This window comes from Phocoena phocoena, chromosome 1, assembly GCF_963924675.1.
Source record: "Phocoena phocoena chromosome 1, mPhoPho1.1, whole genome shotgun sequence".
NCBI classification, from domain to species: domain Eukaryota; kingdom Metazoa; phylum Chordata; class Mammalia; order Artiodactyla; family Phocoenidae; genus Phocoena; species Phocoena phocoena.
This window is the reverse complement of record NC_089219.1, coordinates 116,460,256-116,566,344: the sequence shown is the minus strand read 5'-3', so window position 1 is coordinate 116,566,344 and position 106,089 is coordinate 116,460,256. Positions and strand designations below refer to the sequence as shown.

The 106,089-nt window shown below is 43.4% G+C and overlaps 4 protein-coding genes across 17 annotated transcripts in view; 3 read left to right on the top strand and 1 right to left on the bottom strand.

Annotated features, from left to right (window-relative positions):
- Positions 1–10,033: 10,033 nt before the first annotated feature.
- Positions 10,034–24,383, bottom strand: NCSTN (nicastrin). Of its 3 annotated transcripts, XM_065876203.1 has the most exons (17): positions 24,273–24,383; positions 22,933–23,037; positions 18,855–18,978; positions 18,302–18,423; positions 17,730–17,875; positions 16,852–17,002; positions 16,449–16,558; positions 16,039–16,191; positions 15,263–15,367; positions 15,002–15,079; positions 13,978–14,150; positions 12,400–12,502; positions 12,190–12,285; positions 11,794–11,881; positions 11,381–11,535; positions 10,929–11,141; positions 10,034–10,301 (listed from the first exon to the last, which is right to left on the bottom strand). In XM_065876203.1, the coding sequence occupies exons 1-17, from the start codon at positions 24,355–24,357 to the stop codon at positions 10,179–10,181; spliced, it is 2,130 nt and encodes a 709-aa protein (XP_065732275.1). In that variant the 5' UTR covers positions 24,358–24,383; the 3' UTR covers positions 10,034–10,178. The 3 variants fall into 3 exon arrangements, with proteins under 3 accessions (XP_065732275.1, XP_065732291.1, XP_065732282.1); XM_065876210.1 differs by lacking the exon at positions 10,929–11,141 and having other exon boundaries at positions 10,179–10,301; positions 24,273–24,357; XM_065876219.1 differs by lacking the exons at positions 16,039–16,191; positions 16,449–16,558; positions 16,852–17,002 and having other exon boundaries at positions 24,273–24,357.
- Positions 24,384–24,500: 117 nt separating this feature from the next.
- Positions 24,501–73,910, top strand: COPA (COPI coat complex subunit alpha). 2 transcript variants are annotated; one of them, XM_065895401.1, is made up of 33 exons: positions 24,501–24,622; positions 27,371–27,484; positions 27,673–27,746; positions 31,600–31,680; positions 33,475–33,551; positions 34,279–34,388; positions 39,606–39,715; positions 41,068–41,167; positions 41,769–41,904; positions 42,573–42,655; positions 53,582–53,732; positions 54,664–54,730; positions 55,666–55,741; positions 57,634–57,716; positions 58,541–58,680; positions 59,246–59,331; positions 59,447–59,585; positions 65,211–65,373; positions 65,476–65,622; positions 66,354–66,543; positions 66,666–66,761; positions 67,919–68,007; positions 68,201–68,324; positions 69,196–69,285; positions 69,466–69,575; positions 69,979–70,056; positions 70,220–70,288; positions 70,850–70,986; positions 71,244–71,430; positions 71,529–71,639; positions 71,958–72,119; positions 72,781–72,975; positions 73,239–73,910. In XM_065895401.1, exons 1-33 carry the CDS (start codon positions 24,583–24,585, stop codon positions 73,296–73,298), a joined length of 3,675 nt encoding a protein of 1,224 aa, XP_065751473.1. In that variant the 5' UTR covers positions 24,501–24,582; the 3' UTR covers positions 73,299–73,910. The 2 variants fall into 2 exon arrangements, with proteins under 2 accessions (XP_065751473.1, XP_065751464.1); XM_065895392.1 differs by having other exon boundaries at positions 24,583–24,622; positions 59,420–59,585; positions 73,239–73,298.
- Positions 73,911–77,087: 3,177 nt separating this feature from the next.
- Positions 77,088–82,661, top strand: PEX19 (peroxisomal biogenesis factor 19). Of its 2 annotated transcripts, none has more exons than XM_065878943.1 (8): positions 77,088–77,169; positions 78,590–78,699; positions 79,133–79,298; positions 79,736–79,821; positions 80,037–80,198; positions 80,952–81,128; positions 81,295–81,339; positions 81,560–82,661. In XM_065878943.1, exons 1-8 carry the CDS (start codon positions 77,100–77,102, stop codon positions 81,581–81,583), a joined length of 840 nt encoding a protein of 279 aa, XP_065735015.1. In that variant the 5' UTR covers positions 77,088–77,099; the 3' UTR covers positions 81,584–82,661. The 2 variants fall into 2 exon arrangements, with proteins under 2 accessions (XP_065735015.1, XP_065735005.1); XM_065878933.1 differs by having other exon boundaries at positions 81,508–82,661.
- Positions 82,662–96,535: 13,874 nt separating this feature from the next.
- The window catches only part of DCAF8 (DDB1 and CUL4 associated factor 8), a 42,841-nt gene continuing 33,287 nt past the window's right edge, over positions 96,536–106,089 (top strand). Inside the window, exons 1-3 of one of the 10 annotated variants that reach the window (XM_065878909.1) lie at positions 96,536–96,691; positions 97,751–97,823; positions 100,653–100,777. The gene's annotated coding sequence lies outside the window, so the exon portion shown is untranslated. Of the gene's footprint in view, positions 96,862–97,682; positions 97,824–100,652; positions 100,778–106,089 lie in introns of those variants that run through there. The other 9 variants (XM_065878850.1, XM_065878884.1, XM_065878892.1 and 6 more) reach the window with 9 other exon arrangements.

The window sequence follows — 106,089 nt, the reverse complement described above, 5'->3', positions numbered from 1 at the left end:
TATAGAGTTTCAGATTTACAGGATGAAAAAGTTCTGGAGCTCTGTTTCACAACAATGTGAATATACTTAACACTACTGAACTGTACACTTAAAATAGTAAATTTTATGTTATATGTTTTTATCACAATGATTTTTTTTTTTAATAATTAAAAAGGCGGGGGGAACTGAGTGAGACTGGAGCCACAGCTGCAAGAGAGATTGGCTGTGGCTCTAAACCTTTCCCAGTTGTGAGGGGAGCATTGCAAGCCTTGGCCCTACCATCCCCTCCCTCCCAGGGCCTGTCTCCACCCTGGCTGCTTCTGTATGTGTGTGTGTGTGGAGGGAAGAGGATGATAAACACGCAGACTGCCTTTTGTAGAGTGGACTGGGGCATATGGAGCTCGGCACAGCTGCCCAGTTCAGTCCCTCCCAGCCCCCAAACCCCAAAACAGGACCATTGCAGACACCAGATCCTACCACCCCGACCACTAGAATCAGGGGGAGGTATCTCCTCTGGCCACAATCCCCCTGCTCAGGACAGTCCCTTCCTCCAACTCTGTCCTCAACACCCTCAACCCTTGCCATTCCCTGGCCGTTTCAGCAACTCTGCAAGGAAGATTGGGGAAAGGGAACATAATCAGCTTTCCACTCCACATCCTCCCCCAGCCCAAGGCCAGTTCAGATGTGGCGGGCAGAGACGGATAGGGGTAGCTTTTGGAGGCCACCATTTGGGGCTTGGAGAAGCTTGCTTGTCCCTGGGACCAGAGGAAATCAGGGAGAGGCAGCAGGAACATGGTCTGGGGGAAGGCTGGGGAAAGGGCTTTGCTGTGGGGGAATGTCAAGTGGGAACAGTGGGCCACTCACTGTGAGCTCAGCCGGACTAAAGTGGCAGAAACAGAAGCACAGAGGTTCCTTCGCAATCACCATATCCCCTTCCTCACCAGTCCGGGTTCTCCTGCCTGATGGACACCTTCACAAGGGTCAGGACTCCCCAGCCTTGCCCCGCCCCACCATGCAGAAAACAGGTTCAAATGAGTAGCCCACTAACAGTAAGCTCTGAGGTTGGGGGTGTGAGATCATCAATATCTGACAGCATGTACGCACACAGCCATAACACAAAACAGACGGGGGTGAGTGCTGAAATTTAGAACACACCGCATATTCCAGGGTCCAAAGAAACACGAGGGGATGGATGGCAATAGCGTAGGAGGCCCCGAAGTCAGCACCTCCCAGTATGTGTTTAGTGTACCAACTCCCCACCCCCATGACCCAGGAATTCAGCTACGGGGCTCTCGGCACATCTATCACAGCCCTGCCTGGTCCCCATGTTCCTTCATCCCTGATCACTTGGCCCTCCCTTCCCCGCTTCTGCTCCCGATCTGACCCCAGTCCCATTTCCACCTGGACCCACTGTCTTCCCCAGCTCCTGTCCTGGCAGCAGCTCCTATTCACCCATCAAGTCAGTCCTCACCCCAAAATCCACTTCTGGTTTCAAAGTTGCAGGTTCCGAGGATCAGAATTCCAAGCATCCAGGATAGGACTTCCTGCCCCACTTCTGCCATCCCCAACCCGACTGAGAATAGATAGGCACAAAGAGTCAAAGGGGAGAAGTGGGGAAGAGGGAGGTGCAGGGACAGAGAGAGACACAGCGTGAGAGAAAACTAGAGGGAGGCTCTGGGAGGGGACTTGAGCCAGAGAGTGGGAGGGACACGCCCACCCCTCCCCAGCCTTTGGTTCCCCCTTTACCTAGGAGGAGCCTGTGAGGGGATCCAAGCTGGCAGGACAGGGGGGCAGCGTTGACAGCCCCAGTCTCCTCTGGCTGCTCAGAGCTCATCCGTCTGCAAAGTTATTGACCAGCTTTCTAGACCTCTCCAGGGCAGCGTGGCGTGGCTGAACAGGCTCCGGGGCATAGGAGAGGGGTACACATGTTGGGGATATAGGGCCCAGGTGGAGGGGTTGAGCTTGGCTAGGTACTGGGGACACCCGCACTCACACGCACACACACACCATACGCTCACAGACACATACACACCTGAGCTGGCCCAGCCCTATGTATATATATGGAGATACACACACACACCCCCAGCTTTCCATTGGCTGGCCCAGCCCCCCCCCTTATCAATATTAAACAGTAAGGCCAGGCAGCCATTGGCAGAGGGATCTGGGAACCCCCCTGGGAGCTGGGGGTGGGGCTGGCCCTGGGGGGGGCGAGGAGTGGGGGAGCAGGGACATCTGTTCTCCATGCATATTTCATAAGCAAGAAATGGAGAGCTGGGGAAGGGGTGGGGCTGGGGCGAGAGCCAGGGCAGGATCACAGATGAAACCCCTCAGTCTCCCACACCAGAGGCAGCAGGGACAGAGGCCCCCAGCAAGCCAGGTTTAAGTGCCATGGTCCCATTCTGAGTCCCAGCTGGGTTTTGACAGCCCCTTCCCACATCTCCTTTTCCCTGGGAAAAAGGCTCTCCAAGGCACTAACAGGGAGATCGAGAAAAGGGCAAGTGGACAGCACAAAAACGCAGAAGAGGTCCCTAGAGTCCTTGCCCTCACCAAGCTCTCATTCTTCGTAAAGCTGGTTCCCACCAGCCCCTTTGCCAGGCTGCCTGTGGCTACTGCTCAGGCCCCTGCCCTTGTCACCCTGGGACTCAATCACCCCACACCCTCTTATCCCAGCCTCCAGCCTCCCACCTACCCAATCACCAGGGAAGGAGTGGGGTCAGTTTCCTGACACAGATCCTACAAGGAGTTTTTCTAGGCTGGCTGGCCCAACCTGACCCACTGGGAATTGGGGGCTCTCAGGAGGAAAGAGGTAAAGGCTAAAAGGAGCAGGATACAGGAGTGCGGGGAGAGGAGGAACCAGGGTTGGAAGGACACTGGGGGAGGACGGCAGGGCACCCAGGCAGGCTTCAAGCATGCTGGGGCATCAAATGAGCAATAAGAAAACTAGCTACAAAATCATATGCAAATGGGCATTGATTAAGTTCACATCAATAGCTCAGCTGCCTCCAGCCTGTGTGTACATGTGCGTGCATGTCTGAGTGTGTGTGTGTGTGTGTGTGTGTGTGTGTGTGAGATACAGGGTGGCAGGAGCAGGGAGCAAGGGAAGAACAGAGGCAGTGGGCTACATTTCCGTATCTGAAGTTCTCTTCCCCACTCAGCTGTTGAATGTCTTCATTGAACCTCTGTGAATATCGAGAAGGAACCATGGCTGGGAGGACTGCAGAGACGGCCACAGTGCTACAGTGAAGACGGCTTTGTCGGCTGTGTGACCTTGGATGAGTAACTCAACCTCTTGAGCCTCAACCTTCCTTCTCTGTAAAATGGGATTAAATATAGCTGCCGCTTAGGTTGCCACGGAGATTAAGCGAGATAATGCACGTAATGGGTCTGGACCTTAGTAGGAGCACAGTCCACCTGCAGGCTTTTGGAAGCATTTGCCATTTCCCTGTTGCTGATCAACCTTTTCTGGGCTTTCTCCAGGGTAAGGCATTCCCTAAGGGGAGTCCTGTAATTCTTCCCCAAGCTCCCCCACCCCCAGGTCTGGGAGGTGCCAACTCCCACCTGGGCAGGCCCAGACAGGTGCCCAGGTGCCAGCAGATTGGCTGAGCTGGAGGGGAAAGGAGGCTTGAGGAGGGGGGCTGGGGGGCAGGGGATCAGGTGGCATCTCAGTTCTTGCATCATCATTGCCATGGTGCTGATTAAAAACCAATCTCTACCTAATGAGCCCCCAGCAACAACAATCCTACCTCCCCCACCCTCTTGCCCTCCACCTCATCCAAGAAAATTGGGAGACAGAGAGACTCAGGAGAGAGGGCCATGGAGGAGAGGAGAGATACGGAACAAATGGGAGATGGAGAAGAAGCAGAGGAAATGAAGGGGGAGACGTGGGGAGATGTCGAGACACACACAGAGAGGAACAAGATGAGAAAACAGAGTCATGAGGTTACAGACATGGGGAAGATATAGAGAAATGGGAAGACTCGTTACGGGGAGATGGAGATGTAGGGGAGACAGAGAGATAGAAGAGAGAAGATGGGAGCAGAATTGCCAGGTTGCCAAGGCTTTGTGGAAGATTCGGGATGCAAGATACAGGGGGATAGAGACATGGGGAGAGACATGAAAAGAGGAGATGGTTAGGGAGACACAGACCTGGGTGAATTATGGACGTGGAGAAAACACGGATATTCAGGGATGGACAGGTACTGTTACTGGGAGAGGGTCCTGAGGGAAGCCCCAACACAGGGTGGAGATATACAGACATGTGGGAAGCAGAGTGCAGACAGTTGTGAGGAAACAAAAAAATACTGGAGACAGGGAGACAAGGAGGGGAGACACGACAAACAGCTATAGAGATGAGGGACTGTTACTGAAATGGGGAGGCCTGGTTCCCCAAGCGTGAGACATTGAGAAAAACAGAAACAGAACCTGGAGAGACTGTAGAAGCAGAAGGGAACCTTGGTGGGGTGGAGATGGGAGAGAGAAACCAAATCCTTGTTCCCGGCCTCCCTCGTTTTAGGCAGTTCGGATCAGATACTTCAACCCTGCAACCTCCATCCTTGAAGCACTCAGCCCAGGCTGTGCCCAGTGCAAGCTGAGGGTTGATGTTACATGGGGGTGGGAGAGTGCTCTGGGACCACCTCTGTCTGCCTCCTCTGCATCTGTCATTCCAGGGTCCTGGACTCTGGGGCCCCCAGTCCCAGTGTTCACTCAGGGATTCAGTTTTTGCACCTAAGGGGTGTAGCTAAAAAGGACATAGCGTATGATAAAGAGGAGGAGCTAAAAGCATGGAGTGGTGGGAGGAACTACTAATTCTACTGAACTTGGGGCCAGTAGATCTGGGTCCGAGTCCTGGTGACCTTGGACACATCATTAACCGTTTTCTTTCGGCTGCGCAGCCTTGTGGGATCGTAGTTCCCCAACCAGGGATCAAACCCAGGCCCTCGGCAGCAAAAGCATGAAGTCCCAACCACTGGACCACCAGGGGATTCCCTGGACACATCATTAACCTTGACTGAACCTATTTTGTCATCTGTGAAATGGGAAAAATATTGCCTTCCTTGTAGGGTTTTTGTCCCACCGTGTGTGGGAAAGTGCTAGGTACCCCAAACCCTTACACTTCTGCAGTGATTCAAAGGTGGCAAGAAATCGTCCATGCGTGTATATGAGGCATGATGATTGAGGGAGGCTGGGGAGAGCTCTGAGGTCAACTCAGGTTGCCGGCAGCTCCAGGCCCCGCGGGGGGAGGAGAACCCTGGGGGTTGTGTTGGGGTCTTTGCTGTAAGCAGGGCAGGAAGATGCGGAGGGGGTGGGAGGATGAGTGGGGCTCTGTGGTTTAGTGTTATTTTGCATTTGATAGGTGTTCAATTTTTCAGATTGTTACTCCCCATCTTTTTTCATCGCCACACTGCCTGCCTGTGAGTTAGATGGTGGGGGAGTGAGGTTGGGATGTAGGGAAGACATGGGGGCAGGGGGCCTGGTCCTTGAGGGTGGGGGCAGGGCCTGGAGGAGCTGGGAAGCCGTGGGTTTGGCAGGAGAGGGGGTGACATATGTGGGGAGCCCTGGGGACCCAACCAGGCAAGCGGCTGGCAGAGAGAGCAGACGGCATTAACCCTCACTGTGCCACACTGCGCGACCCGGGAGTGGCCCGGGGCGGGGGTGTTATCATGTGTGTTCTGGGTCACAGGAGCTCCTGGGCAGGATCTGTTACGTTCCTGGGAAGCGGTGGCTCGTCTTGGATCTTCTTCCGTCTTTGAAGTTCCCTCCTTGTCTGCTTCCACGTGTTCTCCCTCAGTCTGTCTTTCCCTGTCTCCACCTCTCTGTGCCTCTAGGTGACAGCGGGTCTCCACAATCTGTCCCCTTCTCTGCCTCCAGCCCTGCTGGAAGCCACTTTTCAGCGCCAGGCCCTGAGCCCTCTCTCACCCCCGGCCCCCTAGGCCTTGTCGCCTTTGTCTCCTAAGGCAGCCTCTCCTTTCTTCTCTCCTCTCTGCTCACCTCTCCCCAGCTCCAAGCCCATCCCAATCTCATTAGGCCTCCTCCGACCACTGCCCCCCCACCTCTCCTCCTCCCTCCCCCATCCATCTGTCTTCCCAGAAGCCCTCCTCTTTGTGTCCACCCATCTGTCACCACCAGCTCTGGGCCCACTCCCCCCACCCCCGCAGCACACCCGCCTGGCCTCTCTCCCCTCGGGCTCAGCTCCCTCAGAGCACTCCCAGCCTCCTTCCCTCCTTCAGCCCATCAAGGATTGCCTACTTCCACTTGCCCTTCACTCATTTATTCTTTTCCCAGATACCCTCTTTCATCTCTGTTGTTCCTTTTTCCCCTCCAGTTTCCCTAACTCTTCCTCAGTTGATGGGGAGAGAGACAGGGGACCCTAGGGTCCTGGCCCCCAGCCCCTGAGCAGCCAGCCAGCCGGAGCCAGAGGCTGGTAAGACTTACTCACAGTTGCATCATGTCCTCAAGCCTCCTGAGATGCCCCCTCCGCTCCTGTCCCACGTTCTTCTGGTTGGGAACAGGGGCTCCAGCTGCCCTTCTCAACAACAGGGGTGTGCCAACCCCTCTACCTTCTGAGTGTGGGACTCAGAAAGGAATCAAAAGCTGACCTGAGGCCCACATGGACCCTGACCTTCCAAGAGGCTCTCTGCTTCCCAAACTCCCACCAACTCAACAACTCCCACCAAGCTTTTTTGAGGATGGGATGCTGAGTTTCAGGATGGCTTTTCTACCACATTATGCCACTACCCGCAGTCTACTGTCCCTGGGTTAGAGGGCAATCAGTGCCCCCCAGGCCTCCCTCTCCAGTGGGAGAACTTTCTAACTACCTTCAAAAGCTCATGAATTGGCCGACCCTTCAAGCCATCCGCTGCCCTGAGGGGTTTAGGATGAAAGGGCGAAGGGAAGAGAGGCTGACTGTCAGAGCAGGGCGGGGCCTCAGACAGCAGCCTCGTCTGACTCCACTTTGTGCAAATGAGAACACTGCGGCCCAGAGAGGGGAGTGCCCTTTCCAAAGTCACACAGAGCACTAGAGGCACTCCAGAAAATCTGGTCCTGAGCTCTTCCCACAACATGAAGCTTCTCCTTACTGGCCCCACCCAAAGCAAACCCTCCATCCTTTGAACTCGGGTAGAACCTTTTTATAGCACTGATTTTGCATGGAACATATGGTGCCTGGCCTGGTTATTATTTATCTCGTGTCATGTCCCATCCAGCCATCTAGACTCTGGATCCTATGTCTCTAAGGGAAGGTGCCATATCTCATACCCTTTTACGATGCTGGGACAGAGTGCCTTGCCTGTAGTGAGGCTCAATAAATGTTTATTACCACTGTAGCTGCCAGTGCAGATGTAAGAAATGTTCCAGTCTCTGCTCTACTATGCTGTGTAACCTTGAGCAAGCCACGTCACTCCTCTGGGCTACTGTTTCCCCCATCTATCAAATGAGTTAGGCCATACACACAATTTCTCAGGGCTTATCATATGGTCCCTGGAAGAAACAAAGTCATCTTGAAAAAGGTGGAATCTTGGTACAGAACACCAGACTCTGGGTGAAAATATCTCCTCCCAGGATGTGCCTCTGGGATGTGGGAGACAGAAAAGAGTAAACCCCTTACTCAGAGAAGCTGGGAAAGAGAAACCAGCTAATAGAAAAGCCTTCGGTGCTAGTCTCGAGGGACCAGGTGTCACAAGAGGTAGAGACAGGACAGACTGGGTCCTGGAGCAGGGTGGTCTGTTATTCAACAGTCCACGTGGGTTGGGTGGAAGAGAAGGTGCAGTGAGAACTAGCAGTGGGTAGGATTAGGGAGGGATGGAAGCCCTGTCGGCAAGGGAGGAGCTGGAAAATGACAAATTTCAGAAGGCGGCACAGAGGTAAGCAGGGCCTGGAGCAAGCAGGAAGAGGGAGGCTAACGAGTTAAGCCTGTGGCCCTAAGATGCTGCTAGCCAATCGCACGCAGTCTCCAGGACACAGGAGGTGGCTGGGGAGGAGTTAGACTGTGGTCTCAGAAAAAGGGCCCCAATGGCTCCTCTGGGGATCTCTTGCCCCTTCCATGGAGCCTGGTCTCCTCAGGAGACATGTTTTTTGGTTTTGTAATTTCTTTTTTGGGGGGGGAGGGGGAGGCAGGGGTAGCATGGAAGGCGGAAGACAAGCTGGTGCTGAAGATTCCTCCCTAGGAGGAGACCGGAGGACAGAAAACCCTACATCCTGTGTACCCTTCTCTTGCCCACCCCATCCACTGATTTTGCCTAACCCTCTGCTTCCCTGTTCAGCCCTCTCACTGGTTCTCAGCCACTTCCTCGCTTCCAGAAGCTGCCAGCAGGATGAGGGAGCTTAGCACTCTGTCCACTGGGAGACCTGTTGGCCGAGGGAGGCATGGAGTGGGCCCAGGCGATGGTGGCAGCTGTGCTCAACTCCCGCCAGCACAGCGCACAGCTTCTCCAGCTCAAACTGGGAGGGGTGTGGTGGAGGGGAAGCAGCGGGGTATAGTTCCACATCCCAGAACCCCAAACATGCCCCCTGAGGGAACTTGGAGAGAAACCTCGAGAAAAATCACCTCCTCTCAGCAGGATTTGAAAAGGTAGTCTAATCAGGAAACTAAGAGGAGTGCTTGGGACTCTGAAAATGGCCAGTTCTTTTCCACCTCTGCTGTCGTCAGGCACGTTGCAGACAGGCCCTTGGCCAGCAGCTAGCGGAGAAGGCTGGCTTCAGGCGCCACTCCTACCGGTTCGCGTCCCCCCTTAGTTGACTCAGCCCCTGCCCATCATCTAGCAGTTCTGCTATCCTCCAGAATTCTGCCTCTGTGAAGACCCAGGGAATGAGAGTATCTCCAAAGAGCAGAGATTCCCTTTCTAGAAGGTCCAAAACTACCCGTTTTGGTCTACAAAATGCCCACTGACAGCACAAACCGCTTAGTGTGCCACCCAAGGGCCTTTGTGACCTGGCCCCAGCCTGCCTGCGGATCCTTACGGCTCGGGAACACGGAACAACCTACCATTCTCAAGCGTGAGCCATGCCTTTTCTTGGCTCTGTGCTTCCACACCTGGTGAGCTCTAAACCACCACCCAAGTGCCTCCTCCTCTCTGCAGCCTTTCTAAATGCCACCCCCACTGCCCTGAACCCCTCCATGTGCTACCAAAGCACTCTGGAGAGGCTGCGATTTCTCCATTTACTACACCTAGTTGTGAGTGTATGTTTCTCCCTTTAGCCCAAATGTGAGCTACTCAAGGGTCAAGGCTGCTGTATTCCCTTCATCTCTGGACCCCAGCCCGGGCCTCAGATAAGGAGAGAAATGTCTGTCGAATACAAAGTGGGAAGAAACCGTGCTAACGTCGCTCTTGTAGAGGGAAACCAGGATTCCAGGGCTCCACAAGGAACCCTTCTGCCAGAACTTCCACTGTTGTTGACAGAGCCTTACTACTCAGGCTCTCTGGGGACTCAAAAGACAGCATGTGAGGTTACGATTCCACGACTCGAATCTGGGATCACTGAACAAGGGGGCTCAGGAAGAATAACAGGTAATGGTACAGGACATGTGGGAGAGTCTGTTTTAATGAGACTCGTTATTTATGTATTTGTATACACGTATACTTACACACACAAAAAGAAAAAAGAAAACAAAAATAGATATTACAGCTTAATAAAAATTACAACTGAGCACTGTGGGCTGGAGGTGGGATACCCACCCAGCAGCACACCCACCCTGATGTGCCATCTAAGGGCCTTGAGACAGGACAGCAGGAGGGAGACAGGAGGCTCAGCCCACAGATGGCTCCTGTCCTCCTCAGGGCTTCCTTGCAGTTTGTTCCTGGCATTCACCCCTTCAAGTCCTTCCTGGTCAGGAAGGGGGCGAGGGGCGGGGAGCAGAAGGAGGTATAAGGTGGGACAGAAAAAGAAGAGGGATCCTGAAGAAGGGAAAGTTAGGGTAGGTAGCCAGGAGTCAAAACAGGAGCAAGAAGCTTCTATTTGTCATCCCAGGATTTGGCAGGGGTGAGGAAGAAGACACAGGGAAGGGGAGATGGGAAGGGGAAGATGGGGGCGGCAGGTAACTCGTTTCTCTCTCACTGTCTCTTTTGGGCAGTTCCACTTTATGTTAATGTCAGTCTGAGCCAGGCCCAGAGAGGTTCCAGTGACAAACTAGTGGTTTATGTCCCAGTGGGATAGATGATCTAGGAAGTGAACTGCAGAGCTGGCAGGAAAAGCTGGGGTCCTCTTCAGTAAGACACAGATCCTGGTTCCCGGGGAGCAATGAAAAGGACATCGGCTTTGGCATTGATGCAGTAGGTGACGACAAGAGAGAAGACGAGGACGCCGAAGCCCACCATCAGGGTGATAAACTGCAGGAGGGGGTGGGCAGGGAAGGAGAAAGGTGCTCTCAGAACTCAGTGTAGTTGTGGATAACTGCTTGGGGCTGGGAGCCAGGGCACTGGAATTCCAGAGCTGGCTCCAAGCACCAAGTACTGAGCAATCATAGGCAACGTCTCCCCATTTGAAAAGAGGAGTAAAGTACCTCTGTCCTTGCTTCTGCCTTTTTTACTTAGATTTTAAGCATCCAGAGGTAGGGCCCACGACTTTGATTCTCTTGTGGCCAATTACGTGACTGACTCACTTGTGACAGGTGCTCAATAAGTTATTAGATTGACTCGTCCTAGCGATGGCTCGTGGACATACCGGATGGGAGTGGAGCTGCGGAAGGGCTACATAGGGTCCACAGGGGAAGGCATATCTCTTTGGGTCTCCATGGGAACATATGTCCAGAATGAACACATACGTAAACTATCAGTGAAGACAAGCTTCCTAATGGCGCATGCTGGCTGACCAGGGACAGATTTGCAGCAGGTTTTTGTGGCAAATCTGGGGCAAATGGGAGATGGAAGGGGGTAAGAGACAAGAGGCAATAAAAAGAGGTCAAATAGACCTCTGCCACCTCCCCCACGCCCCACCCTCCCCAACCCGTGTCTCACCTCCAGCTCTTTGCTGGCTATCAGAAATATCCGGGCGCGGATGTCTTTCCAGCGGCTCTCAGTCCATGTAGAGTATTCAGTAGAGCCCCACTGCTTCAATTCGAAAGCAGGGGACAAGGCCCTGGCGAGTCGTGCCGTGGAACGCACACACCGGGGAAGCCGGTCTGTCTCATTGGAATTCAAAGGGCCCTGAACCCAAGCGTACTCGTACAGCTGCACAGAAGACAGGCCACAGCAAACGGGCTGACAGGATCCTCTCTCTCTCACTCCCTTTACCCTCTAGATGGTCCGTTTTTACCCAGGTTACTGCCTCTTCAATACTCAAGTTCAAAGGGCTGCAACCCTCCACCTCTCCGTCCCAATCTCTTGGGTCCAATTGGGCCTAGGAGATCCACCAACTTTCCCAAGGGAAGGGGACCCTTGGGGCGCCTCCAATGTCCACTACCACTCACATCCTTGTTTTCAGTGGGGACTTTACTCGGATCCTGGCACTGCTCTCGGGTAAGGTCGATCACCTTGCCAGTCAAATTTGCCAAGGCATACTGTACAACGTAAGTGGTGTTGGTGGGGCTGGAGACGGCGATGTAATGCTGAAGAGGCCCATCACCTGACCAGATACCACAAGGGAAGGGAGGATTTGGTGGGTGGAAGGTGGGGTGCAGACGGGCAGGGATAGGAAGAGCCCAGGGACAGGCAGGAGCCAGAGAAGAGAAAGTTAAAAGGATCCAACAGATATCAGGAGGAAGAAAGGAAAACAGGGGGGAAAGAAAATAGGAAAAAGGAGAAAGGAAAGATTAAATCAAAATGATGACTTTTTCTCTATCCTTCCCTTCGTTAAGGATCCCATCGCACACCAGGTGCTTACCCAAGTAGGACCTTAGGTCCGGCCTGAGGATAGACTGGAACCACGAGTTGTTGGCTCTAACCAGGAACCCATAGAGCAGGCGGGTAACCTAGGATTGGGACAGGGAGAAGAGAGACCCCTGTGACTTGGAGCCCAAGGAAAGAATTATTAGTGGAGATCCAGTCATGGGGTAGGAACCAGACTGGCCACACACTGGGGTTGGGGAGGCGGTGGCTGGTCACAGGATGCAGATGAGGCTCACCCGAGAGCTCTCTGGGGCATCAGTGATCCTCACCTGCACATCCAGGGCTGCTGAATGCCAAGGTTTGGGAAACTAGGCAAGGGACCAGGATAAAGGATGGGGTAGCCTGCTGTGTAAACAGAGACAGAAAGGACCCAGGGCCCACTTGCTCTTACCGTTTGGGGATCGGCCTGAATGGTGTGGCTGAAGTTGGTTCCTCCTGCGAGCTGGTACAGTGCACGTCCCAGCACCGTGGCCACACCTGCCAGAGCCTGTAGTAGGTGAGGAGGTGGCTGAATGGCCCAGGTTCTCTGACCTCCAACACGAACGCGCTAGCCGTCTGCACTGTGTTCCCCACGCTCCCACCCAGCCCGGGTGGGTGCTACCTTGGCAGTATCTGTCACAAAGTTCAGGTCCTCTTCAGGGCTCTGCCCTTCAGGGTAGGTAACATTAATGTTCTCAGCAGTGTCGTAAATGCTCTGGTAATAGCTGTCAGGAAAGCCAGCATGAGCCTTGGCTGCACTCGGCCAGGGCCCTGCCTTTCCCTCCCTCAACTGTCCCTTCTGCAGGAACTTGGGATCTCATTTTTCCTCATACAGGGAGGAGGGAAGAGAGGAAGTCAGGATTCCATATTGAAGAAGGCGTAGAGAATGGCGAAGCAGGAGTGAGCGTGGGAGTGCTTAAATACAAAGACTCGCCTGACCGACAAGATAGAAAAGGTAAATAAGATCACAATGCAGGAACCGTTCCTTCCTGGGAGATCTTTAAACGTAAGAGACACTTCCGTGTCATTTGGGTCGGAGATACAGGAGGGTGGCTAAGACGACTCTCAGAGAACCCTGCCATACGTTATCAGAGCAATCATATGATTGTTTCAATGTACATTCATATTGAAGGTGGCTGGGAGTAGAGGGGGACGAGCAGGTCTGTCCACAAATATGTAACACTGCACTGGGTCAAACCACCCTGATGCTCCTTGGGAAGCCCCAAGGAGACAGATCTTAGAAGAGAAGCTAAGACGAGAGCGCTCCCAGCCTCTACCATCACTGAATGCCTGCCCCCCACAGAATCAAGTCAGCCTCACGGCCAAGTCCAACATATGTTCAAATGATGACTCACCCCTCACCACAAAGTGATACAGAAGACAGGTTTGGAGAAGAGAGCTGACCCTATGTATCAGAACCGTCACCACCCTAAATAAATGAGAAGGTGCTACTGGGTGGGGGCTGGAGAACCAGAGCTTATGCATTTTTACTCAGAAACTCACTTGGCCTGTTTTGAGAAGGGAAGGGAGGCTGGGGGCTTAGCAATCCAGCCTGAGTCGAGTCCCCTGTTACCCTAGGCCTCAAGTTGGGGCAGTTTAGAGGTGTCTAGGACCAGGAGAGAGGTGACTACCAGGGCCTCATCCTTTATTGCTGGAGCCCCCTCAGCTGTAGGGACATTTTTACACCGACACTGAACCACGTGCACTTACCACATGGCAAGAACATGTTACATTTCACAGAGTATGAGTACTGTCTGCGGCACCCTTGGGCGGGCCATAGGCACCCTTGGGCGGGTCATAGAGAGCAGGGACAGCTCTCTGTGCTCTAGCCAAAGAACCTCCAACATCATTCCGCCGCGCGTTTGAGATGACGCCCTCTGCTGGCAGCCCTGGGGAACTCAGGCCCCTGGAGAGCTTTGGAGAGGTGGAACCACAAATGAGGAGGATTGTGCTAGGAAAGGGCTCAGGGTGAGGACTGTTTTCTAAGATGAAATGTCAAGTCAAACGCGGGGACCAGGTTAGATGTGAAAAAGACACTGAGCAAAGAACACAGATTGACCTGAGATTTTGGTGAGGGTCGTGTGGGGACAGGGGCAAGCAGTGATCTCTCTTGACACAGAGACATTTCTCTCTATGGAACTCTGGCTGCAGAACAGATTCTCTTCGGGAACAAAGAGGATGCAGGCTAGGTGACTCTTACTGGTTTTGGAAGACAGCAGAGTGGTCAGCAAGAACCACGCCAGAGATGTTTTGAGCTCGAAGAAATCGCTGCAGAGAAGATGGTGGGAGAGGCTGGGACCGACTCAGCCTCCTGAGGACTACAGTAGGGACGCCAGCACCGCTCTTCTCCAGGGTGGTCAGGAGCTCCTCCACCTGGGGGATGAGGGGCATTAGCTGATGGCATGCACTGGGGAGAGGAAGCAGGAAGAGGTCTCTCTTAGACCTGAAACACTCTCTACTCCAAGTCCCCAACCTGTTGAGCAGCTCTAAATTCTCCTAGATCTAAATCCTTCAAGCCTTTTGGGATCAAGGCTCTCTGAATTTTCCTGCAGCTCCCACCATCCTGTTTAAGTTACGGCACAGAGAAGTAAGAGGCCTGTGGGTTCTTTTTTTTCATATTTACAGGTAAACCCCACTGTCCTCAGGACACTGTCTTATCCTCAGCCAATGTTTTACTTATTATTTGCTGTGTAGAACTAGAGGAGCAAAAAATAATACAAAACAATGCTGAATGCCACACCAGTAGTCCATTCTGTAAGGGCTGTAAGAAGCCAGAGCACGCATGGCAGGAAGAGGACCTCAGGGAAAAAAACAGACCTATTTTGAGGGAGAGAGGGTCTTGAACAAGGAGTGAGGAAAGTGGAAGACAGTTTGGGTAGGGAGTCTTACACAGCCAAGATGAGGAAGGGCAGCCAGGACAGCTGGGTCCCTGGGGCAGCAGGAGAGAAAGGAGCCACTCACACCCTGTCCTTAATGGGCAGTGATAGTTCACTAGGCACCGAATGATCAGAGGACCATCCATCCCAGGGAACCAGTGACAGGAGCTGAACTCATGGTTTTTCCCGGGGAGCTGTAACAGTCGGGTGTTCACCCTTCGGCCAACACCCAACCTAAGGTCCTGTTTCACAGGCCCTGGAGGCTGGTGCGGATAGGGCCAGGGCGAGAGGGTGCCCATATTCTGAGCTGTTGAAGTGGGAAGTGAGGGGAAGAGATGCTCAGATTACCTGGTTCTGTACAGTTTCATTTTTCTGAGACATGGGGTCTGTGTGCATCCAAAGCTCTAGTGAATTTCTTAAGGCCACCTGAGGGGAAGATGAAGAAGCAACATTTATAATTAGTCTCCCATTCTGGCCCATATCGGGGAGAAAAGAGTGGGATCAGAAGTCAAGGGAAGAGGTGGTGGCACCTGCAGTGGGTACAAGAGAACAGCAGAGGTGAAGCTTTAGGAGGTAGGAAGGAAGGGGTGGAGGATACATGCTGCACACCTGTCCCAGCTCCACGAATGAGTCAATGTTCTCTAACTGCACAGGAAACTTGCCATTTTTCATATCGTAGACCATTCTTGAGCTGCCAATGTAGTCAAAAGTTTCCTGAGGGATGGAGACGGGTGGGAAAGGGAACAGAGATTCCAAAGTGTTAGGGCAGTCTCAGTGCCTTGGGGCCAGATCATCAAAGCTGTAGTTACAAAGGTTACTGTCTGTGTCATCTCAACTGCTGTCCAGCTTAGTCATGTGACTCTGCCCTCCTCCCTACCCCAGCTCCCAGCTGTGGCTATGCCTCACATGTATGTGTCACAGGACTTCTCGAGCCCAGATGTGGGGAGAGCAGCCTAAGTGGAGGCCCAGGGCAAACATCAGCTGTTAACTGTCTGCTTTTTGCTTCTCCCCCACCTCCACCGACTGAGCCACGGCTGCTGTTCCTTTACCCTAGGGCCAGTCTGTGGTGGCAGTGGGGAGAGGCAGGAGCCTCAGGGCTCCTGGGTGGAGGTGGCAGGGAAAGGGTCCAGAGAATGTAAAAGAATGTTTCAAATAGACCGTATCCGTGGGGGAGTGAGGGAGTTGGCAGTATACCAATTCCAGGTCAGGGTGCAAAGGCTTCCTACAGTGGGGGAATCTGAAAGGGAGACACACATAGACACATCCAGAAGCTCTCTGGTGAATAACAATTCAGTCAAGTGCTGAATCTTCCCCAAACAATAGCCACTCCCATCTTTACCACCCGCTCCTTCCCAGCCATACCACCCCAGCCAAAGAGCTCTCACCCCTTGGAAGAAGACAAACATGACATTGCGGGGCAGGGTGGTCACATCGGGTGCCTTCTGCAGAGCTTCAGCTGCAGCCAGCTGAGTGACGAAGGAGGCAACGGCACTTTCAGCCCCTGGGGCCACATTCCAGAAAAAGGAACGACTGTCCAGCTGGGCACGGCAGACAAGGCAGGGGAGGTACACTTTGAAAATGGAAATTCGGGGCAGGCCCCAGTCCCCCTCTCCTGTTCTGGCCAAGAAAATATTCATGTCCTGCGGCGATGGCTAGAACCCCAGAGTCCCACAGCCCAGATCCCTCTGTCTGAGGCTCCCCACTGTAGCAACTCAGACACCTGATATGCCCAAAACAGGCCTGCCTGCCCTTTCTGTGCCAGCCCTGCTCATCCTGACCAGGGGCCAACACTCACCCGGGTGGCAGCCACCACAACCTTGTCATCGGGCTCCAATGTCTCAGAGATATTTACAGGCTTAAGCATGCTCCATACGTTGTAGTCAGACAGGGGGTCACAGACGATTTCTGAGCAGGATATAGACAGTGAGAGATCAACAGGTAAGGGAGAAGGTAGCTACAGAGAAGGCCCAGAAGACCTCTCTGTAAGTCATTTTCTGTCTCCACTCTTCCACGTTGGTTTCTCTTCCACCGTCCACTTCTGGGACGAGCTGCCTCGATTGTGTAGAACTGTTCCACTTCTCCCACCCAGTGCTCCCTACCTGTGCCCACTCTGTCTCGATAGTGGTCTCGCCCACATTCCCTGGCCTGACCCCTCCTCCCCACCCCAGGGCACCCAGCTCGCCTCGGACCTGTCCTACCTGGGTTGATGCTGAAGGAGCTCTGGATAAAGCTGCGTCGCATGCAGGTGACGGTACTGATGACGGCGTGCATGTGTGAAAAGAGCTGCATGGCGCACAGTGGGAAGGCCGGTGCCGAGCCGTTCTGACTCAGGTTGTGATCGCGGTAGCACTACAAGGGGAGATGAACCCTGATGAGGCGGCTAGCTGTGGAGTCCATCCCATAACTCCCAGAAGGAGGGCCCAGCTCCATTCCCACATCTGTCCCTGAGCTACAGTTGTCCTGGTACAACCACAGGAGCTATAAGGTCAAAGAGAAAAACTCACCAAGAGGTGCCAAGGGGCACAGAGTCAATGACTTAGTTGGGGCAGATGAAATTACCCTATACCAATGGCCTGCCCCAATTTGGAGCTTCAGCCACTGTTCCTAATGTGATTTGCTGTAAAGAGCACCAAATTGAGTGATGAAAAATGAAATTCAAGATGCTTGCGCATCAACTCACCATGTAACTTTGGACAAATCTCTTAACTGCTCTATGTATCAAAATTAGAGAACATTAGAGCTAAAAAGAATTTCAGAAATTACTGAATTGAATCTCTCAATTTCTAGTCCAATGCTCTTTCTTACCACACTAAGGGTTCTTAACCAGGACTCTATACCTTATCTCATATTAAGTATTCTTTATGTTTTCTTCCAGTCTAAATGTTATATTTAGTGCTATAATTTCAAGCAGGAGAGAAACAGGGGAATGTGAGAAAAATAAACCTCCTGGCTCTTCCTGGAGCAACTGTTTTTCAGAGGGTGTACTAGTAGAATAAGACTCTCTCTAAATAGGAGAAGAGCCTAAAAAATAATTCTCTTTCTAAGTGGAATTGCTAGGAGCTGGCAGAGTCATTACCTGCTTAATGACATTGGTTTCATTTTCATCTTCAAGAAGGAAGATGGGGAAACTGAAGTCTTCATAAGCCAAGCCATCGCCCAGGGGGTTCCATGCTATCTCTCTGCAGTGAGCAAACTCTGGCCCATAGGAGTTGGAGTAAACACCTGAAAGGGAGGACAGGGGATAGGATGTTGGGACACCAAGCGCTCAGGGACCAGGTAAGGAAGGAGGGCTAGGATATCATAGGATTGGGACTAAGAGTTCTGAAGGAGGCGGTGACTCAAAGCAAGTATCAACCTATCACCACCTACAGTAAAACAGACACTGGTATCAGGGAGCCCTAAGCTGGGCAGTTAGGGATCTGAGCATGTGACAAAAAGGGAGGATGGAAGGTAAGCAGAAGAAAGGTGAGCAGGAGAGAGAAGGGATGAGTGGTAAAGACAAAGAAACACATCTTCTGTTTGGGAGTCAGTTGCTCACACTATACACAGACAGACGCACACCTCTTCCCAAGCCCTCCAAGATGTGAGAATGAAGCAACAATGAGCTTTGGGTGACAGCAGGCTCCCCTGATCCCTTGGGGCTCTTACCAAACCCATCATTGGGACACTGCACACTAGGAGAGAAGCCTGAGGCAGGACTGGGCTTGGCTAAAGACACTGCAAGACCAGCAATTCGGCTGGTTCTCCCCTTCAGCTTCTCCATCAGATTCCTGGAATAGGGTGACAATGCCATGAACGAAGGCAGGGAGGTTATCAGGCAGCCCGACATCCTGCCCCCTAGGATGGAAACAAATGGGGAGTTAGGGGAATCAACACTGTCAACTCATTTCTTGTCTTTTCGGTCTCTTAGCTTCTGAGTGAGAACCATGACCTGATCTGAACTCAGGGCTTAATCTCATCTACCCTGTCTCTGTGCACCCCTTCTTCCTCCCTGGGGTCTGTATTCAACTAGAGCTCTACTTACAAGGTCACCGAGACGATTCCTTTTAATGGCCCATCTTTTCTTCAGAGGATCACTCCACCCCCTGCCCTGATCGGACCAGGGCAGCCAAGGGAAGTTTTCACTCACAAGTGTGAGGACTGTTCACTGACACTTCCCCTCTCTGGATGCATTTCCGCAGCAGGAACACAGAGTTCTTACCTGGTAAAGAGCGTGCCCTCCAGCAGAACCACATAAGGGGGGTTAGGGCCATCGGTCAACACCCACTGTAGGTCTTCTTCCTTCTGTACTACGTGGATAACCCCTGTGTCCCCACTAACGGAAGCTGCCAGAACAGAATGGGTCAAATTAAAGCAACCACAGCTGACCATTCTGACTTTGCTTCACTGACTCTGCAGATCATTTATCCCCCCGACAAAATGTCACAAGACACTGTGTAATGCAGCCAACTCTGGACTGTAACTGAAAGGCTGAATTGCCCTGGCTCCATCTGAAGGCTACTAGGAGGGAATGGAGGACAAAAGAGGCCCAAAGTCTACTCATTAGAGGCCTTGTTTGTTAAATGTCAGAAAGGCTCTATGATCTTCATTTTCTTGCCCTCTTCCCTCAACCTCATTTAGCCACATATACAAGATTCTGTAACAGCAGACACCAAAGTCTTTACACATGCATTTTCTCCATGAAATGGCAGGATCTAGATCTCAAGCTTAGAGTTCTAGCACTGAATCTTCCTTTGTGAAAACGTATGTGTAGATTTCCTTGGCCTCATAGCCTCCTTGGATCTCCATTCCTTTACCCTATTTGGAAATGACTTTACTTGCTTTTGGCCAGTTTTGGGAAAGGTTAATCAAGAAGTTCAAGGAGTTCTGTAGAATAGTTTCCCAAATGATGGACCTTGAATAGATTAGGTGTGCTGATATCGAGTCCTCTCATTGCTGGGGACCGAGGGTTTCCAAAAACCCTACACTGGTCACCCCAGGCCAGGAGCAGACTCATCCATTACCCCAGGATGCTCTACAAATAACATTTTCTTTTATTTTAAACATTTGTTTATTTGGTTGTATTTGGTTGTACCTGGTCTCAGTTGTGGCAGGCAGGCTCGTTAGTTGTGGCATGCACGTGGGATCTAGTTCCCTGACCAGGAATCGAACCTGGGCCCCCTACATTGGGAGCTCAGAGTCTTAACCACTGTACCACCAGGGAAGTCCCAAATAACATTTTCTATATGTTTCATGACAAAGACTGGAAGGCACCACTCTAGAGGATGGACGATCCAGTCCAGAATGCCTTGAGTTCTATGTAGCAATACCCTCAAGTCCCTAGTGATCCATGTAGAGACATCCTAGGGTCTCCCCACAAGTTTTCTCCCCACTCAAAACTGGATGTGTTACTCATAAATTGTTTTAGAGCAGTATTTCTCAACCCTGGCTACATATCAGAATCACTCTGGAGTTTTAAAAAATAGAGATGCTTGTGCTTTACCTCAGATCTACTCAATTTAAATCTCTAAAGGTGAGACCCAAGCATGTGTAATTTCAAAACACATCACATGGTCCTTTATTAGGCATGAGAATTATGGCTCTAAACCAAGACACTGGAATACTCGTAACTTGCAAGAGACAAAACCCACAGATACGTTTCAGACTGCCAGCCATGAAGAATTTTTCTCCCATGGGACCTGGTAAAATCTAGATATAGAAGCAGGTCCCTAACATTCAACTAAGTCATATATAGCAAATACTTCATAAGTTCATGTTGATAGTGATAAAACATAGAGGAAAATCAGAATCTGGAATAACTTTGGTAAAGATTTAGCTACCAAATGGCAGTTCTAAGTAAAACAATAGACAACAGTGCATGCCACAGCATTTAAAACACAAGAAAAGGAAAAGCTCATCTGGCAGATAAAAAATATGTAACTTCAGCTCCAAGGAAGACAGGAAGAAGACAAGCTATAACACAGGCCTGAAAAAACCTGGATTGGACACTGGGTTCCCACTGGTGACTGTGTAGTCTTAAATAACTCATTTACTTTCTCCGGTCCTTCAATGAGGAGGAGATTTTCCACCCCTATTCATCTCATACTGTAGGAAAAGAGTAAAAAAGGAAGGAAAGTAAAGAAAGCTACAGGTAGCCCCTTATGAGCACTTTTAAAAGGGTCCAACAGAAATAGAGCATCAAAATCAGAAAATCAAATCTAGGTCTTTCTCTCCAAATTTAAGCGGGTGTAGCTTGCTCAGGATGGACAGATATGAAGTAAGACTGAGAAATAAGTATGTTGAAAAGGAAACAAGATCTTAATGAGGAAGTGTCCAGAGTCCAGCCCCACTGTGTTGGCACCAGGCTTTATCTCTAGAGGCTACTGCTTTGCTTCCCACAGGGCTGCTCTAAGAACATGCAGCAGAATGACTCATTCCCAAAGGGGATATCTTAGAGCTCAGCTTCAGGAGGATGTGGGCCTAGCCTTTTGCACTAGACTGGGGTTCCAGCAAGACCAGCAGTCTGATCTCAGCCCACACTGGACCTGGCTCCCTTCTACTCACAAATCTAGTTTAAGAACAAAATCCAGGGACCTCCCTGGTGGTCCAGTGGTGAAGAATCCGCCTTCCAATGCAGGGGACGTGGGGTCGATACCTGCTCAGGGAACTAAGATCCCACATGCCGCGGGGCAACTAAGCCCATGCGCCACAACTAATGAGCTCACACACCTCAACAAGAGAGCCCGCGTGCCTCAAACTACTGAGCCCACGTGCTCTGGAGCCCACATGCCTTGGAGGCTGCACGCCACAACTAGAGAAGAGAAAACCCGCAGGCCACAACTAGAGAGAAGCCTGTGCGCCACAACAAAGACCTGACGTGGCCAAAAAAATAAATAAAATACATAAATAAAATAAATAAATATTAAAAAACAAAACAAAACAAGGTCCAACAAAAATATAATTTGGGGGCTTCCCTGGTGGCGCAGTGGTTGAGAGTCCACCTGCTGACGCAGGGGACACGGGCTCGTGCCCCGGTCCGGGAAGATCCCACATGCCGCGAAGTGGTTGGGCCTGTGAGCTATGGCCGCTGAGCCCGCGCATCCGGAGCCTGTGCTCCACAACGGGAGAGGCCACAACAGTGAGAGGCCCGCGTACCGCCAAAAAAAAAAAAAAATTAATTTGGGACTGTTTGGAACCAGTTAACCTACTCCCAGTATTTCCTGTAGTAACGATATGGACAATTAATGTAGAGTACAGCTAGGGGAAGGATGGCTAGAAAACTAGTAATTGCCACCTTGAGCAAGTCCTTCACTTTCCACTGTCTACTTTTCTCCAACCAAACTGGAAGGTTTCAGACAATCACACAGCCCTGCTGAGACCACACTCAGCATCATCAATAAACACCTATTAAAGGCAGTCTGACCTTCAGCTTTGTGCACTTATATTCCAACCATTTTTACAGGAGTAAATAAATTCGGAGGTAACCAATTTGATGACGAAGAAGTCAAGATCTGACTCTAAGTTTCCTGCATCCCTGCAAAACTACATTCTGACAAAGCTACTATCTACAGAACAAAATCTGAAGATAACAGGTTAAGCAGCAAAGGAACTAGGGACTCAGCCTTCAGATTACAACTTTTTTCCCTCTCATAGTTTTATAACCGTACCACATTGACAGGGTAGCCTGTCTTGGAACACATTTACAAAACAGAAAGACAAATCTAAATCCTTTACTATTTCCTTTTGTAACTATTTGGTTTCTCGATGCCTTCTTCTTCAAAGAGTTCACTGCCTTAAGGAAGCCCATTTTGGTTCCAAAAAGAGCATTCAGAGCGCAGGTGATGAGCGGACTTCACAGAATAAGAGGCTTTTACTCCTTACAAAAGACTATAACTTTCTATCTAACCAACTGGGTGGTTAAGAGTCCTGGTTTAGAACTTAGACCACCGGGGCTCAAAGCCAAGCTTCATCACTTAATAGCAGAATGATCTTGGAAAAGTTATTCAACTTCACTAAGACTCAGTTTCGTCATTTGTAAAATGGGGGTAATAACAGGACCTACTTATGGGGTTGCTGTGATAGTTAAATGAGATGTACATGTAAGAACCTTGTAGGCAGCATTTCCTAAATGTTTGCTCTTATTAATTATCTCACCTGGTTTGACAAATGGTTCTCTATCACCTACTACCCACACTGCCTAATTTGTGTGCTACGACTCCCAAGCAGGACTTGGATTATTATACCTAGGGCACAGACTGAAATATCAATGGCCATGAACACAAATCCCAACCTCAACTCACACTGGCAGCCAATCTGATGAGTAGCGTTGAGCAGACGGACACAGGGAGCTGTTTTATTTAAGGGGATGTAGATCTTCTTCTCCACTGAGTTTCCTTCACACAAACCTGATCAGAAGATAAAAAGTGTAAGAAGAAATTGAGAGACATTGGTACTAGCCTTCATCATGTCACGAATTTGTTGTATGGTTTGAGTATATCATACTTTCTAAAATGGGACTAATGTCTATTCTTCTCACCTCCTGGGCACATTATTGGAACAAATAAATGCACCCAGCTATGTACCACAGAGAGTTACTACAAATCATAAAGCAATTGACATTGAAGCTAAAAGATAAAAAACTTGATTTGTCAAAGGAAAGGTATTTAACCTCAGGTGTACCTGCTTCTGGTTGCATGGACAACCACACTTCTGCTTTTCTCTTCTGTATGTACATGACTAATTAGTTAATAAATGGGTGCCAGTCTAAGAATATAGATCACAACAGCAAAAAAATCTTCTTGAGACATTTTTCCAGGGGTCTGAATGGAACTGGGAGAAAACTTATGCCAAACACACTGTCAGCTAATCTAACATCAGTAAGTCATTTGTGTGTGCCCACACTGTGAGGCAGCTAGTTTCTCCTTTGGGGATTTTTAAAACAAACAATCTCAATTTGGGGGAAGATATCGTCGTGGTTATAAACAGGCATGTTTGTATTTTAGGGCTTGACCAACTAGAAAGCCACATACCAGAAAATAAATGGGTGTAAGCAAACACCTGTGCACATTATAAATGGCTAAAGTTTCTTGAGTCATTATTTCACGGCAGAGACAGTTAAGAGAACTAGTATCTTACCTTAGTTTCACTTTATTGATGGGACAAACTGAGGTGAAGGACAGGGACGCGGGTTTACAGTGGAATAGCAGAGAAACAAATAAGGCATTTACCTTTCTAAGCGCCGCAATGCACCCACAGAACCAAGCGCTTTTATCTTAAAAGTCTAAACGCACTGGGAAGAAAACTGAACGCTCACTAACACCTTCCTTTCTGATTGTGCGTGGGGTGGCTGGGGCCGTGGGGGAAACGAGATACCCGGACAAAGTAAGAGAAAGTGAGGCTGGAAGTCCAGGAAAAGGCCTGGAGGAGGAAACTGGTCTACACGACGTGCCACGGGGGAGAAGGGACCTTCAGGTCCAGGCAAAGGGGGAACTTCTGTCGTGGGAACGAAAGAGAAAGAGGATTTACAGGGTGGGGGGACGGAGGGGCTGCGGGGACCAGAAGGGAGACGGCAGCGCTCGGGCCGGCCAGATCCGGAGGATTCTTCTTACAAACTGGAGCTCACGGGCGGGGTAGGTCTCACCTGCCAGTAGGACGCAGAAAGACACAAGGCGAAGGAGACTCCGACTTCCCAGGTCGGCCTCACAGCCGCCGCCATCTGTGGCCATCTTGCGTCTCGGTTGAGCGGAAGCCTTGGTTCCCTCCTTGTCCGTCAGTGGCCTCTCTAGGCCAACAATGGCGCCGTCTCTGTGGCCCGGAGCTCCTGGGGCCGGAAGTTCGTGTCTGGGGAACTTCCGGGAGTCGCGGCTCGGGGACGCTGACGTGGAGGCAGCCAAAGGACAGCAGGGAGTGTCAGGGCTCGGATTAACAGGTCGAAGCCGGAGATTTGAAGGATGCTAACCAAATTCGAGACCAAGAGTGCGCGGGTCAAAGGTAATGGAGATTAAAAGGGGGAGAACGGAGGCTGGATGTCAGGGGCGGGCGCTGTCACCGGGGAAGAGAGAGAAGGTAGACTTAACGGGCTGAATTGGGCCCACCGTGCGAACCACAGGAAGATGGGACCGAGGGAGGTTAGGCCTGGCGGGCGGTTCACCTGCAGTCCTGTCTTCTTTGGCGTGCCCTCGGGATTTGATTTTCCTGTAGTGGTTAACGAACCGCAGGAGGTTCCTTAGCTTCGCTCCTCCTCCCCTCCTCTTCTGGGGCCTGTGCCGCGACTTTTTTTCTGCTCCCAAGGCCCTGTGACCTATTGGTTTTTTGATGATTGTGTTGTAGAGAGTGGCCCTGGGGATCGAGTCTCGACCTCTGCTATTCGTGTCCAACTCTACGTTTTTCAGAGACGAGCACTGGCTACCTCTCTTAAGGAGGCCTTGGGTTGCACCATATCAACATCCAGTGCCTCCATTGGGCTCTATTGCCTACCTGGAAACAGGACATTGTTAAGTCTCAGTTTGCTGGATAAAATAGAGGATGCCTAATTGGATTTGAATTTCAGATAAAAAGCGAATAACTTTTTAATATTGTTCACTTTTTATCTGATATTCAAATTTAACTGGGCATCTTTATTTTTATTTCCTGAATATGACAACTCTAAAACTTGTGCATCAGTGGATGGAGGTGGAGGACAAACAACTGAAATTGCAGTAGTAGTCTCTTAGAATGTTAGAATGAGAAAGGCAGAGACTTGGGGAAAAGATTTGTATCTTGAATGTTTAGTAATATAAAATAAAAAAATTTTTAAATGTAGCATAGTAAAGTGGTTAGAAATTTGCTGCTTGGAGTCAGGTGGGCTTGCTTTGGAATCCTGAAACATTCGGTAACGAACTGCATGATCTTGGGCAACTTAACATTTCTAAATCTATTTCCTCATCTGTAATATGTGAATAATTAACATTCTTTTATAGAGAGAATTAAAATGAGAAACTATATGAAAGGTGACTGGCGTAGACTCGATAGCTCAGAAACTGGATGCCATTATTAATGTAAGAATAGATTCTGAGCAAATTCTAAGTCTCTTGGGAATCTTGGTTATGAAGAAGAGTACCATTAAGAATTCCTGGATGGTTGAAATGGGTCTTTGTAATCCTCGAGTTTTCTCTTCTGCTCCTAATTTCTTATCGGGCAGTAGGGAAGGAAAGTCGGGGTGGGGGGGAGGATATCAAAATATTTGAGAGTAAATATCCATTAATGAGTGTTCCTGTATATAACGGCGGGGGGAATGAACAACCTAATGGAAAGTTTAGAAGAAGAAATAAAAATGTTCAATAAATAAATGAAAATACTCTTTATCTCACTAATAATGAAAGAAGTGGTCTTAGATTAGTAAAGCAAGCAAAACAACAAATAGGTGATAACATCCCATGTTGACCAATGTGTGCAAAATGGGTACCTTCAGAAACTTGGTGAGACTGTATGTTGATACAGTCTTTTTGCAATCAGATAGTATCTACCAAAATGTTAAATGCACATACCCTATTCCTGAACAATCTCATTTCCAGTCTTTAGCCTAAATCAGTAATAATGCAAATAGGCTAGATTATGTGTGGAAGCATCTTCATTAGGTCCTATTTTCTGGTAGATAGAAGTTAAGAGAAAAAACTTAAATGCCCATGAGTAGAATAATTTTAAAATGTGGTGCATTTATACCTTGCAGTTATTAAAAAGAATGAGTCTACATTTATATGTACTTAAATGTAGTGAGATCCATTGTATATAGTTAAGTGAGGAAAGAAGTTTGCAGAACATTATAATGGTATCTCCATTTTCATAAAATGATATGGATTGCATTAAAAACCTGAAAGACTACAGTCCAAACTGTTAGCAGTTGTTACTTCTGTGGACTTCCATTTCCAGTCATGATGGAGTAAGAGAGACTAGGTTTATCTTCCCACCTTAAATACCTGCATAACTGAACAAAATGTGTGAAACAAAGGTTTTCAGACATTAGACAACAGGCAGTGCGAGAGTGATTCTTGAGAGAAGGGAACTAAACAAGATGAGTCCTATGATTGTTTTAGCTTACTACCTGGAGAGAGTTTCCAGGCTGCAGTACGGGGAGTGGGGAAGAGCCCCGTGGTCTCACTGAGGAGACAGAGTTTAGAGTTCAGGGAAGTCAAGACAGCTAGAAGTTGCTGGGCAAAATACTAGAGAAGAGGGAGCTGCACAGAGAACCCTAGAGTTCTGCAGGGGATCCTGTCAGGACTTTGAGTACTAATCTGCACATGCATGTGAAGAAATGACCCAAAGCCTGGGAAAGAATCCCTAGAGAGCAGAAGGCAGAACAATCCCATATTGAGCTCACATACTGGCCAATATAGACCTCCTGATACTATAGGGCATGATATAGAGATTTCAAATGGGTATTGCTTTAATAGTGGTGCCAAATTAGACCTAAGCTAAAGGCTGCTATGGACCCATCCTAACAAAACTTAAAAAGCAAGCCTCAAAAGGACCAACTAATTCCAAGTAACTGCATCCTAAACCAAAGCCCAACAGTATCTAAAGAAATATAACAAAAAATCCAGCATGTTAATACCATAAAATTCACAATGTGTGGCATCCAATCAATGCATGTATGAACCTAGGGTCAACCTAGCTGTCCTGTTTTCTTATCAGAGTTGGCAGGAGGTGACATCGTGGGGCTTATTTAGCTCATTGGATCATTGTCTGTCTTTTTTCACCCAGGACTCAGTTTTCACCCCAAAAGACCCTGGATCCTGACCAGTTTACACAACGGGGTCATTCAGTTATGGGACTATCGGATGTGTACCCTCATTGACAAGTTTGATGAACATGATGGTAAGATAACAGTTTCTAGGAGGAAGCTAAAAGGGATATAAATATTTATTGTCTTCTGGAGTAGTTTCAACTTTCTTTAGGATTATAGAGCATGGGAGGGATAGAACTGGAAAATTCTGAATAAGAATCACCTTAGAGACTAGGAAGTATAACTCTCTTTAACATGTATTGCCTGCCTTCTTCCCCAGGTCCAGTACGAGGCATTGACTTCCATAAGCAGCAACCACTGTTTGTCTCTGGAGGAGATGACTATAAGATTAAGGTATAGAGGGTCTGTCATGACTGGGAGTAAAAGACAGGCAATGTGAAGTTTGGGAATTATGGAAGGGACTAAAAACCCAGACATCTCATTCATACAGAGCTCAGGCTTTTGACATTATCCAGAGCACTTATCCAGCAGACATTTATTGAATGCTTACTGTGTAGCAGGCACTGTTTTATATTTTTGGAATTCAAAAATAAATAAGAAGTGGTTTCTGCTCTGAAGAGCTTTTATTCTAATGGAGGAGTTAAATATATAGCCAAATAATAGCATGTACAGTTTAGTGAGTAATACAATAGAGAGATAACCAAAGTGAAATAGGGAAGGACAATGTCGGTACAAAGACAAAAAGGTATGACATAGCTGGATACATTTGAGAAACTATAATTAGTTTTGTGTGGATAAAATCTGGACAAAAGGTGAGAGAAGGAGCAGAAGATGAGAAGGGCCAGATTATGGAGTATCTCTTTATAGTGCTCAGAAGTTTAGATGTTATCATACAAAAAACAATGAGTCATTAAAGGCGTTTAAGTAGAGGAGTGACATCAGATTCACATTTTTTTGAAAAGGTTACTTGAGTGGCAGTATAGAGAAAAGATTGGATGAATTGGGCAAGACTGGAGGCAGATACCAGTTAGGAGACCCTTATAAAAGTCCATGTGGGAAATGAACAGAGCATGAGCTTAGGCAGTAACATTAAAAATGGAGAGGAGATGGGGGACTTCCTTGGTGGCACAGTGGTTAAAACTCCACGTTCCCAATGCAGGGGGCCTGGGTTCCATCTCTGGTCAGGAAAGTAGATCCCACATGCATGCCACAACTAAGGAGCCCGTGTGCTACAACTAAGGAGCCGGTTAGCCACAACTAAGGAGCCCGTGAGCTGTAACTAAGGAGCCCGCTGGTCGCAACTAAGGAGCCCACGTGCCGCAACTAAGACATGGCACAACCAAATAAATAAATAAATAGGACTTCCCTGGTGGTGCAGTGGTTAAGAATCCGCCTGCCAATGCAGGGGACACAGGTTCGAGCCCTGGTCTGGGAAGATCCCACATGCCGCGGAGCAGCTAAACCCGTGTGCCACAACTACTGAGCCTGCGCTCTAGAGCCCACGAGCCACAACTACTGGGCCCACGTGCCTAGAGCCTGTGCTCCACAACAAGAGAAGCCACTGCAATGAGAAGCCCATGCACCGCAACGAAGAGTAGCCCCCACTCACCACAACTAGAGGAAGCCCGCGCGCAGCAGTGAAGACCCAACGCAGCCATAAGTAAATAAATGAATAAACAAACAAATAAATGGGAGAGGAGATGGTTGTATCTAACTGAACCAGAAAAATTTACTTCATGAAAAAAATAGTCTTCATAAGCTACCTCAGGGAGTTATAAATTATACAGAAGAACTTAGATGACAGGCGTGAAAAGTGACAGCTGCCTGTAGAGAAAAGAGGCATTAGAATTATAGGGAGGACAGTTCTTTCTGGTTTCTAGGTTTTAGGCACTGATCCCAGGGGCAGTTAGTGGAAGCTCAAATCACCTGATAGGCCTCAAAAGCTCCTAAGGGTATCACTTCCTTGTAATATTTCTAATAAAGTGATGACCATTAAGTATTAATAATGGTTAACTTGGGTTCCTTATGATCTGTTTAAGAAAAAGACTGAGTGACATTGAAGAAAAAATTGTTTTTCCCCAAATCATTACATTTTTGAAAAGGAGTTATCTTTCATTTGTACAAAATATCCAGATCAGTAGAGCAAATCAGTAGAGACAGAAAGTTGATTAATGGTTGTCTGGAGTTTGGTGGGGGGTTGAGAGAAAATGAGGACTACTAATGGGTATAGTTTTCTTTTGGGGGTGATGAAATGTTCTAAAATTTATTGTGCTGATGGTTGAACAACTATGAATGTATTAAAAAAACACTGAATTCTATACTTTAAATGGGTGAATTAGATGGGATTTGAGTTATATCTTAAAGCTGTTATTAAATAAAGGAATTAGCTAGCTGTTGGGTGTGTACTGCTATTATGCTGTGGTTTAAATTTATATTTCTCTAATGAAAGTGGGATTATCTCGAAAAGTTATGTTTATGGACCATAATATTGTTTGCTATACAATATTAAAGCTTAAAGCTGTTATTAAATAAAGGAATTAGCTAGCTGTTGGGTGTGTACTGCTATTATGCTGTGGTTTAAATTTATATTTCTCTAATGAAAGTGGGATTATCTCGAAAAGTTATGTTTATGGACCATAATATTGTTTGCTATACTCAGATAAATGTAATATTAGTATAATCCTGATTTACAAAGAGAAAGGCAGGAATTACAAATGGCCAAGGTCTAAAAACCCTATAGGTCTTTCAGAATTCACAGTGCTGGAATTTGATAGAGGACTATAAAGGAGTCAAGACAGTTTGAAGCTAGAAATATGAAAGTTTAAAATACTGAACTCTATAAGAGGAAAAAATGCTAGTTACAGGGCTTCCCTGGTGGCGCAGTGGTTGAGAGTCTGCCTGCCGATGCAGGGGACACGGGTTCGTGCCCCGGTCCGGGAAGATCCCACATGCCGCAGAGCGGCTAGGCCCGTGAGCCATGGCCGCTGAGCCTGCGCGTCCAGTGAGAGGCCCATATACCGCAAAAAAAAAAAAAAAAAAAAAGCTAGTTACAGAATAGTATTTATGGAATGATCTAATTTTTGTGTGAAACTCAAACTCCACTGTGTACATGTATATTTATTTATAGATGACTCAACAGATGAAGGTGAAGGTACTAGAATATTTTCACTTTTCATGTTATTTACCTTTTCTCATTTCTGCTGCACATACCTTTTGAGCATGTACTAAGTGTTAGCTGTTATGTTAGGTGCTAGGGGTATAGTGTTGAGCATGATGGACAAGGACCCCACCTTTAGGGAGCTTACATTCTTTTTTGGACAATCAGACTTAAGGGTTATTCAAATTTGTTACAGGAAATGGGATTACCTTTTGTGATTTATGAAAGAAAATTTAACAGTTTTTAAGTAAAAATAGGAAGGAATAGTAACAAGCTGGCCTAGATAGATTATAAACAAGTGTTAAATGTTATAGAAGGAGAAAAAGGCATCTGACCTCTTATTTTTACATTTTTGGGAGTTTTTCTGGATGGGAAGTGTGAGCTGTTGTACACTTATGGTCCTGGTTTCAGCGTCTTCCTCAGTTGTGTCCATTGATGCCTGATACTTTGGTAGTTGGCTTAATTTCTTATCTGAATATGATATTTTTCTGCTTAGCTCAGCCTAACTGAGCAATGCAGTATTTTCCATAGTGATGAGTTAAAATATGTTTGCATGATAGATGAGTACAGACCATGAATGTATGGACATCATTTGCCATCACTTTAGGAATCTAACAAAAGATGATGCTATATATTATATCATTGTTTCCTTTGCAGTCATACCCATCCTACTTTTTCTTATCCTGAGCTAAGGTGATAGGTAAGCACTAAGTAAGGGATCTGTGTTCAAGCTAAGAACACAGTAATGCAGTAGAAAGAAGAATTTCAAGTTGAGCCTTAGATAAGCATTTTGTCTTACGTTATCAAATACAGATGGTTTCTTACCAGAAAAAAAGAAAAACCTTTCCATAATTTTATCTTTAGGTTTCCCTAGCCTTGCCCTTTTTCCCTCCCCACATTTTGTTTAGCTGACTTATATTTTCATTCATGGTCTTTTCCCCTCAAACCTTAAACAAGATTCCCTATCAAGATTCTTACCTATTTAAAGATGACAAAATATAAATCCAAACTTGTTTATTGAGAAACCTGGGCCTTATAGAGGTGCAAGACCTTATGTCCTATTCCTTAGTTGAATTTTTCTCTTTGCAGGTTTGGAATTACAAGCTTCGGCGCTGTCTCTTCACATTGCTTGGGCACTTAGACTACATCCGCACTACGTTTTTTCATCATGTAAGTAGCCATTGTGGCTTTTGTTTTACAGCATTTTTCAGTTTCCCTGTAGGAATCTTCTACTTGCTCCTCAAGCATCCATGCTTTGATAACAGAATTATGTTATTGATTCTTCTAAGATCTGTGAGGTGTTGACCTTTCTGCTTTGTTTCCTTCTGCAAGAGGAAGCACTCAGTGTTATATTTGAATTTAATTTAATTGGATTCAGTGGGCTTTATGAGGAAGGCATTGATTCTCTGTAGGGAAAAGCAGAGATTTGATTTTAGGTTTGCTGAGCTAGCACACAAAAGTTTGCAGGCTAATCACATGTAGGATATTATTAAATAGTGTGTCTAGAGGAAGGTCAAGGTAAGATGCCATTTTGATGAGCTAACAAATGTTTTGAAACATTAACAGTCATGTGCTTTTATCCTAGGATTTTAGGGTCTGGTAGAGACTATTCCTTTAGCCAAGCTTACAACCTTTCTTGATCTGTTAGGTATCACAGTAGACAGATACTGAGTTACAGATTAGAGACTCCCAACCTCTTAATCTAGTCCCAACCTGACTCGATTTTTCTATAATTATATGCTATTAGAATGCTACTATTCCTTGACTCTGAGTAAACTAAGTCTCTTGAATTAAGTAAGAAAGAATATAATGAAATAAACAATAAATTCCTGGCTAATAATACTTTATTTCCTTTTTTAAAATTAAAAAAATTTTAGGATAGAATAGGAGATGATGAATGCTAAAATTATAGCTGAAACATTTGAGAATGAGGGCCATTCAATAAGATAATTTACTCAGAAGGAACTAATTGTCATTGCCATTCAGGGCTTGCTGAAGGCTCTTGCCTAGAACAAGTTGCCATTCAGCTGGAAAGTTATGAAAAGCTTATTTCCTTTTATTTTTTCAGTTTAATAAGTATATGTGTACCTTGTGCTTATTAAGTTCGTTGCTGAACACTGGAGATACAACCGTGACTAAGAAATACTTCCTTTTCTTAAAAAGCTTGAAGACTCTAAAAGGGCTGAATTGTTTTTACACGTTACTTTCTGCTTTGTTTACTGAGACTTGGGAATTTTTTGAGGCTGGATGGTCTGACAGGGAGAAGTCAGACTTTAAAACAGTATTCCAGGGGTTTCCCTGGTGGTGCAGTGGTTAAGAATCTGCCTACCAATACAGGGGATACGGGTTTGAGCCCTGGTCCGGGAAGATCCCACATGCCGTGGAGCAACTAAAGCCCATGTGCCACAACTACTGAGCCTGTGCTCTAGAGCCCGAGAGCCACAACTACTGAAGCCTGCGTGCCTGGAGTCCATGCTCCGCAACAAGAGAAGCCACCACAATGAGAAGCCCGCGCACCGCAAGGAAGACCAAACACAGCCAAAAATTTTTAAAAATAATAATAAATAAATTTATAAAAAGACAAACAATATTCCAATCTTAGGGTTAAAGAGAAGAAATCCTTTCACAAGATCTTAATTTACAAGATTATTTATAAATATAAATCATATATACATATGCACATATGTAAAAGTAAATGTAAATATGTTTTATACTATTTGCCTCTGAGAATCTATTATGTCTGGCTTCCACTCTTAAACCTTATAGCTGAAAGTGCCGAAGTTGGGAAAAGCTGGTAGAATGGTAAGGAGGAATAGATAACTAGCCTGATAAATCAAAATCGCTTAGAAACTAGCTGAGACGTTAGGCAACGGAATATTTCCTCCAAAGAGAGAAATGGGTTACTGCAGCCTGGAAGAACACATTTGTTTCATGTTCAAACCCTTTGTCTGGAATATTTTTCAGGAATATCCTTGGATTCTGAGTGCTTCAGATGATCAGACCATCCGAGTGTGGAACTGGCAATCTAGGACCTGTGTCTGGTAAAGCAGGAGACAGCTCAAAAAATTTCATCTCCTAGTATTTTCATAATCAGTGTCTCTTCAGAATAATCATCTCCCTTCACTAATGGGCTATGTCCGCTGATTAATTACTGATTATATTTGTAAGACACTCTTGTGTATAAAATGATAAATACAGAAGCAATCTCATTAGTAATATATGAACCTGGATTTACTGGTCATTTCTTACCAGGCAAAGGAGGTCATATAGCTAGGCTTTTAGAACAAAATTTTTGGTTGGTTTTCAGTTCTGTTCCCGTGAAACCTGAGTCAAGATCTAGACTTCTGTCCTGCTTTGTATTTGGGTGTAGAGCTTTCCGTAAGTATGTAAGGACCATTTAAAGTTATGGCCTTTAAGAGGGATACCCCACTAAAATCTAACATAGCTTCCAGTATGAATTACTAAGATTTCATTTATTTTAGTATTTTAATGCATCTTTAGTCTGAGAGGAAAGCTGTACAGTCTCAGTTCTCCTGAAGTTAGTAATATGTAGATACTAAAACATTACAGGCAAGAAGAGAGCCACTCTTGGAACAGCTGACCTTGCTTATTATTATTAGTTCAGAATTGTTAGGATGACTTGCCTTTGCCTCCAGAAAAGTATCATTGGACCTGCATCTGCTCAATATGGAACATGGTATTTAGCATGTAGGAATCTGTAGATTCCTGCCTCTAATTTGGTATTGTCTTTCTTTTTTCCTCTTGCAGTGTGTTAACGGGGCACAATCATTATGTAATGTGTGCTCAGTTCCACCCCTCAGAAGACCTGGTTGTATCAGCCAGCCTGGACCAGACTGTGCGCGTTTGGGATATTTCTGGTGAGCTGCCCAAGTTCAGGGGACAACCTAGTGGTGTCTGGCGCAAAACTGCAATTGCTTAAAATAGTGAGGGTAGTTGGCTTAGAACAGGAAAACTTAGAATATTCTTTTCTCATATAATAGTGTCTTTGATTTTGAGGGTATTAAATCTGCTTTGACGGTTCTTCATGTTAGAGGTATTCTAAGAAAAGTGGCTGCTCTAGAAAATTCATTTTAAGTTGAAGAAAATTTCACCTTTTAGTTCAGTTTTAGGGAGTATTTGATTAAGAATCGAGCTTTCCACTAAAATAAAAAAAAATCTTTGACAAAAATGAATTTTGGGAGTAGATTAGTGCAGGGAAGCAGGGCTCTTGGATCCTGTGGCTTCATTTAGAAATAGGAATATCCTTCTATTATATATCTTCTAGTGTAAGGAGCATGAGGGTTGGAGGATGGATTTTCACGTCCAGAAAACCTTTTAACTGGCAGACTTCTAGAATGAAAAATAACTTGTAGATTTTGGAGAGTTGTCATAATCCCTCCTTTCACAGTTTGTATACAGTGTCTTGATTTTGGGATAAGGATTTAAATTTTTAGTGCTTTATAGAGGAGAACTGAGAATTTAAATGCAGAGGAAGGACTGTACCCATGAGATTGACATGCTGGAAAAATGGAAGTGCTTTGTTGAGAAATGGAATAGGGAAATGAAATTCTAAATGCTATGGTTCTCTGCCCAGTTAAATTTACTTATCACTTCCTGAATTGTTTCTAGTTGTTTGTTGCCTTAGAAATTCTTAGAGATTGGGTTCTCTGAAAGGTCCATGACTAGACCACAGAACACTGTTTTCATTCTGTAAAAGGAAGGGCTCCTCATAGGTCCTTGCCTGGTTCTTTGTGGTAATAAAGAAAGTTGATAACTTTTCCCAACTCCCTTGTGGCATGGTGGGCTGGGGCAGTATGATACTTGCTGTTTTAACAAGCAAGTTAGACAATTTGGATTCCTGGGTGTAGCATTTGAAATGTTATAATAGCAGGTGTTTAAGATTCATGTAGTATAGAGACAAGCCAAGGGGAAGGTGAGGACAGTTGGAAGTAGAACCTCTGCATCATGCTGTGTTTGCAGTTTCAAAGCTTCAGAATTAGAAGGGAGTGGTATAAACAAGACTGTCTTGGAGATAGGGCAGTTGTCCTCTCTTCTGCTAGGGCTTTTGCCATTGCAGTTTTTCGTCAGACTGGCTAGGCTTTTTGAAGTACACCCAGATGTGACCAGCCATGCCAGCAGAAGGTGTTAGGTACAGGCACTGTGAGCCTGTGTCCTCTCCTCACTGCTAGTACCAGGGAGCTTACTCTTCACTCCCGCAGTAACCTAGCTATGGCTTTCCATGGTTTTTCACTGTGCATGCATTCAAAGCACCCTCTCTGTCTCAGGATATGGGAGCCTGATGGGGTTGGATCCCAGGTCATGCTGTTCCAGCTGATCAGGGACAATTACTTAGAATAGCCTTTCCCAACTGGGGATCTGTGAGAGAATTATGTGCTACTCAAACACTTTGAGTGACTTGTTTTCTCAGTTCTTCTAAGAATGGTATACAGGTAATGCCATTCTAGATCATAGAGAAGTTAATTCGTTACGTGCATAAACTGGTGGTTTGGCCACTGGGGCTTAATTCTTTCATAGTGCATCGGGTTGGAGGGGCCTTATACTGCTCCACTCTTAAGAGTACTGTTTATGCCACCTGATTCTGGCAGAGAATGTGGCCAGAATCCCTGTGGCCTAGCTAAAGCAATTTGGGGCACTTAGGTGAATGGATTCTCTTTGGTCATCATGAAATGCCCAAGGCAAGAAATCCTTTTTTTCACTTTTGTAGGAAAACATATTTGCATCAGAATCAAAGGCCCTAAATCAGAGAAGAGAGGGAGAGGGTCTGACCCCATTGGGTTTATGCTTGCTCTTGACTGTGTAAAGTGCATGGATTACTATATAATAACATTACAATTGCTATACCTAGTATATGTGATACTGAAATTTTGTACTAATGTTACTAATGTTAATTCTCTCTTTACCATTTCTAAGTGTTTTTCTGTACTCACAACTCTCTTGATTTCCAGTAACCCTTTAACCAGAGTGGAAGGAGATGCTTTGGTATTTAACCAAGTGGAAGGAGCTTTTGGTTAGACTTACGCATTCTTTCCTTTTCTGGAAGTCAGCATACTCTTTTTAGCAGAGTTATTTTGCCTGGGTTCAAATAAATCTGAACACAGGAAGAGAAATTAGCAGTCAGCTCTGTTAGGAACCAGAGTTAATATTTCTAGTGTTTCCAGGAGGGAAAAAGAGAAAGAGAGTCAGAGAACAAAAACCCTCAAATTTAGAGGACTGGTGAAAATTTTAATCTTTCTGAGTGACTCTCTTTGAAGGGGGACACTCTCTGAACTAAGTAAATAATAAGGAAACAGAGGTCTTAAAGGAAAACCTGTCTTCTTGATACCCCTCCCATTAGGATTAACCCACAGGGCTTAGCTTAACTTGATCTTTTGTATTAGCCTGGCAAAAAATATTTGCTTAAAAGGGAATATATTTACAACCTAGATTTAAAAGATAGGTTACTTTTTTAGCTTGAGCGTCCAGGTAAACTGACAGTGAAATTATTTTAATGTGCTTATACTTTTGCATGTCAAGCCCATATAATTCAGTCTTAATCTTTGAAATGACTACTAAAAAAGTATTAATTTGCTGCCAAATCCTGTCCTCATCCCTCTCTTTTTACTACTTCCCCTGGTTCCCACTGGGAAGTGTGCGTCAAACTGGTCCATTCTGAGTGTGTCCTCCCCTCCCTCTGGATCTGAGTAGCTGCTGTAGAAATTTTCCATCTGTCGTTCAGTCCTAGTGAGTAGCTTGTCGAAGGCTCAAATATTTCTTCTCTAAGTATCTTTTCACTGCCTGTCACTATTCATCTCTCTGTTTTTGCTCTTCCCCTTTTCCTGGATCATTACAAGCAAGTGCAACAAAGGCTTCCATTCTGTCATACAGCTTTCCCTTTAATGTGTTTGTTGAAGCTTATTGGAGGTGAAGTTCCTCGCAGCTGTCTTTGTATGTTCCTTTGAATCTGTTTCCTGCACCAGACTCAATTAGAAAAAGTTGACAGATCCCATTAAAGGGATAAATGAAATAAGTGAAAGGAGACATCCCTATGATGATGTATTTTTGAAACCTTAGGAGAATGAATTTTTTTTAAAGCATTGGTTTTATTTCTTTCTACCTGTTGGCTAAATGCTTATCATGGACAGAGTACAAGATAATTAAAACTGTCATGTCCTTTTAGGCACTTGCTTCTCTAATGCTGATGTTTAGGTGCCATCGTACTAGAAGAGATACATTGTAATTTTAAAACAATGAAGATAAATTCAATCATTGAACTAAAGTTTTTGTATTTTCTTATAGGTGCCAAAATTTAGGCTTAAAACTATGTAGGTTTTATTTTAAGTGATAGCTTTTATTTCCCCCCTATTACAGATATTTGTTCTTTTTACTTTATAAGTGCCAGGTAGTTTCATCTTCCTCTCCCCCCACCCCCAAATACTCCAAAATATAGGATTTTAGTCCCAATTCTATTTTCTCTCTGTAAGCTGGTATAATTATCCCTGCTTGCCTACCTCGAAGCGTCGTTACCCAGATCAGCTTTGAAAACACAAAGTGCTTTTCACCTGTAAGGTAGTAGTGTTACTGTAATTTTGGTTCTGACTATAGCACAAAATATCAAATTTTAAAGACAGGTTGTGGTTGAGCCATAAATGTGGGCCCTATACAAATAAGACTCTCCTTATCCTGGTGTCTTTTTTGTTTTGTTTCGTCTGGTTTCTTCCTATCCTTCTATCTATCTATTTATTTTTGGCTGCGTTGGGTCTTTGTTGCTGCGTGTGGGCTTTCTCTAGTTGCAGCGAGTGGGGGCTACTCTTTGTTGCGGTGCACGGGCTTCTCATTGCAGTGGCTTCTCGTTGCAGGGCACGGGCTCTAGGCGCACGGGCTTCAGTAGTTGTGGCACACGGGCTCAGTAATTGTGGCACATGGGCTTAGTTGCTCCGCAGCATGTGGGATCCTCCTGGACTAGGGATCAAACCTGTGTCCCCTGCATTGGCAGGCGGATTCTTTTTTTTACTTTTAATTTTCTTTTAACATCTTTATTGGAGTATAATTACTTTACAATGTTGTGTTAGTTTCTACTGTATAACAAAGTGAATCTGTTATATGTATACATATAGGCAGACGGATTCTTAACCACTGTGCCACCAGGGAAGTCCTTTTCTGTTGTTTTTGAATTATGGGCTGATTTCTCCCTTTAGTCTCCAAAAGTTTTAATAGCAAGATACATATATTCAGATCTATAACCAGTCTTTTGAGCAAGTGTTTAAAGGGATATGACAGTTTTAATAATTTTTGTCCCATGCTCAAGAGTCAAGAGGAAGATATGAGTATACTTTTTGCACAATTTGTAGCTTTACAGTATCATCCACCAAATAAGCTGTTTTATATTTGATAGTTTTAGTTTCCTTAACTCCTTTGGAACTTCCCCATGAGTTGCCTAGAAGCTTCTAGTTTGAGAAACACTGAGCTGCGGCCTCCCCAAATGACTTTTCTTTTAAAATTTTTTGAGATGATAGAAGAAAAGTTGCTATAGATTTCATGAAGTTGAAAGTAGAAATTGAATGTTTACCATTTGAGACCACATTTCAAGAATATTGAAGAATGGAAATGGGTGTTACCTCAAGTAGACAGCTCTTGAGATGAGGTTTGTTGAAGAAATTAGCTATGTCAGAAGTTTGGATTGTCCTCCTCTGGGAAGAAGTCCTAGTAATGGGTCTGTTAAGGGAGGAGAAGAGAAGATAGTGAATGTACTTCACTATTTTGAACAGGTTTTGTTTGTTTGTTTTTTGTTCGTTTGTTTGTTGAGGCTGCACTGCACGGCACGTGGGATCTTAGTTCCCCAATCAGGGATTGAACCCGTGTCCCCTGCAGTGGGAACGTGGAGTCTTAACCACTGGACCTCCAGGGAAGTCCCTCGAACAGTTTTAGAAAGAGATAGATAGAAGCTCTTGCATCTTTCTTTAGTCTCTCTAAATTTCTTTTTCCCTTCTTTTTCCTTAATGTTAGTCTGTCACTGTACCTTTCTGCATTTCTGTCACTGTGTTCTTTTTGGTAACATTATGTTTACATTTTTCATCCCACTCCTTACCCCTTCAAAGGTCTAAGGAAAAAAAACTTGTCTCCTGGTGCAGTGGAGTCGGATGTGAGAGGAATAACTGGGGTTGATCTGTTTGGAACTACGGATGCAGTGGTGAAGCATGTACTGGAGGTACTTATCTCTCAGGGAAACAGTGACAATATGCCGTTCATTTATTCATTCCTTCAACAAAGACTTATGCAGGGTTTACTGAGTGCCAGGCCCTGTTTGAGGCACTGAAAATAGAATAGTGGGTGAGCCAACAGAGAAATGAAGCTTATATGCTACCTGAGGGAGAGTCATGTTACCTTATAAACATGAAAGCTGGCATAAGCTCCATCACCATCCCAAAGCAGAGCCCATTGTCAAGCCTCTTGAAGGGGAGGGGGAGGATAGTTAATCAAAGTTATTGAGAACCAACCATGTGTAAATAACTTGCATGCATGGTGGGAAAATAGAAAAGCATAAGGGAAACAAACTAGATTTTTAAAAAATAATCCTTACAGCTATCTACTGGTAGAGATATTATTAACCTCATTTTGCAGATGAAAAAATTGAGATTTACGGAAATTAAGTGGTTTACCAAAGTCTACACAAGTCTACTAAGTTGAAGAACTAGGCTTTGAACTTGGATCTGTCTGACTCCAAACCAAGCTGCTTTTCACCACAGAATGGTACCTCTCAAAAATACTGCTAATTCGAAACTACCTTATCTGTGATTCTGTTATGATACAGAGTATAAACTTACAAATAGGGTAAAAGATATCTTAAAATCAGCAGTTCTTAAACTTTTTGGTCTGAGGACCTTTTTATACACTTAAAAGTTATTTAGGACCCCGGAGAGTTTTTGTTTATGTGCATATCTCAATTTTTATCATATTTGAAATTAAAACCAAGAACTCTTAAAACATGGACTATATAAGGATAAAGTCTTTTAGCCACCAAAGCAGTGACATCATCACATGTCATGTAACCTCTGGAAAACTCTACAGTCATGAGAGAATACGAGTGAAAGGGGCAAATAACGTTTTGGTGTTATTATGAAAATCGTTTTTGACCCTGCAGATTTCCTGAAAGGTTCTTGGAGCTCATCTAAGAGTTTCTTGAGCACACTTTGAGAATTTCTTCATTAAGTTATAAAATTGGCCTTTATTCTTGAGATGCTAATAACTAGTTGGAGAAATAAAATATAAGTAGACAAGTAACAAAACAAGGTAGTATATCCCAAATGCAAATGAAGCTGAATTTGGGAGTAGAAGGATTTGGGAATTCCCATGAGAATTTGAGAATAATATTAGATAGATTGATATAGTAATTCTCATGGTCAAATCTTAGAGCAGCAGTCCCTTGAGTCTTTTCACATGAAAAGTAAAAATCAGAGACATCGTTTATAACCACTAGCATGGTCCATTGGTTTGCTTTGAGTAACAGATATAAAGAAGAACGACTTTTTTAGTTTAGAAGAACCACCTTTTTTTGTACAGGGTCATGATCGTGGAGTTAACTGGGCTGCCTTCCACCCCACTATGCCCCTCATTGTATCTGGGGCAGATGACCGTCAAGTGAAGATCTGGCGCATGAACGGTGAGTGAACCAGTGACAGTATCACCATACCTAAAATATTGGCTGCTGGCCAGCAAGGTGAAGTAGCCAGGTTTTCCAGACTTAGTGACCCATTTTCCTACCTTAGGTTGTTAAGCTAATCCTGGGAGCATGACAATTGCCTTATTCCCTTTTTTTTCCTTTGATGGCATCCTGATTTTGAGGAGTGTGAACATAATTAAAAATAAGAATTCATTTATTCAACAAATATTTATTGAGTACCTACTTTGTACTAACCATTGTTCAGGGTTCTGGAGATAACAGTGATGACTGAACCAGATAACATTCCTGCCCCATGAAAAGTCCATTTATTCTATAGTGGCAGCTAGTGACAGAGCAGGGTAAGGAGATAAAGAATGACAGAGAAGAGGTGTTATAATTGATAGGAGGGTGAGAATGAAATAACAAAGAAATACGTAAAGATTCAGAGTCTTAAATGAAGAAAATTGCCCTATTAGAAAGGAGTTGGTAACTTAACATTTTGTAGTAGTACCTAGCATTTGGTTAGAGGATGTCATAATTTGAAATCCCAAACTTAAAGTAGTAGGGAGTTGTGGTGACCTAATTCTTCTTTGTCCTTCAGAATCAAAGGCATGGGAAGTTGATACCTGCCGGGGCCATTACAACAATGTATCTTGTGCTGTCTTCCACCCTCGCCAAGAGTTGATCCTCAGCAATTCTGAAGACAAGAGTATCAGAGTCTGGGACATGTCTAAGCGGTAAGGGGGTTACAATGATGTGTGACCAAACCCAGGGGAAAGCTCCTTTCTCTCTCTTACTCTCTCTTTTTAAAAATTAGATTAGAATACTTTTTGTTTCTTATCATCCTCAGCACGTAGAAAAATCAAATAATATATTATGAAAACGTGAAGGGACCTAGTGTTAGCCAACATTTACAGATCTTCCATGAAATAGAAATTTCTGTGTATGTTCTTTTTCTCCTCTAAATTTAAGCAAGTTCTTCTGTAGCTACAGAAATAAGAAATACTAAATGAAACAGTACAGTAGAAAATTATGATGAGTGGGGCGAGTTGTAATATCAAAATAGTAGAGTCAGTTTGAAGTCCTCTTTTGTCTTTTTTTTTTCTTTGGTCATGCTGCACGTGGCATGTGGGATCTTAATTCCCAGACCAGGAATCAAACCCAGATCCCCTGCACTGGAAGTTTGGAATCTTAACCACTGGACCACCAGGGAAGTCCCTGAAGTCCTCTTTCTGTTCCTTGGTAGAATTTATCATGACTGTCTTTATTTAGAATATGCAGTTCACTGTCCTTGATTTAGCTTTTTAATCAGTGTGCTGGCCTACCACTTAATACTCTTGTATGTGATAGGCTGAAGTTTCCTTGGAAATTAATATTTTTCTTTGTGTACCTTTTACTTTCCTAGGACTGGGGTTCAGACCTTCCGCAGGGACCATGATCGTTTCTGGGTCCTAGCTGCCCACCCTAACCTTAACCTCTTTGCAGCAGGTAAAGGCCATTTCTTCTCTTTTTTTCCTTTGGTTCAAAGTTTACAAGACTTGAGAGTGATTCGCCATTAGCTTTGTCTCCAGCAAGTACATAGTAGGATGACAAGGAAAAATAGAAGTCTCAGAGCCACCTAGTTGAAGCTTTTCTCCTTTTTAACTCCCTTACCTTCTTGGTATAGTGTTCTTTATCCACCAGAATTCACTTAATAATAAAGCCCATTCTCTCCCTTTTTTTTTTTTCTTTTGGCCATGCCGCACGGCTTGTGGGATCTTAGTTTCCCAGCCAGGGATTGAACCTGGGCCCTTGGCGGTGAGAGCACTGAGTCCTAACCACTGGACCTCCAGGGAATTCCCCTAAAGCCCATTCTCTTTGATTAGTTCCTAGGAGCTAATCAAAAAAAGCTAAAAGCTAAAAAATCAAAAAGCTAAAAAATCAAAAAGCTAAAAAAAAAAAAAAGTCTGTTTCTATTTTGTTTTGTTTGTACATTTGTTTTTGTGTTTTTTTGGCGGTATGCGGGCCTCTCACCGTTGTGGCCTCTCCCGTTGCGGAGCACAGGCTCCAGACACGCAGGCTCAGCGGCCATGGCTCATGGGCCCAGCCGCTCTGTGGCATGTGGGATCTTCCCAGACCGGGGCACGAACCCCTGTCCCCTGCATCGGCAGGCGGACTCTCAACCACTGCGCCACCAGGGAAGCCCTGTACATTTGTTTTTCAAATTCCACATATAAGTGAAATCATACAGTAATTATTTTTCTCTGACTTATTTTGCTTAGCATAATACCCTCCATGTCCATCCATGCTGTTGCAAATGCAAGATTTCATTCTTTTTTATGGCTGAGTAATATTTCATTGTATATGTATACCACATCTTCTCTATCCATTCATCTATTGATGGACACTTAGGTTACTTCCATACCTTGGCTGTTGTAAGTAGTGCTTCAAAGAACATTGGGGTACATATCTTTTTGAATTAGTGTTTTTGTTTTCTTTTGATAAATACCCAGGAGTGGAATTGCTGGATCATATATGGTAGTTCTATTTTTAATTTTTTTGAAGAACCTCCATATTGTTTTCCATAGTGGCTACAACAATTTAAATTCCCAGTAATGGTGCACAAGGGTTCCCTTTTCTCCAAAGCCATGTCAACACTTGTTTCTTGTCTTTTTTTTTTTTTTTTTTTTTTTTTGTGGTACGTGGGCCTCTCACTGTTGTGGCCTCTCCCGTTGTGGAGCACAGGCTCCGGACGCGCAGGCTCAGCAGCCATGGCTCAGGGGCCCAGCTGCTCCACGGCATGTAGGATCTTCCCGGACCAGGGCACAAACCTGTGTCCCCTGCATTGGCAGGCGGACTCTCAACCACTGCGCCACCAGGGAAGCCCTGTTTCTTGTCTTTTTGATAATAGCCATTCTGTTAGATGTGAGGTGGTATCTAATGGTTTTGATTTGCATTACTCTGATGATTAGTGATGAGAACCTTTTCATGTGCCTGTTGGCTATCTGTATGTCTTCTTTGGAAAAATATCTATTCAGGTATTCTGCTTATTTTTAAATTGGCTTATTTGATTTTTGATATTGAGTCGTATGAGTTCTTTATGATTTTTTTTTTTTTTTTTTTTTTTTTTGGCCACACCACATGGCATGTGGGATCTTAGTTCTCCGACCAGGGATCGAACCTGGGCCCCCTGCAGTGGAAGTGTGGAGTCTTAACCACTGGACTGCCAGAGAAGTCCCAGTTGTATGAGTTCTTCACATTTTGGATATCATCCCCTTTTCAGATATATTGTTTGCAAATATCTTCTCTCATTCAATAGGTTGCCTTTTTGTTTTGTTGGTGGTTTCCTTTGTACAAAAGCTTTTTAGTTTGATGTAGTCCCATGTGTTTATTTTCGTTTCCCTTGCCTGAGGAGACATATCCAAAAAAATATTGCTAAGACTGATGTCAAAGAGGTTACTGCCTACACTTTCTTCTAGGAGTTTTATGGTTTTATGTCTTACATTTAAGTCTTTAATCCATTTTGCATTTATTTTTGTACATGGTTTAAGAAAGTGGTTCAGTTTGATTCTTTTATATGTAGCTATCCAGTTTTCCCAGCACCATTTATTGAAGAGACTGCCTTTTCCCTATTGTATATTTTTGCCTCTTTTGTCATAGATTAATTGACCATGTGAGCATGAATTTATTTCTGGGCTCTCTATTCTGTTCCATTGATCTATGTGTCTGTTTTTGTGCCAGTATCATACTGTTTTGATTACTATAGATTTCTAATATAGTTTCCCATCTGGGAGCATGATACCTCCAGTTTTGTTCTTCTTTCTAAAGAATGCCATGGTGATTTGGCAACTTTTGTGGTTCCATACAAATCTTAGGAGTATTTGTCTCGTTCTATGAAAAATACCATTGGTATTTTGATAGGGATTGCACTGAATCTGTAGGTTGCTTTGGGTAATATGGACATTTTAACAATATTGATTCTTCCAATCCATGAGCATGGTATATCTTTCTATTTATTTGTGTCATCTTCAATTTCTTTCATCAGTGTCTTATAGTTTTCAGAATACAGGTCTTTTACCTCCTTGGTTAAATTTATTCCTAGGTTTTTTATTCTTTTTTGATGCAATTGTAAATGGGATTGTTTTCTTCATTTCTCTTTCTGATATTCCAACAGATTTCTGTATATTAATTTTGTTTCCTCCAATTTTACTGAATTAATTTATTAGTTCTAATAGTTCTTTTGTAGAATCTTTTGGGCTTTCTATATATAGTATTGTCATCTGCAAATAGTGACAGTTTTATTTCTTCCTTTGCAATTTAGATGCCTTTTCATTTTCTTGCCTAATTACTGTGGCTAGGACTTCCAATACTATGTTGAATCGAAGTGACGAGAGTGGTATCATTTTCTTTTTCCTGATCCTAGTGGAAAAGCTTTCAGCTTTTCACCATGGAGTATGATGTTAGCTGTGTGTTTGTCACGCAGGGCCTTTATTATGTTGAGGTATTTTCCCTCTGTACCCACTTCGCTGAGAGTTTTTATCATAAATGGATGTTAAATTTTGTCAAATGCTTTTTCTACATCTATCGATATGATCATATGATTTTTACCCTTCATTTTGTTAATGTGGTGTATCACATTGATTTATGGATGTTAAACCATCCTTGCATCCCTGGAATGAATTGTGCTTGACCATGGTGTATTATCCTTTTAATGTATCATTGTATTTGGTTTGCTAGTATTTTGTTAAGGATTTTTGCATCTATGCTTATCAGGGATATTGGCTTATAATTTTTGGTTTCTTACGATCTTTGCCTGGTTTTGGTATCAAGGTAGTGCTGTCCTCATTAAATGAGTTTGGAAGTGTTTTTTCCTCTTCAATTTTTGGAATAATTTGAAAAGGATAGATATTAACTCTTCTTTAAATGTTGATAGAATTTACCTTTGAAGCCATCTGGACCTGGACTTTTGTTCTTTGGGAGTTTGTTGATTACTGATTCAGTTTTGTTAGTAATTGATCTATTCAGGTTTTCTGTTTCTACATGACTCAGTCTTGGAAGATTGTATGTTTCTAGGAATTTATCCATTTAGGTTGTCTAATTTGTTGGCATATCATTGTTTGTAGTATTCTCTTACAATCAGTCCTTTGTATATCTGTGCTGTCAGTTGTAATTTCTCCTCTTTCATTTCTGATTTTATTAGAGCTCTCTTTTTTTTTTTTTTAATGAGTCTGGCTAAAAGTTTGTAGATTTTATCTTTCAAAGAACCAACTCTTAGTTTCATTGTATTTTCTGTTGCTTTTTTAGTCTCTATTTCATTTATTTCTGCTCTAATCTTTATCATTTCTTCCTTATGCTCACTGAGCTTTGCTTGTTCTTCATTTTGTTTTTTTTTAAATCTACTTTTAGATTGCTTGAGATTTTTCTTGTTTCTTGGGGTAGGGCTGTATCACTATGAACTTCCTCTTAGAACTGCTTTTGCTATGTCCCAGAGATGTTGGACACTTGTGTTTCCATTTTCATTTGTCTTCAGGTATTTTTGATTTCCTCTTTGATTTCTTTGTTGACTCATTTGTTGTTTAGTAGCATGTTGTTTAGTCTCCACATGTTTGTGTTTTTTCTAGTTTTCTTGTAGTTGATTTCTAGTTTCATACTGTTTTGGTGAAAAAAGCACTTGAAATTATTTCAGTCTTAAATTTATTGAGCCATGTTTTGTGGCCTAGCATGAGATCTGTCCTGGAGTATGTTCAATATGCACTTGAAAATAATGTATTTTGCCGCTTTTGGATAGACTGTTCTCTCTCTATTAATTCTATCTGGTCTAATGTGTCGTTTAAGGCCAGTGTTTCCTTGTTGATATGATCTGTCCATTGATGTAAGTAGGGTGTAATGTCCCCTAGTATTATTGTGTTATTGTCACTTTTTCCCTTTATTTCTATTAATATTTGCTTTATATATTTAGGTACTCCTATGTTGGGTGTATAAATGTTTGCAAATGTTATATTGTTGGATTGACCCCTTTATCATTATGTAATGCCCTTCTTTGCCTTTTGATATGATCTTTGTTTTAAAGTTTGTTTTGTCTGATATGAGTAATGTCCTAGCTTTCTTTTCTTTTACATTTGCATGAAATATCTTTTTCCATCCCTTCACTTTCAGTCTATGTGTATCTTTAGATCTGACTTGAGTCTCTTGTAGGCAGCATATAGATAGGTCTTATTTTTTTATCCATTCAGCCACTGTAAGTCTTTTGGTTGGTGCATTTAGTCCATTTACCTTTAAAGTAATTTTTGATACATATGTGCTTTTTGACATTTTGTTAATTTTTTTCTGGTTGTTTTTGTAGTTCTTCTCTGTTCCTGTCTTGTTCTCTTGGTTTCTTCCCTTGTGGTTTGATGGATTCCTTTAGTGTTACATTTGGATTTGTTTCTCTTTATTTGTTGTCTATCCATTGTAAGTTTTTGTTTGTGGTTCCCATGAATTTCATAAATATTGAACTGTATATATATATTTGTCTATTTTAAGCTGATAGTCACTTAAGTTCAAAGGCATTGTAAAAGCACTACATTTTTACATGTACCCCATTTTATGTATTTTATTTCATAGTTTATATCTCTTTATTTTGTGTATACCTTAACTGTTTTTTGTAATTATAGTTGATTATAGTGCACGTGACCCTTTAACAACATGGAAGTTAGGGACACTGACCCTCTGTGCAGTCTAAAATGTGCATATAAGTTTACAGTTGACTCTCTGTACCTGTGGTTCCATATCTGCATATTCAACCAGCAGTGGACTGTGTAGTATTATTGTACATATTTAGTGAAAGAGAACTGTAAGTGGACCAGTGCAGTTAAGATCCATGCTGTTTAAGGGTCAACTGTTCTCTGGTCTTTTCACTTTCATACTAGCTTTTTAAGTGGCTGATCCACTGCCTTTACTATGTATTTGCTTTTATCAGTGAGATTTTTCTTTTGATGTATTTTCTTTTTTTTTTATGTTTTAAAATTTTTTTTAATTTATTTTTTGCTGTGTTGAGTCTTCATTGCTGCACATGGGCTTTCTCTAGTTGCGGTGAGTGGGGGCTACTCTTCGTTGCGGTACACGGGCTGCTCATTTCGGTGGCTTCTCGTTGTGAAGCATGGGCTCTAGGTGTGCGGGCTTCAGTAGTTGTGGCACACGGGCTCAGTGCTTGTGGCTCGCTGGCTCTAGAGCGTGGGCTCAGTAGTTGTGGCGCACGGGCTTAGTTGCTCTGCAGCATGTGGGCTCTTCCTGGACCAGGGCTTGAATCCGTGTCCCCTGCATTGGCAGGCGGATTCTTAACCACTGCACTACCAGGGAAGTCCCTCATATATTTTCTTATTTCTAGTTGTTGCCTTTTCTTTTCTGCTTAAAGGAGACCTTGACATTTCATGTAAGGCTGGTTTAGTAGTGAACTCTTTTAGTTTATGCTTGTCGGAGAAACTCTTTCTCCTTCAATTCTGAATGATAACCTTGCTGGATAGATGCTAAGTGGTAAGTCTTTTCCTCTCAGCATTTTAAATGTATCCTGCCATTTCAGTTTCTGCTGAAAAATCAGCTGAGAGTCTTATGGGGTTTTCCTTGTATGTGATTAGTTGTTTTTCTCTTGCTGCCTTTAACACATTATTGACCAGAGATGTATTAATACATCTTTTGTTACCTGAATATTATTGACTGGAGACGTATCAATACGTTTTTAGAGAGTGATACAATTAACATCACCATGCAAAGTTGTTAGAGCTTAAAATTGATCAAGGGTTCATTATACAACTTAAAATTGTCGTTACCATTTGCATTTTGCTCCATTAGGTTTTTGTTCCAACCTTGTGTATATTATAAACACAAGTTTGTTACCATAAAATTTTCAAAAATGATGCCTCGCAAGATTTTTTTTTTCATCGCAAGATTTTGAGTGAAGAAGAATTTTTCGGTGAATTTTACGCAGATACTTTCTCTGATTGTCCAAGTGACATACATACTAGTGTCTTAGAAGGTGATGGTTCTTCAGAATATAGTTCTGATTCAGACAATGTGAATGTTAGACCAACAAAAAGACAAAAAAACTTAGTGATTGATTGATATGGAAAGTGAAAATGAAACTCATGGTGCTGGAGAATGCTCCCTTGCTTCTGCAGAAGAGTGGATTGCAGACAACATTTCATAAAAATTAGAAGACTTTACAGGTGTGTCAGGTGTAACTATTGAATGTAATAACCTGCAAAGTGTTAGTGAAATAACAGAATTAATTTTTGGTAACAACTTTTTTGAGTTGGTTGCTTCTCAAACAAACTTGTATCACCGACAGAATGAAAAAGCATATAAAAAGTATGATAAGGCTTTAAAATGGACTGATGTAACCAATAGTGACATGAAGAAGTTTCTTGGATTAATAATTATTTAAGAGGTATGAAGCTTCCTTTATTTTTTTTTGAATTTTATTTTATTTTTTTATACAGCAGGTTCTTATTAGTTATGTATTTTATACATATTAGTGTATATATGTCAATCCCAATCTCCCAATTCATCCCACCACCGCTCCATCCAACCACTTTCCCCCATTGGTGTCCATACGTTTGTTCTCTACATCTGTGTCTCTATTTCTGCCTTGCAAACCGGTTCATCTGTACTATTTTTCTAGATTCCACATATATGCGTTCATATATGATATTTTTCTCCTTCTGACCTATTTCACTCTGTATGACAGTCTCTAGGTCCATCCACGTCTCTACAAATGACCCAATTTCACTTCCTTTTTATGGCTGAGTAATATTCCATTGTGTATATGTACCACACCTTCTTTATCCGCTCGTCTGTCAATGGGCGTTTAGGTTGCTTCCGTGGATTAATAATTTTGATGGGACAAATAAGAAAGTCATACTGGAAAGAATATTGGCCGACTGATCCCTTACTTGAAACATCTATCTTGCCAAAGATTATGACGAGAAGAAGGTTCAAAAAAATAATGATGTTTCTTCACTTTAACAATAACTCAGAAACTCCACTTCCTGCAGACAGAGGTTCAAAAGTTAAACCTCTTTTGGATTATTTTCTACAAAAATTTCCATTGCTCTGTATACCCAAACAAGAGCTATCGCTTGATGAGGCAGTGATAAAGTGGAGAGGACGACTCAGATTCAAAACCTATAATCCCAGAAAATTTACGAAATAAGTTTGGTCAGGATGGTTAACAAAAATGAAACTGGGTATATATGCAACCTTGAGATTTACATGGGTGAAGGATAGAAACTACAAGAAACAATCTTATAACAGCCTTATCTTGGTTCATGGCACCGTATTTACCAAGACAATTATTACAACGGTGTGTCCACATCTGAAATATTGTTGAAAAATAAAATCAGAGTTTGTGGGACTATAAGAGAGAATCATAGTCTACCAAACCAATTAAGAGAAACCTAAAAATCTACAGAGGGGAGAAATGACATTCTTATGGACGGGAAAAGTGATTTTTCTTATATGGAAAGACAAAAGGCTAGTCTGCATGGTGACAACTATTCATTATGCCTCCATAGCATCTACAGGAAAAGAAGACAGGAGGACTGACCATGAGATGACTAAGCCCACTTGTATATTAGAGTATAGTAAATCTATGAAAGGAGTTGATTGATCCAGTCAATACCTGGCAAACTGCAATATCCTCTGGAAAACTCGAAAATGGTTTAAGGAAGTGGGTTGCTATTTCAGTATTGCAGTTTATTCAATGCGTTTAAAATTTATTGTAGCCTTAATGCACAGGATAAAATGACTTAAAAGCAATTTTTGTTAGCAGTAGCTAGAGAATGGATAATTGACCATCCTGGTGAATATAGTGGTAGTCCCTCACGTGGTCCTTCTTGTGGTGTTTCTAAAAGAGCCCTCCACAAAGATTCACCTTGTCGACTATCAGGTAAAATAAAAGAACATATTCTAGAGGAAATAATACCCACATGACTAAAAAAAAATGCTGCGGGGCTTCCCTGGTGGCACAGTGGTTAAGAATCTGCCTGCCAGTGCAGGGGATACAGATTCGAGCCCTGGTCTGGGAAGATCCCACATGCCGCAGAGCAGCTAAGCCCATGCGCCACATCTACTGAGCCTGCACTCTAGAGCCCTCAAGCCACAACTACTGAGCCTGCGTGCCATAACTACTGAAGCCCAAGCACCTAGAGCCTGTACTCTGCAACGAGAAGCCACCTCAATGAGAAGCCTGCACACTGCAACAAAGAGTAGCCCCCACTTGCAACTAGAGAAAGCCCGTGTGCAGCAACGAAGACCCAATGCAGCCAAAAATAAATAAAATTAAAAAAAAAATGCCGCCAGAAAGTGTAGAGTCTGCTCTTCCAGGGGAAAGCACAGTGAAACACGATATATTTGTAATAGATGTTCTGTTCCCCTGCACAGAGGTGCCTGCTGTACTGCCTATCACACTCTAATGAAATATTAGAATGCTTTAGTAAGACATGTACAAAGTTTCAAAAAAATACATTAAGTGCAAAAACCGTTGTTGATAGTTATACTCAAACGTGGATGTTTCAGTATTCACTTAGATAACAATCGCTGGCCACAGGCACCAGTTTCTGCAAAAATCCCCCGCCAGTAATGGGTTAAGATTCTCTCCTTATCTTTAACTCTTGCCATTTTAATTATAATATGTCACGGTGAGGATCTCTTTGGGTTCATCTTATTTGGAATTCTCTGTTCTTCTTGGACCTGGATTATCTACTTCCTTCCTCAGGTTAAGAAACTTTTCAGCCATTATTTATTCAAATACGGTTTCTGTCCCTTTCTCTCTTCTCCTTTGGGAATCCTATAAGTGAAAGTTAGTATGCTTGATGTTGTCCCAGAAGTCCCTTAACTCTCCTCATTTAAAAAAAAAAATTCTTTCTTCTTTTTGCTGGTACAATTGGGTGATTTCCACTATTCTGTCTTACAGATTGCTCATCTGTTCTTCCATATAATCTAATCTGCTGTTGATTCCCTCTAGCATATTTTTTCTGTTTTTGTATTCTTCACTTTTGATTGGTTCTTTCTTATATTTTCTAAGTCTTTGTTGAAGTTCTCACTGAATTCTTCCATTCTTCAACCAAGTTTGCTTAGCATCCTTATGACTGTTTCTTTGAACTCTTTATCAGATAAATTACTTATCTCTGTTTCATTAGGGGTTTTTTCTGGGGGTTTATTTTGTTGTTTCTTTTGGAACATATTCCTCTGTCTCCCTTTTGTTTGACTTTTTGTTTTTGTTTCTATGAATTTAAGCAAAACAGCTACCTCTCCTGGTCTTTTAAGGAGTGGCCTTAAAGGGTGAAAGCATTCCTGTGTAGATTGTTTGCACCTGGCAGCTTTGGCAGGCTTGCTGGGGCTGGAGTGCATCTGGGCAGGCATAGTCCCTGGGGAGTGTGGTCTCTTGGTGGAGTGCCTGGAGCTGGAGTGGGCGTGAGGCAGTCCCTGGAAAGCACTACACCTGAGGCCATGGAACTTTTATTTGTAGTGAAGGGAGGTAGACCCATAAAACAATAAATATATAAAACAATGTATGGTGAAAACTGCTTTAAAAGAAAGTTAAGCAAAAGTAAGTGGGATAGAGAGGGAAGAGTGTAGGGACTGCTGCTTTATATTGGGTGTTCAGGAAAGTGAAGGAGAATGATAAATACATTGACAGTGGGAACAGCAAATGCAAAGACCGTGATATGAGAAATGTTTAACATGTTTGAGGAACATCAGAGTGGCCAGCTGGAGCACAGTAAAGGGCTAAGTAATAGGAGGTAAGACCAAGCCAGATTGGGCATTGCCTTGTAGGCCATTAGAATTTAAGACTTTATTCTGAAAGAATGGAAAGCCATTGGAAGGTGTTGGGTAGGGAAGTGACATGATCTGATTTATGTGTGGAGTGTATACTAGGAGGACAAAGACTGAAGATTTTTCTGAGCGATGGATAATGTTAGTAGGGAAAAGCAAAACATTTTTAAAAAACAGAACCAGAAAGGCTTTTTAAACTAGCATCCATTTGTTCAGCACTTACTTTTTATGTTTGTTATTTGATAGTGACTGGGGAAGGATGGAAATTATTGTAATTTCTGTTTCCAGGGAGCTCAGTGTATACTGGGGATGATATACCTAAACAATTACAGTGCAGAATGGTACGTGCTGTGACGGAGGTTTGTACAAAGCAGTTAGGAGAACACAGAGGAGGGTTTGCCTAATGTGGCAGTATGATAGAGTCAGTATTGGTAAATGATTTACAGGTGTTTACTTGAATAAAGATTCCAAGAATTGTGAGAATTTAGGCAAATAAGGAACGCATTTAGGTGTCTTAACTTTGTTTTTAGCATACATATACAGTCGTCATCTTTGTGTATCTCCTGTTTCCAGTTTTCTTTCTTGCCTACAGCTAATTCTTCCTCCCTTTTCCCTGTGGCCCAGGCCATGATGGTGGCATGATTGTATTTAAACTGGAACGGGAACGGCCAGCCTATGCTGTTCATGGCAATATGCTTCATTATGTCAAGGACCGATTCTTACGTCAGTTGGATTTCAACAGCTCCAAAGATGTAGCTGTGATGCAGTTGCGGAGGTAAATCAGACTTGTTTCTTCCCTCCAAAGTGTCTCATCTGTTACCATGAAACAATACTCACAAACTGGAGTCTGTTCTTTTAACAACGTTTTTGATCTCATCTCCTGTCACAGATAGAATCCCCAGGAGCATGGTGGTGGCCATGAGGCCAATGGGGGCTTCCCTGTTGACAATGCTAGAGACCCTGTGGAAAGGAAATCATATTGCCAAGTTTGCCAGGTGTCTTGAAAACCAGGGAAAGTTTCCTGGTTGAGAGTAGCCCAACTTGGTGACAGGCCTCTTTGCCTTTATTTAGCATTTTTTTTCTATACCTCTCCCTTTGCTTTTCAGCAAAATGCATGCAACTCTAAACCAGAATATATGTCTCTGGAAACTCTTAACTCTGAAGATATGATAATATCTAGGGTGTCTGGCAAAAGGAACTATCCTCTTGGAAAGCCAGCTGTATCAGCATGCTGAAACATTCATAGTGGCAGGCTTTGGCATAAGGGTTTGATAACCACCCTCCAGCGTTACTACAATAAAAAAATCGGTTTGTGTTATCACTCCAAGGGACAGGAGAAACTAGCCAGAGACAAATCACATCATGTTACTCTGTGGTATCCACTGCAATTATGTGTAGGAATTTGTACCCAAGAAGAATCAATCCCACTCACTACAGTGAGTGCTAGCCATACCTTCTGTTGAATAAGTAGACTTGTACTAGGTGTGCTTTTTTAAAACTCTATGCTCAAAGCTGAAATAGGGGAGTCCCTAAGCCTTAAAGGAAGGAAGAAATAGATACAACATTCATTTATTTTTATTTCTGATTATAAAAATGGTAAGTATATCTGTAAAGATGAGGTAAGTAGGAAGTGTAGGAGTAATACCTTTTTTCCTATTGTCATGTCTTTTTACTAATTTCTCTGTTTTTTGTATATATATCTCTAGTGGTTCCAAGTTTCCAGTGTTCAACATGTCGTACAATCCAGCAGAAAATGCAGTCCTACTGTGTACAGTAAGTAAACCTCCTAGGATCTCCTCATTTCCCATAAGTCTCTTTCTCATGCCCTTAGAGGATCTCTAATGGCTTCTTTGAAACCATTTAATGGTCATTTTGAGAGAGCTGAAACAGTAAACAGAGGCTCAAACCAGGTAGGCTTCAGCTGTCATAAACATGTTAAGGGTTTGTGTACTTACATCTTTCATATGGCTAACAACTTCTAAACTTAATGGAGCGTTGGGATGAATCACTGAAAGTAATTTGAAAGAATGTTTGGGACTATATCCTATTCAAAGGAGATGCTTATCTTGATTCCCTCCATTTGGGTGAAAATAGTAGAGCTGATTTTGAGAAGAGTTCCTTTCAGTGGTGTTACCTTTGGGGGTCATCAAGTAGCCCTCCTCATTTCTTGCCATACAATTAAAAAAAAAAAGAAAGAAATGGCATTCTAATTTTAGTGCCTTCATTGCCAAGTCAGAAGAATGAAAACCTGTCTTTCCCAATATGACGTCTAGTGTCTGATCCCAGTTCTTCTTCAATATCTAACAGCCCCATATTTTCCTCCTGGCACTTTTCTTTAATGTTTTTTCTTTGATGTCTTTTTTTTACCTTCAAACAGACTTTTAAGTTGATGAATAAACTCAGGTGGGGCACTGGAATATTGGGGTCTTAGTCTGTTAATTTGTGGAATAGAGAGCAGTCCTTGCTTTCATTCAAATGATATCTACATCTTTGGAAGATAAAAGAAAAATAAGGTGACATGAATGCTGAATTCTTTGGCAACGAGCCCTATAATTTTTAGCTGTAGAAACGTTCAAATGCCTTCTGAGTGAAAGGTGTGAAAAGTATAGTTTCAGGTTGCTGTCTGTATAATGGCGCTGTTTTCTATGTCAGAGTAAACTGGTATCTTGGGTGCTCTCTTACTAACAATTCCTCCCTTTCCTCTACAGAGAGCCAGTAATTTAGAGAATAGTACCTATGACTTGTACACCATCCCCAAGGATGCCGACTCCCAGAATCCTGATGGTAGGCATTCTCTTTGTATACCCGACTCTGCTCCTAGCTTTCCTCACCCATATCATCACTCCTCTTCAAGTTTTTCACATTCTGTCCCCAGGCCATGGCCACATCACTCATGTCTGTTGGCAGGTGCTGCTGACAGTTGCATCAGAGGCAACTATGGTGTGAAATATTCATGTTCCTCCTCCATTTTATTACTCCAGCTAGATATATATATTTTATAATTTGGTTATTAGAAACTCTCCATTTTCTCTTTCAGCACAGCATGTTATCCTAGTTTATTGTCAGCTGATGTGACTTTCACCCTGGTAGTTTCATTTATTTAAAAACATGGTTCCAGTCTTGCAGTGTCTCATCCTGGGACTAGGGATTTATGCTCTCCCATCCATATCCAGATCCGATTTGCTTCCTTTTGCATGTCAGAAAGATGAGGCTGTTAACAGCCCCTCACCACACCAGGGATCCCGGATCCAGCTGAGACCCCTGCCTACCTCTTCCATCACCACCATCCCTTTTTAGTCCTTTCTGCTAGAACTTGCTGACAAAACATTCTCAGAATAGATTTGAGTCTCACTTATGCTCCTTTTAGTGTACTCCCTCCAGTTGGTTTGTAGGTCAGAGGTTTGTTCCTCAGGTCCCCACTCTTAGTACCATACTTTCATGATATTTTAGACCGAATCAACAGATTCTGAGAAATATTTTGCTAGCTCTGTCCTATTGTGGGTGCCACTGTGTCATTATTGCTGCTAATATCATCACTCTCCTGTAAGTGTGGTCATGGTGAAAAGAGGGAAAACCTGTATGTCTTTGATATCCATAAATCAAAGTCTCCCCTATAAATTAATCAGTCAAGCCATTTCTGACCAATTTTTTTTGTTTGGTCCTGCTTACCCATCCCCTTCTTTTCCCCATCTGTTTACAATTAATAGAGTCTAAAATATTTTTGTTTTGTCTTATAACCACTTTTATTTTATCTTCTCCATTTTTTTGAGGGAGATAATAATCATTAAAGGAATAAAGGTACAGCACAGAGGAGGAGAAAGAGGAAAGGCTTGAATAGTGTGGTTCTTTGGCCCCTGGAAAATGGGAATGTTGGTTATGATAATAATTAATTTTGTAAATTGCTAGACACCCCTGGTTGTCAAGGGGTGGCCTGGCAAGGCTGGCCAGCACGTATTGTCCAGTTTCCTGCTGATACTAATAGATAAAAGAGTATTTCCACGCATCCTTCTGTGTATCTCCTTTGAAGTTTCCCAGAGTGTGGAGTACCCATTCAGAATTCTAATCATCCAGTGAAATGTTTGGGAACTGAGAAACATGTTGTGACTTTGTTGAGTGATGGATTGACATTTATGGAGCATCAGCTTGGTGCTAAATACTGCCCAGCATAGAGCTGCCTGGATTTAGTTAGGAGCGCTCTGCCCTATCCTACTCTACTAGGAGGTCTGCATTTGCATGTTAAAAGCAGCAGAGCAGCTGCGTCCTGGAGAGGGGGCTCTGTCTCTACTCCAGCTTGTTGAGATAGGAGGTCCAAGACACTCACAGGCTGCTTGCTTTGTGCCGCAGCTTGGCCAGCGAGGCCCTGCTCGTTAGCTTGATGGAATGTGCTGTCTCCCAAGATGGGGGTGGTCCTTCTGCCAGTATATGGTGTTGGCTGAAATGCAGTCACTTGGCCTAGCGAAAAGAGGCTTGGCAGGGGTGGAGGTTGGAGTTTGGAAGGAACTGGTGGGGAAAAGTCACTGACAATAGCCTCAGGTTATGGCTGAATAAGTTAGGAAGCAGCTGAACTGGCAGAGCCAACATGGCAGCCAGCAAGACTGGCAGCTTCATGGCACCTGACTCTGTCACCTGGCAGTAGCTTACTACATGTTCCTGCCCTTTGGTTTTGCTCTTCTTAGCTCCTGAAGGGAAACGATCCTCAGGCCTGACAGCTGTTTGGGTTGCTCGCAATCGGTTTGCTGTCCTAGATCGGATGCATTCGGTGAGTTAAGACTGAAAAGGGAAATTAATTTGGAGAGTGTGGTGGCAGTGGCCTGTATATTGCAGAATAAAGAGCATTTTTTTTTTCCCCTTACTCTGCCCTGGGCAGCTGTGGTCCTCGTGTATTGGCTGCTTTCTCCTTAACTCTACCCCAAACCCCTGGGGAAAAAAAGGCCTTAAAATTGATTTGATTGGGTGGATGATCACTGTGGCTCTGGGCTTAAGAACCAAGCTAAAGTCACTCTTGATAACACAGGAGCCAAAAAACATCAAATTTGAAATAGGTGAGCTGGGAAGTCCCTGACGGTCCAGTGGTTAGGACTTGGCACTTTCACTCCTGGGGCCCGGGTTTGATCCCTGGTCTGGGAACTAAGATCCTGCAAGCCACATGGCAAATCCCCACCCCCTCAACACCAAAAAAATGAAATAGGTGAGCTAGATAAGGAGTAGATCCTCTTATCCTACTACCTCTGATGGTACTTAAAATGTAATGGGTCCTAAAAAAGTTAAGCAAAGCTCTCTCAAGAAAATATTTAACAAAAATTTAAGACTCAGAAGTGCTGTATTCTGTCTCTGGTTGGTTGAGGAATTTAGATTTTAGTTGGACTTCTCGGGATATTTCATCTAAAAAAAAAAAAAAAAGCTATTAAGACCCTTGGAGAGGATCTTAGTTGGAGTGGTCTACGTAGAGTGGTGATTGAACTGGACAGACAGAAAAAAAAATACTTTGTTTATTGAAGCTAAGGAATAATTGCTGAGGGACATTGTCAGCTGGCATCATCTTACATGTATTTCTCTTAACCCCACCTTATGTACTCATTTCAGCTTCTGATCAAGAATCTGAAGAATGAGATCACCAAAAAGGTACAGGTGCCCAACTGTGATGAGATTTTTTACGCTGGCACAGGCAACCTCCTGCTTCGAGATGCAGAATCCATCACGCTCTTTGACGTACAGCAGAAGCGGTAACATGTCAGATGCCCCTAAGCAGACAGGCATATAGTGGGGGAGAGTGGAAATCTTTAGTGGGAGCTTTTCTTCCCCCAGGTGAGTTTTACCTGTGGCTTAGCCACTTCTTGTGCTGTAACTCCAAGACTCTTTCTAACCACTTTTTTTCCTCTGTGATCACTCTCCATCCTGTACATACACACTAGCATTACAACAAGGGGCTTATTTGTTTTCAGAGCATTTATCTGAACAAAGAATCCTCTTGGGACTTAGAATAATAGGGACACAGAAATGAATAACATAGTTCCTGTACTTAAAGGAGCTTACAGTCCATTGGTGAAAGCAGACATACACAAGTCCCTAATAATACACAGGAATGAGGGGCAGGGAGTTGAGGAAGAGGGAAGTATACAATGTGAGCCAAATGTTTAAGTCACTGAACTGTAATACAGAAAATGTTTATTTGGTATTATTTTAAGAAATTTCGGTTTACATTAATTTGGAGATGAAAAGGAGGTTAGGTCATAACCTGGAATAAAGGAATCAGGTCCACTCACATTTGCCCTTCTCTCTCTATCCCAGGACTCTGGCATCTGTGAAGATTTCCAAGGTGAAATATGTTATCTGGTCAGCAGACATGTCCCATGTAGCACTACTGGCCAAACATGGTAAGTCTTCATTATGTCCACCCTGATTTAGAGACCAGTCCCTCCCTCCCCATCCCTGCCAGTCTACTTCACTCACCCTGTCCAGCAGAGCACTCATGTCCTTTGCCTCTTACAGCCATTGTGATCTGTAACCGCAAACTGGAGGCTCTATGTAACATTCATGAGAACATTCGTGTCAAGAGTGGGGCCTGGGATGAGAGTGGGGTATTTATCTATACCACAAGCAACCACATCAAATATGCTGTCACCACTGGGTAAGTTGATTATCTGAGATACAGAATGGGAGAAAGTGGCTTCTTAAAATCACTGTCGTGTCTCAGGAGACATACTGAAGTCCTCCTTGAACTGTCTTCATGGAAAAGCTTTGTCTGGCATATATGTGCTAGAAGCATCAAAACATTCTTTTTTCAGCTCTCTTAAAATTGTGAAATATGACACAAATATAGAAAATTACATAGGGTATAAATATATGAAATAGCAAATAGTTACATAATGAACATCTGTGTAACTGCCACCCAAGTCAAGAAATAGAATATTTCTGACACCCCAGAAGCCCTTTGCCATGTGGTCCCTATTGATCACATCCCGCTCTCTTCCTCAAAGATAACATTCTGACTTTTATGATAATTTCTTTCTTGCTTTTCTTTGCAATTTTACCACCCAGTGTGTGTCTTAAAATAATGATTTAATTTTGCCTGGTTTTGAACTTCATGTAAATTAAATCATGCTGAATGTATTATTTCATATTTTGCTTATTTTGCTCAATATATTGTTTGTAAGATTCATCCATGTTGTAGCTCTAGATTATTTGTTTTTGCTGTTGTATAATATTCTATTATATAAATATGCTACAGTTTATCAGTTCTAGAGGGATAGTTGGGTGATTTCTAGGTTTTGTCTATTATAAGTGATGTTCTTTTAAACATTCTTCCATGAATTCTGGTTCATATGCACATACATTTCTCTCTAGAGCAGAATTGCTAGGTCATAGCGCGTGTTTATCTTCACATTTGCTAGGTAATGTGAAAGAGTGGTTTTACCAATTTGCATGCCCACCAGTGTTGTATAAAAGTTTCTTTGCTTGTCACACTGGCCAGCACTTGGCCTTTGTCAGACTCATTTTTGTCTGGTGGATGTGCAATGTATCTTGTAATTTTACTTTGCTATTCTCTGATTCCCCAGGAGATTGGACAACTTTTTATTTAGCCATCCATCAGGATTTCCTCTTCTATGAATTCTGTTCAAGTCTTTTATCCTTTATTTAAATGAGTTATCATTGTTCTTTTGTTATAGGAGTTCTTTATATATTTGAATATCAGTCCTTTATCAGGGCTATGTGTTGCAAATATTAATATCTCCTCCCATTCTATAGTATGTCTTTTGATTCTCTTGATATCCGTTAATGAACAGAAGTTCTTAGTTTAATGTAGTTGAGTTTATGAATCTTATTCTTTATGGATATCAGGTTTTGTGTCCTGTTTAAGAAATCATTGTTGACTCCAAGATCATAAAGGCATTCTTTTATATTTTCTTATGAAAACTTTATAGTTTTACCTTTTATATCTAGGTCTATAATCTACCTGAAGTTGATTTTTTTGTATGGTGTGAGGTGTCGTGAGCTCAGCTTTACTTTTTCCATAAGGACGCTCAGTTTTATATCAACATCATGTATTGAAAAAACCAGCCTTTCCCCATAGTTCTGCAGAGCCATCTTTGTGATGTATGAATCACGTTTAAAAAAATGCAAGGATCTGTTTTTTGTTTTTGTTTTTTTATTTTTGGCTGCATTGGGTCTTTGTTGCTGCACGTGGGCTTTCTCTAGTTGCAGCGAGCGGGGGCTGCTCTTCGTTGCAGTGCGCGGGCTTCTCATTGCAGTGGCTTCTCTTGTTGTGGAGCACAGGCTCTAGGCACGCGGGCTTCAGTTGTTGTGGCACGTGGGCTCTGGAGTGCAGGCTCAGTAGTTGTGGCACATGGGCTTAGTCGCTCTGCAGCATGTGGGATCTTCCTGGACCAGGGATTGAACCCATGTCCCCTGCATTGGCAGGCAGATTCTTAACTACTGTGCCACCAGTGAAGTCCCAAGGATCTGTTTTTTGTGGTCTGTCTCTGATTGAATTCTACACTGTCTTAAGTATTATAGTCTTGTAAGTCTTTACAACTGGTAAAGCAGTTCCACAAATCTTACCCACTTTGTTTTACTTTTTTTTAAGTTATTAGGTTATTTTCAAATTAGTTTTGCCTTGAAAAGGCATATTTTCAAGTAATTTTTTGTCTTGAAAAAGTATAAATTTTAGATTAGCTTGTGAAATTCCATGCCAAAAAAAAAAAAAAAAGACAAACGAGAGTTCCTAGGCCCTGGTCGGGGAACTAAGATTTTTTTTTTTTTTTTTAAGAAAGTTGATTTTTCTCTCTCTTTTGTTTTTAATTAGTTAATTTATTTTTGGCTGCGTTGGGTCTTTGTTGCTGCATGCAGGCTTTCTCTAATTGCAGTGAGGGGGGCACTACTCTTCGTTGCAGTACATGGGCTTCTCATTGCAGTGGCTTCTCTTGTTGAGGAACACAGGCTCTAGGCGCACGGGCTTCACTAGTTGTGGCACACAGGCTCAGTAGTTGTGGCGCACGGGCTTAGTTGCTCCATGGCACGTGGGATCTTCCCAGACCAGGGCTCGAACCTGTGTCCCCTTCATTGGCAGGGGGATTCTTAACCACTGCGCCACGAGCGAAGCCCCGGGAGCTAAGATCTTGCAAGCCTCACGGCATGGCAAAAAAAAACCCAAAAAAACAGAAAGCAAAAAACCCTATTGTGATTTCAGTTGGGATTGTGAATCTGTATGTGATTTGGGGATTTTGTGTGTAATTGTTATCTTTACAATATTAAGTTTCCTAACTTGTGAACATGATATAGTAGCTCTTCCTTTATTTAGGGCTTCTGAAACATCTTTAAATAAAGCTTTATAATTTTATCCATAGAGATTTTGCATTTTCTTTGGTTAGATTTATTCTTAGGCACTTGATAGTTTTTAATGCTATTTATAAATGTATAGTATCCATTTAAAAATTCAATTTTATAATTTTTCCTGATATTTAGAAATACAACTGAGTTGTTTTGGGGGTTTTTTGTTTTGTTTTGTTTTTTGCGGTACACGGGCCTCTCACTGCTGTGGCCTCTCCCGTTGCAGAGCACAGGCTCTGGATGCGCAGGCTCAGTGGCCATGGCCCACGGGCCTAGCCGCTCCGCGGCATGTGGGATCCTCCCGAACCGGGGCATGAACCCGTGTCTCCTGCATTGGCAGGCGGACTCTCAACCACTGCGCCACCAGGGAAGCCCCATAACTAAGTTTTAAATTAATTTTATTTCAGAGACCTTGCTAGACTCTTATTAATTCTATTAATTTATTTATATTTTCTTTTTAAATACTCATAGCATCTGTAGGTAATGACACTTTTGTTTCTTCTTTCCAGCACTTATTCTTTTTTTTTTTTTAGTGCTTATTCTTTTATGTATTTTTCTTGTCTTCCTGCACTGACCAAGATCTCCAGCACAGTGCTGAATAAACACGGTGATAGCAAACTTTCTTGTCTTCTTCCCAGTTTACAGTGTCACTTTTCAGTGTATTGGCATTATGTAAGCTTGCTGTAGATTTTTTTATAGATACTTTTTATCTACTGAGGAATTTCTTCGCTATATCTCAAATGAATATTGAATTTTTTTAAACCCCTTTTCTGCATATATTGAGGTAGTCATGCAGTTTTTCTCCTTTTGTTGATTAATGTAGTGAATTAAATTGATTTTTTTTTAAATGTTAGACCAACATTGTATTCCTTATACAAATCTAACTTGGTCATGATGTTTTACCCTCTTCAAATATTGCTTGTTTCAGTCTGCTAATATTTTGTATCTTTGTATATATATGTGTGTGAGATTGCCCTGTGATTTCCCTTTTCCTTTCTGTCCTTGTCAGGCTTTGGTATTGAGGTAGTGCTAATTTCATAAAATAAGCAAAATAATATACTTTATTCATCTGTTCTCTCATTGAGTTTGTATAAGATTGGAATTAATTCTTCCTTGAATGGTAGGTAGAATTTGCCAGTGTAGTCATTCAGGCCTGGTACTTATAGGAGGATTTAAAAATATGATTCAATTAATTTTATGTAATAATTACAGGACTGTAGGAGTTTTCTGTTTCTTTTTAGTCAATTTTGGTAAATTTTACTCTTCTGGGAATTTGATCATTTAAAAACATTTATGCATATCCTCATTCTGCAAGATCTATAGTGATATCCCTTTTTGCATCCCTATTATTGCCATTTCATCCTTTTTTCTTTTTTTTTAAATAAACTTATTTATTTTGTTTATTTACTTTTGGCTGTGTTGGGTCTTCATTGCTGCACGCAGGCTTTCTCTAGTTGCGGCAAGCGGGGGCTACTCTTTGTTACAGTGCATGGGCTTCTCATTGCAGTAGCTTCTTTTGTTGCAGAACACGGGCTCTACGCACACGGGCTTCAGTAGTTGCAGTGTGTGGGCTCAGTAGTTGTGGTTCGCGGGCTCTAGAGCACAGGCTCAGTAGTCGTGGTACACGGGCTTAGTTGCTCCGCAGCATGTGGGATCTTCCTGGACCAGGGCTCAAAGCCATGTCCCCTGCATTGGCAGGCGGATTCTTAACCACTCTACCACCAGGGAAGTTCCCATCCTTTTTTTCTTAATTAGCTTCATGAGAGGTTTATCAGTTTTACCCATTGTTTTCTATTTCTTAATTTCTACTATTGACTTTATTTTTTCCTTCTAAGTACACTCTTTGTTTTAACTTTAAAAAGAACCATAAGGGCTTCCCTGGTGGTGCAGTGGTTGAGAGTCTGCCTGCCAATGCAGGGGACATGGGTTTGTGCACTGGTCCGGGAAGATCCCATGTGCCGCAGAGCGCCTGGGCCCGTGAGCCATGGCCGCCGAGCCTGCGCGTCCGGAGCCTGTGCTCCACAACGGGAGAGGCCACAACAGTGAGAGGCCCACGTACCACAAAAAAAAAAAAAAAAAAACATCCAATTTTTGAGTTGGATGCTTACTAATTTTTAGTCTTTCTCCTAATGTTAAGCATGTAGACCTCATTAATTTTCAGTCTTTCTTCTAATATAGTATATGCACTTAACACTATAAATTGTCCATCAAGTATTGTGTTAGCTATAGCCACAAGTTTTAATCTGTAAACTTTTAATTTTTATTCAGTTTAAAATATTATGTGCTGGGCTTCCCTGGTGGCGCAGTGGTTGGGAGTCTGCCTGCCGATGCAGGGGACGTGGGTTCGTGCCCCGGTCCGGGGGGATCCCATGTGCCGCGGAGTGGCTGGGCCCGTGAGCCATGGCCACTGGGCCTGCGCATCTGGAGCCTGTGCTCTGCAGCGGGAGGGAACACAGCGGTGAGAGGCCCACGTACTGCAAAAAAATATATATATATATTATGTGCTTTGCATCATTTCTTTGTACATCAGAAGTCTTCACATCTACCTCTCTTCCACTTTCACTTATAACTTATAAGGAAGGATTTAACTGTTCATAGTGGCCTAGTGATTATATATCAGAACTTAAGATTTAACTTTTAGGTCTGGTTCTGATACCTGTGTCTGTTAGATCCTAGAGTACTAGCTTATAAAGAGAAATCATACCATCTGCCCCATCTTTTCCCACTTCATACAAGAGAAAAAAATAAATTAATTTGGTTCTGCTCTTTTTTGAATCACTTCCTATCTATACTATTGTTTAAATGGCACTTGACAAAAGGGTAATGAGAAGATAAAAGGCTGGGTCCTAGGCTTGTTTTATTTCTTTACAGGCTGGATTTACTCTTACACTGACTTAAAGCTGTACTCTCTAACTCTTATTCTTAGGGACTATGGGATCATCCGAACTCTGGACTTACCTATCTATGTCACACGGGTGAAGGGCAACAATGTATATTGCCTAGACAGAGAGTGTCGTCCTCGGGTGCTCACAATTGATCCAACTGAGTTCAAGTTCAAGCTGGCCCTGATCAACAGAAAATATGATGAGGTATGAAATGAGGAAGCATATTAGGAGTATTGAGAAGGGCAGCACTCCTTTTTTCCTATAAGTGATCTCTATTTCCTGCCCTAACCCTCCCCAAATGTCTAGGTACTACACATGGTAAGGAACGCCAAACTTGTAGGCCAGTCTATCATTGCGTATCTCCAGAAGAAGGGATATCCTGAAGTGGCACTGCATTTCGTCAAAGATGAGAAAACTCGCTTTAGTCTGGCACTGGAGTGTGGAAACATTGAGGTGAGAGAAGTATGGTTATAAGCCCCATATTGTTGTAGAGGAGGTGAGAGGGTTAGGGTGGCATTGGGAAGACATTATTCTGGGCTTGCTTCTTCAGCCAATATAATGGAATTTAGAATTTTTTTAGTTGTTAGATTGAGCTATCTTCCTGTTGCTGTTTGCCCATCTTTGCTTCTGCCCCAGCATTTCTATTGTTGTTGTCGCTCTGAGTTAGTCTGAATTCAGTAACTTTTAGAACAGAACCAAGATAGCATAGAATTTGGAAAATTTCATTATTTCCTTGACATTTGACTTGCTAACTGGCAGCTTAGATGAAGGAGTACTTATTAAATGTTGAGGCCTAGAGTCTATAGGCATTATTTTTAAATGGGGAGAAGCCTAAGGAAAATTGACTTTCTTACTTCTGAACTTCCTTCTTATTTCTTCTGAGGAGCCCCTGTGGATCTTCAAACCTGGCAAATGGGAAATACGATAGCTAAGCAAGAATTGGCCTTATGGAATCAGCAACTGCTAGAAGATGATTTTGTTGTAAAAGTAAATTTCTGAGGAGGAGGATAATGTGATGTGATTCTTCTATCCATGGATCCTAAGGGATCTTATTTGTTGATTGAATTTTCAGTACTATTAGATTGAAAACAAAGCTAGGAGGATTGAAAGTGTAAAGAGTTCCTTGGGAGATTTGAGTCACAATAACCTCCAACCTGTTAACTCTAATTCTGGGGATTCTTTAGATTGCTCTGGAAGCAGCCAAAGCACTGGATGACAAGAATTGCTGGGAAAAGCTGGGAGAAGTGGCCTTACTACAGGGGAACCACCAGATTGTGGAAATGTGTTATCAGCGCACCAAAAACTTTGACAAACTTTCCTTCTTGTACCTTATCACTGGCAATCTAGAGAAACTTCGCAAGATGATGAAAATTGGTGAGACCCCAGAAACTAAGGATGGGAAAAGGGGTCCTTGGGGGAAGGAAGAAGGCAAATAGAGGCAAGAGAGAACTTGAGAGAGAAGACCTAACTTGGTGTCTCTTATTGACTTGGTGTAGCTGAGATCCGAAAGGACATGAGTGGCCATTATCAGAATGCCCTCTACCTGGGAGACGTGTCAGAGCGGGTACGGATCCTGAAGAACTGTGGGCAAAGTAAGTATCCAGGACTCACTTCCTTTGGGGCCTTAGGAAGTATTTTCTCTCTATGGTGAGTTATTCATATGTAGTAGTGAGGGATTTCCCTTCATTGCACATTTTTTCAAAAGAGACTGCATGCTCCTACCATGCTCAGAGACTTTCTTCAAAGCCAAATGGAGGGACAGCCAGAAAGTATAGTTTGGCTAGGCACTCTTAGGAAAATAGTTAATATCTTGGGGGAAATGGGTTTTAAAAGGTCCTGGAGCAGATACCGTAGTAAATGTGGTTGGTTGAATGCCATTAGAGTTTTATTGTTTTACTTCAAATCTGGAGGTTTCACCCATTTATTTATTCATTTTATATTTAAGGGGTATTTTTTGAGAACCCACTGTATACCAAGCATTATACTAGCACTTGAGATACCTTAGGGAATAAGAAAGGTGAAAGATGTGGTGTGGACCAAGGTGCTAGCTGTGAATGGGTGAGCAATGGTCAGATTCGGCATATATTTTAAAGGTAGAACCAACATGATTTGTCGAAGGGGACTGGTTGGGGGGATGTGAGAGAGAGGAGACTGGGATGAGTCCAAGGTTCTTGTTAACACTGATGATAGATCTTAAGGATAAGCAACTGTTTTAGTTATTTATTGCTATATAACAAATTACCCAAAACTTAGTAGTTTAAAACAACAAATGTTGATTATCTCAGTTTGCAGCATGACTTAGCTGTGTGCCTCTGGCTCAGTGTCTCTCATGAAGCTGCAGTCAAGGTGTTGGCCAAGGCTGCAGACATTTCAAGGCTCAAGTAGGGGAGGATCCACTCCCACATTCGCTCTGTGGCTGTGGGCAGTCCTCAGGTCCTCACTGGCTATTGGCTGGGAGACCTCAGTTTTCTGCTCTGTGGTCTTTTCCATAGGGCAGTTCACAGTATGGCAGTTGGTTTCCCTTAGAGCAAATGAGGGCACCCAAGATGGAAGCCATAGTCTTTGTATCCTAATCTCAGAAGTGACATCCCATCATTTCTCCCACATACTGTTCATTAGAAGCGAGTCAATAGATCCAGCCCACACTGAAGGGAAGGACTTATGCAGGGACTTGACCAGGAGGCAGACATCAGGACACCAGTATTCACTTGGAAATGTACCTATGCCACAAAGTCTGTTTTCTTAACAGAGTCACTGGCCTATCTCACAGCTGCTACCCATGGTTTAGATGAAGAAGCTGAGAGCCTGAAGGAGACATTTGACCCAGAGAAGGAGGCAGTGAGTCTTTATTTACATAAGTATCTCTGATTACAGGATTAACTCTGAGATCTTGGGACTATTTAAACCTACAAATGTTACTCCCCACCTGGTTACCAGGAGAGGCAGAGAAACAAATGAGATCAAAGGAGGCTCCATAACCTTCCCTAGATGGTTCCTGAGAGCTGTTTGCTTTTAACCTTCTATCTTTCAGATCCCAGACATTGACCCTAATGCCAAGCTGCTTCAGCCACCTGCACCTATCATGCCATTGGATACCAATTGGCCCTTATTGACTGTATCTAAAGGGTTCTTTGAAGGCTCCATTGCCAGCAAGGGTAAGTGCCCACTTCTTCCATAGCATATTTGTTGTGTGCTTGTTTTCTGAAAAGCTGTCCTAGAGAGTACCATTAACTATTCTATCCTTTTCCTCTATCCTTTTTTCTGTGTGATGCCTCATGCAACACTGAGATGCCAATTAAAGTTAAAGTCTTTTAAAAACTAAATAAAAGCATTATGGCATCATTAAAATTTGGAAGATAGGAGGGAAAAAGAGAGGTGTTTCTTAGTCCATGGCTCTAACAACCACTGTTAACATTTTGGTGTATTTTCTTAGATTTTTACCATATATGTAGTCATACTCTCCGTTCTGTGTTTTATCATTCATGACACACAATCTTAAGGTACTAACTCAGCTACCTCAATTCTGTCACGTGGGTATACCCACTACCACTCCCACCCTTACACTCCTGTTTTCTCGGCTATGTCTACTAGTTTGTTTCTCCCAGCTGAGAGCCTAAATAGACCCTTGGGCATTTTGTGCCCAGTCCTGCTCTTTCTTCCACATCCTCTCATCTAGCCTTTGTCCTCATGCCCTGTACACACTGTAGTGGTGGTAACTTAGCAAAGATCTCAGCAAGAAATGCCAAGAGTTGGCACCAAAGGCTGGTTAGTAAGAAATTGTTTGAGGCAGTTTTTGGTAGCAGGAAGGCCAGTTGTTTTCATCTCTCTTCTATTCCCTCTCTCTGTGAAACCTATGCTAACCAGGTTAGCATAATATAGATACCACAAAAATAAACAAAAACAGTAAGTGGACACAACATTGGCACCTGCTTCTGTAAGGATGCAACAATTTGCCTGCAGAGGAGGCCATATCTTAGACTTAGCTGGCTGTAACCAGCTCCTCCTTTCTGTTCCTTCCCTCTGTAGGGAAGGGAGGAGCACTGGCTGCTGACATTGACATTGACACCATTGGTACTGAGGGCTGGGGAGAGGATGCAGAGCTGCAGCTGGATGAAGGTATGCATGTTCTTCTAGGAGTGTTCTGGGCAGATGGGCTCCCTGGAGTGGGACTGGGTTGTGGAGCAGTTCTGCAGGGTGCCGGACCATAGGACCAACAAGGATCCCAGTGTTTTTCTTTCCTTTGGCTAAAATTGTGTCACTTTGAGAATCTATGTTGAGCCTGGATTTTCCTTACAGATGGGTTTGTGGAGGCTACAGAAGGTTTGGGGGATGATGCTCTTGGCAAGGGACAGGAAGAAGGAGGTGGCTGGGACGTGGAAGAAGATCTGGAGCTTCCTCCTGAGCTGGTATGTGGAATTTTCACCCTTGTAAGGTTCTCTCCATTTCTCCCAGTGGAGGCCGGTGACCTTATCACCCCCCCAACACCTGTCCTGAGGTCCCTGAACGGGAGGCGGTCTGTATCCTCCTAGTCTGATGCTTATCTCCCATTTGAAAGAAAGAAGAATAAGATTAACTAGGGTTGTGCCAGTGTCATCTTATGAAAAGGCAGCAAGCTTTTTTGCCTGATTGGGGCTTTTGGTGTATCGTTTTGTTACTGGGAAAGCTTCTCCTATTTTGAGAGTCATCTTCCACAACCACCACCCCTCCTCCCCAACAGAGGCTGGGAATAAGGTAGAGTTGTGTTTAGATTTATCAGGGCAACTTGCTTGAATGGCTTAAAAAATGACTCACTCTTTGTTTTTCCCCTAGGATATACCCCCTGGTGTAGCTGGTGGGGCTGAGGATGGGTTCTTTGTGCCCCCCACTAAGGGAACCAGCCCAACTCAGGTAAGCAGGGAAACAGTCCTGTAGGGATAAGTGTTTCTGAGCTGGCTATACTTGATTAATGTATAAAGAATATTGACACTCTTCTCTTACAGATATAGAGTAGGACTGTTGGGAAGAGAAAGACCAAAATTTCACTTATCCTGGGTTTTCTGTTTCTTGTTAGATCTGGTGCAATAACTCTCAGCTTCCAGTTGATCACATCCTGGCAGGCTCTTTTGAAACAGCCATGCGGGTAAGTCTTAAAGCTACCTTGGCTTTTGTTGAGTGTGCCTTGCCTAGGGTCCCAGGGGGATGATTGATTCATCTTAACCAAATGGAAATTATTATACCCACAAGGGCAGAGGTGTATATTTAACGTGGAAGTCTTTGGTCTTACCTAAGGAAACTTGCCTCATAAGGCCTTCCTCTTACGTGCTTTCAATCTGGCTTAGTAATCTCGTAAAGTGGATTCTTCCAGCCATCTTCCACCCATTTATAGCGTGCTTTCTGGCTCACATCAGTGAAGTGAGCACCCCTTAATGAACAGGTGTATTTTTTGAACACTAAGCCATGTGCTATCGTAGCAATAACAAAAACAACCACAACTGCAACAGTCACTAACATTCAGTGTTGACTGTGTGCCAGGCATTATCATAAATGCTTTATGGGTATTATTAAATGAGGTAGATCCTGTAATTAAATATAATTTACTGATGAGGAAACAAGTACAGAGAAGTTAAGTACCTTGCCCACTGTCAACTAGTTTTTAAGTAGCAGAGCCCAAATCTTATGTTTCTTTCCTCTTGTGTTCCAGCTCCTTCATGACCAAGTAGGGGTAACCCAGTTTGGCCCCTACAAGCAACTGTTCCTGCAGACCTATGCCCGAGGCCGTACCACCTATCAGGCTCTGCCCTGCCTGCCCTCCATGTATGGCTACCCTAATCGCAATTGGTAAGGTCCCTTGCTTCTGGCTTCTCTCTGTTCCAACTTAGGGTAGATATTTCAGATGGTAACCTCAGAGACAGAATTGTCCCAGAGCTGAGGTTTCCTAGTAGGAAAAGATCTTTGGCTTGGCACTCTGTCAGGTTTGGTTTACACCTCCTGCATCCATTTCCCTAGCTTCTTTCACAGTAGGGTGTTGTGATCATGTTGCCAGAAGAAGAGTTTAAGTCCTAGTGGGCTCCTGATCATCCTTCTTTCCCTTTCAGGAAGGATGCAGGGCTGAAGAATGGTCTACCAGCTGTGGGCCTGAAGCTTAATGACCTCATCCAACGGTTGCAGCTGTGCTACCAGCTCACCACAGTGGGCAAGTTTGAGGAGGCTGTGGAAAAATTCCGTTCCATTTTACTCAGTGTGCCACTTCTTGTTGTGGACAATAAACAGGAGACTGCAGAGGTAAGAGCAGTCATAGTGTCATAGTCATACTTGTCATAGTGCTGGGCACCGCCACCTTCTTGCCTCTGTACCATGACCTTCTTTTGCCCCCTCTCCAGGCTCAGCAGCTCATCACCATTTGCCGTGAGTACATTGTGGGTTTGTCCATGGAGACAGAAAGGAAGAAGCTGCCCAAAGAGTCTCTAGAACAGCAGAAGCGCATCTGTGAGGTAAGACCTCTGGGCCTCTAAGCAGTACAGAGGTGTCTTCCCTTTTACCCACTATTAGGTCTGAATTCTTTAGGTCTCAATATGGGGAGTAAGAGAAATTTGGGCTCATTTCTGTGAGGAAAGGATATATTTCTCCACCTGTCTTCCTCATCTCATCAGTCCTCCATAACTAGGAGGCAGAAGATTTCTCTGCTTTATAGCCAGTCCTGTTTTTATTTGGTTGTTTTGCTGTGTTTCTAATGCATATGTGACCCCTTATAAATGACCTATCCCAGCTTTAGCATCAGCATGGCATGTGTTCCTCCTTCTGTCCACCAGATGGCAGCCTATTTCACCCACTCAAACCTGCAGCCAGTGCACATGATCCTGGTGCTGCGTACAGCCCTCAACCTCTTCTTCAAGCTCAAGAACTTTAAGACTGCTGCCACCTTTGCTCGGCGCCTGTTGGAACTCGGGCCCAAGCCAGAGGTGGCTCAACAGGTATATGGGAACTTCTTTAGTGAGCGTAGGGGAACTAGATCTGCTCTTACATGGAGGGAGTCGAAGACCAAGGTCCTTGTCTCTGAAACAAAGTGCTGTATAACAGCATTCAACAAAAAGAGCCAACAAAATACCATCCTCTACTTACTGGCATGGGGACCTCCTTTTGTTCCTGGAAACTGAACTAATATCTTACTCAGACATGGCACCACTGTGAGAGTGTGACCTGCAATATGGAACAGGTCCTCTGTACCTGAAAATCAACCCAGTCCTGTCCCTAAGTTCTAGATTTCCCCTCACCACCACCACTAGCCTCCATATACATGTCCCATTACTTGTGTTTTCCAAAAGCTTTCTATTTGTGCAGTGAAAGCCAGTTTTAACCTTTTCAGGGCTAACCCTGAGAATTCTCAGACTTAGTGGAGGAGTATGGGTCTAGATCCATGGAGCCACTTTGGGATAGAGGAGGAGAAAGCCTGATACAACAGGAATGGCAACTGTTACCCCTTCACATATGACCTATACAGAGGATGTATTCTGTATTCATTCAGTACAATTGCACCTACATCAAAGAAACTACTAAACCATGGTGATGAGATCATTTGAGTTGTGGTGTGCAGCTTTCAGTCCTTGTAAATAAAATATTCCTTCACTCTTTTAGACCCGCAAAATCCTGTCTGCCTGTGAGAAGAACCCCACAGATGCCTACCAGCTCAATTATGACATGCACAACCCTTTTGACATCTGTGCTGCATCTTATCGGCCCATCTACCGTGGAAAGCCAGTGGAGAAATGTCCACTCAGTGGGGCCTGCTATTCGCCTGAGTTCAAGGGTCAGATCTGCAGGGTCACTACAGTAAGTACTGTCCTTGAGAAATACATCTAGAATTCTGTCTTGAGAGAAGGACCAACTAGCATGTTGGTCCTTTTTGTCTCCTGTATTTCCCCCTCACACCTTGAGGCAGTGACACTGGAGGAGGGTAGAACTTCCCACTGCTCCTTCCAGTCAGTAACAATAACAAACCACTCTACTGTGCTCATTGAGGTGTGGAGGGAGTAGGCTTTCTAGGCTTCTCACCCTCACAAATCCCTAACTTCCTTCTATTTCTTCTTCCATAGGTGACAGAGATTGGCAAAGATGTGATTGGTTTAAGGATCAGCCCTCTGCAGTTTCGCTAAGGCCTGCTTCATGTGTGTAGGGTTAAGCACCGTGTTTTCCCGCAGACAGTTAATCTTTATATCCTTCTAACTCCTTCTTCCTCAACTACCCTTCATATTATTGATGTTTAGCTCTCTCTCCCCTAAAACCTAATGTCCTTTTCTCTTCTATGGCTAATCAAAATGTCTAAACCTGACTTTTTTTTTTTTTTTTTTTTTTTTGCCTCTGAGGACCTCTCATCTCAAGGTAACTACAGTTGTGGTCACGATTAGCCTTGCTTTCCCAGCTTAGATCTTTCAAAGAACATTTGTGATGAACATTTGTGAAATAAATTCCTTCTATATTTATGCCTTCCCTCCCCACCACCTTTGTGTACTTTTTGTTAGAAAGGAATGAGATGTAATAAATAAGATAGCATCTTTTACTCAGTCATAACAAGCTGTCAGCCATCCCCGTTTTCCTTGGGCATTTAAACTCCGAGGCAGATATCCTCTGTGTGGCCAGAAACTTAAAGTCTGAGAAGAAACTATTTGATTTTCCAGAAATGCACATCACTTTTTGTTGACTTGTTCTTTACAAAAATTGTTCTTGTATTTTGTTTCTCACACTAAATAAAGTAAATTTCTATGAGAGTTTTGTGGCTTGCCATTTGTTTCCTGGATACTGTAATATTCCTACTTATTCCATGTAGCAGCCCCATCAAAGCAGATACCTTTCCTTCAATAATTATTTTTAATTACAAAGGTAATAAATACCTATTTGTTTTTTAAAGTACATATTTTTCATAGGATATAGTGAATTGCTGTGAGAATGGTAGAAAGCAAGTAGTTCCCCTATTCCATTATTGACTGCAACCTTCCATCTATTGCTAATTATAGAGTGTATTCATTGAGCACCTGCCATGTACTTGGTACTGTTCTAGATGTACTTGGTACTGTTTTATGTGATATATATGTGATTAATTAGTAATACATTGTATATAGTACAGCAATTACAATGGCAATACAGAATTTTGCTTGTCATGTACTAAGATTAATTCCATAGAGTGATGTACTGTGCCTTTGATTAAAATATATACTTTTTTTCATTTTAAATTCATGTTTTCAATAAACAATACATTCATATAGTTCAGAAATCAGTAAATGTAAAAAAGCTATTCTGTAACATCTTCCTCCCACCTTTTTCGTCAGCCATCTATTTCCTATCGCCTTCCCCAAAACAGGTAACTGCCATTGTTAACTTCCTTATATCCTGCCAGAGATTTTTTGATGTATAAACAAGCAGTTACGAATATGTTCTTCCCTATCCCCCTGTTATACCTAAATGGAAGCATACTAATGACTTTAAGTTGCCTTGTTATTCATGGATATGTGAGTTATTTCCATTCTTTGGATATTATATACAGTGCTGCAGTGAGCAACTTGAACATACATTGGACGGGTGTGGAAAGTGAATCTGAGGATAAACTATAAGTGTAATTCCTGCTGTCAAAGAGGGCAGGGCTTTGTATCTTTTTAGCTTTAAAAGATACTTTCTTAAACAGAATCCCCAAATTAAGCCTGCCCTCTCAAAAATTTGCACACTATTTTCATAACACTTTCTCAAGTTATAAACATTCTTTCTGTAACCATAGGCAAATTGATGAAAAATTTGGCAAAATGGCAAGATTTTTCTGTAAATTTAAAATAAATTATAAAATTAATTTTGCATACCAACAAAAACATTCTGAACTGAGGGATATGAAAAAAGTGGACAGTCCTCATGAAGCTTATGTAATTGGGGAAACAAAATGGATACATGTGAAATAATTAAATACCAGGAAAGAATTTGAAGTTGGTTAATAAACAGTGGAGAGCCATTAAGTCCTTACTTGAGAGAGTGATATAAAGAAAATGTTGTAAAATACTGTTTTGCAACAGTGTTCACTATACGTGAAAGGTGGGAGGTGAGTAAATACTGAGATGAGGTGTTAGGCTTATCAATAGTAAAGCAAGTTTAAGAAATAGTGCAAAGGAAGAATCGTGCTTATTTTCAACTCCATCTTAATTCTCTTATTTGCCATCTGATGTTTTCCTTATTAACATACTTATATTACCATATTAATGTAAAACCAATATAAATACCTATAATGTGTGCTTGATATAGTCATATTAGAGATTACACATGTTAGCAGTTTGGAGTTGAATGAGAAAGTTAACCTGGAATAGATGTTACAGATGTTTGGGAGAAAGAGATTAATCAGGGAAGGACCTTAGAGTCCCAAATGTAATGTTACATATTTGTAATATGAGTCCTAGAGTGGTGAAGGGTTTTGAACAAAGCAATATAAGAGTTGGGACTGGAATTTAGGTCTTCTGACTCCAGAGTGTTTTCTCCCAAATCACAGTACTTGTGCCTGGAAGAACACAGTAGGTTTTGCACAGGTATGATTTTAAAAGTCTGTGCCCTGTATGTCAAGGAAAGAGTAAGTACCTAAACTGGTGCTTGACACAAGTACTCAAGTGTGTGTTTTGGAAACTAAGGATGAAAGTCATGAAGTAACGTTTTTCATTTAGTGTGATTTCTCCCTTTTAAACTTTATGGTACTTTATCCTTACTTCTTATAAGACACTTAACCTTGTGCCATACTTACAGTGTGTATGTCTGTCTAATCCTACCTCCAGCCTAATCCCCAGTCAACTACCTTACAGCAAGGGCTGGTCCTGATTTCTCTCTCTGCCCTCCACTATGCCCAGCATAGGATATTCAACAACAGCGGATGCCTTCCAAGGGCTGAGATAGGTTTGTCAGGCAGTTGATGCATTCTCACAGATCTGAATAGCACAATTCCAGAGGAGGGAAGGGATGTCTGGAGTTGTCTACATGAGTCTCCTCCAACTACACTCGACTGAGTTCTGCGTAGAGAAAAGGAGATAGGTCAGGGAAGGCAGGTCTACTACCACTACATTCCAGTCGCCTCCTTGCTTAGTCCAAGGTCCAAGAGTCGCTTTTTCTGCCTGATTTAATTAACCAACATTGAGTTATAAGTTATTGGCACTGTGACAGTTTTAATGGGGTGCAGGGAAATCAGAGATATCCACTAGATTCTGCAGAGAAACATGCCTCATCAGGGCCTGGGAGAGCAAAGAGCAGCCAATGAGTGCCCAAGTTTTAGTCCCTAGCCTAGGAGCTGGGGATGCAGCAGTGAACACGACAGATGAAAATCCTTGCTATCATGGTGCTTAAATTCCAAGGGGCTTGAGAGGAGATAACGATAAATAAATAAAATATATAGTATGTCAGATAGTGGTAAGTGTTGAGAAAAATAAAGAGGAAAAGTGGATAGGAAGTGTATATGTGTGTGTGGGAGGGGTTGCAATTGTATTTAGTGAGGCCAAATAAGGCATTTCAGGGAAGATGACGTTTGAGTAAATTACTGAGGGAAGTGAGAGGAAACTAGCATGTTGGGTATGCCGTTAACTATCGTTATTGATTACACATGCACAGCTTCTGGTTGTTCGTAGGCAGTTTGTCCCAATTTGGCCTACCCACAGTTTAGGAAGAAATAATAAGCCAGGTAATGCAGGCAGTTGAAAGAAAGGAGGCCAAGCCAATAAAACCTGGCAGAAGGTAACAGTAAGTTCCCCTCTGTTGGTTCTACGTTCCCAGAGAAAGAGGGGAAGAAAAAAAAAAAAGAATAAAAAAAATCGCAGCTTCCTGTCCCTTTAAAAATGGCGGCCCGGCACGGGCCAACAATGCCATTGGCTGCACGAGGCAAAGGGGGAGGGCGCGGGGGGTGGGGCGCAGAGTCCTGCCTCCTACGGCACGGCGGAGGTGGCAAGATGGCCGCGGTTGAGGAGGATGGTGGTGTTGGGGCTGAAGCCGACCGGGAATTGGAAGAGCTTCTGGAAAGTAAGAACCCGTAATGGGAAAGGCCCGAAGGGGGCGGGTGTAAGGATCCCTTCAGGGGGTTAGGTGAACCTGAGGTATTTGGGGCGGAGCAGGAGAGGTTCTCCAAAGGTTGGTCGGCGGCGGAGAGTCTGCGACCCCCGAGATAATCTCTGGGTCACCCTCTCCTTCGCGGCGGGAGCTGAGGAGCTCGCTTTGGGTCCCTGAGCGGCCCAGACCGTTGATCTCCTTCCCGGAGGGGAAACTAACCCAGGGGACGATGTTTCACGATCCCACTCCAAACTCCCCTTACTTTAGATTAGTAAGTTCTTAAAGTCTGACTTTCTCCCCGCCGGCAGCAGCCTTCGGTCCTCGGTGGGCCGCGAACCGGACATCCACGGATTGCTTCCATTAACTCTTAGCGAGCCCGAAGTGCGTCCTTCTGTGCACTGTCCTGTTCTCCTTAACACGGAAGACACGCCTTTCCTTCTCCCAGTCCTTTCACCTTTCTCTCACCAGGCCCCTTTCCAGTTCTTTCATCATGTCAGAGCTCAAACACACTCCCTTCCCATTATTTTGAAAAACAGGGTGAGACGGCCTCTGGGGAAGACAATTCACCCTCTTAAAAGAGGGTGGCTGTACTTTTCCTCCTTAGCCCTGTTTCTTGCCCAGAGTGGGGCCGCTGCCCTCCCCTTACACTTAGAGTCTGGCAAGCAGAATGGTGGTGAGGACAGAGGCTTTTCAGGGAAGAGGTGAATATTTTTTTGTTTCTTGCTCAGTCACAGACAGAGTGGGCAGGCGGAAAGATGAACAGAAATTGTGAGAAGTGCTAAGTGACTGTGTGAGTCTGCAGAGAGGAGGCCAGAGGGAGCTCTAAGAGCTTTGGGGAGGGAGAGTGAAACTGCAAGGTAAGGGAGTTCAGTGCCCTCCCATGGAGTGTAATATGGAGTCCCTCAGTTCATACTAGTACCAGGACCCATGGGGAGCTAGGTGAAACATCTTGTGGCTTCAGCTTTCTTGCCAAAGATTAGATTATTCCCTTTAGGGCTTCAGAATGAGTTCAGGGGGTTAAGGGCATCTGTGTTCTCTGCTCCCCTTGGATATCTGTATGGGATTTCTAGGAGTCATTAAAGAATGGCAAGGAAGGCACTGTATAGATGGAGATGTCTCTGCAGAAGTTTTAACTCTCTTCTCCCAGCTCTGAGAGAGATGCTTGTTCCACCTTAAGAGATTTCTTCTCCTTTGTTGACAATAAATTAGGTAATGGGGTGGGAAGTGGGAGGCTTATTGAGGGGTGGGTCAGGAAAGGGAGACTCAAAAAAAGGAGAAAATTTAGGAAAGTTGACAGTTTGAAAGATTGTTCTCTTAATGCTTTGCCCAGAAACCCCCCAGCCTTGCATCCTCATCCATCCCCAAATACACGCCGTGTTTCTTGTTTCTGAAGGTGCTCTTGATGATTTTGATAAGGCCAAACCCTCACCAGCACCCCCTCCTACCACCACGGCCCCTGATGCTTCGGGGTCCCAGAAGAGATCGCCGGGAGACACTGCCAAAGTATACATTCCACCCACTTAAGGGATGGGGGGGGCGGGCAATGGGCATGCAGCTCTGAGCAGAGGTTGGGCAGGCCCCTGTAGGCCAGAGGGGAGTTGGGGGAGGTGCCTTGGCCTCACATTGCTGAGTGCTCTTGCAGGCCTCAGTCCTTGTGAAACAGGGACTTGAGATTGAGTAGAGGGATCTCAAGGAAGTTCTTTAAGAAAAGAGCAGATTTAAATGTTTGGATTGGGATTGATACTCCATACAGTTCCGTCAGTGGCCAGATACCTTTTTGCTGCTCTTAGTAAGAGAGGTAGTCAGAATATCCAGTGGAGGTGGGTAGGAGGGAAGCATTGCATTTCCCAGAGCCACTGCCTGTGACTTTTGTCAGAGGCCATGTGCAGTGGGGTGCCAAGTAAGAGATGCACTTAGGCCACGTTCTCCCCTGCAGGATGCCCTCTTTGCCTCCCAAGAGAAGTTTTTCCAGGAACTGTTTGACAGCGAGCTGGCTTCCCAAGCCACTGCAGAGTTCGAGAAAGCAATGAAGGAGTTGGCTGAGGAAGAGCCCCACCTGGTAGAGCAGTTCCAAAAGCTCTCAGAGGCTGCTGGGAGAGTAGGTGAGGAGGGGGCCCCAGACAACTGAAAATGTCTGAGCAAACCTCCTAGGTCATTGTTGCTTGAGGACACCAAACTTTGTAAAGTTGACAGCAATTATGATACCACTGCCATGGGATGGGGGAGGAGATGGGAGGAGGCATGAGACCCTGTTTAATGAAAAGCATGAGATAAGTTGGAAAGTAACAGAAAAGATTATTAAAAAGTGACCATTTTAAAGGTCACAGTGTTAATGTGGGTGTCATTGTGGAGAACAAACTGACACACAGTTCATGTAGTTTTATGAAAATAACTATGAAGATAACCCTAGAGTATTCAAAGATTTGGAGTGCTAGTGATTCACTAATAAATGCTCCATAACCAAGCTGGTAACCAGGTCAGTCTAGGCAAGCAAACAGTTAAAATCCTAAATGACCTTGGCTCTTTTCATCTCTCCTAGGTAGTGATGCGACTTCCCAACAAGAATTCACTTCTTGCCTAAAGGAGACATTAAGTGGACTAGCCAAGAATGCCACTGACCTTCAGGTGAGGGGGAAGAGATAGGGAACCACAGGGGGCCCACTCCTAGACACTTCACCAGCAGAGTCTCAAAAGGCAGACTCTGTTGGGTATCATCTCAAGTCTGTCCCTGCCTGACTACTTTGCTACAGGCAAGTTTAAATAGTTCTTTCCCACCTGAAAGGTTGGTGAGCATCCCAAGAAGGTAGTATACTTGCTCACCTCCCTCCTGTCCTTTCTAGAACTCTGGCATGTCAGAAGAGGAGCTGACCAAGGCCATGGAAGGGCTGGGCATGGACGAAGGAGATGGGGAAGGGACCATCCTCCCCATCATGCAGAGTATCATGCAGAACCTCCTGTCCAAGGATGTGCTGTACCCATCACTGAAGGAGATCACAGAAAAGGTTTATGAACTTCTATTTATGCTTTTCCTCTTTGTTCCCCATTGTATTAGCTCCTGTGAGCTGCTTTGTCTATTTAGAGCCTGCAGAGATAGAGTAACTCAAGTGTACAGGTTCATCTATTTTTTTCTCCTTTATTTATTTGGAGGGGGAGAGTTAGGGAGGAGTTGTATCTCCAAGAGAATAAAGCTACCATACTGAGGATGTTTAAGGTAGAAGGGGAAATCCTTCAGCTCTAGTTTTCTGTAAATTGGTCTAAGTCAAAAAAAAAAAAAAAATTGGTCTAAGTCTCTGTTGTTGTCTGATAAACCTTTCTTGCATTTCCAACTTCATTAATTTCTCCAATAAGGTTTCAGTGAGGATTTACTGGCTTTATGCTGTGAACAATTTTAAGAGTAGTTTAAATGATGGTCTCTGCCATCACAGAGCTTATAGTGTCACTGAAGAGATTTTTAAAGGTTGTTAAACAAAAAAGAAGGGATATGTGACAGAGATCATATGTGGCCCTTAAAGCCTCAAATATTTACTATCTGGCTCTTCACAGAAAAAGCTTACTGTCCTCTGGTGACCGTAAATGCTAGCACAGCCAGGTGATCTGACTGAAGTGAGTGCTACTTCTCATGCTGAACTCGCTTATTTAGCTTTTCCTTCTCCTATGTTCCTGTCCCCTTCATGTTTTACTCTTCCTCATATTTTATTGCCCTTACTTATTCATTGTTCACTTACTTCCTCCCCACCCATTCTCTCTTTGCTTAGTATCCAGAATGGTTGCAGACTCACCGAGAATCTCTACCTCCAGAGCAGTTTGAAAAATATCAGGAACAACACAGTGTCATGGGCAAAATATGTGAGCAGTTTGAGGCAGAAACCCCCACAGATAGTGAGGCCACTCAAAAGGCTCGTTTTGAGGTGGTGCTGGATCTCATGCAGCAGGTAAGGCCTCGTCTTGCCATCTGCCCGCTGCTGCTATCTGCTTGCGTGTTCAGTGGAGGAGGTGTCCTGGAAGGATGCCTCCCTGCCCAGCCAGGGTGGAGGAGGGAGCACAGGAGAGGCCACATAGCATGGTCTTATCTCTTGTTCCTCTTTCCTTATTTTCCAGCTACAGGATTTGGGCCATCCTCCAAAAGAGCTTGCTGGGGAGATGGTGAGTATACCTTCTCATATACTTTAATCTTAGCCCCGGTTTCCAGTATTTTGTAACCTTTAGTGATTTCACCTAAGGTGATAATTGTGGCTGCTGGGGATGGACCTTCAAAAGCTCTAACTTTCTGAAATAGGAGGAGTTATCTGAGTCCCTTCATCTCTTCTCCAGCCTCCTGGCCTCAACTTTGACCTGGATGCCCTCAATCTCTCGGGCCCACCAGGTGCCAATGGCGAACAGTGTCTGATCATGTGAAACACAACATGCTTCCTTCCCTGATTCCCAGCTGTGGGGGAACGTCTGGAGTCAGCAGAACCACTGGGAGCTGAGGCAGGAGTGTCGTCTACAGGAGTGGTCTGCCCACTGCCATCTGTCATCCCACCCAAGATTGTGCCATACCAGCTGAGGCTTTTTTTCTGTCTTTCTAGGAATAAGGCCTGTTCTGCAGATCATTTCTGTGAACCCTTTCCATTGTGGTTTCTGCTGCTAGCAAAGGCCCAGCTACCTACCAGGTGAAGGAAGGTGTCCCTTTTGGGGCATGCACCTTCTTTCCTCTCCCAAAATAATGTTATACAGGGCCACACTGAGTTCACTTTTGTACCCAGGGTCTTTGTGCCTTGTGTTTACTCCCTGTCTTGGACCTGGGGAGCAGGGACAGAGTCCTAGGACTCTATATTTCTATAGTTTTCTTGGGCAGCACCTGTGGGAATGAATGGGGAGAAACTTAGCCTAGGCTGGGGGTTTAGGTCTGTCACCACACCCTCTTGCCTTCAGACTGTTCTGAATTCTCTGAAGGGAAAGTAAGTGGGGGGGCTTTTGCATCTAAAAATGCTACTCTTTCACAGTAGGTTGAAAGAGAAGCCCTGGGATTCTCCTCCTTCCAGGTACAGAGTCCTCAATTGCCTGTTCCAGCCTGAGAACTCAAGTAGCTGCCCTGTTCTTTCTATAATGCTATGTGATCTGGGTGAACTCAGCCCTTGACCTTCCTTTATCGCCTGCCTCTCCTCTCATCTCTCTATTTTAAATACCTCTTTATTCCAACCCTTCTCTGAGCCCAAACTGTGACAAAGAAGGGCCCATCCTGTTTCCCCTCATCTAGTCCATCCACCACCCTCACTGGCCCCCCTATCTCCCTGGCAAATGTATATAATTATAGTGTCAGGTCTAGGAAATGAATTACTGTTCTTCCCCAGATACATTTTGGCTTATTTGAGACATCTGATTCCTTTGAATCCTGTTCATTGATTCAGGGAGGTAGCTTGGGAAAGGGGGGGTGGGATGCAGCCTGGATCCTTTTTCCTGACTAATAAATATTCTGAGTGAGGGATTGAGCCTGTTTTTCATCCAAGTCTTTTCCTAATCTTCCTCAGCTTCTCTAAGCTGCCCTGTGAGGAATGTTAGCATAACATTGCATTACTGGGTTCTACCACCACTTCCCTTCCCCAGCTCAGTCTGCACCTCAGTTGGCAAAGGAGACTGAATGGCCATCTTTCCTCATTTTCTCCGAATATTTCAATTTGGGAAGCCCTTCGATTGGTATTGTATTTTAACATTTCACAGTATTATTATTAATGTTAGTAATATATCGTTAACATGTTTAGTAAATTATTTTTCTTTGAGCTGACCTTGCTTTTCTCTGTGGGAACCAATGAATCTGTAGACCTTGGCTGCCACATGTTGGTGGATACTCTGGTCAGACCAGCTGGCTGTCCTTGTTCAGCACTGAGAAAATAACTTCCAGAGCAAATTTGTACTTATCATTTGTGGCACTTTGAGCTCCTGACATGTCACTTTCCCTTGGATTAAGACTTTTCACCCCTTAAGATCCCACACATTCTGTGGTATTGGCGAGGAAGGAAATGTTCTTAAGGCCTAAGGCTGTTTGGGAAGGTCCAGCTACTGTACCTTAAAGTACAGAAGAGCCCGGGTCTGAATCTGAGACTCCTCTCCTCTGCAAGAGGTGGGAAAGTACAGGCAGAGCTGTGATGATGGTCACAGGACGTGAATGGCCAAAATTCTCTCCTTATAACTAGCAAAAACTGGATGAGGAAAGAGAAAAAGGAGGGAAGAACGAAAGGGCCTTGCACCTTGAGCTATGTGCCAGTTTTCCTTTACACATTCTCAATTCTGCTGGCCTGGCCAGGGCTTACGCCAGGAACCTTAGTTTTGTTCCCAAGCCATTCATTTTCATTTTGATTTTGATTGAACATGAACAAATTGACTTCAGGTTACTCTCTGTTCCAAAAATACTATTTGAATTATTCTAGGACTTGTGGAAAGATGGAGTAGTCCTTCTCAAACTGTGGTAAAGGACCAGGTTTTTTGTTTTATAAGTATCCTGTCCTTTGTCCACCAATATGTGTTCCATATGCTCAGTTCACACTGTGGGCTACCCACCACACAAGTTTGACAACACCAAACTGACCAGACCTCTTCCGCAGGATAAGGCCACTGATGATGCATTTGGATATTATAGCAGTCAAAATGCTAGGGACTTCCCTGGCAATCCAGTGGTTAGGACTCCGAGCTTCCACTGCAGGGGTCATGGATGGGTTCGATCCCTGGTTGGGGAACTAAGATCCCGCATGCCCCATGACGCGGCCAAATAAATAAATGAATAAAAATAAAAAACAAAATGCTAAAAGGTTTCTGAACACATTTAATTTCTAACTCATTCTTGTCGCAGACTGGTGAAAAACTGTTCACAGACCAGTACAACTTCCCAACCACCTGAGTAGCACTGCTCTAGGGCCCTCCTCAGTCTCTCCACAGTTGCATCAGCCAAAGGGATACATTTCTATACTTGTTCCATGTGAGGGTTGCTTCTACTGAACCTTTTCTTCAGCAAGAATGTGTCGCTATAAGGACGTTTCTAGTATTCTTCTAGCCTGCCTTTGCTGCTTAAAATAACCATCACAAAGCTTAGGTTTAAGCTGTAAAGTGTTTATGCTGCTCTCAAACTTTAAAGGAGGTGCCCCTTTGTTCCAAAATTCTGTACATTAGAAAACAAATTTGTAATTGTTTGGATGGTTTAATTAAGAATCAGGTTAGTACTGTGATAATCATGTTCCTATGATTCTGGAACATCCTGGCAGGGGCCCCATGAGGTGCTTATAATGTGCTGTTGAGATGGCTTTTTGGGAGCTTGGGAGAAACGATGGCCCACAGTAAATGAAGTAGAGATGACAGACCATATGAAAAATGATCAAAAGGCTTAGAGGAAGTATGCATGCAAGAATGAATGTGTATTTCACTGGAAAACCCACCTGCTGACTATGTTTCTCAGGAAGGACTCAGGAAAATTTTGTATAAAAGAAAGGCACTAATGAAGGGGTCACCAGCATGTTTGAGAAGTTAAGAAGTGGTTGTCTCTGTGGGTGGAGGCTGATGGAAGAGGATGTTTAAGAACTGGTTTCCCTGGTAGTGGTGGGGCTAATAGGATCCTAGCATTTGGCCCTGATAGCAGAGGCCAAATGGCAACACTTAACTCTCAGAAGCAGGGTGGGTGAATTTCCATAAGGGCAGCACGGTCAAGGTGGAGGTGGCTAATGGAACGTGGGTGGTCTTAGGGACCATATAGATGGACAGTCAAGTAGGGTATTGATTTACATATAATTAAGAGTGACCAAGAATGGTTGAACAGAAGGCTGAGGTCAGTAACTTCAATGAAAAGTCACAATTCCTTGCCTAGTTTATAGACCTGAGACAGTTGTCGGACTCAGTCTATCAACTGAACGCACAATTTACTTAGTTAACCATACACTAGGGAAAGAAGACTACCCAAAATTTTTGAGTTGGAAAACCAGGGATACGGGGTCTGCGTTACACTGATACCAGGGACCCAGAGCACCATCACAGTACCTCCCATTCCTGCATTCCCCCCGCCCCACCTCACCCCAATTACAGTAGGAAAATATAGGGTCAGATAATAAATGGAGTGCTTGCCCAGGTCTGTCTCACAGTGGGTCCCAAAATCCACTTTATGGTCATTTTTCCAATTTCCCTAGATAATCAGAATGGACATATTTGGTAGTTGGCAGAGAGCCCAAGTAGAAGTCCCTGAAACGGCACCCGCACCGCACCTCTGCCAAAATAGTAAATAAAAAGTAATACTGCATTCTGGGGGAAATGGTAGCAATTCGTTACATTCTTAAAAACTTAAAAGGGTGCAGGGGTGTTGGTCCCCATCATATCCTCATTTAGTTTCACCATTCTGGTCCTTGCAAACATTGGGTGGGATGTAATGGACTACAATGGACTGCTGTAAACTTAAGCAGTTAGTAGTCCTGATTGTAGTACTGTGATGGATGTATTTTCTTTTTTTCTTACTTTTTTTTTTTGCATTGTAACTTTATAATATGATTTTATACATTTATTCTGAGAAATAGAAAAGCAGCCACTGGCAAGCAGGAGCTGTTCTGGCCCTTACAAGTAGGTCTTGATATTTTTCTGTTGAACACAACCAATTTTACATCAGACAAGCTTCATCTCTGGCCTGTGTAGTTAACGAGACACTTCACCTGCAAACACATGTTGAGTCCACACTTAGTCTGAGAAAACATCAGCTCTCTTTCCTGGTGTCAGGACTTAAGGAAGCTCAAGTTCTTGATGTCTCGTCACAGAAAGAATTCAGTGAGAGACAAAGTGATAGGTAAAAAGTGGATATATTTAGAGAAACACGCTTCACAGACAAGAGTGTGGGCCATCTCAGAAGGCAAGAGGCCAGATGTATTTTCTTTACTGGAGAGTGACGCAGCCTCTGATATATTATGTGGCTATTAATATGTATCATCTGGCCTTTTTTACAGAAAGTTTCCTGATCTAGTGAATATATTCTTTCAATACTAATCAGGAAGATTCAGAAGCAGTTGGGATTGCAAGTGATGGGCAACAGTATATGTTCACAGTTCTTTTTTAAAAAATATTTATTTGGTTGTGCTAGGTCTTGGTTGTGGCAGGCGGGCTCCTTAGTTGTGGCTTGCCGGCTCCTTAGTTGCGGCATGCGTGCGGGATCTAGTTCCCCGACCAGGGATCAAACCTGGGCCCCCTGCATTGGGAGCTCGGAGTCTTAACCACTGTGCCACCAGGGAAGTCCCTATGTTCATGGTTTTGATCTAGAGCTATGTTAATTTTTCTCTCTTTCACAGTATAGTCCAAAAGGACCTGGATATTCTGTAGAATATCACATTTGTTCTCTTTATTAAGCTTATGCTACTCAGGTATTAAGGATATGCTAATCAGATCTGAGGAACAAGCAGTGTCAAGTATTCTGGATTCCTTGGTGAGACACATACACTCCAGAGGGCGAGAGAGAAATTCTTCAAAAGATGCAGGGCCCTGCCATGCTGGTTAGGTTTTTAGGTGTCCAGTGATCTGGAGCATTCTGGGACATCCTCTCTAGTAAAGATAAGTTATTGTATCTTGTGTCTTTTACCATAAGAAAGTAGCAAAATACCTTGGTAGGCATATTCCAGTTTTGGAGGCAGCATATTTTTGAACTTGGGAATGCAAGAAAGGCCTCTACAGCAGGTCCAGCCTATGATGCAAGCAGTCCTGCTGCTTGGGCCATAAGACCCAGAAAATTCCATGGTACTAGAGGTATCTGTGGTAGGAAAATATGTGTGTGGATTCTCTGGCAATCCACAGTAGGAGAGTTCCAGCACAGACCTCTTGGGTTCTGGAGTAAGGTGATGCTTCCTGCAGTAGAGAAAGTTTTACCATTGCAAAGCATCTCCTGGCATACTGTTAGGTCCTGATAGAGATTCAGTGCCTAACCACAAAATATCAAGTGACTATGTGACCAGTTGCCCATATAAACAGCCTGTTGTTGTCAGATGTGCCAAATCATAAGATTCGGTGGATACAACAGCAATACATATTAAAATGAAAATTGTACAGTTTGGAAGAAGCCCAAGCAAATTTGGCACAAGTAAGTTAAATTGAACAAAGGGCCCCAGGCCTCCATATTACCTGCATCTGTTGCACTAATACCTTTCTCTTAGCTCATGCCTATGGCAACATAAGAATTCCTTCAACCATTTGACAGAGGAGGAGAAAATCCAGGTCTGGTTTGTGGATGCTTTGTCTTGATCATGTTAGGGCAAGCCAAGTATGGACTACTGCTTCTCAACCACCTCTTCCTGAGTGGTCCTGAAAGACAGTGATGAGGGGAAATTCTCTCAATGAGTAGGGCTTTAGGCAATTTACTTGACCATCCGCTTTGGAGAGAGTAGTGGCCGGAGGCAACGATATACATGAACTCACAGTCAGTGGGCTGGTTGGTCAGAGGCCCAGAAGGAGCAAGATAGGAAAATGGGGTCTGGTGAAGAGCATTTGGATGGATTTATGAGAGGGGGACTTATGAAAGTATTCACCAGAAGGGTGCTAAATTATAACTATGGATAGGATAATTTAGTTAGGAAAATTTCAGCTATCCCAGTTCTTGCACAGTGTGTTTTTTTTTTTTTTTTTTTTTTTTTTTTTTTTTTTGCGGTACGCGGGCCTCTCACTGTTGTGGCCTCTCCCGTTGCGGAGCACAGGCTCCAGACGTGCGGGCTCAGTGGCCCAGCCGCTCCGTGGCATGTGGGATCCTCCCGGACTGGGGCACGAACCCGTGTCCCCTGAATCGGCAGGCGGACGCTCAACCACTGCGCCACCAGGGAAGCCCGCACAGTGTGTTTATAAATAGAATCACCACGGTGGCAGAGGTGGAGGCTGTTTTCTGGCCTATTAACATGGACTCTTCCCTTAGCCGAGGCTGACTTAGCTCTGCTATTTCTAAATGTCCATCTTGTCAGCATCAAAGAACAATGCTGATCCCCTTGTTAAGTACCACACTACTCAAGAACAGCCTGCCATTTGGTGGCAAGTTGGTTACATCAAACCTTTTCCATTCTGGAAAAGACAACAGTTTATTCTGATCAGGACTGATAGATATTTTGCTTTACTTATAAGTGCCTGAGCCAGTACTACCATCCAAGGACTCAGAGATGTTGGATTTACCAGCTCTGGGTCCTACATAATAATGCCTTGGAACAGGGTACCCACTTAATGGCAAAGCAGGTACAGCAACAGGCACATGACAGTGGGATCCACTGTTCCTACCAAATACCTTATCACCCAGAATCCTCTGACCTGGTACAGTAGTGAGATGGCCTTTTGAAGATGCATTTGTGGTGCCAGCAGGGATGGAGCGCTGTCCTTCACAATACAGTATAAACCTAAATGACCATAATAGAGTGCTTTATCCCCAAGAGGTGGAATTCATGGGCTCTGCAACCAAGGGGTGGAAATAGAAGTGACCTATTCAACATCACTTCCAGTGATCCACTTGAGGAATTTGTACTTCCTAGGAGTCCCTGCAACTTTAAATTCTGTGGGTCTGGAGGTCCTGTTTCTCAGAGTGGGGATGCTTCTACCAGGCACCGCATAAGAATCTCAATATAACTTAAAGGTATGGCTGTCATCTGGTCACTCTGGGCTCCTAATGTCAGCAAACTATCAGGCAAAGAAAGAAGTTGCCATACTGTCTGGGATAATTAACTCTGTTATGAGGAGGTAGGATTGCTGCTACATTATGAATGCAAGGAGGAAAGTGATGCACATGTGATCCCTGGGTTGTCTTTTGGTCCTACTATACTCAGTTTTAACTGCGAATAAGTAAACAATTATGGCCTGATAGGGCATGATCTCCAGGGGCCCAGAACCCTCAGGGATGAAGGTCTGGATCACCCCATTAGGTAAGCCATCTAGACTAACAGAAGTTGTAGTCAAGAGGGAGATGAATCTGGAATGGGTGGCATAGAAGGAAGATGGTGAATATCATTTGCAGTTTCTGCACCAACTACAGCAACTCGTCTTGTGTTTCCAGAAATTGTGACTAACTTGATTGCTGGAGAAACTGCGTAGAGAGAGTGAACTTAATGTACAAAGCAAATGGATCTGAGCGGTGCTAGAGGTGAACTGTAGTAGACATTGTTGGTACCCTGTCCAGATCCCCTTTACCAGGAAGTGAGTGTCGGCTGCTAATAGCTCACTGCTGCATTTTCTTGAGAATCACCCTCTGCCAACAGGACCAACTTCTGGAAACTCCTGGAAGGTTGTGCCTTCCCAGGGATAACACCACAGCCAATGGAATGATGTCAGTTTCTGCAAAGAAGTCAGATGGGATTCTGATAGGGATTGCATTATCAGTGATGATATGTAATCAGTAATTGTGTTATCATCAAATGATACTGGGGTACAGAATTCCTTCTTGCTTTCTTCAAGGTGGGACAAATGTGCCATTTATGTGCAAAGAGTTCCCAGCGGAGGCTAAACTTATCTGCTGAACCCATATTTTTGCCTAACTTGCCCCCTCTCCTATCTTGCTTCACTCACTCTATTCCAGCTTTTACTTGAGAGCACTCCCTCAATAGACCACTTGCACAGAATTCCTTTCTTGGACTCTGCTTCTAGGGAATCCAGCCTAAGACAGGAGAATAGTGGCGGCAACTAAGAGATTTGAGTTTGACATAAGGTAGCGCAAAGAGCAAAGGTGAGTTCAATTTAGGAATGTTAAGGTGCCATTGGCTGGAACAGAAGGGAATATCCTCAACCTGATAAAGTGCAACTACAAAAGATCTACAGCTAACATCATACTTAAAGATCAGGAACAATACAAGGATATCAGCTCTTCTAGTGAACATTATGCCAGAGGTTTTGGCCAGGACAATTAGGCAAGAAAAAGAAATAAAAGACATTGCGATTGGAAAGGGAAAAAAAAAATGAAACTGTATTTGCAGATGTCATGATATAGGAAATCCTAAGGAAGCCACTAAAAGGCTATTAGAACTAATGAGTTCAGCGACGTTGCAGGACTTAAGTTCAATATACAGAAATCAATTATATTCCTATGCATTTGCAGTGAACAATCCAAAAGTGAGATTAAGAAAACGTCCATTCACAAAAGCATCAAAAAGAATACTTGGGGGAGGGGACTTCCCTGGTGGTCCAGTGGGTAAGACTCCACGCTCCCAATGCAGGGGGCCCTGGTTCAATCCCTGGTCAGGGAACTAGATCCCACACGCGTGTTGCAACAAAACGTTCGCATGCTGTAACAAAGAGTTCACGTGCCACAACTAATAATCCCGCATGCCACAAGGAAGATCCCACGTGCCGCAACTAAGACCCGGCGCAGCCAAAATAAACTATTAATTTTTTTTAAAAAATGGAATACTTGGGAGAGGGGGAGAATAGGAATACATTTAACAAAAGAAGTGCAAAACTATACCGTTAAAACTACAAAACATTGTTGAAAGAAGGAAGATGTAAATAAATGGAAAAACACCCCATGTTCATGGAGCACAAGACTTACCATTGTTAAAATGTCCATACAGGTCTTCCTTGACTTATGATGGGATTACGTCCTGATAAACCCATCATAAATTGAAAATATCTTAAGCCAATACATTTAATACGCTTAACCTACCAAACATTATAGCTTAGCCTAGTCTACTTTAAACATGCTAAGAATACTTACATTAGCCTGCAGTTGGGCAAAACCAGTTAACACAAAGCCTGTTTTATAATAAGGTGCTGAATATCTCATGTAATTTATTGAATACTGTACTGAAAGTGAAAAAAAATGGTTGCAAGTGTATTGGTTGTTTACCCTCGTGATCGCGTGGCTGACTGGGAGCTGTGGCTCACTGCTGCTGCCCTGCGTCGTGAGAGAGGATCATACTGTTAACCCAGGAAAAGATCAAAAGTCAAAATACAGTTTTTACTGAATGTTTAACACTTACACACCACCATAAAGTAAAAAAATTGTAAGTCAAACCATTGTCAGTTGGGGACTGTCTGTACTCCCTATCTCCATACTCAATGCAACCCTTATCAGAACCCCAGCTGAATTCTTTGTGGAAATTGACTAGCTAATCCTAAAATTCGTATGGAATCAGGATAAGAAAATAATCCTGAAAAAAGCAATGGTAATCAAAACAATGTGGTGATGGCACATAGCTAGAATAGACATAGATACCAGTGGAGTATAATTAAGAGTCCAGAAATAAACCCATACATCTATGGTCAACTGAGTTTTCACAAAGGTGCCAAAACCATCCAATGAGGAAAGAATATTCTCTTCAACAATTGTGCTGGGACAGCTAGGTAACCACATGGAAAAGAATGAGTTCAATCCTTACTTCACACCATAGGCAAAAATTAACTCAAAATAATTTAAACACCTAAAAGTAATAACTAAAACCATAAAGATCTTAGAATAACACATAGGGATAAAGCCTTCATAATTCTGGATTTGGCTAAGAATTATTAGATAGGACACCAAAAGCATGAGCAACAAAAGAAAAAAATAAATAAATTGGACCTCATCGAAATTAAAAAGTTTGTGCTTCAAAGGACACCATCAAAAAATTGCAAAGACAACCCACAGAATGGGACAAAATATTTGCAAATCATGTAACTGATAAAGGATTTGTATCTAGAATATGTACTCTTATAACTCCATAATAAAAAGACAAATAACCCAATTTAAAAATGAGTAAAGGATTTGTATAGACATTTCTCCAAAGAAGACAAAAACATCCAATAAACACATGAAAAGATGCTTGACATTGGTAGTCCTCAGGAAAGTGCAAATCAAAACCACAGTGAGATACCGCTTCACACCCATTAGGATGTCTAGAGTCAAAAACTTAAAAAACATTGGCAAAGATGGGGAGAAACTGGAACCTTTATACACTACTGGTGTGAATGTAAAATGGTAAAACTGCTTTGAAAAGCAGTCTGTCAGTTCCTCAAGTGATTAAACATAGAGTTAACCATATGACCCAGCAATTTCATTCCTAAGTATATACCCAAGAGAAATGAAATGAAACTTATGTCCACACAGAAACTTATACATAAACGTTTACAGCAGCATTTTTCATAATAGCCGAAAGGCAGAAACAACCCTAAGGTCCATCAACAGATAAACGGATGAACACATACAATGGAATAATATTTGGCTATGAAAAAGAATGAAGTACTGATACATGCTGCAAAATGGATGAACTTTGAAAGCATGCTAAGTGAAATAAGCCCGTCACAAAAGGCCACATACTATATGATTCCATTCATATGAAAGTCCAGAATAAGGAGATCCATAGAGACAAAGTAGATTACTAATTTCTTAGGGCTGGTAGGGGATGGGGAAATGGGGGGGTGATACCTAAAGGGGCCTGGGTTTCTTTTTGAGGAGATGAAAATGATTGAAAATTGACTGTGGTGATGGTTGCACATATCTGTGAATGTACCAAAAGCCATTCAATTGTACACTTTAAATGGATGAATTGTATGGTATGTGAATTTCATCTCAACAAAGTTGTTTTTTATTTTTTATTTATTTTATTTTATTTATTTATTTTCGGCTGCGTTGGGTCTTCGTTGCTGCGCACTGGCTTTCTAGTTGTGGCAAATGGGGGCTACTCTTCCTTGCGGTGCACGTTTCTCATTGCATATTGCAGTGGCTTCTCTTGTTGCAGAGTACAGGCTCTAGGCGTGCGGGCTTCAGTAGTTGTGGCATGCAGGCTCAGTAGTTGTGGCTCGCGGGTTCTAGAGCGCAGGCTCGGTAGTTGTGGCACACGGGCTTAGCTGCTCTGCATGATGTGGGATCTTCCTGGGCCAGGGATCAAACCTGTGTCCCCTGCATTGGCAGGCGGATTCTTTTTTTTTTTTTTTTTTTTTTGCGGTATGCGGGCCTCTCACTGTCGTGGCCTCTCCCGTTGCGGAGCTCAGGCTCAGCGGCCGTGGCTCACGGGCCCAGCCGCTCCACAGCATGTGGGATCTTCCCGGACCGGGGCACGAACCCGTGTCCCCTGCATCGGCAGGTGGACTCTCAACCACTGCGCCACCAGGGAAGTCCCCCAAAGCTGTTTTTTAAAAAGTGCCATTGGCTATTAGGTATGCCAGTCTAAAGCTTGAAGGAGAATCCTGATTTGGAAATAAAGGCGTAGGAGTCATCATTATGTGGATAGTAGTTTGGACTGTAAGAATGGATAAGATCACTTTGGAAAAAAATGTAAAATGAAGAGGAAGAGAATCTCATGAAATAAATGGTCAGAGAGATATAAATAGAACTATGGAATGTAGTGTCACAGAAATCGGTGGGATTGAATATCTAGAAGGGGTAATGATTATCACAACCTCAAACGCAATAGGAAAGCCCAAAATAAGAAAAAGAAGAGTTGGTAATAGCAATTGATTTGATGGTAATAGCAATGGTGCCTATCAAAGCAGTGAGCGCAGAAAGCACACCACAGAGGGGGAGTCTTTTATCTCCATAGCTCCACTTTAGTCCCTCTTGTCAAGGTCTTAAATAATCTCCATGTTTCCAAATCCAGTGGTCAATTTTCAGTCACCTTAGCCTCAAACTCTCAAACAGGAATGACAGTTTATAGTGCCCTTCTTGAAACATATAAAAATTTTGTTTTCTAAGATCCCTTGTTCTCTTGGTTTTTAAATTTTATTTCCTTGCTGCTCCTCTTAAATAAATTTTGCTAGGCTTTCTGTCTGACCCCTACTAGTTGGTGTGCCTCAGGATTAGAGGGCTTAGTCTATAGACTGCTTCTCTTTTCTTCCACATTAACTAAGTGAATGTTCCCCATCTAGTGCTTATCTATGCCATTTATACCTTAATAGCTCCCCAATTTATACCACCAATTGTCTCTTTTCCTATGAGCATCAGATTCATATTTCAATTGTTTACTCAGTAGCTCCATTTGGAAATCTAATAGGCATCTCCACTTTAACCAGTTTAAGATAGAACTGGACATTTTCCCAAAAAAACTCCTTCTGAACCCCCACCCCCACCCTGAGCTCTGTGTCAGTAAATGGCATTACTATTTGTCCTGTTGCTTAAGTCAAAAAACCTGAGATATCTCGACTCTTTCTCTTGTACCCCATATTCAATCTATTAGCAAATCACCTCTGCCACCTTCAAAGTACCTCCTGAATCCAACCACTTCCTACCACTTCAACTGCAGCAGTAGTCTTGCAGGTCTTCTGCAATAGCTTCCTAACTGGTCTTTCAGCTTCTTTTTTGCCTCCCTGCCGGTAGTTCTTAAAGAATCAACCAGAATGAATCTCTTCATTTATAAATCAGATCATGTCACTCTTACTCAAAACCCTCCATGGCTTTCTAGTACTCTTAGGATAAAATCCAAAGTCCCCTTCTTGGCCTATAACTCCGTAAGTGATCTGGCTCCCATTGTGTTTCTCCAAACTAATTTCCTACCTGCTCTTTTGCCACATTAGCCTTCTTGCTGTTCTTTGAATACACCATACACTCAAGCTTCAAGTCTTTTTACCTTACTGTTTCCTCTACCTGGAAGATTCTTTCCCTAGTGTGTATGACTTATTCTCTCACTTCAAATCTCTATTTAAATGTCACCTCAGCAGAGGGGCCTTCCCTGAACCCCGTATGTAAAAGAGCACACCTACTCAGGTTACCCACTTTTACCCTGCTTTATTTTCCTTTACAGTACTCTTCGTAATTTAATATTGTCTGTGTGCCCCTCTCCTCCCCCTATACTCCCAACCCTTGTGCAAATAAATAAGTTCCATGAACGCAGGAATCTTGGTTTGTTTTGTTCACTGCTGCAGCCTCAGTACCTAGAAGAGGGCCTTACACGTAGCAGGAATCCAATAGTTGTTGATGGAGTAAATGAAAGAATGAGTAGAATGGTAGGGCAATAGATAGTTTGTGTCCTAGCCCTCCTAGGTGCTGGGGTTAAAAAGATGAAAAAAGACATAGCCCCTGCCCTTATAGAGCTTATATTCTAATAGTATTGTCAGATTACAAATATATTATAGGTTAAATGTTATAGGTAAAAAATGGTATGAAAAAATGCAGAGTGAGAGAACAGAGGAAGATGGTAGTGTACAATTTTAGTTGGAATAGTTAAGAGCTGTGTCTCTGAGGAAGTAGCATTTGGGTAGGTATCTGATTAAGTGGACAGAACAAGTCTAGTAAAGATATGGTAGATGAACATTTTAAGAAGAGGGAACAAGTGCAAAAGCCCTGGGGCTGTCCATGCTTTGGTTGGAGTGAAAACAAGAAGGCCAAAAGGGCTAGAGCAGAGCTAGGTAGTATGGGAGAAAATGAAATCAGAGAAATAGGTGCCACATCATGTAGGGCCTTCCTTGGAGGCCCTTTTGATCATTTTGATTTTTACTGTGTGATGGGAAGCTTTTGGAGGTTTTGCGCAGGCAATAATATGACCTGGCTTACATTTTAAAAGGTCACTCTGGCTGCCTTTATTTAACTAGCAGGGCAATAATGGAAGTACACAAACCAGCTAGGCGTCTATTACAATAGTCTAGGTAATATATAATGACTTATAATAGGATGGTAGCGGTAGAAGAGGTGACAAGGAGCCTTTCACCCTGGCCTACTGGTTAGAAACCCCCTGGCCTGGCAGCTGGGAGTAACCTTTTCAGGGGCCTTCTGCACTCTTCCTTCACGTGTCAGAACGAGGCAGAGTGTACATACCCCGTCCAATTCTTGGGCAACTTCAACACACTACCCCCCTTCAGAGGAAAGAACCTCCTGAACAGCTTAGCTGCACCTCAGGCTTCTGAATCCCTTATTCAAAAATGGGAAAATGGGCTTCTCTGGTGGCGCAGTGGTTGAGAATCTCCCTGCCGATGCAGGGGACTCGGGTTCGGGCCCCGGTCCGGCAAGATCTCACATGCCGCGGAGGGTCTGAGCCCGTGAGCCATGGCCGCTGAGCCTGCGCGTCCGGAGACTGTGCTCTGCAACGGGAGAGGCCACAACAGTGAGGCCCGCGTACCGCAAAAAAAAAAAAAAAAAAATGGAAAATGGAGGTCGCGGGGGTAAATGGTTCTCGTGGGTATAGAAACCACTTAACAAGGTTAACCCCAAAGGAAATGGGGTTTTCAGAAGAAATCTTCTGGAGAGAACTGCTTGTTCTCAGTATAAAAAAACAGGGCAAAAATGGAGGTCGCCCAGGAGGTTGCCTGCCAGCCTGTTAGAAATGAAGCTGATTTCCACCACAATTCCGGGAGACGTCTAATTCGTATTTCTCTTCAGCATCAAAGTCAGCCGCCCGAAACACTGCGAAAACAACTTCTTTGCCTCCTCAGTATTGCGCACGCGCCCCTCGCTCCGTTTTCCATTGGTCTTAAGCCCCGCCCCCTGTGCGTCCTTCGAGGAGGGTTGGGAGCGGAGAGCTCGCGCGACCGCTCGCTCCCCCAGTCTTCTCCAGCACATCGTCGCAAACGGGGCCGGAAAGCGCGGCGGCGCAGGCGCAAGCGCAGAGAGCGGAGGCGGTGGTGGTGGCGGCCGCTGGCCAGTGTAAGATGGCGGCGGCGGTGGTGGCGGCAGTGGACGGGGCGGCTGGGCGTGGAAGAGTCGGAGCAGCCTCTGGCAGAAGGATGACCCAAGACAGGAAGCAGGCTGCTGAGCCTCGCCGGCTCCCGTGCTTGTAACTGCCCCAGCCGGACACCCCCCCCTTGACCTACCCGGTCCGTGTCTCGTTCCGGCTTGGCCTGCCCCCCTCTCCCCTGGCCCACTCCTCTTCAAGATAGTTTTGACTCCTTTCCCAAGCTCCCAGGGCTCAGGGCTTCTTCCCCTGACCTGAGTCACCGCCGGGAGGATTGACTGCCTTTCCCTCAGGTCAGCCCCAGGGTTGACCTCAGGAGCCTGCCCTGCAATCTACAGGGACGTCTTGCTTCGTCGGGTGACCCATTTGTGTGCGCTTTTCTCCCCTTTAGATTGGGCGACGCGGCTTCCCCTGCGTTTCCCCGTCACCTCAGGACCACCGCGCAGTGTGCCCCCTCCCCCATCCCGAGTTCTCGGGCCCAGCACCTTGTACGGAAGGCCGAGGTCCAAGATTACCCCGCAGTCAGTTGTTGCTGTCTGTTCCTGTACCTTTTGTAATGTAATTCTCGTAGCCTGCCTCCCCTCACCCCTAAATCTTTCAGGACACCGTAGAACGGTCCCATTTGGTCCCTGTTAGTTGGAAAGCATCTGGTGGCTTGAGTTTCTGACTCATATGATTGTTGCTGGAGTCTCTGTAAACAAACCGGTATTAGCGCTATCACGTTCTCTCTGGGATTTCCCCCCTGCTCTGTGGCTTCTTGTTGAGAGGTTTGATTAGGGGTTAGCGTTGAAAAGATTCAGGTTTTCCTTTTAAATGACATACGTTTTAGTGGAGCTGGGAGATTACTTGCCTGGTTCCTTTAATTTCTGTAACAGTGTAAGTTATTTGTTCAGTAGTCAGAATTAGATAAATTACGGTGGTTCTGAATAGTTCTGAGGAGGTCTAAAAAATACTAACATGTATTCATAAATATTTTTTATTATGTTTAGTAGAAGAGACACCTTTGCCATTTAAACTTTAACTTTTCTCAGTCCTTCAGTGAATCTACAGACCTATTTTCTCAGGAGCTCAGCCTGGCCCTACTTCAGTGATAAAGGAGGAAAGGTGAGTAGGAGTTGAAGGCATTTAAATTCCTGAGTGCAAGACAGACCCTACCCTGGTACTCAAGTGCTGACCACTAGTCATAAAATTCCTACCACAGTTTCCCAAAGAGTCGGGTATTGTTCTTGGCTTTGTTCCAGCTCTGGTTAAATTACTTTTACAAGTTTAATTGGCTCTGCGCCTCTTGACTTTCTGTCCTAAACTATTGCTGTATATCTTCACATGACTACAGTTAAGCCTAGAAGTGAATGTATCTCCCTCTTTCTTTATTCATTTGCCTTGTGTTTTGCCTTTGTGCGGATCGTGTTTCTTACACTGTTAAAAGCTGGGAACTAGTTTGCCTGAGTTCTGTTTAGCTTTTTGTCAAATCAAGTCTCTTTGCCTCTCAGGACTTTAGATTGTCATTTCTTGCTATGGAGAATATTTAGCTGCTTTTAACTAAAAACTAGTGAGTGATGAGTGGTGCTGCCTTTAGTTGGTGACTGTGTCCAATCCACCTCAGAATTCCAACTTTTCAGGACACAGTGATAAATTTTGGGTGAAAAAAAAGTAGTGGTGCTCTTTTATATCTGGTCTGAAGAATTCTTGGTTAGCAGAGGAATCATCCTGTGCATTCAGCAGCATGGGCCAGTGCCACAGAGGGAGTTAGGACATACTTGTAAACGTAATTTTTGTAAGGGTGTTGGATTTCTGGTAGCAGAGAATAGTGCTGTGGTTGAGTTTCATAGGCTGTGACGGGAGAGCTGGGTGGCTCTGGAAGGTAGGCCTGGCTGATTCTTAATATCTTTATGACTTGTAGGAAGAGTTTGAGTGTGACATTGGTGAGTTTTATTCCACACAGTGTTCTGATTAGAAATTGCTCATTATGAACTAGAATAAGATTATTATTGGCAGTATGTGTGTGTATCAATAAGATAAAAAGGGGAAAATACAGTCTTTAGAACTGGGTAGGTCTGGGTTTAAATACTGTACTAAGATTTATTAGCCATGTGACCTTGGGCAAGTTACTTAAACTTTTCTGAGTCTTAATTTCACATCTGTAAAAGTGGGATAATACTCCTTATGTCCTAGTGTCATTGTCAGTATTGTATGAGGAAGCTTATATAAAGGTCTTAAATTATGCCTAGCCCAAGATGGACACTAAAAAAAAATACTTTCTCTTTTCTTTGCACATCATTGATATAGCTTTGAATAAGTTATACGTTAGTTTACACTTCTTTGCATTTTGCTTTTGAACACGTTTTTCTGGTTAATTTTTCAGATTCATTTTTTTTTTAATTAATTGATTTTTATTTTTGGCTGCATTGGGTCTTTGTCGCTGTGTGTGGGCTTTCTTTAGTTGTGGCGAGCGGGGGCTACTCTTTGTTGTGGTGCACGGGCTTCTCATTGCAGTGGCTTCTCTTGTTGCGGAGCATGGGCTTTAGGTGCGCTGGCTTCAGTAGTTGTGGCACGCGGGCTCTAGCGCACAGGCTCAGTAGTTTGGCGCACGGGCTTAGTTGCTCCGCGGGATTTGGGATCTTCCCGGACCAGGGATCTTCTTAACCACTGCGCCACCAGGGAAGCCCTTCAGATTCATTTTTAATTGGTCAGCTTAGATGTGTTCTTTGTAGGTGCCCACCTAGGGTTGTCTTCTGAACATGATTCAGTTTAGTCTGGTGGGAGTTCAAGACCAGAGGACAGCAGGAATATTAGATGTTGATGTATGTATATTTCTAAATGCATTCTTAAATTAAACATCAATAAGTTTCCTTTGTTCTTTGCTCCTGCCTCTTGGTCTCTCTTTTAGCTCACCTAATCAGAGTTGACCTAAGTATTGTAATTCCTTTTCTTTCCAGCTTCAGTGTTGTTCACCACCTCAGCTCCAGCTACCTCTTATGCCTTTTCCTTTTTGCCATAGAAGGAATACATTTTTTTTCCAAGCTGTTGGGCTCTGCAGTGGTCCTCATCAATAGCTAATCAAAGAACTAGACCATGAAAAGGTCTCCTTTCTTTCTGAAATAAATCTGGGCTAGGGAGTTAGGAATGCAGAGTTTTTTATTTCATCTCCCCAGCTGGACCATGTTAATAATACGACAGCCCAGATAAAAAGTTTTTAACCTCTTGTTGGTTTTTCTTTCACATCTTTTTGAGGGAGGTAAGGGCACATGAAAATTAAGAAAGTTGTTGATAATAACATTGCTATGAAAGCAACTGTGTTCTTTCAGGCCAGTGATCAACTTAGAGTTGACCAACTTTCATTACCACCATCTAGGGTCTAAATTCTCTCTGTTCAAAGGTAAAGACTCTTGGGGTGGAGGGTAGTGAGGTGCATTTTATTATTTGTGTTATTTATGAGGTCTAGAGTTCTGTGTTCAGCCAGGCGAGAGTGGGTGTGGGAGGAGAAAAGGCAGTATGTTGAAAGAGGCATAATTTTGACTGTTCCTTATTACTGTATGTGCTGGGTAAGAACCCACTCCCACTATCACCACTCCCAAGAAGGGCTTCACATTTTATGCTCCAGGTGACACCTGTGTATACAGTGAATCAATGTTTTTAGTCTTTAGACCACAACTGTAAAATTCTTATATTTCTGAAGATATTTTATATTTCAGGGTATTGCATAAGAATTGTTGCACCTTACTAAGAAGTATTTCCTACCGTGGCTGCAGTGGGAGGCTAGGTATGCTTATGACCTTAGTTCCCACCACCAACCTAACAGGGCATTTTATTCAGCAGCCTGTTAAATGTGTAAGAGTCAGCCTCAGTGCTATGATCCTTAGTTTTGACTAGGATCAACCTAAGACAGAAGCTTGTCTTCAGAGAAAGCTAAAAGAAATGTCTTTTTGTTGCCAGTTTAAAACAATACTGGCATTTCAAAAGCAAACGGACTCCAATAGAAGACGTTCTATAGAAGTATGCCCTGTTGTGGGAGACTGAGATCTTCAGAGTTTCATGGTCTAGGTCCTGTATTCTATCAGGTGAGTTACAGGCTTTAAAAATCATGAAGTGACGGGTTGACCTTTGTTTTCAGTAGATAGATTTATTTCTGGATTATTTCTACTGTAGAAAAGTTATTCTAAACATGTCTAGGAAGTGTCCAGATTATAAAAGACAGAGTTATCCAAACAGCTTTTTATTGCATCACATTGGTGTTAGTTTTTAAGATTGAATTAGTTTTTTTGTTTTAAAGCAGATTATCAGTGAGCCAAGGTAATCTGTTATTTACCCTCAGCCATTTGGAACCCAGGCAGCTGAAAGAATTGAATCAGCAACAGTCATGGAAGTAGTGACTATGTATATCTTAGTTTCAGAGCCAAATGCTGGTGATTTTAGATTAGCTTTACAGTAATATTGAAAGCTTTTCATCTTTCATTTTTGTGAGTATACCCAAGAAACTTCATCACTGTTAAAATTGGTCAGAAAAAGGGGCTACCTGTTCTTGTTTACTGATTCAGTTATTCTTGGAGTGAGAAGAAAGTCCTTGAAAGGTCTTTAAAAATTAGAGTGTGATACATTTTATGAATTGGTCACTTCTTTATAGCAGTCTTTATCTCTACCTCTACAGGACGTAGTTTCTGGGCCAGAAGCCCAGTTTCTCAAGTACTGCCTTAACCCAAGGAATGTGTATGCCGAAGATAAACTAATGAATTAAGGCTGCCCTGAGTTTGCAAACAGGGCATGGTGAATGATTAATTTGACAAAGATGGCATCTTATTAATGAAACGTAGTGTGTCTAAATGGATTGGGTTATTGCAAAAATTTTCTTCATTGTATCTGAGAGGTTAGATATTTGCTCTTATCCTCTGAGGATACTATTTAAGGAGGTCTGGGCAAGTTCTGATGTGAAGCATCCATGCTTGCCTCACATCTTTTTTTTTTTTTTTTTGTTAGTCATCTGGAAAGCTATTATAGGATTTACCTCTAGTAGCCAAGAGGCTATATTCCTGTGGTGCACTTTAAGCATTGCCACATTATCAGGTATGTTTTTAACCTTACTTAGGACCCACATTATACTCTGTTCTCTAGTCTCATGCAGATAGGAGGGCACTTCTTGATGTTTTTAGCCTCTTTCTTTATTGTTTTATCATAAGTTTACCCTTTCATCTCTGTAGTGTCCTTTCAGACAATTTAAGAAAAATTTGAAATGTGAATGGCAAAAACTGGTAATGGGGACTGGATTCTGATGTAAATATAAGTCATTTCATAGTGGAAACACAATGAAATTTCCTAAGAAATGGGTTTTCCTTAAAATGATTTAAATTGCGATGAATGTGCTTAAATGTTATTATAAAACATTCCTTAGCTCTGTTGCTAGAGATAGCACTTAGTGCATTCCTAACATACTCTGAAATACTGTTAGTAGAATTAAAGCCAATAAACTATAAACACAGGGCATTTGGTGTTACCAGCAGGGAGAGAAGGCATCCATCCAATGGAGGAACAGAGCTCTTTGTTTGTAGTATAGTTGATGTAGAACTTCTTACCTTCCTCATCATCATTTGTGATGATTGCTTTGAAGTTCTCATCTTGGCTATCTTCTGAACCTTAGAAAGGGAGAAGACTTAAAGAGACTTATGCTGTGGGCTCCTGTGTATATTGCTTTACCCCAGTTCATAGAACATGAATGTGCTCAAAAGAAGGTATTAACGGAGTTCTCTGAATTCTTTAAAAGGCCAGTGAGAGTAGGTAAGCAGATTTTATAGGCTTGGAACCGTGTGTTGATTTGTGTACAATGTTTGGAGGATCACTGTTGAGTGGTGAAGAAGCCCAGGCTTCTCTAGGAAATGCATCTGAAATCAGAGATGAGAAGCTAGAAAAATAATATAAATGCCTACCACGTACAGACAGCCAGTTGCAAATGTTGTGTTTAATCCTCTAAACCAGCTCCTTCAGGGTAATGATATTGTCCCATTTTACAAAAGAAGAAACAAACTCAATGGTAGATGGTTGAAGTAGAATTCAAACTGAGATCTGACGGACACCAAAGCTCTTTTCTTTCCATTATACCATATGCTGTCTTTAAAAACCAGGGCTAGGGGGCTTCCCTGGTGGCGCAGTGGTTGAGAGTCCGCCTGCCGATGCAGGGGATGCGGGTTCGTGCCCCGGTCCGGGAAGATCCCACATGCCACAGAGCGGCTGGGCCCGTGAGCCATGGCCACTAAGCCTGCGCGTCCGGCGCCTGTGCTCCTCAACGGGAGGGACCGCGACAGTGAGAGGCCCGCGTACCACAAAAAAAAAAAAAAAAAAAAAAACCCAGGGCTAGGGCTTCCCTGGTGGCGCAGTGGTTGAGAGTCCGCCTGCCGATGCAGGGGACGCGGGTTCGTGCCCCGGTCTGGGAGGATCCCACATGCCGCGGAGCGGCTGGGCCCGTGAGCCATGGCCGCTGAGCCTGCGTGTCCAGAGCCCGTGCTCCACAACGGGAGAGGCCACAGCAGTGAGAGGATCGTGTACCGCCAAAAAAAAAAAAAAAAAAACCAGGGCTCTTCAATGCCAAGTAATGAAGCAAACTGAGCTGAAAGGTAGATCAGTACTTTTATTTTAATTAATTTATTGTTTATTTTTGGCTGTGTTGGGTGTTCGTTGCTGCGCATGGGCTTTCTCTAGTTGCGGCGAGCGGGGGTTACTCTTCGTTGCGGTGCACAGGCTTCTCATTGCGGTGGCTTCTCGTTGCAGAGCATGGGCTTTAGGCGTGCAGGCTTCAATAGTTGTGGCATAGGGGCTCAGTAGTTGTGGCGCACTGGCCTAGTTGCGGTATGTGGGATCTTCCCGGACCGGGGCTCAAACCCGTGTTCCCTGCATTGGCAGGGGGATTCTTAACCACTGTGCCACCAGGGAAGTCCATCAGTACTTCTTGTAAAAGTGTATTTGAAGTATAAAAGGTCTGTCCAAATGACAATATGAATGAACACATTTTTGAATTGTTTAAACATGGGTCTCAGGTTATGATTAATTGGTAGCCTAATAAGTTTTTTATGGAAATAATTTTAATGGACTTAACTGAAGAGGTAGCCGAATCCTTTTATTTTATGATACTTGAATAGGGAGAAAACCAGCATCCTCACTCAATTCCTGAGGTAATTCCATAGAAAAGCAGTTCTGAGTCTTACAGCCTTTTCTCAGTTTGCACCTTTCTGTACTCTGTAGCATTTGAAACAAGAACCATCCCCACTTTCTTGAAACCTTTTCCTCTCTTGACTTCTAAGTCATTTAAAACTGTTACTCTTTCAACTTCCCTGAGCATTTCTCTCCCTCTTTCTTTTTTTGAAGGATAGGTATTCCCCAAGATTTTTTTTCCTTTCTTGAGTCCTTAATTTATTTTTGCTTTTTAGTGAGGTATAATTTACAAGGGATTTGATTTTGAAGCTTATCTGTATAAATAATTCTCAAGCCTGTATCTCTGGCCCTAATTTATTTCTCAGATTTCAGACATACATTGATTTTCCACTTACTTTCCTGACATGTCAACTTGGATTTTAAACGTAATCAAAATCAAATTCCTCTCTTCCCCCACATGCCAGTCTCTCGTTTATGGCACTCAATTTCCTCTGTGCACCCAGACTCAAACTTGTCTTTTTTATTTTTTGAGCTTTGTTACTGCTTATTGAGCCAAATTCTATCAATTCTGCCTCTACAGTGTTTCACACGTTGACCCCATTCTTTTAATTTCCTCTGCCATCAGCCTAAGACAGGATCTCATTGCTTCTTAACTTTGGCAACTGTACATTTCAGTCCATCTTATTATCCTTAACAAAATCTTCCTGATGACACACACACACACACACACACCCACACCCACACACCCCTTCTACTATACTTCACACACACACACACCCCCCTTCTACTGTACTTCTTAACTAATGAACTGTACCCCAGCATCTAGCCAAGCCAGACTACCCATGTATTTTGTTGAACGTAATCAGGTTTTTCATCTTCCATGTCTTTTCTCATGGTGGTCCTGATGGAATAGCTTCCTCAGTTCTACCCATTGAAATCCTCTCCTTCCTTCAAAGTCCAGTTTAAAAGCTAATTTCTCCATAGAAGCTTTTCCTTTCTCCCTGACTAAACATAATCCTTTACTCTGTTGAACTACAACAACATTCTGTTTATATTTTCTTTTTTCCTTTTTTGGCTATGCCACTCGGCTTGCAGTATCTTAGCTCCCTGACTAGGGATTGAACCCGGGCCATGGGAGTGAAAGAGCTGAGTCCTAACCACTGGACTGCTAGGAGATTCCTTTTTTTTTTTAGATGGTACTGACACTTGTGTCTCTTGTATCATAGTTGTGTACCTGTTTTCCTAATTGCTTATTGGCTACAAAAAGTATTATGACTGCCTTATTTATATCTGTAGATCCTGTATTGCCTTGTACATTGTTGCATTACTAGCATGTCTCTGTACAAATGGGCCACTGGGTGGTGCCAGAGGCCTATAATTTAGATAAAAAAGGGAGGCTGGAGCTGCTATACAGTTGGGCTACCCAGTGCTGTTACATCTTCTGCAGGATAGGAATAGAGATTAATTTCCCTGATCCAGAAACGTTTATAGTTTCTGCTCCTCTGTCCCGTTTACCAGAGGAGACAGTGTAGTATATTTAACTCCTCCGAGTACTTTAATAGACAGTAGCCCAGAACTAAAGGCCTGCCCCCCTGTAAACATAATGTTTATACAGTATGAGTTTCAGCTTCCTTGGGGTCATCCTTTGAATTCAGTGTCTGAAGTTCTCTGATTAATAAACACTGTACTATTAGAGTGGGGCTGGCAGCAGGAGTTGGGAAAGTTGGCTTGGAGAAGTGTTTATTGTGAAGTAGAAAAACAGTAAGGTAAGGAGAATGAATTAAAATTGAGCCATTTCAGTTTAAAAGCAAAAACTGGGGATGTAGAAAATAGGACTGGTTGATTCCAGATGGACTGTGGGACCTAAGACTGAAAAGCAAATTTGTACTTTGGATGGAGATCAACCCTGAACAGCTGTTCAGTCATGAGTGGTGTGGGACATCTGTCCTCCCAAGAGGAACCAGGGATTGTGTGGCTTTCAGATATGTCTTACTAATAATTGAAGTAGTTTCTACCATCACCTTTCACTTTAAGAGGAAATTCTGAAACCTTGTCTCATTTAAACATGGGTGTCTGTGTAAGAGAGTTGGGCACTTCAGTTGCAGAATGAGACATGCCAAACGAGGCAGCTGGACTGACCCAGCTGGACTGACCCAAGAGAATGCTGAGATTATGTAACTCAAGGGAACTCACTGAGCATGAGTTCAGGTCTTAGTAAAGGGATCAAGGACAGAAA

Coding starts and splice junctions, on each gene's coding strand:
- NCSTN (XM_065876203.1), bottom strand. CDS start 24,357: ATGGCCACAGATGGCGGCGGCTGTGAGGCCGACCTGGGAAGTCGGAGT. Junction 12,503..13,977: donor TCTGCTGTCTTCCAAAACCA/GTAAGAGTCACC, acceptor CTTTCCTGACAG/CTATTACCAGAGCATTTACG. Junction 11,536..11,793: donor GGACCTAAGGTCCTACTTGG/GTAAGCACCTGG, acceptor GTATCTGGTCAG/GTGATGGGCCTCTTCAGCAT.
- COPA (XM_065895392.1), top strand. CDS start 24,583: ATGCTAACCAAATTCGAGACCAAGAGTGCGCGGGTCAAAG. Junction 27,747..31,599: donor GAGATGACTATAAGATTAAG/GTATAGAGGGTC, acceptor TTCTCTTTGCAG/GTTTGGAATTACAAGCTTCG. Junction 34,389..39,605: donor GCGCGTTTGGGATATTTCTG/GTGAGCTGCCCA, acceptor ACCCCTTCAAAG/GTCTAAGGAAAAAAAACTTG.
- PEX19 (XM_065878933.1), top strand. CDS start 77,100: ATGGCCGCGGTTGAGGAGGATGGTGGTGTTGGGGCTGAAGCCGACCGG. Junction 79,822..80,036: donor AGAATGCCACTGACCTTCAG/GTGAGGGGGAAG, acceptor TGTCCTTTCTAG/AACTCTGGCATGTCAGAAGA. Junction 81,129..81,294: donor TGCTGGATCTCATGCAGCAG/GTAAGGCCTCGT, acceptor CTTATTTTCCAG/CTACAGGATTTGGGCCATCC.